The 144179-nt window shown below is 41.0% G+C and overlaps 1 protein-coding gene across 1 annotated transcript; it reads right to left on the reverse strand.

Moving 5' to 3' along the window:
• Positions 1-481: 481 nt before the first annotated feature.
• Positions 482-56851, reverse strand: anp32b (acidic (leucine-rich) nuclear phosphoprotein 32 family, member B). Its single transcript, XM_060839818.1, has 7 exons — positions 56627-56851; positions 34654-34803; positions 27560-27682; positions 25731-25920; positions 15753-15871; positions 3675-3738; positions 482-963 (listed from the first exon to the last, which is right to left on the reverse strand). The coding sequence occupies exons 1-7, from the start codon at positions 56678-56680 to the stop codon at positions 890-892; spliced, it is 774 nt and encodes a 257-aa protein (XP_060695801.1). The 5' UTR covers positions 56681-56851; the 3' UTR covers positions 482-889.
• Positions 56852-144179: the final 87328 nt, after the last annotated feature.

Here is a 144179-nt window from a genome sequence, read left to right on the forward strand (position 1 = left end):
TCCTGAGCATTCAGAACAGTTCTGCAGGATCAATTAACCCTAAAAGATTTCTAATCTAAACATTCATTATTTGTGCACATCTTGAAGGGGACCATCTGGCCATGATCGACATCACTCCTATACTTAGTTGCACTCTGAACAAGGATGACCACTTAACAATAATCGCAAGGTGGGAGCCTTGACCATCAAGGGTGCCGAGGCAAGTTGTTCCACTGTTATTTACTAACTGGGCTGAGGTCAGTTTTTTCTGCATGGAGCCAAGATTGAACCAATTTTCAGTTATTGACAAAATTGTGCTACTCCGTTGTATCAAATCCACCAAGAATGGTGCTTGTTGTGCTGGCCAGCGATGGATAGTAAACATGAATACTGTCTTTTTAAAAGAAACCATTTATTAACTTTCCAAAAACTGTTAGTTTAGAAACATCTTGCATTTGTAAATAACACCCAAAATGGTATTGCAATATCGAAGAACAAACCAAAAAGTTTAAGATTTTATTTACAAAGCTTTTTGACTTACATAAAGATCGATACTATAACCTCGCTGTAACAGGCAGTCATTTACAAACATGACTATCCAATCACCTCATCTGTTCTTGTTGCTATGGAAATAGTCTTAGCAGGAAACCTAAGAAACCCCAATATCATAAAAGCACTGGACCAAATTCTACCCAGTTTCACTACTCCATGTGGGTTTTGGAATATGGATTAACTGCATTTATAAATACAAGGAATGTCAAGACATTGGCAACTGCTGGCTCCATGATAATTCAGTGCTGTGCAGGTATCCAACAGTCATCAATCTGGGGTAAGGGTCAGGGATCAGGGGAGGAAAGGGAGGCATTACAGCCCAACCAGTACTAAGTAGTCCTTCAGGCCACTTGGCTTCTTAATCATCATCTTCCTCTCCTTCATCCTCTGTGTCTCTTTTTCTCTTCTGTCCTTTAGTGCTTTCCTCCTCCTCTGTAAGATAACAGCAAATGATTTTAATACCAAGATACCAAACGCATCATTCAAATGTCACGTTCTAACAAGTCACTACAACTAAGGCCAGAGATTTCACAAGGATGGAGCAAGAGCCTCCAACTAGCCAACATGATGCTGGAGCTCATGTCAAGAGTTACACGCACAAATTCAGCAGCCACCATTTTTACAATGTGGGAGGGGAAATGGCAAAGAAAAACTGGGAGTTTACAATCAGTGATTCACAACAAGAAGTGCAGCTGCCTTCAAACAGATACAATTTTCATGTGTGGGATGTCCAAAATACTGGCTCTTGACATTTGAGACAAAAGTATAAAAGGTTTCTCTTTATTCAATCATCAATGTGTGTGTGTGTGTCATTGGTCAAGGCAACATTCATTGCTCATCACTAATTGTCCTGGAGAAGGTGACATTGAACTATCTTCTTGAACAGCTGTAGTCCTCTGGGTGCAGAAACACCCACAGTGCCATTAGAGAACTCCAGGATTTTGACCACATTGACAGTGAAGGAATAGCAATATATTTCCAAGTAAGGATGTTGAGTGGCTCAGAGTGGAGTTTACAGGTGGTGGTGTTTCCATGAATCTATTGTATTTGACCTTCTAAACAGCAGAGTTTGAAAGGTGCTGTTGAAGAGACTTGATAAAGTGCTACAATGCATGTTACAGATGGCACACGCTACTGCCACTGAGCATCAATGGGGAAGGGAGTGAAGTTTGAACATGGTGGATGGAGTGTCAACCAAGTGGGCTATTTTGTCTTTCTTGAACATTTTTTTTAAACTGCCCTCCTGACTTGTGCCTTACAGATGGTGTAGAAGCTGTGGTGGAGTCAAGTCAAACTACCTGTCACAGAGTTCTCAACCATTGATTGGCTCCTATAGCCACAGTATTCAATATGGTTGGTCCAGTTCAGTTTCTGGTCAACATCAACTCCCAGAATGTTGATAATGGAGAATTCAATGATGGTAATGTCATTCCATGTCAAGGGTTAAAGGTTAGATTTGCTGTTGGAGACAATCATTGCTGGGCATTTATTTGGCATATTATTCAGTACTTACTAGCCCAAGCCTGAATATTGTCCAGGCCTTGCTGCATATGAACACAAGCTGGTTGAGTATTTGAGTTGTAAATGGTGCTGAACATTGTATAATCATCAAACAACATCCCTAATTCTGACCTTATGATGGAGGGAATATAATGAATGAAGCAGCTGAAGATGGTTAGACCTAGGACAATATCCTGAGCAATTCCAGCAGCAATGTACTGGAGCTGAGATGACTGACCTCCAACACCCACAATCAGAGCCATCTTGCTTTGTGCCAAGTACAACTCCACCAATGGGAATTTTTCCCCTTAATTCCTCTTAATTTTGCCAAGGCTCCTTGGTGCAAAACCTGGTTGAATATTGCCTTGAATTTGATGTAGGATTGTGAATGTATACATTTGTTTCTAAATAAGGGATTAAGCACTTGAATGAAATTCTTACTTTTACAAAGTAAGGAATTAAGAATCAGAGGGGAGATGAGACAAAATATTTTATGCAGCAAGTCTTCAGGATTTAGCATATGCTGCCTGATAACGTAGTGGAAGCACATTCAGTAAGAATTTCTCTGAAATTAGTTACATAAGTTGTGTACTGTGGTGTAGTGTGTCAAAGTTCAAAGATGACACTAAGATAAATATAAAGCAAAGTGTGCAGAGGGATGTAGACAGGCTAAATGAGTGGGTAAGGATCTGGCGGATGGAGTTAAATGTTGGTAAACGTGAGGTCATCCATTTTGGTAGGAATAAAAGCAAAATTGACGATTACTTAAATGGTGAAAGATTGCAGCATGCTGCTGTGCAGAGGGATCTGGGTGTCATGAATCATAAAAAGTTAGTTTGCAGGAATTAAAGTGGCAAATGGGATATTGTCCTTCATTGCTAGGAGGGATGGAGTTTATGCAGCAATTGTATAGGGAGCTGGTGAGGCCACACCTAGAGTATCATGTACAGTTTTGGTTTCTTCACTTGAGAAAGAATATATTGGCACTTGAACAGGTGCAGGAAAGGTTATCTAGGTTAGTTCCAGAGTTGAGAGGGCTAACTTATAAGAAGAAATTGAGTAGACTGGACTATACACATTAGAATTTAGAAGAATGAGGGGGATCTTATAGAAATGTATAAAATTATGAAGGGAATTGTTAAAGGTAGAAGCGGGGAGGTTGTTTCCACTGGGAAGTGAAAGTAGAACTAGCCTCAAAATAAGGGAGACCAAATTTAGGACTGAGCTGGGGAGGAACATTTACACCCAAAGAGTTGTGAATTTGTGGAATTCCCTGCCCAATGAAACAGTTGAGGCTACCTGTTGAATGTTTTTGAGACAAAGATAGACTTATTTTTGAACAGTAAAATAATTAAGGGTTACGGTAAATGGGAAGGTGAGTGAAGCTAAATCCATTAAAAAGATCAGCCATGATCTTTTTGAATGCTGGAACAGGCTCTAGGGGCTAGATGCGTACTCGTGCTCCTAGTTCTTCTGTACTTTCCTGAAAAGGAAACATGTGCAGTAATTGTAGAAAGATTAGGTGAATGGGACTAATTGAAGACAATTATCAAGGAATGGGCACTTTGGTGTTCATTGAGCCAATTAGCTTCCTTCTGTGCTATATTATTCTGAATAGTCAAGAAACAGAAGACAGACAATACCTTCATCCTCATCCTCTTCTTCATCATCTTCCTCTTCATCAAGCTCACCATCGTGTTCATAGCCCTTCGATGCAGGAGAGAACAGTACTTTAGTTACAAATGATTTCAGATGGCCGAATTGAAACGCAAGAATCTCAAATTTCATCCTCAAATGACTATCTACATTCCCTTTGCACAACTGATTTACCATTGCACTAATTTTGAAGAGGAGAATGGGATAACTCAGTTCAGTTATCTGTCCTAAATGAACATCACTCCATAACATTATCTGGACATCAACACAGTGGTTTGTGGGAAATGATTGCTGCATTTTATACATTACACAATTGACTACACTTCAAAGTAGTATTACAATATTTATAAAGCACCTTGGACTATGCCCAGAATGTGAAAGGTGCAGTGTAAATGCAAGTTTTTTTTTTAAGGAGGTCATCAACTGTTAATACAAAACTGAATGGTACTGCATTAAGACTGAGGCATGGGAACAGATGTAATATGATATTTTGTCAGGTTAAGCGAATTCTGCACCGACCAAGTAACTCATTGACGGATTGAATTTGACCAGGGTGCTCTCAATATGACCAATCAAAACTGTCAGCCGAAACTGTTTCATCACATTTCATGGTATTACCCAAGTACTGCTTCCAGAAGTACATTAAGCTAGTATAGAACATAGATATACATAGACAGACTTGTTTAATGGTTAGTAGCCCCAACTTTACACCATCCAGGCTGGCAAGCTAAATCAACAATGCTGGTCAATGTACACAAACTGCTTCAGATATATAGGCAGTCTCAAAACCTACTGCCCAATGCACAAATAGTGTTTCAGTTTTAGTCACAGAATCTTTCCGTTCCAGATAGGAATAGAATCAGACAACACAGAAGAAAATCATTCTGGCACTTCCAAAGATACTTTCCGTTTTTCTCTTTTTTTTTCATGGAATGTAGGCATTACTGGGTAGGCCAACATTTATTACCCTTTGAACTGCTGCAGTCCTTGGGTGTAGGTACATCTACAATGTCATTAGGGAGTTCCAGAAGTTTGACCCAGTGACAGTGAGGAAACAACGACATATTTCTAAATCATGATGGTGAGTGACTTGCAAGGGATCTTACAATCGATGATGTTTTCATGTATCTGGTACCCTTATCCTTCTAGGTGGTCGTAGTACGTGTAGTGGGTTTGGAAAGCACTTTCTGAAGACCTTTGATGAATTTCTAATGCACATCTTGTAGATGGTATATACTGTTGTGACTGAGCATTAGTGGTAGAGGAAGTGAATGTTTGCCAATGTGGCGCCAATCAAGTGAACTGCTTGTCTACACTACCACACAGGATTAGGCCCTTCAGCCTACCATGCCTATGCCAATTCTAAACCTTATTTAGACCCACTACTTATTTCCCATGCATGGTTTCTATCCCTCTGTTCGTCTCCCATTCACGTGTCTATCAAGATACACCTTAAATGTTGCTAATGTCACTGCTTCCACCACCTCCACTGGAAGTATGTTCCAGGCACCCACAACCCTCTGTGGGAAACATTTTCCCTACACTTCTCCCTGAAACATTCCCTCTCTCACCTTGAACCTGTGCCCTCTTGTAGTTGGCCTTTCCACCTTGTGGAAAAAGCCTCTGACTACCACCCTATCTATGCCTCTCATAATGTTGTAGACTTCTATCAGATTGCCTCTCAGCCTTGAATTTTCCAATGAAAACAATCAGAGTTTATTCAAACTCATACGTAAAACCCTCCTGACAGACAATGTACTGGTAATCTTCTCTGCATTCTCTCCAAAGCATCCACTTCTTTCTGAGTGTGGTGACCAGAACTGCACACAATATTCCAAATGTGGCCTAACTAAAGTTTTGCACACCTGTCACATTATATACCAACTTTTTTTATTTGATGCCCCAGCCAATGAAGGCAAGCATGTTGTATGCCTTCTTGACCACCTTATCCACCCACATTGCCACTTTCAGGGATCTGTAGAGCTGTACGTCTGGATCTCTCTGTATGTCAATGTTCCTATGAGTTCTGCCTTTTATTGTAGAATCTGCACCTGAATTTGATCTTCCAACATGCCACATTGTTATTTGTCCAGACAATCAACATTTGTCATGGATGGTAACAAACTTGCATTTTGTTGGAGCAGCAATCATCCAGGCAAGTGGGGAGTATTCCATCATACTGCTGATTCATGATGGACAGGTTGTGAGGAGTTGGTAAGTGGATGTTTGGGCCAGTTAGGTTTTTAATGCAAAGCTTACAGGATGAGAAAGGTCACCCATCCTATTACATGGTTTCTTATGGGAAACTAATTTTTATTTAGCATGCTTTTTTTTTGGAACACATTATGAGTGTTAAATGAGCAATGGTTGTACTTCATTGTTTGTAAAACACCGTGGGACATCCTGAGGTGATAAGGCATGCTACAGAATTATTTAGACTGAGCTCCTGAAGCACTTCAATAGAATGCAAACTCATGGGCTAATTAGTAACGAAAATAATTTTAAAAAAGTACACTTGAGATACTCAGCAGGTCAGGCAGCATCTCTGGAGTGAAAAATAGTGTTAATATTTTATGTCGATCTGACATTTCACTAGAACTGAAGTAGCTGGCAATGTAAGAGTTTCTTTTTAAGCCAGTGTTGGGAGGTGGGGTAAGTGGTAGAAGGGGAAACAAAAGGGAAGGAGAGACTAAATAAAAGATTTCAAGATACAATAACCAAAGAGAGTGGGAATGAATAAAATGAAGAAACAAATATTGTTTCCAAATGAGGCCCGAAAGGCTACATTGCGCCTACATAAATACAAATGGAAGGGATAAAGAACAAACTAAGTTTTAACTAATGAGCACGTCATATTCATATTGATGCACAACGTTTAGTCCTCTCATGAATGGAAAAAACTAAACAGAGAACATTGACTTGATCCTCTTTTAAGTCCACAGGAATTTTCAAAAGACATTAGCATATACAGTTGAAAAGGACTAATATACAGTATTGAGAAGAAAAGGTTGGGGTCGAAGATTAAATTTACCAACTCTTTTAAAGAGCCAGGACAAGCATGACAGGCTGAATGATCTCTCCTTCTGCGCTGTAAAATTTTCAAATCAAGGTCACTATTCTTTTTCAATGTATCCCTTTTCGTGCTTTCACTTGTAAGCTGCAATGAATCTGAAGAACACTCCTTCAAATAATATGGACAAGGGAGTTACAGATTCAGACAACAGATCATATCTACAATACAATAGAGTGGATAGATCACCCAGTAGTCAGATCAGGGAATGGCACCCATAAAACCAACAAAAATCCTCTCACTGGAAACAAGTGTTGTGGAGCAGTTGGCAAAGGGACAGTTGACAGTCATTCAGCTCCTTCTCTGTTATACCATACAGTTATTTCATTGCTGTTCTCAACCTTTACTGCACTTGCCTACCTTAGATTCTCATGCTGAATCCATTTGCCTGCAAAAATCTTTCAGTCTCAGGTTTAAAAGTTGCAGTTAATCCATACCCTCAACAGCTTTTATTTTGGGGAAGTCTTCCAGATTTCCAGAACATTTTGTGTGAAGAAGTGCTTCCTGACATTATCACTGAATGACTGTTTTTTTTTTAGAAAGTTCTACCCTCATTTTGGAATTGTCCCCAAAACCTGGCGGAAGAAATCATTTCTCTCTATCTGCCAAGTGACAATTCTTTAAACTTGAGCACCACAACAGTTGATAAAGCATCTTCAATGCAATAAAATGTCTTGAGGTCCTTCACAAGAACATTACAGAACAAAATGTGGCATCAAGGCACATAATGAGATAGCAAGGCAACTGTCAAACTGTTTGGTTAAAAATATAGATTTTAACATGAGGTAGAGAGGGTTAGGGAAGGATTTCCAGTAGCTGAGGGCAACACCAATGACGGAAAGATTAGAAAAGGGATGATGGTCTAGAATCCATAATTTAAAGTCTTGGAAGATTGCGGGATTCAAAGAGATAATAGAAATAGAGAGGGGTGAGCATGGAGAGATCTGAAAGCAAGGTGAGAATTTTAAAATTAAGATGCTGCACAAGTCAGTATAGGTCAAAACCACAGGGTTAAGGTGGAATATGACTTGCTGCAAGTTAAGACAGGAACATGAGAGTTTTGGACGAGCTCAAGTTTGTAGAGCATAGAATGTAGAACAGCAGCCAAAAGTGGATTGGAATAGTCACATCCAGAACTTTAAAAAAAGGCATGAATTAGAGTTACAGCAGCAGCTGAGAAGATTTGGGCAAACTTTTACCAGGTGAGAAATAATGTGGAAAAATGTAAGGTTGTCCACTTTAGCAGGAAGAATAAGCAACATATTATTTAAATGCAGAGATTTTGCAGATACATGAATCACAAAGCATTCACATGCAGGATTGTATGTAACTAGGAAAGCAAATATAATTTTTTTTATTGCGATGGAAATAGGAAATAAATATTGGGATGTTTTGCTATAGTTCTATTTAAAACTGGTAAACTGCATCTGGAGTAATGTGTACTGCTTTGTCTCCTTTTTTAGAAAAGGATATAAATGTATTGGAAGCAATTCAGAAAAAGTTATAATTCCATCTGATGGATTTGCTGGACAATTCAGATCCCAGAGTGAGACCTTGCTTGAGAGATCATAAATTTTATTTTTATGATTGGGTTACCACGATGGTCAGTCACTGAATATATTCACAAGAGCCTACCAATGTAATTTTAATAAAATAAGTTTATCACACAAGAGTAAAAAGGTACACTTCTATTAAAAATCCCCAAAAGAAATACTCAACACCCTTTCCCAGCAATATCCTTTCCAGCCACTCCACTTGAGTGAAGTTTCACTCATTTTCCTCACTCTAAACTTTCTTACTCAACTGACAAGGTGCCTGAACTGCTGTGCTCTTCCAGCACCACTGATCCAGAATCTGGTTTCCAGCATCTGCAGTCATTGTTTTTACCCTGCAAGCTTATCCTGTCAGCAAATTTATTCATATTTATCAGATGTGAATCTCTTAATTACTATCTCTTCCCCCAGATACAAACTCACCGACTTTTCCTGTCTGAGCTCTTCAGGGCATTTTCCAACTAGTTTCACTACACTTAGTTTGATAAACAGGATATCTATTGGTGAGAATCTTATCTTCTGAACATAACCCACTTCTGACCTTGCTTTCCCAGTGGTGTAAAAACTCGTTAGTAAACAATTTAGCAATAATATCACCAGGCAGCTATCTGAAGTGACAGGATTTCTTGGAAATATCATTTTGACACACTGCTTCAAATAAAAAGGAACTTCTGATATTTAAAAGGAACAAGTCACTTTCACAGAACTGAAAAGCAAGTACCCATTTACACTACTTTAGAATTCAACTGCCCAAATAATATCAGTATTATAAACCTTTATCACAATTCACTTGACTGATAATGAGAATGAGAAGGTTAGACTAGCCAGACTATTTATTGACACTTAGCAGAATTAGGGGTGAACTTATTAAAACATACAAGAACCATATAAAAGAATAAGAGGTTTCCCACATCAAGTAGAGATGAGAAAGATTTTCTCAGAAGGTCAAAGTCATTACAACTCTATCAGAGATTAATGAAGTCAAAATAATTTAATTTTTTAAAGCAACATTACTAGATTCTTGACTAACAAAGGAGTCAAAGTTTGCCAGGTATAGGAAGAAAAAAGGAGTCAGAGTCATACAGCATGGAAACAGACCCTTCAGACCAATCTGTCCACACCGACCATAATCCCAAACTAAACTAGTCCCTCCTTCCTGTGCTTGGCCCATATCCCTCCAAACATTTCTTATTCATATCCATATCCAAATGTCTTTACACACTGTAACTGTACCCACATCCACCACTTTCTCTGGAAGATCATTCACATATGAACCACTGTGTAAAAAAAATTGTCCCCATGTCTTTTTTAAAATATTTCTCCTCTCACCTAGAAAATATGCCCCCCCTCCCCCCGTTTTGAAATTACCAACCTTGGGGAAAAGACACTTGCCATTCACCTTATTTATATCCCTCATGATTTCATAAACCTCTGCAAGGTCATTCCTCAACTTCCTACACTCCAGTAATCTAAGTCCCAGCCTGTCCAATCTCTTCCTATAACTGAAACTCTCCATTCCCAGCAGCATCCTCATGAATCTCTTTTGAACCCGCTGCAGATTAATAATATCCTTCCTATAACAGGGCAAGCAGAACTAGACATAGTACACCAGAAGGAACCTCACCAATGTCCTGTACAACCTCAGCATAAAGTCCAAGCTCCAATACTTAAATGGTCTGAACAATGAAGGCAAACTGCTATATGCCTAGAGTTGAGGCTACAATCAGATCAGCCAGGAGAACGACAGAACAGGCTAGAGGGACCAATGGCTCACTGCTGCTTTGAATTCATGTTCTCAGGAGCCAGGAAAGAGGCGGAAATAAATGGGCATAGTGTAATGGTATGGGTGTGGCCAGAAGAACATCACGTGACAAAGTGGCAAACAGACTGGTTCAGCCACAGACTGTTGTCAGCAAAGTGGACAGAGTAAGTAGGTTAGGAATGAAATTGCCAGAAGCATGGGTTCAGTTTTCTCTTTAATTTGAGGAAATGTTTGCTCTCACAACATTGGATAAATAGTCTGATAATTTAGCAACAGTACAGGATTCGCAAGAGATACTGAAGAAGAAAAATGGGTAAAAACCTTCTAGGAGAAAGTGAGGTCTGCAGATGCTGGAGATCAGAGCTGAAAATGTGTTGCTGGAAAAGTGCAGCAGGTCAGGCAGCATCCAAGGAGCAGGAGAATCGACGTTTCGGGCATGAGCCCTTCTTCAGGAATGAGGAAAGTGTGCCAAGCAGGCTGAGATAAAAGGTAGGGAGGAGGGACTTGGGGGAGGGGTGTTGGAAATGCGATAGGTGGAAGGAGGTCACGGTGAGGGTGATAGGTCGGAGTGGGGGTGGGGGCGGAGAGGTCAGGAAGGTGGTACTGAGTTCGAGGGTTGGGACTGAGAAAATGTGGGGGGAGGGGAAATGAGGAAACTGGAGAAATCCGAGTTCATCCCTTGTGGTTGGAGGGTTCCCAGGCGGAAGATGAGGCGCTCTTCCTCCAGCCATCGTGTTGCTATGGTCTGGCGATGGAGGAGTCCAAGGACCTGCATGTCCTTGGTGGAGTGGGAGGGGGACTTGAATGTTGAGCCATGGGCTGGTTGGTTTGGATGGTCCGGATGTCCCAGAGGTGTTCTCTGAAACGTTCCACAAGTAGGCGGCCTGTCTCCCCAATATAGAGGAGGACACATCGGGTGCAGCAGATGCAGTAAATGATGTGTGTGGAGGTGCAGGTGAATTTGTGGCGGATATGGAAGGTGCCCTTGGGGCCTTGGAGGGAAGTAAGGGGGGGAGGTGTGGGCGCAAGTTTTGCAGTTCTTGCGGTTGCAGGGGAAGGTGCCGCAGGTGGAGTTTGGGTTGGTGGGACCTGACGAGGGAGTCACGGAGGGAGTGGTCTTTTCGGAACGCTGATAGGTGAGGGGAGATGCAGTTGATCACGTCTGGGTGGGGGGGGGGGTGAGGTTATGGATGGTCTGGGAGATGATGGTTTGGTGGTGGGAGGTGGGGTCATGGTCAAGGGGGCAGTAGGAGGAGGTGTCTGCGAGCTGGCGTTTAGCCTCAGCGGTGCAAAGGTCGGTGCGCCAAACTACTACCGCGACTCCCTTGTCTGCCGGCTTGATAGTGAGGTTGGGGTTGGAACGGAGGGAGTGGAGGGCTGCACGTTGCGAGGGTGAGAGAGTGGAGGGCTGCACGTTGCGAGGGTGAGAGGTTGGAGTGGGTGAGAGGGGTGGAGAGGTTGAGGCGGTTAATGTCGCGGCGGCTGTTGGCTATGAAGAGATCGAGGGCAGGTAAGAGGCCAGCACGGGGTGTCCAGGTGGATGGGGTGTGTTGGAGGCGGGAGAAGGGGTCGTCAGAGAGTGGGCGAGAGTCCTGGTTGAAGAAGTAGGCGTGGAGGTGAAGGTGGCGGAAGAATTGTTCAATGTCTCGCCGCATGTTGAATTCGTTAGTCCAGGAGCGTAGGGGAATGAAGATGAGGTCTCTGCTGAGGACTGATCTTTCATCCTCCTACTGCCCCCTTGACCATGACCCCACCTCCCACCACCAAACCATCATCTCCCAGACCATCCATAACCTCATCACCTCATGGGATCTCCCATCGACCACCTCCAGCCTCATAGTCCCACAACCCCGCACCGCCCGTTTCTACCTCCTGCCCAAAATCCACAAACCTGACTGCCCTGGCCGACCCATTGTCTCAGCCTGCTCCTGCCCCACCGAACTCATCTCTGCATCACGGTCCTGTCCCCCTTAGTCCAAGAACTCCCCACCTACGTTCGGGACACCACCCACGCCCTCCACCTCCTCCATGATTTTCGCTTCCCCAGTCCCCAACGCCTTATCTTCACCATGGACATCCAGTCCCTGTACACCTCCATCCCCCATCACGAAGAACTCAAAGCCCTCCGCTTCTTCCTTTCCCACCATACCAACCAGTACCCTTCCACTGACACCCACCTTCGACTAACTGAACTGGTCCTCACTCTGAAAAACTTCTCTTTCCAATCCTTCCACTTCCTCCAAACCAAAGGAGTAGCCATGGACACCCGCATGGGCCCCAGCTATGCCTGCCTCTTCGTCGGATATGTGGAACAGTCCATCTTCCGCAGCTACACTGGCACCACCCCCCACATCGATGATTGTATCGGCTCTGCCTAGTACTCCCACGAGGAGGTTGAACAGTTCATCCACTTTATCAACACCTTCCACCCCGACCTCAAATTTACCTGGACTGTCTCAGACTCCTCCCTCCCCTTCCTAGACCTTTCCATTTCTATCTCAGGCGACCGACTCAACACAGACATCTACTATAAACCGACTGACTCCCACAGCTACCTAGACTACACCTCCTCCCACCCTGCCCCCTGTAAAAACGCCATCCCATATTCCCAATTCCTTCGTCTCCGCCCATCTGCTCCCGGAGTATCAGTTCCAATACCGTACAGCCCAGATGGCCTCCTTCTTCAAAGACCGCAATTACCCCCCAGACGTGATCGACGATGCTCTCCACTGCATCTCCTCCACTTCCCGATCCTCCGCCCTTGAGCCCCGCCCCTCCAATCGCCACCAGGACAGAACCCCACTGGTCCTCACCTACCACCCCACCAACCTCCATATACATCGTATCATCCGTCGTCATTTCCGCCACCTCCAAACGGACCCCACCACCAGGGATATATTTCCCTCCCCTCCCCTATCAGCGTTCCAAAAAGACCACACCCTCCGTGACTCCCTAGTCAGGTCCACACCCCCCACCAACCCAACCTCCACTCCCGGCACCTTCCCCTGCAACCGCAAGAAATGTAAAACGTGCGCCCAAACCTCCCCCCTTACTTCCCTCCAAGGCCCCAAAGGAATCCTTCCATATCCGCCACAAATTCACCTGCACCTCCACACACATCATTTACTGCATCAGCTGCACCCGACATAGCCTCCTCTATATTGGGGAGACAGGCCGCCTACTTGTGGAACGTTTCAGAGAACACCTCTGGGACATCCGGACCATCCAAACCAACCAGCCCATGGCTCAACACTCACTCCCACTCCACCAAGGACATGCAGGTCCTTGGACTCCTCCATCGCCAGACCATAGCAACACGGCGGCTGGAGGAAGAGCGCCTCATCTTCTGCATAGGAACCCTCCAACCACAAGGGATGAACTCAGATTTCTCCAGTTTTCTCATTTCCACTCCCCCCACCTTGTCTCAGTCCCCACCCTCGAATTCAGCACCACCTTCCTAACCTGCAATCTTCTTCCTGACCTGTCCACCCCACCCCCACTCCGACCTATCACCCTCACCGTAACCTCCTTCCACCTATCGCATTTCCAACACCCCTCCCCCAAGTCCCTCCTCCCTACATTTTATCTCAGCCTGTTTGGCACACTTTCCTCATTCCTGAAGAAGGGCTCATGCCCGAAACGTCGATTCTCCTGCTCCTTGGATGCTGCCTGACCTGCTGCACTTTTCCAGCAACACATTTTCAGCCAAGAAGAAATGAGTGCCAGCAGAGATTAGAATTAGATCATCTGTAACTCTTCCATAGTCGAGTGAATGCAGGTGTATGCAACAAGCCTTTATACTGTAATACTTCTAGTTCCATCAAGCTTTCCTGAGGAGCAGTTTGTGGAACCTCACAAAGTCTGGCCAGAGCTTCAAACCAAAGCAACGTCTACCTCCTTTCCCTTAATTGCATGGGAAATGAAAATGAACAAGGGGAGGAAAAACAAAAGTCATTGAACTTTGGAGCCAAATCAAGCCGGAATCCTCACACTGGTGCATAGATAATTCACAAATTTTGAAATGTAAAATCTGTGGACAGGGCAATATAGTGGGTTAGACACCAACTTTTCATTTTAAGGGTTTGGATTCAAATCTTTCACAGACTAATCATTTGAAAGATTCCTATTTGGTGCTAGTGACAGCCAAATTAAAAACATGCAAGCCCAGTGCGGTCTAACTCAAGGGAGACACAGTGCACAACGACTCTATTTGCAACGTAATTCAAGATAGTCTCGTTGCTTGTTACTACACCTTTTGGGCTAAGGCAGTTTGCTGGGGAAGAATAGTGTCATACCTGAGAGTTCCAAACCATGGAATGTACTGCTGACAAACATATTTCATCATTAACCCTTTCAATTCCTCAATGATTACTATGCTATCAGACTGCTTATCCAGTATTGATTGAGCAAACATTTTCTTCTATCATTTTCTCCCAGCTTCATTAAGAGGTTTGAAACCATTGCCCTGCTCCAATCTCCATTCCTGCATTACTTAATCAATTCCTCTTGTGGTAGAAACAAACAGCCTGCTTGTATCTTTGTCATATTTGACTCACCAAAATGTACGTCTGGCCACACACATGCCATCACTAAGACCAGCTACTTCCAGCTCAGTCTGACTTCACCTCTGTCTTGGCTCATGTGAACATACAAATTAGAGAGCAAGGATTTCCTTCAATGAATGCACAGCACACATGAAATCGGCTCCTTGGACTATCATCCATTCATTTCTACAAGTCAATTAACCTCACAGTACACAGTTTGTAACCAAACATTGAGAAGCTGGCTTTCAAATCTGAAACATTGATAGCGTTTCTCTCTCCCCAGACACTGTTTGATTGGAGAAGTCTTTGCAACATTTTCGGTTATCATAGGGGAAGCTGGAATTGTTCTCCTCAGGAGAAAGTGAGGACTGCTGGAGCTCAGAGTTGAAAAGTGTGGCAGTAGAAAAGCATAGCAGGAGAATCTCCTGCTCCTCAGATGCTGCCTGACCTGCTGTACTTTTCCAACGCCACACTTTTCGAACCTTATTCTCCTCAGACCAGGAGATTAAGGGGAAAATTCATAGAGGTGTTAAAAATCCTTTAAGATTTTGAAAAAGCATACAAGGTGAAACTATTTTTACTGGCATGAGGGTTGGTAAGAGGGCACAATTCGCCGAAACAAAATAGTGATGGTGAGAATGTATTTATTTACTTTTACATAGCAAGTATGGATTCTGTAATGTGCTGTCTGAAAGGCCAGTAGAAGCAGCTTTAATATTAAAAAGGGATTTGGATATATACAGCACTTGAAAATGAAAGACTTGCAAGAAAGCAGGGAAGTGGAATAAATTGGATAGACGTGATGGACAAATGATTCGCTTCTGTACGGTGTAATCTACAATAACCACAAATCTCATCAAGAGAATTATTTCCAATTTCTTATTCCTAGATTTTCAACTAAAATTTAACACTACAATTTAGTCAAAGATAATATTTTCAAGATGAATCTTAAAAATTACTTTTAAAAAATAGACTCCACAATTTAATGCTAAAATCAATTCCACTGGACTCAATACATTAACTCTATTTTTCTCTTCCACAGATGCCTGCCAGATCTGCCAACTTCCTGCAGCACCTCCTGTGTTTTTATATCGATAGCATCAGGACAGGTTTGAATCTTGCCATTGAATTCTTACCTCTTCCTCCGCACTGACTTCATCTTCATCATCTTCCCCTTCTTCATCTTCTTCCTCCTCATCATCTAGTTCTTCTTCTCCATCTTCTTCTTCATCTTCCTCCTCCTCTTCCTCTCCTTCTACATGTAATTAAAAGAAACTCTCGAATTTTATTCATTGAAATATTTCTATTCGCACAAAGCAAGTTTGCACTTTGTAACATGGCTTGGAACTTCTCTCCAGAACTGATCTAAAATCTACAAAAGCTGCTGAGGACGATGCTCCCAAACCAATAGCTCTTTTACTTGAAAGGTCTCACTAATTTTTTTTAAAAGAAACAAACATTCATGGGATATAGTCTCTGGCTAGGCCAGCACTTATGGGCTATCCTTAATTACTGAGAAGGAAGGTAAGAATCAACCACATTGCTATGGATCTGAAGTCACACCAGGTAAAGCAGACCAGGTAAAGATGATTGATGGTCTTCCCCAAAAGGACACTAATGAACCAGACGGGTTTTTTCAACAATGGCTTCATGGCCATTATTAGACCCTTAACTTCAAATTCTTTACTGAATTCAAATTCCACCATCTACCATGCCAGGTTTGAACCCAGGTCCCAAGGACATTAACTGAGTTTCTGGATTAACAGTCGGGCAATAATACCACTATGCCATTGCCTCCCATACCTTAATCCCCTTCAATCACACACTTTCACCTCATTCATTCAGACTAGAAGTATACAAATGGAATAAAAATTGAAAGTAGATGTTGAAAATCTCAAATATATTACTTATTTTACTCAAGTCACAATATACTTGTGTGAGTATATATACTTTCAACATATCCACTTAACTAAACCATCAGACTCAATTCTACAGCACAACATATTTGCTAATACAACGGTGTTTCTTTTTAAATAAAGTGCCTTAAGTTCCTATTACTTGCTGCAAAATATAATTTCATTAGAAGGTAGTTATACCAACCCTTCATAAAAACTTGATTAACTACTCTTTGAGTACTGTGCACAATTCTGTGGAGATGGGACCAGAGATGCTATACCTAGAACATGGGTTTTAGTTATCTGCAGCCACTCCTTGATCTCATGAGTTCAACAGAACCTGAATATGTCTAACATTAATATCCTTCATTCTTCATGTGTACCACTGGATATCTATACATCCTCGTTCTGCCAAACATAGTTATGGACATGCACAAGAGTTTGTAGGGAACTTTATGTCTGACATGGTTTTAAGTCTGAAATTTACAACAGGCTTTAACTTCAATTTGTCAGTCATAGAACATAGAAAAATACAGCGCAGTACAGGCCCTTCGGCCCTCGATGTTGCGCCGACCAAAGCCTACCTAACCTACACTAGCCCAATAACCTCCATATGCTTATCCAATGCCCGCTTGAATGACCATAAAGAGGGAGAGTCCACCACTGCTACTGGCAGGGCATTCCATGAACTCACAACCCGCTGAGTAAAGAATCTACCCCTAACATCTGTCCTATACCTACCACCCCTTAATTTAAAGCTGTGTCCCCTAGTAACAGCTGACTCCATTAGCGGAAAAAGGTTCTCACTGTCAACCCTATCTAAACCCCTAATCATCTTGTACACCTCTATCAAATCTCCCCTAAACCTTCTTTTCTCCAATGAGAACAGCCCCAAGTGCCTCAGCCTTTCCTCATACGATCTTCCTACCATGCCAGGCAACATCCTGGTAAACCTCCTCTGCACTCGTTCCAATGCCTCCACATCCTTCCTATAGTATGGCGACCAAAACTGCACACAATACTCCAGATGAGGCCGCACCAGAGTCTTATACAACTGCAACATGACCTCAGGACTCCGGAACTCAATTCCTCTACCAATAAAGCCCAGTACACCATATGCCTTCTTCACAGCTCTATTTACCTGGGTGGAAACTTTCAGAGATCTGTGTACATGGACACCAAGATCCCTCTGCTCATCCACACTACCAAGTAGCCTACCATTAGCCCAGTAATCCATTTTCTTGTTACTCCTACCAAAGTGAATGACTTCACACTTAGCTACATTGAACTCCATTTGCCACCTTTCTGCCCAGCTCTGCAACTTATCTATATCCCGCTGTAACCTGCCACATCCTTCTTCGCTGTCCACAACTCCACCGACTTTCGTGTCATCCTCAAACTTGCTCACCCAGCCTTCAAGCCCCTCCTCTAGGTCATTTATAAAAATGACAAACAGCAATGGTCCCAACACAGATCCTCGTGGAACACCGCTAGTAACTGCACTCCAAGATGAACCTTTACCATCAACTACTACCCTCTGTCTCTTTCCAGCCAGCCAATTCCTAATCCAAACCACTAATGCACCCTCAAATGCCATACCTCCGTAGTTTTTGCATTAGCCTGCCATGGGGTACCTTATCGAACGCCTTGCTAAAATCCATATACACCACATCTACTGCTTTACCCTCGTCCACTTCCTTGGTCACCTTCTCAAAGAACTCAATAAGGTTTGTGAGGCATGACCTGCCCTTCACAAAACCATGCTGACTATCCTTGATCACATTATTTCTATCCAGATGTTCATAAATCCTATCCCTCACAATTCTCTCTAAGACTTTGCCCACAACAGAAGTGAGACTCACTGGCCTATAGTTACTAGGGCTATCCCTACTCCCCTTCTTGAACAAGGGGACCACATTCGCTATCCTCCAGTCTTCTGGCACTATTCCCGTAGACAATGACGACATAAAAATCAAGGCCAATGGCTCCGCTATCTCCCCCCTAGCTTCCCAGAGGATCCTAGGATAAATGCCATCAGGCCCAGGGGACTTATCTATTTTCATCCTTTCCAGTATTCCCCAGACCTCTTCCCTACATACCTCAAGGCCATCCATTCTAATCACTTGTGACTCAATATTCACATCAGCAACAGTGTCCTGTTCCTGAGTGAATGCTAACGAAAAGTATTGATTTAGTGTCTCTCCAATCTCCTCCGCCTCCACGCACAACTTCCCACTACTATCCTTGACTGGACCGATACCTACCCTAGTCATCCTTTTATTCCTGACATACCTATAGAAAGCCTTTGGGTTTTCCCTAATCCTACCAACTAAGGACTTTTCATGTCCCCTTCTCGCTGCTCTTAGCTCTCTCTTTAGATCCTTCCTGGCTACCTTATAACTCTCAATCGCCCCAAATGAACCTTCATGCCTCATCTTTACATAGGCCGCCCTCTTCCCTTTCACAAGGGATTCCAATTCCTGAAAGCCTGCCTAACATCCTCATCCCTCTTCCTACCTATGTCGTTGGTGCCAACGTGGACCACGATCTGGGGCTGCTCCCCCTCCCCCTTAAGGACCCGGAAAACACGATCAGAGACATCACGTACCCTTGCACCTGGGAGGCAACATACCAATCGTGAGTCTCTGTCGCCCCCGCAAAACCGCCTATCTGTGCCCCTCACTATTGAGTTCCCAATAACTATCGCTCTACCTTTCTCCACCCTTCCCTTCTGAGCAACGGGGATAGGCTCCGTGCCAGAGGCCTGAACCTCGATGCTTACCCCTGGTAAGTCATCCCCCCCACAAGTATCCAAAACGATATACTTGTTCTTGAGGAGAATGACCGCAGGGGGTCCCTGCACTGGCTGCTTCCTCCCACTCCCCCTCACTGTCACGCATCTCTCTATAACTTTCAGAGTAACTACTTCCCTAAAGCTCTGATCTATGACCACCTCTGCCTCCCGAATGATCCGCAGTTCATCCAACTCCAGCTCCAGTTCCCTAACACGGTCCCTAACATGGCTACAACCACCATGACTCGATTTCTCACATCTTGTGATTTTCACTAACCAGTTTGTGAACCTTTCCATTCTACAGTTTGGCCACTGGGCATATTGAAATTTATGTTTTTTTTGCCATTCATGCTGTTGATGTGACATTGTTTGTCCCTGTTTGAAGATGAATTACTGGATGCTGGTAACTTTCGTATCGAAATCTTTAGTGTCTCTGAGTAATCTGGTATTCTGTCATAAATGTAGACACTTTGTTCAATGGTGTTTGGTGTCGCTCATTTAAGTTGAATTTCTGATGATGACAAAACTATTCATCCATGATCTCCTGCAGAGGCTTGTAGTATCACAGATGCCAGTCTTCAGCCAATTCAATTCACTCCATGTCATATCAATAAATTCGATATTGCAAAGGCTATGGGCCCTGGCAACATTCCAGCATTAGTACGAAAAACTTGTCCTCCACAGTTCGCTGCATCCCTTAACCAAGCTGTTCCAATACAACTACAACTACCCAACAGTATGGAAAATTTCTCAGGTATGTCCCATACACAAAAAGCATGATAAATCCAACCCTGCCAATTATCACTCCATCAGACATCAACAGTGCTATCAAGCTGGATCTACTCAGCAATATCCAGTATGACTTCTGCCAGGGCTAATCAGCTCCTGTCCTCATTACAGCGTTGGTTCTAACATGGACAAAAGAAGCAAGGTGAAGTGACAGCCCTTGACATTAAGGTTGCATTTTACTGTGTACGGCATCAAGGAGCCCTAGCAAAACTGGAATCACATGGAAAGCTCTCCACTGTTTAGTGTTATACCTGGCAATTAGGAAGATGGCTGTGGTTGTTGAAGATAAGTCATCTTAGCTCCATGATATCTCTGCAGGAGTTTCTCAGAGTAGTGTCCTAATCCCACCCATCTTCAGCTGCTATCAATGACCTTCTCTCCATCATAAGGTCAGAAGTGGTCATATTCACCAATGATTACATCATTGCAAATGATTGCATCAGCACCATTCGTGACTCCTTAGATAAAGAAGCAATCAATATCCAAATGCAACAAGACCTGGCTAACATTCAGGCTTGGGCTGACAAGTGGTAAATAACATGTATGCCACACAAATGCCAGGTAATGGCCATCTCCAGAAGGAGACAATCTAACCACCATCCCGTGACATTCAATGATGTTAGCATCACCGAATCCTTCACTGTCAACATCCTGGGAGCTTGCCATCAATTAGAAACTCAACTGGAATAGTCATAAAAACAATGGCGAGAAGAGTAGGTCAGAGGCTAGGAATACTCCAGCGAATAACTCACTTCCTGACTCCCCAAAGCCTTCCACAATTAGATTAGATTACTTACGTACAGTGTGGAAACAGGACCTTCAGCCCAACAAGTCCACACCGACCCTCCGAAGAGCAACCCATCCAGATCCATTCCCCTACATTTACCCCTTCACCTAACACTACGGGCAATTTAGCATGGCCAGTTCAACCTGCACATTTTTAGGGTTGTTTCGGGAAGAAACCGGAGCACCCGGAGGAAACCATGCAGACACAGGGAGAATGTGCAAACTCCACACAGACAGTTGCCTGAGGCAGGAATTGAACCCAGGTCTCTGGTACTGTGAGGCAGCAGTGCTAACCACTGTGCTAGTGCCACCCACAATCTACAAGGCACAAGTCAAGAGTGTGGTGGAATACACTTCACTTGACTGGATGAGTGCAAATTTCATAACACCAAAAAGGTTTGACACTATTCAGAACAAAGCAACCCACTTATTTGGCACAACATCCACTCCCTCCACCACCGACTCAGTAGTTCATGCTGCTGCTGTCTACAAGATGCACTACAAAAATTCACTAAAGATGCTTAGACAGCACTTGCCAAGCTCATGACCACTACTATCTAGATGGACAAAAACACCAGATATATGTTAAAGACACTAACTGCAAGCTCCCCTTTAAGTCACAATCCAGAATTGGAAATATAGAACACAGAACATTACAGCACAGTACAGGCCCTTCGGCCCTCGATGTTGCACTGACCTGTCATACCGATCTGAAACCCATCCCACCTACACTATTCCATGTATGTCCATATGCCTGTCCAATGAAGACTTAAATGTACTTAAAGTTGGCGAATCTACCACCATTGCAGGCAAAGCATTCCATACCCTTATTACTCCCTGAGTAAAGAAACTACCTCTGACATCTGTCCTATATCTATCACCCCTCAATTTAAATCTATGTCCCCTCATGCTCGCTGTCACGATACTTGGAAAAAGGCTCTCCCTGTCCACCCTATCTAACCCTCTGATTATCTTATATGTCTCTATCAAGTCACCTCTCAACCATCTTCTCTCTAACGAAAACAACCTCAAGTCCCTCAGCCTTCACTCGTGAGACCTTCCCTCCATAAGAGGCAAAATCCTAGTAAATCTCCTCTGCACCCTTTCCAAAGTTTCCACATCCTTCTTATAATGCGGTGACCAGAACTGTACACAATACTCCAAGTGCGGCCACACCAGAGTTTTGTGCAGCTGCAGCATAACCTCATGGTTCTGAAACTTGATCCCTCTATTAATAAAAGCTAAAACACTGTCTTCTTAACAACCCTGTCAACCTGGGTGGCAACTTTCAAGGATCTGTGTACATGGACACCGAGATCTCTCTGCTCATCTACACTACCAAGAATCTTACCATTAGCCAGTACTCTGCATTCCGGTTACTCCAACCAAAGTGAATCACCTCACACTTGTCCACATTAAACTCCATTTGCCACCTCTCAGCCCAGGATCTCCTCACCATTCCTTTAGTGTCATCAGATCAAAGTCCTGGAAATCCCCCCCCAAACAGCATTATCAGTCCAGCTCCGGCACATGGACTGCTGTATTTCAAGAAGGCTGCTCACCACCAGGGAATGGACAACTAGGGAATGGGCAATAAATACTGGCCAAGTTAGCGACACCCATGTCCCACAGGTGAATAAATATATAACGAGGAGCTAGTGGCTGCTGACACCTGGTGGGCTAATCAGTTGTGTGTGCACAGATATTCAGCACTGTTTGTGCTAAATCTTGAGGACACATTCTGTTACATCATTCTCAAGATCAGGTCAGTGGCTGACTCATGTTGTCATAATGCATTTAGTCTTAGAGTCATAGAGATCTAGTCCCACCTGCCAGCACCCGGCCCATATCCCTCCAAACCCTTCCTATTCATATACCCATCCAAATGCCTCTTAAATGGTGCAATTGTACCAGCCTCCACCACATCCTCTGGCAGCTCATTCCATACACGTACCACCCTCTGCGTGAAAACATTGCCCCTTAGGTCTCTTTTGTATCTTTCCCCTCTCATCCTAAACCTATGCCCTCTAGCTCTGGACTCCCCCACCCCAGGGAAAAGACTTTGCCTATTTATCCTATCCATGTCCTTCATAATTTTGTAAACCTCTATAAGGTCTCCCCTTAGCCTCCAACGCTCCAGGGAAAACAGCCCCAGCCTGTTCAGCCTCTCCCTGTAGCTCAGATCCTCCAACCCTAGCAATATCCTTGTAAATCTTTTCTGAACCCTTTCAAGTTTCACAACATCTTTCCGATAGGAAGGAGACTAGAATTGCACGTAATATTCCAACAGTGGCCTAACCAATGTCCTGTACAGCCGCAACATGATCTGCCAACTCCTGTACGCAATAGTCTAACCAATAAAGGAAAGCATATCAAACACCTTCTTCACTATCCTATCTACCTGCAACTCCACTTTCAAGGAGCTATGAACCTGCAGTCCAAGATCTCTTTGTTCAGCAACACTCCCTAGGACCTTACCATTAAGTGTTAGAAGTCCTGCTAAGATTTGCTTTCCCAAAATGCAGCACCTTGCATTTATCCAAATTAAACTCCATCTGCCACTTCTCAGCCCATTGGTCCATCTGGTCAAGATCCTATTGTAATCTGATGTAACCCTCTTCGCTGTCCACTACACCTCCAATTTTGGTGTCATCTGCAAGTTTACTAACTGTACGTCTTATGCTCGCATCCAAATCATGTATGTAAATGACAAAAAGTAGAGGGCCCAGCACCGATCCTTGTGGCACTCCTACTTCAGGAAGAATTCCCTCCTCTTCCATTTTCAAACCACTAAATTTAGCACAATTATTTGATGAGTCAGCAAGTCATGACTTTAAATTTGAAATCAGCTCAAACTCTGCTGGCAGGCTCATTTCCCTTCATCGATGCCATTTATGCTTTACCGTGTGTGTTTCTGATATTCTTGTATGTCTTCACAACTTGTGAGAGTGTTGCCTGTTTAGTCTCTTGCACCAAGCACTTGGGAAAGTCTTATGAACTTCATTGAGTTTTGAAGAAGTAACGAAGAGGATTGATGAGGGCAGAGTGGTGGACGTGATCTATATGGACTCCAGTAAGATGTTCGACAAGGTTCCTCATGGTAGACTGGTTAGCAAGGTTAGATAACATAGAATACGGGGAGAACTAGCCATTTGGATGCAGAACTGGCTCAAAAGGTAGAAGACAGAGGGTGGTGGTGGAGTGTTGCTTTTCAGACTGGAGGCCGGTGACCAGTGGAGTGCCATAAGGATTGGTGTTTTTTTTTATCATTTATATAAATGATTTGGATGTGAACATAAGAGGTATAGTTAGTAAGTTTGCAGATGATACCAAAATTGGATGCTTAGTGGACACCAAAGAAGGTTACCTAACAGTACAACGGGACCTTGATCAGATGGGCTAATGGGTCAAGGAGTGGCAGATGGAGTTTAGTTTAGATAAAATGTGAAGTGCTGCATTTTGGAATCAGGGCAGGATTTATACACTTAATAAAAAAGACCTGGGGAGTGTTGCAGAACAAACAGACCTTGGAGTTCATAGTGCCTTGAAAGTGGAGTCGCAGGTAGACAGGACAGTGAAGATGGTGTTTGGTAGGCTTGCCTTTATTGCTCAGTGCATTGAGTACAGGAGTTAGGAGGTCTTCTTACGGCTGTACAGGACATTGGTTAGGCCACTTTTGGAATACTGTGTGCAATTTTGATCTCCCTGCTATTGGAAAAATGTTGTGAAACTTGAAAGGGTTCAGAAAAGATTTACAACGATGTTGCCAGGGTTGGAGGATTTGAGCTATAGAGAGAGGCTGTATAGGCTGGGGCTGTTTTCCCTGGATTGTCAGAGGCTGAGGGTTGACCTTACAGAAGTTTTAAATTCATAAAGGGCATGGATAGGGTAAATAGACAATATCTTTTCCCCAGGATGTGAGAGCCCAAAACTAGACGGCATAGATTTAAGGTGAGAGGGGAAAGATTTAAAAGGGACCGAAGAGGCAACTTTTTCACGCAGAGGGTGGTGCATGTATGGAATGAGCTGTCAGAGGAAGTGATGGAAGCTGCTACAATTATAACATTTAACAGGCATCTGGATGAATACATGAATAGGAAGGGTTTAGAGGGATAAGAGCCAAATGCTGGCACATGGGACTATATTAATCTAGTATATCTGCTTGGCATAGACAAGTTAGACTGAAGGGTCTGTTTCAGTGCTATACATCTCTATTACTTTAAGTTATAAGCTATGTCAAACATGCATTTGTGAAATGAAAAATTGAGAATGAATACTAATATTGTGTGGTTAGAAAGAAGGATCAGTTGGAAAAATGGGTGTGTTTTAATGCTGGGTCAACATACACTATAATCAATGGTGATCGAGAGAGCTCTCTAAAGAACTAGTAAATGCATAATGGGCTGACTGACCTCCTTTTGCACTGCATCACTCAGCTAAGGGAGACTGTCAAAATTACAATTGAAAATCTAATCGCAGCAATGTGTACTAACTACAAGATGCACTGCAGAAATTCAGCAGATCCTTAGACAGCATCCAAGTTCAGACGACTACAATCTATTTGGATAAGGGCAGCAGATATATGTGAGCGACACTAACTGACAAGCCGCACTCACCCCTGACTTGGAAATATCCTCACCATTCCTCCAGTGACATCAAATCAAAATCCTGGAATTCCCTTTGTACGTCTAACTACAGCACGTGGACTGCAATATTTCAAGAAAGCAGCTCACCACCACCTTCTCAAGACACCTAGGGAATGGGTTAGATCTACATGTCATTGGGCATTGCACCAACTCAGTGCCTCTTGTTCCTAGCCCTCCAGAGACTCCAGGAACTACGAAGGTTACCTTCATCATCCTCGTCATCATCAATACCGTCAGCTTCTGCATCCGAGTCAGGTGCCTCCCGGTCTTCCTGATCATAACCATCCAGGTACATGAGCTGGGGGAGAAGCTTGAACACACTTTCTCTGTAGTCATTCAAGTTCGTCACTTCACAATTGAAAAGATCCAGACTCTTCAAGTTCTCTAACTTTTTCTGTGGAAGAAACATTATGTAGAATTTACAACACAGCAGCAGGCCATTTGGCCCAACTGGGCCATGCCAGCATTGAAACTCGGCCCAAGCATCCTCTCCGCACTGTACAGGCCTAACTGCAATTGGAAACATCATCTCTAGGTGTGTCCTATTGAACATTTTCATAACCCTAAAGCACCTCCAACAGTCTACTGTTTGTAAGTTTTGTTTTAGAAGTAAAGAGTTTCTGCTCTGTGCACAAACCGAAGCCTGTTTGGAAAAGCATTCCTGAGTTTCGACATGAAGTGATTTACATAACAGCAAATGAAAACATTTGCCATGAACACATGCAACCAGAATCCAATTTAGAATACATTTAAAAGAAAAATTACTTTACAAAAGATTTTCCTCTGATATATTTCAGAGATAACTTGATAAAGTTTGATTAATTCAATACTTAAATGGGCTTGTCACAAACAAGGCATTTTTAAACAAAGCTGCAATCCGTCACAGCAGGTAACCCAAAAATAATTTAAAACACCAGACGACTGGCTGAACAATAAGAAAACTTATTTCCCGCTAAGATTGGGTCATCAATTCCAAAAATTTCTTTCACGGTATATGTAATGTTGCATTAAAAAAAAAATCAGTTTCACTTTTGGAGATACCTCAGAGAGCTACAAATCTGCAATTACCAGGAAGTCCCAATGGTGTTTAATATGCTGTCAATACATTGCTTGTCTGGTGGAGAAGTTCTTTTAGAACTAGTTCAAAATATAGGGGAAAGTTGAGGTGCCCTTAACTTTGTGCAATTTCAAACAAGCTTCTTCACTGATCACAGTTAGACAAACCGATGCAATGATTGGGAACTCTAGTCCCATGGTGCTTGATTGCCCACTTAGGAGAAATGAAAAATAGATCAAGACTAGTTACTGGGACGCTCTCTTTCAGATGAATGTTTAGACAGATGCAACTGTATTTTTACCTTTATTGGTCGGAGTATTGAGTATAGGGAGGTCATGTCGCGGCTGTACAGGACATTGGTTAGGCCACTTATGGAATACTGCGTGCAATTCTGGTCTCCTTCCTATCGGAAAGATGTTGTGAAAGCTGAAAGGGTTCAGAAAAGATTTACAAGGATGTTGCCAGTGTTGGAGGATTTGAGCTATAAGAAGAGGTTGAATAGGGTAGGGCTGTTTTCCATGGAGCATCGGAGGCTGAGGGGTAATCTTATAGAGATTTATAAACTAAAGAGTCCTGGACGACGTTGAGCTTCTTGGGTGTCTTTGGAACTACACTAATCCAGGAAAATAGGGAATATTCTATCACACTCCTGACTGCTGCCTAATAGTGGAGAATATTCACCACTCTGAAACAAAATACGTGAAAAGGGCATGTAAATTGTTAGCAGCAATGCAATGATGCTAAGATTAGCTTTTCATATGTACACAGGATCTATTTTTAAATTAACGCAGATGATACGTTTTAGGTGAATACAAGAGCATTCATCATAGACATCACATTCTTGCAAAATCTGCTGACCTTCTTAAAAAGCACACAGCAGATTGTAACATCCTGACAACCAGCAGGTGCAGGGAAAATGCATGGCAGACATGTTAAGACATAACAAGAGAAAAAAGCAAAAATAAAAGTAAAGTACCAGAGGTTCCAATGTACTGATGTCTTTGAGTTTGTTTCCGCTGAGATTTAGATGCGTGAGATTTGGAAGTTTTTCTGCCAGGATGTCTAACCCTCCAGAAATCCTATTGTCACTTAGCTCGAGCTGGAATTGGAAAAGAGTTGTGACAATAAATTAAGTCAACTTGCATTCATATACTCCAGTTTAATGTAAAACATTCCCACGGCTACATACACAGCATTAAACAAAATTTAGCACTGAGCCTAGGTCAGCTGATCAATGGTTTGTCAAAATTGCAGGTTTAAGAAGCTTCTGAAAAAAAAGATAAGTGAAGAAACTTAAAGACGGAATTTCAGAGCTTAAGGCCCAAGCTAGTGAAGGCATGGCCACCAATGGTGAAGCGATTAAAATGGGTATGTTTAAGAGATCAGAGCTGGACTAATGCAGTGACATTATATGGTAAGAGGGATGGGGCCAGCAGGTGAAGGTTTGGCCGGGGAGGGAATTGAACACAATTATGGAAAATTTAGATTAGCGTGTTGTTGGACCAGGTGCTAATGTGGATCAATGAGCACAGGGGTGATGGGTGAAAAAGGGGTTCGGTATGATTCAGGATCTGGACAGCAAGAATTTTGGATGAATTCAAGTTTATGGAGAGTGCACGGTGGGCATTCAGTTAGGACAGCATTAGAAATCAAACCGTCTTGTAACAAAAGTATGATTGGAATTTCAGCAGCATATGAACAGAAGCAAGTTCCAAGTTGGGCAATATTACACATGTGGAATTAATATCCTCTCCATCACCAAGGCAGCCTAACCTTACAGCTTTTCATAGGGTCGAACACAACCTCAAAGTCTGATTCACTGTACACAGGCATTAAGGATCAGGGTATATTGCTGCAAAACATGGCACACAAGATCGATGACTGTCTTGGAGAATTACATGCAAACTTGGCTCCAGGAAGAATGAACAGGACAAATTATTAGAAGAGGAGAATGGTTCAGAATGAAAAAAAAGAAAATGAACAGGAATCATGAAAAAGCTTACATTTTGATCGCACCTTTCTCAACCTCGCAAATGTAAGAAGTGTTTTAAAGCCATTGAAACACTTTTTGTAGTATAGTCACTGTTCTAATGTTGAAGCTTCCACAAACAACAAATGAGATGAAAATCAAATCATTTGTTTTATCTCAGAAGGCATTAGTTGGGGGTGAATATTGGTTCAGATACTGGTGAGAACTTGTTTGCTTTTCTTCAAAGCAATGCTGTGGCAGTTTCTATACCGACACAGGCAGGCAGGGCCCTGGGTTAGTGTCGCATAAAGGACTACACTTTGGACAATGAAAGGGGCAGATGTGGAGGCAACATACAGAGTGGTCTTAGTATCATTTAACAATGGAACGATCTAACTGCAAACTGAGCAATGTAATTCATGTTAGAATTTACAACAACACTAGCAGTACTGTGCAAACAGAGGGTGTAGCTGAGGCAGTGTTGAGTGTAAAGCACTTAAAGTGACTAAATATTTGGAACCAAATGTAAAATTCCAATGCAAGTTGTGTACAGTAGTCAAAAATGTGTCTCTTAAGTTAACCAAGGAGGAAACAAAGTTGCTAAATGAGAACTTGGAGTAAAAATATTTAAAAACAAGACATAACACATTCCACTGAACAGATGAGCAGGAGATTACTTTGGAAACCAGGCCAATAGTTATTCATCAATCCAAACTACTTAAATAGCAGGTAGTACGTCCATTACAGAATTGTAGTTTGCAGGATCTAGCTGTGCACACATTGGCTGTAATGTTTCTGCATGACAACAATGCCTATATTTGAAAAAAATGCTTTATTTGTTGTGAAGCACTTTGGACCAGCATGAGGTTATGAAACAGCCAAGAGAAATGCAACTCACTTATTTCATCCTCTTCAGCCTGTCTTCTGTGCAAAGGGTGGCAGACACATGGGAACATCACAACCACCTTCAAGGTATATCTCTACAACCCAACACAATACTTCAGGTCACAGACCATTCTTACTTAAAATATATTTCTCCTTTCCGTCACTGGTTTTTAAAAATCCAGGAATGCCTTACCTAACAGCACTTGAGAACATGTTCACTCCACTCCCTGCACTGCTCAAGTTGTTAGTAACTCATCAGCTTTTCAAACCATTAGGGATGGGCAATTAATGCTGGGTTTACCATTGTGATCTCAAACCATAACATTCATTAGAAAAGGAAGTGCACTCACCTCAACCTATAATCAATTACGTGAGAATTATTGAAATCTCACTGTTCTCTGGTCACATCTGACCAATTACCCACAATGCTATCGTGTAAAAGCTTAATAAAGGCAAATTTTGAGACAAGGGCCTGAGGCGAAGACCCTGTTGGTGCCACCTTGCTGCAGAATGACCCCATCCCATCGCCTTGATTGTATTTGGGAACTCTGTGCTCTGGGTATTCAGTTCAGCAGCTGCAACATCAGCTAGTCTGTAAATTCTAGAATACTGGACTGAATTAACACAGATCAGACCAAAGTCATTACAATACATCACTTCAAATCTTCATTCCATTGGCTTACCACCATATCCAATGCTCATTGTATTTTGAGCTTGCTTCAATTTACACAATTTTTTTTAAGCAAACAGGACAGGAAGATGACCATTTTGCCCAATCCATCAACGCTGATGTTTATGCTCCACATATGCTTCCTCCTACCCCTCATCTCACAGAATCACCGTACCTAATTAAGCCAAACAGTCTATTCAAATGTTGTAAAATCTAAGTAACACTATTCCATGTAACACATTATTTTGTGATTTGATAATACTCCTCTTAACCACTTTGGTTGTTAAAAGCACGATATAACTGTTGTTAAGGCAATTTTTCCATTGCTGAATATTTCACTATTCGTCTACCAGATGTGCTGATAGACTTTAATCATATCATCTGATGCTCTTTTGAAGTTATACTCAGTTAAAGTGTAAACTTGTAGTGCACTTCCTTAATTTTAATCACTCCCATAGCTGCTGTGCTTTCAAATGCCTAGATTCCAGATTCCTCAATTCCTTTCCTAAACCTCTCTGCCACTTGACCTCTCACTGCTCCTTTCAGACACTCCATAAAAGCGAGCTCTTTGACCAAGCTGTTGATCCTCTGAACTGTTATTTTCTTAAGTGACAGTGTTAAATTTCGGTGATAATGGTTCTGTGAAATACTTTGAATGGTTATATTCAAACTCGACAAATGTGGCTTTTGTGTCAAAGATTTGGCACATAACTTCAGGCTCAGATGCTTAAGCTTCATGATTTAAGGGGGAAAAACAGTCATAAATACAATAGAATGATCCAGTAACTTCGCACTGGTAATTATCAGAACATTATCTTGGTGTTATAATTAAGACATGTCAGGTTTTGGAAATTATCCAAAATAGGGCATTTGCTTTTGTTACCACAGAGAGTCTTCAGTGTCAAATAAAAGTAACACCACAATGCTGAATAATTTCTCCCAATTGTCTCAATGTCTTTAACATTGGGAACATGGAAGACTGCCCACAGATGTACGAAGGAGGGACAAATATCTTAATTCATCAGAAATATGATGACAATGAAGTAATTTTGCTCAAACCTCATCAAGTCAACGTCCAACTTCAAATGTAGTGAAATGATGCCTAATGAACTAGTTCTGAGGAAGGGTCACCAGACCCAAAACGGTAACTCTGATTTCTCTGCAAAAATGATGAAAATACCTGCTGAGCTTTTCCAGTAACTCCAACCACAACAAAGATAGAACCCCTCAGTCCTCACCTTCCAACCCACTAATCTCCAGATACAGCAGATTATCTTCCGGCATTTCTGCCACCTACAATTAGGCCCCACCACCAAAGATACATTACCCTCCACATCCCTTTCTGTGTTCCACAGAGACCATTCCCTCCATGACTCCCTTGTTGTTTGGTCCATACCCCCCACCAACCCACCCTCTACACCCAGCACCTTCCCTTGCCACCGCACGAGATGTAAAACCTGCATCTACACCTGCTGCCTCACTTTCATCTAAAGTCCAAAAGAATCATTTCAAATCCAGCGGAGATTTTCCTGCACATCCAGTCACCTCATCTACTACAACCGTTGCTCTTGATGTAGTCTCCTCTACATCAGGGAGACAGGACACCAACCCATGCAGCATTGCAGGGAACATCTCTGGGACACACACCCAACAAAACCATTGCCCTATGGCCGACCATTTTAACTCCCCCCCACCCACTCCACCAAGGACATGCAAGTCCTGGACTGTCTTCACCACCAAATCAAAGCCACCAAAGAACTGGAAAAAGAATGCCTCATCTTCTGCCTTGGGACACTTCAATCACATGGCATCAACATCGACTTCACCAGTTTCCAAATCTCAGCGCCCCTCCACAAGCTCATCCCAGATCCAACCCTGTAACTCAGCTCCACCCTCTTGACCTGGTCATCTTCCTTTCCACCTATCTGCTCCACCCTCCCCAATGACCTATCACAATTTAGCACCCACCTCATCCACCTATTGCCATCCTAGATACCTTCTCCCAGTCGCAGCCCAACCTCCACCATTTATCTCTCAGACTCCTTCCCCTCCATGATGAGGAGCTTATGCCTGAAACATTGGCTCTCCTGCTCCTCAGATGCTGCCAGATCGGCTGTGTTTTTCCAGTGCCACACTTTTCAACTCAATCTCATTAATGCCTTATACAGTTGCAGCAACCTTTCCTGACTTTTACACTCATTCCTTGAGTAATACATGTCAAAATTCCATTTGCCTCCCTAATTACCTGCTGTACCTGCATATTAGGTTTCTATGATTCATACATGAGGACACCTGGATCCCTCTGCACCAAAGTACTCTGAAGTTTTTCTCTATTTAGATAATAAGTTGCCTTTTTATTTCTCAAACCAAAATGGATGACCTCACTCATCCACATAAAACATCATCTTCCAAATTTTACCCATTCATCTAACCTATCCATTTGGAAATTTCTCACTTTATCGCTGCAACTTATTTTCCCACGTATTTTAGGGTTATCTGCAAATTTGGCTACAGTACTTTCTATCCCCACATCCAAGTCATTAATATAACTTGTAAATAGTTGAGGCCTGATGACAGAACCACGTTGCACCCCACTAGTTACATCTTGTCAGCCAGAAAAAGCAAACATTTATCCCAACTCTCTGCTCTCTGTTGGTTAACCAATCCTCTAAACAAGCCAATAAATTACCACTAACCCCATGTGATCTTACCTTGTGTACTAACCTTTGTTTGGCACCTTACCAAATTCCTTCTGGAAGTATAGATATATTACATCTACAGGATCTCTATTGCTGGTCACATCTTTAAAGGACTCTTGGAAATTAGTGAAACGTGGTCTATCCTTCATATCAAATGTCCTGTTATTACTTCCCTAATAATGGATTCTAACAATTTCCCAATGATACATGTTAAACTAACTGGTGTGTAGTTTCCTACTTTCTGCCTCCTGCCCTTTTTCTAATCCTGTGGAACTTTTCCCACATTCAGGGAATTTTGGAATATTATAACCAATGGATCCACTATCACTCCTGACACTTCCTTTAAGACCCTAGGACATAGGCCATCAGGCCTTGGAGACTGGTCAGCCTCCAATCTCAGAACTTTTTAACCTAGTGGAGATGATTGTTTTATGTTCCTCCCTTTCTTTAACTTCTGCTTTACCTGTTACTGTTGGGATGATACTAGTATCTTCAAATATGAAAACTGAAGCAAAATATTTAGTTAGTGATTCTGCCATTTGTGTATCCCCCATTAACAACTCCAAAGTTTCATCCTCCAAGGACCAACTTTTACTTTAGCAACTGTCTTCACTTTTATTACAGCATTTGGAATTCTAATATGCTATGATCACTGTTCCATAGAGGATCCTTTACTATGAGATCTTTAATCTCATCAAATCCAGAATACCCTGCTCCCTGGTTGGTTCTCCAACATAATGTTCCTTTGAACAATATGCAATAAACTCTTCCTTGAGGCGACACATGCCAATTTTACTTAATCAATATTAAAATTACCCATGATTATTACGGTTCTTTTCTGAGATGCCGCCAGTATTTCTTCATTTGTACTGTGCCCCACTACTGTTTGACTACTTCTATCTTTCCTGATGAAGGGCTTATGCCCGAAACGTCGAATTTCCTATTCCTTGGATGCTGCCTGACCTGCTGTGCTTTAACCAGCAACGCATTTTCAACTACTTCTATCTTTTTCCCTTGCTATTGTTTATTTCCACCCAACCTTTTTCCATGCCTAAAAATAAAACGAAGAACTGCAGATGCTGGAGATCTGAAACAAAAACAGAGATTGCTGGAGAAACTCAGCAGGTCTGGCAGCATTGGTGTAGAGAAAGCAGAGTTAATATTTTGAAACAGTAACTCTGCTTTCTCTTCACCGATGCTGCCAGACCTGCTGAGTTTTCACCAGTAATTTGTTTTTGATTCTGTGACTTGGTCTCCAGTGCTGACACCATTTCTCACTACAGTACTGATCTTTTCCTTTACTAACAAAGCTACACCACCTCCTTTTCCTTTCTGCCTATCTATCCAAAACTGATTATCCCTTAGATATTCAATTCCCAAATGTGGTCTCCCTGCAACCATACCTCACTAATCACCACCAAATCCTATCCAAATATTAGGCATTTTTTTGTGCAATCCAATTATTGTCTTACAGGATAAGAGGATTACAAAGTTAAAAATCACACAACACCAGGTTATAGTCCAACAGGTTTAATTGGAAGCACACTAGCTTTCGGAGCATTGCTCCTTCATCAGGTGGCAGTGCTCAATCCTAACACAGGATTTATAGCAAAAATTTACAGTGTAATGTAACAGAAATTATACATTGAAAAATTGATTGTCTGTTGAGGAGATTGAGATGGGTTCCACTCGAAGATTTTGAGCAACTATTACTTGTATAAAAATGTAAACAAAGTGTACCTATGCAGAAAACTGCATAATAGGCACCACAACACTACAGTATCATGATGGAACAAAAGTACTTTTGTTCCCTCCACAATTGAACTCAATGATTGCTGAAGACTCACCTTTTTCAGTTTGGGAAGACGGAGAAGGTTCGTGACAGACATCAACCCAACATTTATCAAGCTGAGGAACTCCAGATTCTCAAATTCAGCCGTCAGACCTTCAATTTTACCCTCATTCGATCTGCAGTTGTCAAGAACAAGCTCTCGCACCTAGAACGAACAAATGATTTGCCAATTGAGGCCCTTACTGTAAAAACAAAACCCGAGAAAACAAGATTCAATACCTCCAAGTGAAGAAATTCTCCCTCATCTCAGTCTTAAAATGTCTTATTTTAAGGCCACGTCCCACATTTTCTAGATCCACAGCCAGGAGAACATCTTTTAAGAATGTTATATGTTTCAATAAAGTCACTGCTAATTCTTCTAAACTCTGGAGAATACAAACCCAGTTTCTTCAAATTTCTCTTCACATGGCAATCTCACCACCCCAGGTTTGAGTTTAAGAAATCTCTGCTGCAGGTCCCTCCAATTATGTCCTTACTTAAAAGGAGAACTAAACTACATAAAAAGCTTCAGGTACGGTCTCACCAAGGTTTAAGTGAATCAAGATTTAAATGCAGTTCGATCCATTTTCTGGTATTGATGTTGTAGCACGTCAATCCTATAGTATGGAAATTACACCACAATTTCATACAATGCATCTGTTTACAAGGCAGGCAGAAAACCAACATGAAATTAAATCAGGAGGAGACCATCCACCCCACTGAGCCTGTCACTGTATTTTGAAAAGGTATCCAGTTTGTTTCATTTTCCCTGCTCTTATTCTGTAGCTCTGCAGTTTTTATCTTTTTTTTAAAAATCCAATACCTTTCAAAGTGATTGAATTGAATTTGTCACCAGCATTCAGGAAGGATTTTCCAAATCACAAAACACTGCAGAAAAAATAAAAATTCATTTCCCCTCTGGCCCTTTTGTCAATTATCTTAAAATGTATGTCCTGATCTCTTGCCACTGTAAGGAGTTACTCTTTATTGACTTTATTAAAACTCTTCATAATTAAAATACAAGGAGACCCTGCACTACAATAGTGCATTTTGCTTGGAAAATTGCACAGTGATTTAATTCTAAATCTTCAATGTTACAAAACAGCATCATAGGCAGACAGTCAGAATTAAGGTCAGAAAGAAACCTTCCCAGTTTACATCCTCTGTAATCTGCATCCTTTGAAACCTCTATCACCTATTGCCCAACCTCCACTCCAGAGCTCACTCACCTCCATTAGCTTCCAATTAAAGCATCACCTGGATCGAAAAAGTTCATTGTCAAATCCCATCAGGGATTCACCTCTTTTCATCTCTGCAACCTCCTAAATCCTTCAAGTTTTGACTTGAGAAACAAATCAGTAACTACCATCCTTTGCTGCTTGGGTTAACTCCCTTAATACCTGCACTACAGGAGGCAAACCACAAGTTGGGCTGCGTTGGAGAGGAGCAAGAAAGGGGGTTGGCTGGTGATCTGATGAGAGTTCTTCAAAATTATGAAGTAGTTTGAGGCAGGGCAGGCAGAACAGATGCAGGGTTGCCAATTCTGAGAGAGTGGACCATCAAGACGAGAACACTGTGTGCAGATGTGTAATGCACAGGGATTACAAAATAGCACCCCAGAGAAAATCAAAGACATGGGAGAACCACCTCAAATACAGGATGGTCCCTTAAAGGTCCAGGAAGGTTGGTTATTCTGATTCGGGAGGAGTACAACTAACAGAAATAAATACAAGACTGTCACTAATAAAACAATAAAGAATTCAGGATAAGCTTCTCAAGCCAGAAAGGAGTTAGAATGTGGACCTTGTAACCATAATGGCAAATAATATCGATGCATTCAAAATGAAGCCTAGATGAAGATAAGTGAGGTAGGAGCAGAAAAAAAACAATAAACTGAGATGAAGGTGGGTTTCAGGTTACCCACACAGACCAGAAAAGAGATTTCACAAACTTGGGGTGCATTGCCTGGATTTCTGATAGTGAAAGGGTGATTTGATTGAAGATGACAAAAGATACTGAGGAGAACGGAGAGAAATTGTTGCTGCTGGAATATGAGTCCAGCACTGGAAGGCAGAATCTAAACATTACAGCCAGACCTTTTGGGTGTGAACAAAAAGCTGGAATTCTCATCCACAAATGGCCATTAATACAAGTTAAATTGCCAATTTTAAATCTAAGATTGATAGTTTTTTGTTTGTTGATCAAAGGTTGCTAAGAAATATGAGACAAGAGAGGGTAAATAAATGAGATTGCAAATAACCACCATCTTTATGAATGGACGTTCAGGGGTAAAGACCTAAACAGCCTCCTTCTGGTCTTCAGTCTCTACCTCCGTGTTGATATCACCTAACACATCTTGGCCAATACCATGCTAAGGTGACAAGATGCTCAAGAGTGCATATCACTTGCTTCACTTGGGATGCAGAATTATAACAAGGTGGGAAGTTGTGAAGGGACAGAGAATTTCTGTTAACGATTCATTATAATACAGCATAGTGGCACAGAGTAAACAGTCAGCTTGAACCTTGAATGGAGGCTCAGTGAACTAGATGAATAACTCTGGGTTCCCTGAAGTTGAACAGGCAACAAGCTAGGAGCAGAATACCTATCCCTCTCTACTGCAGGAAAAATTATTCAACCCTTCAGAAAGCACAAACCCTCAGCTGGGGAACAGTTCTGTGGCAGTTCTAGATGACCCTATGAAACAAGGCTGACTTTTCTACAGTGCAGACAACAGTCCATCCAGAGTGACCTAAGTATATTTCCAACAGGGATCACTGAATTGATGATTTTGTCAGGAGCTTAGTTTGTTCTGGATGCATATCCCAAGGCAAACTAAACAACTTTATCACCTGTTATTAACGTATAATAGTGATCAAGAACAGGAACCATGACTGACACACCCTTCCTTAATCCTGAATTGCTTGTCAAATTTACTGCAGCAAAGATTGAAATCAAACCAGACATATTTCTGGTCAATAGAGTTCAACATTGGATTAATGTTACAAAATTACACAATGACAGAGATTCTCTTCAAATTAGAGTCATACAATATGGAAACAGACCCTTCAGTTCAACTCATCCATGCCGACCAAATTTCCCAAACTAAACTAGTCCCATTTGCCTGCGTTTGGCCCATACCTGTCTAAACGTTTCCTATTCTTCATGTACCTGTGTAAATGTGTTTTACATGTTGTGACTGTACTTACATCTACCACTGCCTCTGGGGAAGTTCATTCCACATATGAACCACCCTGTGTGTAAAACAGTTGCTCCTCATGTCTCTTTTAAATGTTTCTCCACTCACTTTAAAGAAAATGCCCTCTAGTTTTGAACTCCCCTACTCTTGGGAAAAGACCTTTGCTATTCACCTTATCTATGCATCTCCTGATTTTATAAATCTCTGTAAGGTCACCTCTCAACCTCCTATGCTCCTGTGAAAAAAACAGCCAGCCTCCCCTTTGACAACACAAGTCCTCCAACCCTGGTAACATCCTCGTAAATTTGGGGTGGCATGGTGGCTCAGTGGTTAGCACAGCTGTCTCACAGCACCAGAGACCCAGGTTTGAATCCTGCCTTGGGCGACTGTCTGTGTGCAGTTTGCATATTCTCCCTGTGTCTGCTTTGGTTTCCTCCCACAATCTAAAGATGTGCAGGTCAGGTGAATTGGCCATGCTAAATCGCTCATAGTGTTAGGGGTAAATATAGGGTAGGGGAATGGGTCTGGGTGGGTTAGTCTTCGGAGGGTCGGTGTGGACTTGTTGAGCCGAAGGACTTGTTTCCGTACTGCAGAGAATCTAATCTAAAATTTTTTCGACACCTTCTCCAATTTAATAATATCTTTCCTATAGCAGGGCAACCAGAACTTTACACAGTATTCCAAAACTGGTCCCACTAACGTCCTGCACAACTGCAACGTGATGACCTAACTTTTATTCTCAATGGTCTGAGCAATGAAGGCAAGCAACATATCCAGAACAATGGCAAATCCAAATTCCAGAAGGCCCATTCCCTAACCCATAATTTGCACCAATGAGGAAACGAGGGGCAGCTTGTCGTTTGCTTTACGGAGCTAGCTGCACAGCCATAAGTATAGCTGCCTTCAAATAGATCCAATTTCTGCCAGCAGGATATCCAAAACACACCTTGTGAGTTTTGTACTTTTTAAGTCTAATCTTGTAGAGTTTTTCAAAGCATTGGGATACACTGTTGGACAGGTGAAAAAGTATTTTAGATAGGTCTGGGGACACCTTTGGACAGATATCTTTGGAGAGGTCAAGTGCTTTTTAAGATTAAAAGTAGTCATGAAGGAGTGTAAAATGTCAATAAACTCTTTAGGATGCTCATGCTATTAAGACATTTAAATCTCCAAGCCTTTAAATTTGAGAAAAAGAACTTCAGTTTCAAAAGAGAATAGTGCGTGCTAGTCACAATGTCTAATGATGGAAGTCAGAAGCCTATCATTACAGGATTTGTACTGAATGGCTGATTTCAGAAATAATCACAGTGGTGTACTTGTCAGTTCACAATTTAACTGATAGCTCCAAATACTTATAAAAAATCTCTGGTGTAGGGCAATGAATAAAAATGAATAAATTCCTGATGAAGGGCTTATGCTCGAAACGTCGAATTCTCTATTCCTGAAATGCTGCCTGGCCTGCTGTGCTTTGACCAGCAACACATTTGCAGCAATGAATAAAAATGCTTATTTTCGTAAGAGATTAATCAATTGAAACAATTTAAATGCATTGAATTTTTTTTTTAAAAAATCAATGAGTTCCTTTTTACCAAAATACTGAAATCTTTAACAGACTCTTAATATTTGATCTTATTTCATCTCAGCATGAGTCATGAGGTCCATCTATGGTGGATACTGGATGCGTTGGCATTCTCAGTAAAAGTATTAAATAGTAGCCATGATTTGGTACAAATTGACACGGGGGTTATGCAAGATCATTGGGGTCATTGATTGTCAAAGTATATGAGAGGCTGATGGGGTTGGGGGCAGGGGCATGAAGTGGCATTGGGAGATTGTGGGGTGAGAAAGGAGGGGGCGGGAGGGTCAGATATTCTATTCTTTCCAAGTCCCGTAGGCTGACCTTTCACATTGCCCATTTCCCCTACAGTTGCCTCCACAACTGATTCCAGATTTTAAAAACATTCTCTTTTTCATCCCTCACATTTCGAGACAAAATAGAAAAAAAATTAACGTTTACGACAGATTTTGTTTTGAGAGCACTCCCTCCATCACAATATGCCATGAAATTTTTTTTAAAAAATTGAATTTTACTGGACTTATGCTCCAATTTTGGATTTTCTTCCATTGGATCTGTTCTGTCCATTCTTTGAATTATGTTTAAACCTATCAGATGATGGCTTTAGACAACAGCAATAAAGTAAAAATGGAAAATCCCAAAATTCTGAATTTTCTTTGGAGTAAACTAAAGGGAAATAAATCTTCCACCTTATAATAAATCCAGCAAACAACCAGTGTGCTTCACCACACTGGTAAAAACGCTGAGACTTATCCTCAAATTATTTCAAGTACAAAAATAAATGCATTCTGAATTTGCAAAAGCAAAAGGTAGACATGCACTTGCCACATATTCTCCCTCAAGCAATTTGGACTCTGACTTTTTGCAGGTAGATTAGCAGTTACAAATGCATATAATCCTATGGTTCAGAAGGTAACCATTTAACATATAATTCATTGTTTTTTTTCAAAGGGCCTGCATTAAGTCCTACTCCTCCCTATTCTTTCCCTGTAGCCCTGCAAATGTTTCCTTGTCAATTATTTATCCATTTCCTTTTTGACTGCTATTATTGAATCAAAAACATAAAAAAAGCTTAATGAAATTGGCAACAGATTGTTATCTGAATTCTCTCATGAGAAGAAATGCATTTCAATTCATGGAATCCTCGCTTAATGATTTAATGGGTCAACACACCAAATGGTGACACATTGAGTTATTCAAACCAGTTTTTAGTATTTGTGCATAAAAATAGGAAAAGCTGGAAGCCTCCATCGGGTCTGGCAGCATCCTTAGACAGACAAAACATGAAAACCTTTCAACAGATACATTTAATCTGTTTTCCTTTCTCCAAATATATGCTGCCAGACCTGATGAGCATTTGCTGCTTTTAAAGTTAGATTTCCAGCGTCTGCAATATTTTGGTTTTACAATTCTCATCCTTTCATTCCTCCATGTGCTCACTCATTACCACTGCATAACCCCTACACATTCTCATTCAGTTTCTGCAACCTCCTGTAGCCCCACTGCTGTCAAAGGTCTTGGCTCTGCTCAAGTTATGGCCTTTTGCCCAAGATCAGGAATTTCCTCCCTGAACCTATCCTATCCCTTATCCTTCACCACCACCCTCATTCTTTAAGACATTCCTTAAAATCCACAACCTCCTTTAAGCTTTTGGCCACCTGTCAAAATATTTTGAGTGAGGGATATCAGATTTTGTTTGATAACATGTCAAAGTGCCTTCAGATTTTTCACCACATTAAAGACAAAATGCGTTTTTGCTTTCGTCTTAAAATCTTTAACAGAGTTTGCCAATTTTAACTGCTCCAGCCTTGGAAGCGCTACATTTTATAAATTTCAGTGTCTCCAAACTGAAGAAAGAGATAACTGTCGGTGCACGCAGTCACATGACAAGCAAGATGCCCTTGAGGAGGGTATTATTTGCTATATTTTAAGTAACAATTCAACTTTACAAAAAGATTACTAGCTAAGGGTCAATTACTACTCTTATGACATGAGGCACTGGGTATCATGATACAGCAGGTATGTGTACAGCACAGTCATAAAATATACATGCTCCTGAAAAATGTAGGATTGTGCAAGTAAAAACTGCTTCCGAAGTAAGGAACATCAGAACAGGATGCAGTCATTGAGCCCTAAGTCTGTACTCCCATTCAATAGGATCATGGCTAATCAAGTGACAAAACTCCACTTACCCACGTGCCTTTTCTCACCCCCCCCTCCCCAATTCTTTCATGGGATCTGGTCAATGTTGGTAGATTAGCCATTCTTAATTACTCTTGAAAAGGTGGTGGTGAACTTTGAACCACTACAGTTCATAAGGTGTAGGTTCACTCAGAACAGTTCGGAACACAGTCCCAGAATTTTGAAGGAAAGGCAATACAGTTCCATGTCAAGGTAATGGGGAACTATGAGGGGAACTTGCAAGTAGTGTATCCCACATATCTACTGTGTTTGTCCTTCTAGGTGGTAAAAGTCACAGGTTTGGAAGTTGCTATCGAAAGAGTCTTGGTGATTGCTGCAGTGGATGGGTTGTCAATCAAGCATGCTGTTTTGCCCTGAAGGAGTTGAGCATCAAGTGTGTTAGAGCTGCACTCATCCAGGCAAGTGGAGAACATTTCATCATGGTCCTCACTGGCACCTTGTGGACAGTGGAAAGGCTTTGAGTAGTAACAAGGTGATTTAGTTGCAGTATTTCTAGATTCATATTTATTTGGCTAGCCCAGTTCAGTTTCTAATCAACCACTTGAGATGTTGATAGTGTGGGATTCGCGTTGAATGTCAATGGGAGGTGGTTAGATTCTCTCTTTATGGAAATATTCATTGTCTGGCAGTTTTACAATGTAAGTATTATCAACACAAGGCAGAGAGTGTTGTACAGATCGTGCTGCACTTGGGCATGGATTGCTTCAGTATCTGAGGAATCAGGAATGGTGCTGAATATTTGTTTGTTAATGATTGCATATCACCACGTTATGAGGGAGGGAAGGGAATTGACAAAACAGCTGATGTCTGAACCTGGCATACTATCCTGAGCGATATTCTGAGGCTGAGATGATTGACCTCAACCAACCACAAACATCTTCCTTTATACTAGATACGCCTCCAACCAGTTAAGAGCTTGACTCCCTCCCTGATGCTGACAGACTTTAGTTTACTTGGTTACCTTGATGCCAAATTCAGTCAAATACTACCTTGATATCAAGAGCAGTGTTTCTTAGCTCATGTCTTGAGTTCAGCTCTTTTGTCCATGTTTCGAACAATACCCTAATTAGATTAGATTAGATTACTTACAGTGTGGAAACAGGCTCTTTGGCCCAACAAGTTCACACCGACCCGCCGAAGCGCAACCCACCATACCCCTACATTTACCCCTTACCTAACACTACGGCAATTTAGCATGGCCAATTCACCTGACCCGCACATCTTTGAACTGTGGGAGGAAACCAGAGCACCCGGAGGAAACCCACGCAGACACGGGGAGAACGTGCAAACTCCACACAGTCAGTCGCCTGAGTCGGGAATTGAACCCGGGTCTCTAGCGCTTGTGAGGCAGCAGTGCTAACCACTGTGCCGCCCATGTGTGGAGCAAAGCCAGCCTGGTGGAACTCAAACTGAGAACAAGTGACTAGGTTATTTCTTTTGTTTCCTTCTTTAAGGAAAAGAGCTCTGAGACACAACTGAACTATTTTTCCTCATTACCAAATAATTTCTTAACTACCACCATTAAACCATGTGTTCGCCAATTGATTAATTTACATGTAAAGCCCTTAGCAGTAATACACAAATTCACAGGTGAGGGAGAGGTAAGGAGAGGGGGAGGGGGCTAAATCAAAATGGAGCTGGAAGGGAAGGAGATAAAGCACACTATTTGCTGCAGTGCCATCTCTCTAAAAGCAGAGAGACATCACATCTCCCTCTACAAGCCCACCTGGTCACTAGATTGTTTGCCAGTGCTGCTCAATAGCACTGTCAATGACTCCTTTCAACATGTTACTGACGATTGAGAATAAACATAAATCGGACAGTAGAGTGGGTTGGACTTGTCTTGCTCTTTATTTTGTGGACAGGACATACCTGGGTAATTTTGCACATTACCAGATAGATGCCAGCGTTGTAGCTGTACCCAAACAGCCTGGCTCTGGTGTCTTGTTCTGGCGCACAAATTTTCAGAACCATTGGAGGATTGTCGTCAAGATCCAAATCCATTGCAGTATCCACTGCCTTCAGCAGTTTCTTGAATATCTCACTGACTGAACTGAATTGGCTAAAGTCCAACATCGCTGATGCTGGCGACCTTTGAAGGAGGCTGAGATGAATCATCCACTTGGTGTTTCTGGCTGAAGGTGGTTGCAAATACTTCAGCCTTATCTTTCTGCACTGATGTTCTGGGCTTCCACACAGTGAGGATGGTGATATTTAGAGTATCATCCTCCTGCAGATAGCTGTTCAAATGTCCATTCATGACTGACGTGGTAGGACCGTAGAATTTTGATTTGATCTGTTGACTCTAATTGTCTAGTTCTGTCTATCAAATGACACTTATGTTGCTTGGCAGGCAAGTAGTCCTGTGTTGTTGCTTTACCAGACTGACACTTTTACCTTATTAATTAGTTAGGTCTGATGCACCTCCTGGTCTCTTCATTGACTAAGGAGCCCAGCTTGATGCTAATGGTGAGGTGTGAGGGATATGCCAGGCGATGAAATTACAGATTGTGGTTGAATGCAATTCTGTTGCTGTTATTGGCTCATAGCTCCTTGTGGATGCCCAGTTTTGAATTCCTGAACCTGTTCTGAATCTGTCCTATTTATCACCATAGTAGTACCACCCAAAATGACAAAGGGTATCCTCAGTGGAAAGATGGGACTTTATCTCCATAAGGATTGTGCAGTGGTCACTCCTGCCAACACACTTATGGCAGAACCAGAGTCAGATAGATCGGTAAGGATGAGGTCAAGTAGATTTTTCAATTGTCTGGCAGCTATGTCCTTTTGGTCTTGGCTGGCTCAGTGTGTAGTGGTGCTATTGAGCCCCCTTGATGATGGACATTGAAGACCCCAAACAATCAGGAGGCACTTTTTACCAGTACAATCTTCAGTGCTTTTTCTAAGTGCCATTCAATATGTAGGAGTACTGATAGATCAGTCGAAGAGGTGGACATAGCTGGTAATCAACATGTTGCTTCCTTCGCCACACTTGACCTAGAGTTATAGAGTTACACAGCATAGAAACAGACCCTTCAGTCCAACTCGTCCATACCAACCAGATATCCTCAACTGATCTAGTCCCATTTGGCGCATATCCCTCTAAACCCTTCCTATTTATGTACCCATCCAGATGCCTTTTAAATGATGTAATTGTACCCACTTCCTCTGGCAGCTCATTCCATACATGCACCATCTGCTTGATGCCATGAGATTTTATGGTATCGAGAGTCAATGTTGAGGACTCCTAGATCAGGTTCTTCTTGACTGCCTGTAAATACAACACTTTAAAGCTTTAAGCAATTGCTGGTTGTAGGACAGTATCAATCTTTTAGCAACCTGATTAAAAAACTAGAAAGCAGATGAGAAATAATTTTAATGCAGAGAGTACTTAGAATCTGGAATGCACAGCCTAAGAGTGTGCTGGAGATAAAATCAATTTCAGCTTTCAAAACAGAATAGAATGTGCACCTGAAGTGGAAAAAATGTGTGGGCCACAAAGACAGCACAATGTGACTAGCTAAATCACATTTGGACAACAAACACAGACTAAACAGGCTGAAAGGCCTCCTTCTGTACTGTAACCATTCCATGGTTCAGTGATCTCTCTTACCATAGTCCTAAAGGGTTATCATCTTATTCTGAAACTTTGTCCCCTGGTTCTGGACCAGGTCTTTAACCTTCACTAGACATCCCAAAGTTTTGCAGCCAATGAGCTATATTTAATGTGAAGTCACAGTAGTAATGTAGGAAAATGCAGTAGAAGCCAAGTTACCCATAGTATGGTCTCACAGACAATGTGATCAAGACCAGATAATCTGATTTTACTAATGGTGATTCAGGAGAAAATATTGGCCAGGACACAAGAGCACTCCCCAGACCCTTAAATTACTGATTTTTTTTTTAATGTGGGAATATAAAACAGAATATTATTCTACTCTAGCACATTAACAGCCCGGACTTATTGAGTAACACTCTGGCACCTGAGGCAGAAAGTTATGGGTGCACATTCCACTTAAGAAATTTGATCAAGACACCTAAGTTAACACTTCAGTGCTCAGGTTGCACCATGGCTTTGGCTGGTTGGTACCACAAGAGCACCACACTACTGGAGGAGGATCCATGCTGAAGGAGTGCCACACTATCGGGGGCTCAGTACCAAGGACATGACATATTGTTGAAAGGCCAACACTGAGGGAGTTGTTGTTGCATGAGATCTTTAGCTCGAAAATACTCCCATGGCATTATTTTGAAGAAAACATTGTCAATTGATATTTGTCCTGCAATCCACATCACTAAAAAACAAACTATCTGCTCTTTATCTTAAATGTTATTTGTGGCAGTTTGATATGTACATCTTGGCTCCATATTACTTATAACTACGACCAGTAGAAATGTTTCATTGACTAACAAGTGCTTTGAGATATCTTGAGATTGTGAAAGACACTAAGTGGCCTTATAAAATAAATTGAAGTATAAGTAAAAGGAAAGTAAAAGACTAGGCATATTCTACACCATCTAGTGGTGAATCTTGTTTAAGGGAACAGGCCATTTCCTGGCCTCTTAATTAGGCAATGAAGAACAAAAAACAGGAAAGAAACTTTTATAATGTGGATACAAATGTGAAAAAATATAGCTATGTAGGAAATACAAATTGTAAAGAATTAATCTAATTGTCATTATTTATAAAATACAAAGGGGTTACAACTCGGCAAGAAATCCATCAGATTTCACACCTTTGTTGTTTCAAGATCATTTACTAATTAGAATCACAACATGGCATTATAAATAGATGAACAAAATATAAAATGCAGTGGAGTAATGATAAAATTGTTGATAAATCAATGATCCTACTAGACCAGTGTCCAATTCTGGAATATATTCCTTTGAGACAGAAAGGCTCTGAGAAGGATGCATCACCTTTGGCTCAGAAAAGTAAGGATGGCATACATTTGAAAGAAATGGAGTGCAGTACAATGAAGATTATCCGTATTGGAATATTGGAAAAAGTTCAGAAACCAGATGCTACCTTCAATAATAAAAAGGGAAGAAATTAAAGTATGAGAGAAAATGAACAAAAAAAAATGAAAATCAGTAAAAGCCTCCAGAAATATATAAAAAAAGGACAGAGTAGCTGAAGTGAGTTTTGATCCCCTAGAATGATTCTGGAGAATTGCATCCATCTTCATAGTAGAAAGCACAAAACCACGCCAAGAACATTAGAACATCTTTGATCAAATCATAGAAGGAGGAACTTAATACAATCATGATTGCGATAAAGTAAAATTGGTAAAAGTAATGGAATTAAACATTGCCATCGCCCCGGATCATATGACATTGGAGCAAAAGGAGCCCATTCAGCCCATTTCATCTGTGCGACAGTTTTTTCTATTTAATCAATAATCAGCTTCTTTACTCTTCCTGCCAAATTGCATAACCTCATATTTTCTCACATCATATCTCATCTGCTGAATTTTTGCCTACTCATTCATTCCTCTATATTCCTATATATGTCTATATTTCTCTGCAGACTATGCCATCCTCACTATTTGCCTTCACAACTATTTTTTGTGTCAACAGACTTGGAAATCATACATTCTCTTCCCTTATAGCCCAAAGGCTGATCCCCGTGGCACTCAAGTGACTATAAACTGCCATCCTTAAAATTTTCTCTTAGTCCAACTTTGTCTATTAGTTAGACATTGGGCGGCACGGTGGCACAGTGGTTAGCACTGCTGCCTCACAGCGCCAGGGACCTGGGTTCAATTCCCACCTCAGGCGACTGACTGTGTGGAGTTTGCACGTTTTCCCCGTGTCTGCGTGGGTTTCCTCCGGGTGCTCCGGTTTCCTCCCATAGTCCAAAGATGTGCGGGTCAGGTGAATTGGCCATGCTAAATTGCCTGTAGTGTTAGGTAAGGGGTATGGGTGGGTTGCGCTTCGGCGGGTCGGTGTGGACTTGTTGGGCCGAAGGGCCTGTTTCCACACTGTAAGTAATCTAATCTAAAGTAATCTAATCTAATAATCACAATCCTCTAACCATACTACCCCAACACCACGGGCTCTTATTAAGTCACCTTTTATGCAGTATGTTATCAAATGCCTTTTGGAAACCTCAATATATTTCATCTATTGGTTCCCCTTTATTTACCATACTTGTTATGTCTCAAAAGAATTTGAATAAATTTATCAGGCATGATTTCCTGACATGGCCTTATCACTTGCATCCCAAAGTCTTAAGATATATAGCTGCAGAGATAATAAATGCATTGATTGTATGCTTCCAAAATTCTCTAGATTCCAGAAAGGCTCCAGTGAATTGAACAACCACAAATATAACATCATTGGAAAAAAAAGGAGAAAAAGAAAGCAGAAAACTGCAGACCCAAAATTAGCCTAACATCTGTCCTTGGAAAATGCTAATAAACATTTAAGGAGCTAGAAGTAGATCACTTAGAAAATCATACTATAATCAGGTGGATGTTCTGTCAAACAGAAAGGAAAAGTGTGTTTGATACATTTGAGTTATTTAAGTATGTTACAAGCAGGTTGAAAAAATGGATAAGGTGCCACAAAAAAAATTACAGAAGAGGCCATGGTGTTTTGGGTTATAAGTTAGGATGATTCAACTGAAAACACAGAATTGTGATAAATGGGGCATTTTCAGGTTGGTAAATCATAACTAGCAGACTTCTACAGGGATTAGTACTGGTGCTGAACTACTTAAAATCTATTGGGTATGTTAATAACTTAGATGAAGGGACTGACTGTACTGGAGCCAAATTTACTGGAGAATGCAAAGTTAGGTAGAAAAGCAAGATACAAAGTGGATAAAGTCTGCAAAGAGATTTGGATAGCTTGGTTAAGTGGGCAAAAAAATTGGCTGATATGCTTGTTCACATTGGCAGAGACAAAAACTGCAAAATGTTGCAGTACAGAGCGATCCCAGTAGTTTTTGCACGTGTTACAATAAGTTTAACATGCAGGCACAACAACTTTTTTTAAAAACCATTCTCGCAAAGTCATTGGATAGGCCAGCATTTATTGCTCATACAGAATTGCCCTAGAGGTGGTAGTGGTGAGCTGCCTTCTTGAGCCTTCTGTCATGACTCATGACAGGGAAAGAACAGTAATATATTTCCAAATCAGAACGGCTTGTGACTTGGAAGGGAAATTGCAGGTGGCAGTATTCTGATGAACTTGCTGCCCTTGACCCTCTATTGGTAGAAGTTGTATGTTTCGAAGGTGCAGACTGTGGAGCCTTGGGGAGTTAAATTAAGATGGCTAAAGAACTGGAAGGGTGAGAAGATTGTTTTTGAAAACTGATCTGGAATGCACTGCCAGGAAAGGCAGTGGAAGCTAATTCAATACCAAACTTCAAAAAGAAATTTGACAAATATCTGAAGGGGAAGAGTTGCAGAGCTACGAAGAAAGGGTGGGGGAATGGGACTGGCTGAATAGCTCTTTCAAAAGGCAGCAAAGACCTGGCTGAATGGCCTTTTTTCCCCATAAGAGATCCCATGGCAGAGAGTGTCACTGTTGTAATATGGGAAGCATGGCAGTCATTCATGTACAGCAAGGTCCTATGCAAAATAATGTGGTAATTACCAGATAAACTAGCATTGATGATATTTGCTAACAATGATAAATATTCATATAGAGCCTTTTACATAATGAAGCATCCAAGGTATTTCCCAGGCCCATTACAAGTCAAAGCATGATAATAAGCCAAAGTAGTACAAAAACTAGTTCACATGACTAAATATTAAGCTTTACAGAGCATCATGAACGTGGAAGGAGAGGTAGACAGTTAGTCAGGAGATAGAGAATTCCAGTTCATCGTGCCCAGGCATCGGAAGGCATGGCCACCAATTAATCAACTAAAATCTTGGATGCTCAACAGCAAAACTTCACTGAGCGCAGAGATCCCAGAGTTTCAGGGCACAGAAAGTCTCAAAGATAGGGAAAGGTGAGGCATTTAAGGGGTTTTTAAAAAGAGGGTAAGAGTTTTAAAATCAAAATGTTACTTCTTCAGATGCCAATGTGAGCACAGTGCTGAATGGGAGACAAGACCGTTGTGGATTCAGACCTGAGCAGTATTGAAATTACCTCAAATTTATGGAGCGTAGAATATGAGAGATCAATGAGCATGGTGATCTGACTAACTAGCAATCCAGAACCCCAGGCTAACTTTGAGGATGTAGACTCTAATTCCACCATGACTGGTGGTGAAACTTCCCCCATGGACTCAATTTTTAAAATTAGAGAATAAAAAGCTAGTCTTATCTACTGTTGATTGTTGTTTAAAAACTTTAATGCCCTTTCAGGGAAGTAAATCTGCCAATCTTACATGGTCTGGCCTAGGTGCAAGACCACAGCAATGTATGGTTTACTGTTAACTGCCTTTTGGGCAATTAAGGATGGGCTTTAAATGTTGGCCTGGTTAACAATGCCACAACACAAATGAACAAATAAACATGTGCATGGTGGAAGAGTGAAGTTTGGAAGCAAATACAGGTAATCTGGGTTTCAATAGCAAATTGTTGTACAGGGCAAATCAAGCAATGTTACAGAGGTGGAAATAGCAGTATTAATGTATATATTGCCACTAGGCACTAGGTTGAATTCAAGGGGCTGAACAGTCCACTGCCAATCTTAAAAAGGAATTAATTGCACATGAAGTACTTTTGGATGTCCTAAGGATATTGTGAAGGTACTGTGTAAATGCAGGTTCTTTCTAAACTTAATATTATAGAAACCAGTTTGCTGGAATATTTTCCTGTTGTTACCAGTTACACTGTGAGCTATCAAACCTATACTCAGCAAGGGGAATGTACAAGGGAGATTCATGGCAACAATCCAGTTATGCAGGATGCTATGCAACGCCAAAAATAGAGTGAACTGCAGCAGCACCACACCTAATGATGAAAAGAGTGAAAAAGGATGCTGTACAAACAACTGGAATTGACAGGTCTCAGAATGATTTGGTTCCAGTAACATCACCAAGTAACGTGACTGCATTAGGACTGCGATGATAGCAAATCTAGCGGTGATACAAAGACATGCATTTCTATAGCACCTTTCACAATCTCAGCACGTTCAAAAACACTTGATTGACTGGAAAATGTTTTGGAAGTATTATATTGTTGCAATGCAGAAATGGGGTGCCCAAACATGCACAGCAAAATCCAACAAACCAAAAATATGATGATGCCCAGATAATCTGTCACAGCGATGTTGGTTCAGGATAAACATTGGCATGCTGTTCTCTGTATAGTGCCAGGAAATATTTTATGTCCAAATGAGAGGTAAGACAGTGCCTCAGATTAACATGTTATTTAAAAGAAAGGCAGCTCTGACAGTGCAGCCCTCCCTCAAGGAGTGCACCAGAAGTGTCAATCAGGGTTTTGTGCTCAAAGCTCTGGAATGGGAATTCAATCACAATCTGAAGATTCAGAAATGAGGGTGCCTTCCACTGAACCTCAGCTGACACCTGCTAGACTAATAAAGAGTGCCTGGTGCAAGCCATTGAGAAGACTTTTACACTGTATTGTCCATAAACTTCATTTCCTAATCACTGACTCCATCCTTCACTCTAGCAAGTGTCTGACATTGCCCTGGACTGTTTGCAACTGCAGTGTCATATTTGACTCTGTTAAGCTTCTAATCAAATATCTGTGCCGACACTACAGATTCAACACCTGCCTCAGCTTACTTGCTGCTGTGACCATCTTCCATGTCCTTGTTACCTCTAGACTCAAAACACACGTGACTAGCCTTCTACATCCTATCCTTCAAAGTTGAGATTATCGAAAAATCTGCTCAATTCAAATTCAGTCTCATTCGTTCTTTGGGTGCTATGCAATCTGCCCTGGTTCCCATTTACAAAATGTCATAATTATAAAAAATGTCATTCTTGTTTTGATATACCTCCATGACCCAATACCTTCTGCAAACTTCTCTAATCTACAACTTAGATCTTTACATTCCTCCAATCTGACTTGTTGAACATCCTGATTTTAGTTGGTCCACCACTGGTGGCAATGCTTCAAATTCTTTCCAGCTGTCATCTTCCGAAACAGAAACACACCACTTTGAACAAGTTATCAGTCATATGGCCCCATGTTGAATTTTGCTTAATAATCTGTGAAGTTCCTTGAAAATTACACTAAAGGCACAATATAAATGTAACTTGTTGTCGAGACGCAAGAAGATCTCTGCAGATAATACAACTTTGCTTCACATAAACTTTGCTTGAATGGAAGAAAGGCCAGCATGTCTGCGGCACCTTTCATGACCACCAAATGTCTCAAAGTGATTAACTGTTGATGTATTTTCAACACAAAAGTCACTCTTGAAATGTAACAGCTAACGTGTGCACAAAGCGTTCCCACAAATACCAATGTGATTGTGACCGGATTTCGGCCCGAAACGTTGACTTTCCTGCTCCTCGGATGCTGTCTGACCTGTTTGTGCTTTTCCACCTTCACATTTACTGACTCTGGCTTCCAGCATCTGCAGTCCTCACTGTCTCCCTGTCTTTTGTGATGTCAATTGAGGGATGAATATTGGCCACGAACCCAGAAGAACACCCTTGCTTTTCTTTCAGGTGCTGCAATGAGATCTTTTACATCAGGTTAGGCCCTTTGGCCCAAGAAGTTCACACCACACCTCCGAAGAGTAATCCACCCAGACCCATTTCTCCCCCCTGCCCCGGACTAATGTACTTAACACTATGGGCAATTTAGCTTGCCCAATTCACCTGACCTGCACATCTTTGGATTGTGGGAGGAAACCAGAGCACCCAGAGGAAACCCATGCAGACACGGGGAGAATGTACAAACTCTACACAGACAGTCGCCTGAGGCTGGAATCAAACCTGGGTCCCAGTGCTAACCACTGAACCACTTGCCACCCCAAACACCTCATCCCAAAAGATGACACCTATGACAGTACTGCACTGGTAGCAGCAACAGCCTGGACTTTTGACATCTAAACTGAAACAGGCTCTAAAAAGGGGCAATGATTTGGACTATGCAATATGTTATTTTCACAAAAGCTTTGGCTGGATGCAGACTGCATGTGTCTGCAAATTAACATTCTAATTTAAACACAAGAAATTTTAAGTTAATAGTGTCCACTTTATAAAGTGGCTTGCAACAGCTTTTACATACCATAGCAATTTTAGTTTACACATCTCAAGTCCCTTCACAATGACTCTGTCACATTTTGTTTCATAATGCTAAACTGTAGGACATACTAGGTTGGACAAAAACCCTAAAAGGTTTGACAATAAAGATGAATTTTTTTTGACCCCATAAAGAGAAGGAAATCGATGATGAGCAAGTGGCCAGAAATGCCAAGATCTGAGCATCATGAAGAAAACACAGAGTTTCCTGCAGGACCTGTCCTGACATCAGAATGTGCCAGGTCTTCTAAAGAGGAAAGGAAACGCTCATCTTTGAAGGAAATATTTATTAGTACACATTTTCATGAATAATGAACAGGTAAATGTATAACTCTTGTCAGACAAATGGCCCAACCACTACTGTCCTCAATCCACTCTTGGGGCTTGCTGTGCATCAGGATTCAGCTAAAAATCTCATGTGTTTAAAAAGACAACAATTTCTGTTGAAAATTTATACCATTTCAAGAAAATGCAATATGTCATAGGCTGAGTAATCATTGGCGGGCTTACTCCCAATTGTTCCTGTTCTGATAAGCCTCTACATGAACTGCCAGAGGAAGTGGGAAATCGTGTATCACTAATTTGACTGAGTTCTTTTAAGAAGTGACAAAGAAGATTGATGAAGACAGAGCAGTCGATTTTGCCTATATGGACTTTAGGAAAGTGTTCAACAAGGTTCCACATGGTTAGCAAGGTTAGATCACACTGAATCGAGGGAGAGTTAGCTATTTGAATACAAAATTGGCTGAAGGTAGGAGACAAAGAGGGTTGTTTTTCAGGCCGGTAACCAGCAGTTTGCCACAAGGATCAGTACTGGGTCACTGCTTTTTGTCACTTATATGAATGATGTGGATTTTCAAATAGCAGAAATGGTTAATAAGTTTGTAGATGTCACCAAAATTGGTGGTATAGTGGACAGTGAAGAAATTCACCTCAGAGTACAATGGGACCTTGAGCAGATGGGCTGATGAGTGGCAGATGGAGTTTAGTTTAGGTAAATGTGAAGTGTTGCACTTTGGTTAGGCAAATCAGGACAGAATTTATGCACAATGATAGGGTCCAGGGGAGGGTTGCTGAACAAAGAGACATTGGGGTGCAGGTTCAAAGTTCCTTAAAGGTGGAGTTGCGGGTTGATGGGGTAATGAAGAAGGTGTTTGGTACATTTGCTTTTATTGGTCAGGGCATTGAGTATAGGAGTTTGGAGGTCATGTTGCAACTGTACAAGACGTTAGGCCACTTTTGGAATATTGTGTTCAATTCTGCTCTCCCTCCCAGAGAAAAGAAGTTGTCAAACTTGAAAGGATGCAGAAAAGATTTACATGGATGTTGCCAGGGTTGGAAGGTTTTTGCTATAGGGAGAGGCTGAGTAAATTGGGGCTATGTTACCTGGAGCATCGGAGTCTGACGGAGACCTTGTAGAGGTTTATAAAATCACACGGGGTATGAATAGAGTGAATAGCCAAGGATTCCCCCCACCCCCCAAGGAGTCCAAAACTAGAGATTTAAGGTGAGAAGGGGAAGATATAAAAGGGACTTAAGGGGCAACTTTTTCATGCAGAGGGTGGTATGCATATGGAATGAGCTGCCAGAGGAAGTGAAGGAGACTGGTATAATTACAACATTTAAAAAGCATCTGATGGGTACATGAATGAGGAAGGTTTAGAGGGATATGAGCCAAATGCTGGCAAATGGGACTATATTTATCTAGGATATCTGGTTGGCATGGACAAGTCGGACTAGATTAAATTAGGATATATGGTCAGCATGGTGGAGTTCGACCAAAAGGTCTGTTTCTATGTTGCACAACTGTATGACTCTCCAACTCTATGGTTGGTATAGGTACAGTTACAATGTTTAAAAAATATTTGAATAAGTACATGAATAGGAAAGGTTTGGAGGGATATGTGCCAAACGCAGGCAGGCGGAACTAATTTAGTTTGAGAACATGATCAGCATGGACTGGTTGGATCGAAGGTCTGCTTCCATGCTGGATAACTCCTTTTCAGATGTTAACGAGCCTCGCTATACATTCCCATATCACCTTGAACTACAGCATTTTGTGTTTTTGTAGATGGTCTTTGAGAGGCAAACTTTAAACGGGTTTTGTTTTTAATTCAGTGGAAGTAAAAGATCTAAACTTGAACGGCAAAAACAAAAAGGACCAACTTTATAAAACGTCAATTTTATTTTTCTCTCGAGTGACGTCAGTCTTTTTCTCACCCATCTTCGCCACCGCCAAATTCACTCATTCACTTCCCCTTTAAAAGTAGCGAGTGGAAAGCGACGACATTTGCAGAATGGATACATTCCGCTGAGGATACTTCAGCGGCGCCTCCGAAGGTTCCATTTCGGAACGTAATGTAGCAAAAGAGCGAGCTGCGTGTTCCGTCAACAATGGGGAAACTGATCAGCCCTCCCTCGGGGAACAATGTAAATCGCTCGCTCGCCTCTTTGGCGACGTTTGTTCTGGCCTCCGGGCTGCCACACCACCGCAAGGCGAGTCAGCCCTTCGCATCGCCTGGACACAGCGAAGGAGAAATGCTGCTTCGCCACAACAGCGAGCATCGTATAAAAACTGAATGTGTATGTATATTTAAAAATACAAACAATCCCCTTCCTTTCCTTTAATTCCAGAAAACTTTTTAATTATTTTGTGTTGCGTTTTACACCACTTAAGAATTGGGTGGAAAAACGTGCCACCAACATGGCGAACTCTCAGTACAGACCTGGAAATGTTACCCCCACCCCCACCAATCAACCAACCACCCACCCACCACCACTAGCTCCCCTCTTTTTTTAAAAAAAGAAATCCCAATCGAAAGAAAACAATATAACTTGGCGGTTATCACGTTATATTCGGCTTTGGTTACTGATTATAACCAAAACACGGCGAGAAACCGAACACCGCGTGTGTGACGGGAAGCATCCCTTCCGCCGTTTCTTACGCCATAGAGAACGGTACAGAAATTCTCCTCTTCCAAAAAAAAGTTTACTGAACAAACTCTTTATCGAATGATTAGACCCGAGCTGAGTGTACTAAATTATAATCATTTTCCCTTGCCGCAATCGGAAGCGGTTGGACATTTAAAAAATTATCCCTTTTATATTTTAATATTCGGCTCTTACAAAATATTCGTGGAACAGTGGAAACAGACTGCGTGGTGATTTCAGATAGTAGAAACCAGTTTACAATCATGCTGCGCTGGGAAAATTCATGTAAGAGAGCTTTGTCAACAAAAAAAGCAATAACTTTTTTTCTAAAATATAACTCTCCGTGGAGATTAAATATCCCCTCCACTACCACCCCCTCCCCTCCCGTGCTCTCTTTAAAAGGGCGCCTTGGCTGTATGTTACAAATATGGCTTCCAAAGCAGTGCACAAATTTCCAGAGAGAGAGAGACCATCTCTTCAACATCCCTACACGTCCTGAGGTGAGATACGCCTCCCACTACAGTAGAAAGTTCTCATTTATTCAGCTCCTCCAGAGTAGGGAAGAAAAAAAAATCCAGCTTTCAAAGAGTTAAACTGTAACATAACAGCAACTCGGGCTTCGCTTAAACGGCTCTTTCCTTGCACTTAAAACATATTTTACGTTTATCTACACATAATATATATACACACACACATATTTATTCCCTTTCCTTCAAGAATTCGCGTTTCACAAATAACCTGACCGCGGTCTCGCTACAAAATAAACAAAATGCAAACTGGTCACCAAAGGGTCACGGCTACCTTAATTTTTTTAAAAGAAAGTAACGCCAACAAAACTAACACCAAAAATAATCTTAGTTACAAAATTTCAGAGAGGAAAGGAGTGGGCAGCTTACATCAGACGGCGTTCTGTTCCGAAGTTCCAGATGGATTCTCCTCTTCATATCCATTTTTAAAATCAATTTCAATAGTTTAAAATGACGAATTTATACTCCAAGGAAGGAGTCAGTTTGACGGTCTACTCTCAGTGTGTCGGTAATGTGACCAAACGCCAAGTTCTCTCCCCGGCGCCAAACAGCAGCAGAAGCTGAGAACGAACGAGCGAACCATGGGTGGGAATAAAGACTCACTACTGCCTCCGATTGACTTCGAGCAGAACAAACACCCACCCACATTACAGAATGTTAAAGGAGCATTCCCTTCCCAAACCCAGCCATCATTTCTACAATATATATAATTTTTGCAATTTGCCTTCGCTACAAAATGCCGCCAAAGTTGAATGAAAAGTCAGGGCTTCATTCAAAAAAAGGCTAATGTTCAGGTGTATCCTATAAGGGAAATGAGGCGTGCTTCCATGGACCAAAATGCTTTTTGTTTTGTTTTAATTTGGTCTGCATCTCTTCAGAAAACTCTCTCCAAATTATACAACTGGCTGTTTGCACCGCTAGATTGTAATATCATTCTGTATCTACATTTCCAGCCAGCAACCTCTATTGATGTTCATATTAAAACGCCTACTCTTCAAAACCAAGGAATTCATAACCGACCAAATCACAGCTCATCCTCAGAGACGGTCAGTTAATCTTTCACGAAATCTATACCAGCAGATATAAGTTGTCAATGACCCCACCTCAGATCCGGAGAGCTATGGATCTCGTTCAGGAAATGTCAACAGAGATTTCTCAATGGCTGTTGTTCAGTTAAAGTAAATTAAGGCCACTGTCTCGATTGCCCGAGTGAATCATAAAAAATCCCTTCGTGCGTACTATACAGAGAAAATGTGGAATATATTGTTTCAGAATAAACCTACCAAATACCTTGGTCTCCCAAATCACATCGGTCCGTTTTGTTACCACTTCAAACATAAATAAATGCTGCTTCCCAACCCACGTGCCAATGTATTAAGAGTTGGAATTGTTTCTATTTTGTTACACAGGTAACAATTACTACAGCAAAAACACAAACTGGTATGTTACATGCGAAATTTACTTATAATGTAAGTGTAAAGGTGCAGTCAATTAAAATTATTGATTTCAGAGAGAACCTTAGTGCTGGTAATTCCAATGGTCCTTCCGATTGATTTGGACAAAATAATATTCCAACTTCCTTCACCCTTGACCTGAAACATTCTTTGGAGGGTGCATTTCCAACAGGACAATTTCCAAACTTTCATATTATTTCACCATTATCTGCACCTTTTTAGATAATCCTCAATCCTATTTCCTCTCAACTAGATTTTAATTGAGATTTTGATCAATGCGACTGAAATTAATTTATTTGGCAGTCCTTACTCCTATTTGCAAAGATTAACTTCATTCCAAGTTCTAGTCAGACTTTCAGTTTGCTAATTTAACATTTCTTTGAATGATCTTTATAATTGTAAATCTTACCACAACAGAAGTGAAAGGATTTAGATACATGTAATCTGTTGAAATTTTTACATTGTTGTATTTTCTGTACCTACCAAGTAAGTTTGCATAGCATCAGCATGAAATCTACATTTTTGATTTTTATTTTCCAAACGATTCTTGATTCACTGTTGCCATTACATCCACATATATGCTTTTGGTGGAAATGTTCATATACATACAAGCAATATTGCTCCCCGATAAGATCACAGGGTATATGGTTATGAAAGGTAAATTAACTCCATTACTTGCCCACTCAATAATCCAACTCAAGAACTAGCAACAATTCCTCAATAACAGCAAGTTGGATTCCTGATTTCAATCCTGTTCTCAGTTGACGTTTTTAATTGAAATGTGTCCACTGCTCTATTAATAAAGCTATGGTGCTATTTAGCAATAAACAATCATCTTAGATGCAGAATTGTTTTATTTTAAATAAAACATTCACTACAATTCAAGCAACAACTTTATTTCCATTTCTGTAAAAATTAGCAGTTTTTCTGTTAGTGGGATAATTTATTTTTATTGAAATTGTAGCCCAGCTCAATTCTGAGTTTTAAACAAAACTGGTTCAGTACATTTTATTAAATTTGATGGTATAGTGTATTCAGCATGGATTTTTCACTTAAATAGATTAACAAATTATTGTGATCAGAAAGTAAATATATGTAAAACACCTTTTAAGATGAAAGTAGCTGACTTTTTAAAAAACTTTTCAAATCTGGTTTTGATGAATATATCTACTCAGTTACACCTCAAAGTCCATATTTTTCTGGTGTTATTGAATCTTAGAGGAATTTTCTAGTGGATATAGAGTGGTCGTTCATTTCAAAGCTGAAAAGAGCTCATTCAAAGGTCCTGACGCTCATTTAGGAGTATTTAGGAATTACTTCTTCAATTTCAAAAAAAAATGCCAATTATTCTTTCACTTCAGCCCACTCACCATCTGCTCCACCTACCAGCTGGGAAAGGAGACTCTGGGCCATCTACAGTACTCACTTACACAATTCCAGTTAGGAGGACGAATGGAAGAGCTCCCATGAGCACTGCTACTGAGCCAATAAGCAATAAAGAAGGGTACTGGATGACAGGGAAAGCCAAATTTCTACACGTGGGCCACCATATAACACCTCCACTCATTGTAACATCTTAAGGTGGGTAAAATTCAGCTGATTATCATGAACTATTCCCCCCAAATTCTCAGAACCACAATATAAGATACAGTTTCAAACCAAGCAAATCACCTTTTGATTGTGAATGAAAGTAGTTGCACTCTCAACTGACTTTGGGCATCATTTTGTTCAAAAAGATGATTTGTAAGATTTTACAACCCCCTACCCAATTAAGATGCACTTTTTTAATCATAAATTTCTCCCTAAGTGTTCTTGAGTTAGGAGATATCAACATAACCCCGTATTTCACAGAAACATTAACTGGGTTAAGACAATGTCATTGAGAGTAGTCTTAATGAGCAGGACAGTATATTTCGGGGGGTCTGATGATGCTCGATACTGTTTCCATAAAATCTGCAAGTTGAATTATGTTTTAAGGCTGTTTATGAGGTGAACTTTCTATCCGCACTGGGTTTAGGACGAAAATTAGTTAGACAGAACTAAAATGACCTACTTTCAGAAAACCTTCAGCAATCGCCACCTCCTGGTATTTCCACAGAAGTGCAAGATCTGCTAGCGCCGACCCAGCAACCTTGACTTTCCTGTGGCCAATGCGAGCTCAAAAGTATTTGAGCGAAAACGTAAACGACGATTTTGTGCTCATCCACAGAACAGTGCAAGTTAATTAACATTCAACACTTTAAAAAATAAGTAAAAAGATTCCTCCACACACAAAAAAACAGCGCTTCTCCGAACAATGGGATCTTTCTAGCTTGTTTGTTACTGACCAGTGACCAATATTTTAGACTTGACGTTCAACATTACAGGCAGTGAATGAATTGTTGAGACGATCATTGGTAATGTTGGATTGGGTGAATATATCTACTCAATGTAATATAATCCAGGGCAAAGTACTTGGATAAAAAAGGCTGGCATCTTTAGATGATCAGTTTTGTCACTTGATTTTTTTTTCCCCAAACCATACGTTATCTTAAAAAGAGAAAAAAAAAGTTTCACTGCAAGAAATACAATCCAACAATGCCCCGTGGACAGGAAATAAAGGCTCTTAAAACTATGGGCGGGAGATTCCCTTTGCTGTTTGTTCTCACTGGGAAGGATTTTCTGTTGTACAAACAGGGTTATCTCGTTAGAGACTGTGAAATATGGAGGCCCTTTCACTTGCATTGAAAGACACCATAAATTATGCAGTCATTAATATGAATCGACGGGTATTGTTTTCAACCTTCTCGAATGAGCCCTATTCTGTAGATTTTCTTGACCAGACGTGCAAATGCTTGAAGTGTTATGTGAGAGTTTGCTTTTTTTTCCCGCGTGGCAGAAAGTGGGTTGACATTTTAATATATGTGCGTACGCAAAACATATATAGAATACAGTATAAATAATTATTGATTCAGACCAGTCATTACTTGGCTATAATGTTCTTTAAACCTTCCCACTGTAAATCTGCACTTGTTTTAAAAAGCGAACACTAATTTTACAACCACTTTACCATTTCGAAAATGTGCAACCTTCACCTATCAACATTTATTTGGTTATAAAGCTGGTGGCCATCAAAACGTAGAACTATAAGAAGGAAAAATAGCGATTAAGGTACACCGCTGAATGCCTGTCAATCACAAACACATGACCATCACGCGCCATTACATCGAATTTTATTAAAGCATGCAAGAAAAATATATTACATGTAGACATTGCCGTACAAGACTGTATGAAGAATGGGCTAATCTATTTAGAATAAAATAGGTATTTTAATATAAATTGTTACGAATACCAGTGCACCATGAATCATATAAAATCGATTTTTGCATCTCCGTGCGATCATTGCATGAGAAAACCGCAGCCTCTTGCAACAAGCCTAACTCCAGTCTTTAGATTCCGCTTCAGAAACCACTTCTTCCCGGTGCTTTCTGTTTATTTTGTTGCACCGTTCTTTGTTTTCGTTCGGTGCTTTAGTCTGTTCAGTAACGCTAATCTGCGGAAGCAGCAAAAAAAACCCCAGCACATTTCATCTTGCTTCCCGACGCAATGCTCGATGCCATGTTTTGCAGTCGCAATTGCAATGCGCTGTCCTTCTTGCACTCGACAACTGCAATCGTCAGCAAATACTTAGATCAAACTCCCTCTAGGCGATAGCACTGGTATGACAAAACATCAAGGACAAGAGACGAAATGAACGACTGTAGCTGCTTTGTTCATTTTATACGTAGGTCGGTTTTTTGAACAAAATCTCCCAACGTAGATTTCAAAACCACTTTTTTTTAAAAAAAGTGTTACTTTAGTAAGGGCTTGGTCATTTAGGACTGAGGTGAGTGGACATTTCTACTCTCAAAAGGTTCTAAATCTTGGAAACTGCCCACTCCTGTATAAATATCTTAACATAGAAGGTTGAGATAGGTTTTTGTTCTCGTATCGAATCAAGGAATGCGGACTGGGCGGGAAACTGGCTTCAGAAGATTACCCAAAATCGTATTGAACCCTAACCCTATCACAAATCAGGGTCTGGGAGCTAAATGGTCTAATCTGGACCTATTTGTTAAGTTCTTATTTTAAGAAATTGGTTTTATTGCCCTGAAAAAGCGCCATTTGACTGCAGCTTCCTTCACTTGATAGTTTGTGAATCTTGTTTTTAAAATCAAATTACATTTTTATATCTATTTCGAAATGGCTTCTGTTAGACACCATCTCAGAATTTTTCATACCTTCAGTGAGTTTTCTAAACATAGATTTTCATTTTTTTAAAAAAAGAATACAGGAAACAATGGTTGATCAGTAATACTTTGAATCTGTTGCCACTTCCTGAACCTGTGCCCATTTTTCGCAGCCTCTGAATTAACTGAATCCGCGTGGCAAGTGGATTCCTCTGTGTTTATGACCTTGATGCATTATTCCTCCCTCAGCCATCTCAACCTCGCTTCAGGCTTTGAAATAGTTGATCATACTATCCTTCTTGCATCCCTTCTGCATTATCTAGCTGGTAGAATTTGCTGCATCTCCTGGTTCCATTTCTATCTTCCGATAAATGCTCATCGACCCAAAGTATTAACTTTGTTTCTGTCCTAATACAAACATGTGTTTTTGAAGGTACAATTTCTAATTTCCCTATTCATGGCTGGCTTTGTTTGCTTAAAAAAAAATTATCTGCAATTTTTTTTTATAAAACAGAGACTGTCGAACTGATTGCTGCAAATTATGTAATTTCACACACCACCAACTGAGATGAAAATGGACAATCTGCCCCACCTCATATTAATTTACATTACCCTGAAACTTATCAAGTGTTTCTGAGATGAGACATCAAAATGTAATTATCTGTTTGAAGCAAGAACTGCTACAGATATGAATTAATAAAATCTCTGCAATATATCAATGTGCTGAGTACTTCAAGGACCTTACCAAACAGGTAAGGAGACTAAGTACACTGGCGTCACCCAAGTTTACTTCATTGCCACTACCTCACTTACCCTCATCACTATAACTTTGAGAGGGACTCAAAAATTCAGGTGGCCTTCGATCTTCCTAAGTCCCCGTTAATCTTTGAAACTGTATGTAGACAAAAAGCCTGAATTTTCTCTGTGTGAGAGTAAATGTAGAACAGATTATAATAGAAGTTGCCAGATGTGGTGCGGAAGCAAATAGGATGCCAGAGATAGCCAGAAGTAAGCTTGCAAAAATGAAGGATACATTAACAACCAAGAAAGTTTAAGATTGTAGCAAGGAAATAAACTGCATTCTCTCCCCTTCCCCTTATGCCACAGAAATCTGGACAATAAGACACAGTCATAGAGACTTACAGAATAGAAAGAGGCCAATCATGTCCGTGCTGGTCATCAAACATCTATCTGATCCCATTTTCTACCAGTTGGTCCATAGTCTTGTCAGCTATGGCATTTCAACTGATAACCTAAATACTTCTTCAATGTTGTGATGGTTTTCACCTCTACCACTCTTTTAGGCAGTGAGTTCCAGGTACACCTAATCCTCTGAGTGAAAAGCTTTTCCTCAAATTTACCTACGACTCCTCTGTCATGTTATTTATGAAGGGGGAAAACTTCTCAATATCTTAACCCTTCATAATTTGTACACTCAGGTACCCTTCAGCTTTCTCTGCTCTAAGGGCAACAATCCCAGCCTATACGGAATCGCTCCAGTACAGGCAATATCCTGGCGTATCTCCTCCGCGTTGTCTGAAGGGCAGTCACATCCTTTTTATAGTGTAATGACCAGAATTGCACACAGTATTCCAGCTGTGGCCTAATTAATGTTATAAACATCTCCATCATTGCCTCTTAGATCTTGTATTCAGTGCCTCTATTAATAAAGGTCCCATATTCCATCTTAACCATTTTTGTCTGTCTGTCCTGCTGTCTTCAAGGACCTATTGACATGTACACCAAGATTACTCTGATCCTTTGTATTTCCTGGGGTCCAATAATATCACCAGAATTCCCTTGCATGATAGTCCTTCCAAAAATCATCACCTCACACTTTTCAGAAATATATTCCATTTGTGATTGTTCAATTCATCTGACATACGTATCTCTATCATCTGTAGTCTAAAGCCTTCTTGCTCACTATTTACCACACCACCACTTTACTGATCAGAAGTCCTACATTCATATCTAGACCATTAATGTACACAACAAACAGCCCTACACAAAAGCACCCTTAGACCATCACTCTTCCGGCTAATAAGCCAATTTTAGAATCAATTTTTCAAATTGGCTTGGATTCCATAGGTTCAGACCTCCATCTCCTCTAAGTTTTCCTGCCTTTACACAGACCCCTGAGGTCCACATGCGGCAACAGCTTCCAAGAACAGATTTCAATACATCTATCACCAACTGGTGTATATAGATCCTCCAAGCTGACACATGGCGGTGCTGCTTCAAGCAAATATTAGTTCCGATATCCCTGACCAGTGTTCCATGTCAGACCTTGTCAAAACCTGACTAAGATCCATGTAGACTCCATTCACTGCACCACCTTCATTCACACATCTAGTCAACTCCTGAAAAATCTCAACCAGACCTGCCAAATGTGATCTTCCCCTGATTAAGCCATAGTGATTATCTTTGATTAATCCTTGCCTCGTCAAGTGAAAATTAATTCTGTCTCTCAGCACTTTATCCAATAATTTCCCTAACACTAATGGTAGACGCACTGTTGTGTGGTTTCCTGATTCATCCCTATCATTCTTCTTGAATAACGGCACCACATTAGCTTCACTGCAGTTTTCGCCTATCTCTCTTATGGTCAGAGAGGATTTGAAAATTAATGTCAGAGTCCATGCAATTTTCTTCCTTACATCACACAGTCACCTGGGAGACATCTCAATTGGGGCTGGGGATTTATCCACTTTTAGGCCATCTAAAATCATTAGTACCACCTCCCTCTTAATGCTAATTTATTCAAATAAATCAGCAGTTCTTCCACCCTGTTTTCTACATTACATCACCCTTCTCTCTTGTGAATATAGATCCAAAGTACTCATTTAATGTCTCATATCTTCAGGCTCTAAACACAAAAATATCACTTTGGTCACTAATGTGTGCTATATTTCCCTGATTATCCTCTTGCTCTTGATAAATGTATAAGACATCATTGATTTTTCCTTTATTTTACCTGCCAGGGGGTTTCATTAGACCCTAAGATGTAGAAGCTGAAATAAGCTATTCAACCTATCAAACCTGCTCCAGCATTATATGAGATCATGGCTGATCTGATACTAGGGGAAAGTAGGGCTGCAGATGCTGGAGATCAGAGCTGAAAATGTGTTGCTGGAAAAGCGCAGCAGTTTTTTTCCAGTGCTTTTCCAGCAACACATTTTCAGCTCTGATCTGATATTACTCAACTTTCCTGACTTATTCTCATTTCCTTGAGTCCCTTAATGATCAAAAATCTGTCCATCACAGTTTTGAAAATAACTAATGACCCACCTTGACAGTCCTCTGCAGTAAAGAATTTAAAGATTGACAACTGTCTGGGAGAAAAAATGTCATCTGCCAAGTTTTTTCCCACTTATCTAACCTGTCTATATCCTTGTGTCAACTCTTTGTGTGATCCTTACTACTGGCCTTCCAAACTACTTTTGTGTCATCTGTAAACTTGGTAATTCAGGTCCCTCATCTGGGCCAACAGTATATATTGTAAATAATTGTGGCACTCCACTGGCTAAGGTAGCCATCCTGAAAATGCCCCTTTATCTCAATTATCTATTTTCTATTGATTCTGGTAATCCCTGTCTGTACTAATATACTATCTACAACATCAAGGTTCTTGTCTTATTAAGTGGTGTTATATGTTTTTTGTTCCCCTGCATTTTCTATGCTTCTCCAGGGTTTCTGCTGTTTTGAGCCCTTAGTATGTGTCATAAATGTCCTTTTTTCTCTTATGCAATCCTGTTTCACTCTTGACATCTAGTGTTCCCTGAACCTGTTGGCCCAACCCTTCACTGTGATAGGAACATGTTAGACTGGTACTCCCTCTATTTCTTTTTTGAATGACACCCATTGCTCCGAACATGTGACTGGGGACCCCTGTAACAACATTTGGTGAGAATTATAGGTTTGATTAAGAAGTAAATATAACTGATTAAGTAGAACAGACATTGATATGAAATTAAAACATTTAAAAAGAAAGATTCTTATAGGAGTTAACCATGAAAAACTCCATCACAGTTAGCATGAAAAGAATATGCCTAAAAGGGGACATGTATGTGTTTAGTCTACTACTAATTAAATTTATGCTTGGCACAGACAAGAAAAAATGAATAAACAGCAGTTTAATCACTAAAATGAAGGCCTGGAAAACCACCTGTGCGTGAAAGTAAATGCTAATTATAAAGAAATACTGAAACCATTTAACTGATAAAAAGAGTAAAAATGCTTATCACATGAATCCCATTAGAAACCAGGATAAGACAACACTCATGAAGACCCTCCCCAGAGAAGTTAACCATCTTTACTGATAAACATTTAATGAAGGATTAATTTAAGATTGAAAGATTAAGAGAGAGATGAGAGGAATATCCAGCTTAAAAAACAAAACATCTTTACTGATAAATGTTTAACAAAGTATTCTTTGAAGATTGAAAGACTAACGGAGAGATGAAAGGAGTATAAAACATCACAAATAAATTGACTAGGTAAAAACTGACAACTTCATAAAGGAAACTTCACTGACTAATTAAGGAATTATGTAAATGATATGGTCTCACATGAAATTAGCAGGAACCCATACTGACACTCACATTTGCAAAGGAGGAGGAGTCAATATTTTAAAAAAAACTTTCACTGAAATTTCAGCAGGAATAGATACCTCATAAGATTTTTCAAACAATATTCCCACCTGCTCCAACACACAGACTTCTGTAGAAAAGAAATACTTGTTCAGGGCTGTAAGGCAAAACTTTAATGTTGACAAATGTTCTATTAGCATTGTTAGATATTCTATTGTTACTGTTCCTAGATATTCCTCGACATTCTTAGATATACTTGAAAGTCATAAATTAAATTAAACTGCATTATTTTGTACTTGTTATTGCATCTTTTAATAGTGTTTAGTGTGACCATTTACTTATTGACTTAAAGTATATTGCATGTTAATTTATGTTAATTAAATTACAAAATTAGTAAATTGTCTTATTTAACTTTTTCTGTTAGAACTGAACTGATTCCTAATGGATTAGGTTTGCTCGCTGAGCTGGAAAGTTTGTCTACAGAGGTTTCATCACCATACAAGGTAACATCATCAGTGAGCCTCTGTATGAAGCACTGGTAGTATGGCCCTCTTTCTATTTATGTGTTTAGGTTTCCTTGGATTGGTGATGTCATTTCCTATGGTGATGTCAGTTCTGTGGTGATGTCATTTCCTGTTCTTTTTCACAGGAAGTGATAAAGGGGATCCAAGTCAATTTGTTTGTTGATAGAGTTTTGGTTGGAATGCCATGCTTCTAGGAATTCTCGTGCATGTCTCTGTTGGTGACGAAATGTCTGAAAATGAACCTTCCAGCTCAGCGAGAAAATCTACTTCCAAAACCTCAACTTGAGTTACAAATCTTCTCAAAACTCGCTAACACCAATGTGCGCAATATGCTAAGACTGGCCCAAAAATGGGAAACCAATGATATTGGACAGAGTGCCACCTGCAAACAGTTGTATTTCTTGCACAAATGCTTAAGGAAACAGGTACTACTTAGATGTCTTAAATACAACCCTCCCCTTAACACCCCAATAGCCAAAAGAATAGCAGAGCAAAATGGCTGCAGAATGCTTAGAGAAATGATTAACGATGTCCACAACAGACTCCATAAATACAATTGGGAAATTTTGGGCAATATGCTAAGACTGGCCCAAAAATGGGAAACCAATGATATTGGACAGAGTGCCACCTGCAAACAGTTGTATTTCTTGCACAAATGCTTAAGGAAACAGGTACTACTTAGATGTCTTAAATACAACCCTCCCCTTAACACCCCAATAGCCAAAAGAATAGCAGAGCAAAATGGCTGCAGAATGCTTAGAGAAATGATTAACGATGTCCACAACAGACTCCATAAATACAATTGGGAAATTTTGCACCAAATATCTTTACTCACTAATGCAACGGACCATGAATGAACAGTCACAATACAATAAGCCATAGACAATAAACAGTGACAAACACAGAAAATGAAAAAACTAGACATGCAGAAAAAGCTAAACAAACATACGTATAATGATAACACAGATAACACAAGCATGGATAAAAAAAACTTAACTGACCGACCCTTAACATGCATTGAAAAAGCTCTCTTAGTAAGAAGATTAAATTACAACTTCCAGGATGTGGACAAGAAAGATTTCTTAGCATCATTAGAAACGACACTGAAAGACAGCTAACTCACAGAAGAAACCCACCATCCATCAGACAGGCAGTCACACTAACATTAAGCAGGAAAAAGGAAGGAAACATACTCAATACACAAGAAGGACTAAAAAAAAGATTAAATCATTGTCATCCTACCCCCGACAAAGGATGAATGACAGCCGTTTTAATTCAAAGAGACTACTTTGACAAAGTGAATGCACTACTTGCAGATACCAACATTTACCAAAAAGTGGCAATAGACCCGACCCCAGAACTAGAGAACTGAATCACAGCCCTACTCAAAGAACTTCAGAAATCTGGAGAAATAAATAAGACTGACTTCCAAAAAATGAAACCAGATGGATCCAACACACCAGAGTTCTACAGATTCCCCAAAATTCACAAACCAGTAGCCCCCCACAGACCCATGGTCTCGCTACCTGGAAACACCAACTTACAGATTGGCCAAGGAGCTACACCAAAGACTAAAACACTGAGTAGGAGACTCACACCACTCCATCCACTCCACCCAAGAATGCCTGAAGACTATCAAAACACCATGATAGAATAGGATGAAATAATGGTCTCCTTTGATGTAACAGCCCTATTCACATCTACCAAAATCAAACTGGCCAAGACAACGCTTACTACGCTATTAGAAGAACCAAAGACACATACACCAAACACTACCAACTTCACCAGGAATATCATCAGGCTAGTGGACCTATGCCTTATCACCCACTTCATCTTCAACAACAAAACCTACAGACAAACCAACAGGACACCCATGGAATCTCTAATATCAGGGTTCTTAGCAAAGGCAGTAATGCAGAGACTCGAACAAACAGCTTTACCAGCCATCCAACCCAAACTTTGGTCCACCATATGGATGACACCTTTGTCATCACTAAACGAAACAAATTAGAGGAAACCCTTTCAAGACCATCAATAATACCATTACTGCATAAAATAATACTGCATAAAGAGGAGAAAAACAACAACAAACTGCCATTCCTAGATGTTGCAGTAGAGCAAACAGCAAATTGGGAACTTCAAACCAGCACCTACAGGAAAACAACACATCCGGACCAAATACAGAAGTACAGAAGCAATCATCGCAACATCCACAAATGAAGCTGCTTTAGAATATTATTTCAACAAGCCACCATACACTGCAGCACATGAAGAGCAGAGGAAAATCACCTGTACAGTGTATTCAAAAAGAATGAGTACCCAATTAACACAGTCTGCTGATTTCTCAGCAACAAACCCAAACAAGCAGACAAAACGTGTCCAGAAACCCGAGCCACTCTCCCCTACGTCAACGATATCCCAGAAATAACTGCGAGACTACTCAGACATCTTGGCATCATGGTAGCCCACAAACCCACTAACACACTAAAACAGAAGCTAATGAACTTGAAAGACCTGATATAGACAACAAGCAAAACTAACAACATTTACAAAATACTTGCTAGAACTGTAACAAACAGTATATTGGACGAACAGGCAGAAAACTAGCCACCAGGATACATGAACATCAACTACCAAAAAAAGTCTTGATCCACTCTCACGAGTATCCTTACATACAAATGAGGAAGGACACCACTTCGACTGGGGCAACACATCCATCCTGGGACAAGGCATCAGAGACATGCACAAGAATTCTTAGAAACATGGCATTCCAACCGGAACTCTATCAATAAACACATTGACTCGGATCCCATTTACCATCCACTGACAAAAAGAACAGGAAATGATGTCACCGTGGGAAATTATGTCACCACAGGAAATGGCATCACCAGCCCAAGGCAACCTAAACACATAAATAGAAAGTGGGCCATACCAGCAGTGTTTCATCCAGAGGTTCACTGAGGATGTTACCTAGTATGGTGACGAAACAACTGAAAATGAACTTTCCAGCTCAGTGTGCACACCTACATCCAGAACCGCAACCTGAGCTACAAATCTTCTCAAAACTCGATGATTCCTAATATCTTATACACTTCCTTAAGTGGGGAAAGGCATATTTTCCAAAGAATATAAGTCACAGACCTTTAAAATACTTGGGATGTTTATAATGCAGTCAAGGTTAATTAATAATAAGCAGTTTGTTTTGGAGGGTGGTAGCATATTCATGCAATTTCCTCTGTGGGATGGTAATGTAAAACTTACACAACCCAAACTTTAAACATTTGTAAAATTTGATGTCTTGAACGCAACAGAGACAAGTTACCAGGGAATACTCCTTATCTAAGGTAGCTCAAGAGTTAAAAGTTATAAATCGCTTTCCCCTCTGTCTACCTTTAGTTGAAATACTCATATCGTAAAATGTACAGGAGAAAATAAAGGCTTTTGAATTGTGGATTTTAGCCAAAAAGTCTGTCCAAATAAAACCATAAGACAAAAAAAGAGGCGTTTGAAGTTTTAAATTATCTCAAAAATTAACATCCTGAAGAAAAAGTCAGCATTTTAGCCATTTGATCAGAGCTGAAAAGCTACAGAGATCTCTTCTAGAGCACAAAGTAGGGGACAGCAGTTGGAGGTGTTACTCTCGTTGTAGTTGAGTGATGGGTGTTACAGATTGATTACAGACAAGCTACAGTGACTGTGTGACAAGACCCTAACCAACATAGCACTATGTCACAAGATCTTCTAGCAAGATTTGCTACAAGGAGCAGCAATGAATAAGAGGGTTTTGAATGAATTAAAATCAGACCCTCATGTAAGACTCTAATGTAGGCTTCGACAAAGAACTATTCTTTGCCCGCAATCCTTGGTGCAGATTTGTACAGATGATAGGGAAATCTGTGTCCAGATAACACTAGATCTTTGTTAATTAATTGAACCCAAAAAGACAAGTTGGATATGTCAGGTAGTTCTTAATCTCTGAAGGCACTGCCTGACTAATACCTAGGTAAACAATGGCTTTGTTAGGGAGAAACACCAACAGAATGTGTTCTGAATAGTCTTTTTATAACATAGGAACAGGATCAATCAATCCAGTACATCAAGCCTGTTTTACAATTCAAGTTGATCACAGCTCACCTGTATCTTCATCCCAGCTACCTACCATAGTTGTGTATTGCTTAATACGATTTATTCAACAAAAATGTATACAGTTTAAAACTGAGTTCCAGAAAATTAGAAAGTAAACGAATAATAACTACATTGGATGGGGAATGGACCTGCTTTATAATTGGCTTCATTTTAAATGTATTTAGTGGTGTTGCAGGTCTTTTGATCTCCTCCCAATATTTTTCAATGAATAAAACTATATTCTGTGGTTTCTTGTACTGACTCTAATTTTACTCATCCCAAAAGCCATCCCTTCAGTTGCCTCGATTCTGGATTCTAGAATTCCTTTCCTAAACCTCTCTATTTCTTTCTCTCTTCTATTTAAGATCCTCCTTAAAACCTACCTCTTTGAGAGATAATCATCTGTCTTAATATGTCTTTATATGGCTTGTGGTTAAATTTTATTTGATAATTCTTCCTCCAATGTGATTTATCATGGGATGTTTTACATTGAAATGTTAGTAAATGAATACATATTGTAAATGTAGTTAGAAAATTCACAATGCCATGAAATAGGTACCATTGTTACAGCCAATCAGTTGAAGAAATCTTGGAAAATATTTGCTTTGTGAGCATGACAATTACAATGGCATTATTGTGTTTTCAACTAAAGATATCAAAATAACATTACAATAGTTATAGTTACTTTTCAAATATGTGAAATAAATTTGGAAAAGAACTTGCTGTGCCAGATAAATATATCTGTTTCAACCCAATCTCTTCACCAGCCTGGAAACTGAAAGTACAGTAAAGTCATCTGTTCATCAGTGTTACAGGAATGGGAGTTAACATATTAGTATCCCTTGTACCACTGGAGGTTCAACAGCCTTTATATTTTACTATACTTATATATAGTATATACTAGAGCTGAAAATGTGTTGCTGGAAATGCGCAGCAGGTTAGGCAGCATCCAAGGAGCAGGAGAATCGACGTTTCGGGCATAAGCCCTTCTTCAGGATTCCTGAAGAAGGGCTTATGCCCGAAACGTTGATTCTCCTGTTCCTTGGATGCTGCCTGACCTGCTGCGCATTTCCAGCAACACATTTTCAGCTCTGATCTCCAGCATCTGCAGTCCTCAATTTCTCCTCCTATAATATATACTATACACATATATATATATATATATATATATAACACACACACTTACATATTACTATATTTTATATAGTAAATCAACCCAAGCAATTCACAGGACAATATTAAATAAAATTGGAGACCAAAGGGTGACCTTAATGAGTGATGAAAGGAGGAAGTGAGTTTAGGAATAATTTATAGACTTAGGAACTAGGCTAAAGGGATATGAGCCAATGGTGAAGCTATTAAAATTGCGAAGTGGTGGAGTATGGAGATCTAGGTAGTTGAATGAAATAAACCTATTAGCCAAAGGATGCAATTCAGCCCACTGAATCTGCTCCAATATTCATTGAGATCATGGCTGATCTAATAATCCTGAACTCCACTTTCCTGCCTTTTCCTATAGCCCTTGATTCCCTCACTGATTAAAAATCTGTCTGTCAGCCTTGAATATATTTAATGACCCAGTCTCGAAAGCTCTCTGCAGGAAAGAATTCTGCAGATTCACTACACTCTGAAAGAAAAAAATTCTTCCTTAACTTTGCCTTAAATGTGTGACCCTTTTATTCTGAAATTATGCCTTCTGGCCTGAGACTCTCCCACAAGGGGAAACAACCTTTCTATATCTATCCTGTCAGGTCTGCTAAAAACCTTTGTATGTTTCAATAAGGTCACTTTCCATTCTTTTCAACTCAAATGAGTACAGGCCTATCCTACTCAGAGTCTTCTCATAAGACACCCCCTCCATATCTGGTATCAGCTGAGTGAACATTTTCTGGACTGCCTACAATGCCAGTATATCTTCCCAGAAATAAGGGGCCCAAAGCTGTTCACTGTTCCAGCTGTGGTCTGATTAGTGCCTTATTTAATTTTAACACAACATCTCCACCTTATACTGCATTTCTTTTCAAATAAAGGGCAATATTCTATTTACTTTCCCTATAACCTGTTGAACTGGGATGCCCATTTTTGTGATTCACAGATGAGGACTTTCTTGTCTCTCTGCAGTTCCAGGAGTGTCTTACCTTGAAGAAGTTCTACTCTTCTCAGAAACTAGATGTTTGTTTGCCTCTTTCATTTTTGTCACTTTCTGTTTCCTTCCTCATGTCTAAGGTTTTTACAAGATCTTGGTTTTCATAGCCACATCTCCTTCCTCAGTGACTGGCTGTAGTTTCGACTTACTCCACATAAATTCCAGTTGAAATTTCCTCTTTCGCGTTTCAAATCCACCCAGGATTATATGTATCAGTGGGATTAGATTAGATTCCCTACAGTGTGGAAACAGGCCCTTCAGCCCAACTAGTCCACACCGACCCTTTGAAGAGTAACCCACCCAGACCCATTCCCCCTAACTAATGCACCTAACTCTATAGGTAATTTAGCATGACCAATTTACCTAACCTACACATCTTTGGACTGTAGGAGGAAACTGGAGCACCCAGAGGAAACCCACGCAAACATAGACAGTCCACACAGACAGTTGCCCGGGGCTGGAATTGAACTTGAGTGTGCAATGTTTGTCAGAGTGCCGCATCCCAAGGTTCACATTCAGTGTCACATGCTGCCACGAGTGAACACTTGACCCCTCTCGCTAGCAGCATTGACTCACCCTCTCTTAGAACTGCCATCCTCTATTTATTCATTTCATCTGCAAATGTGTTGTTGGTCAAAGCACAGCAGGCCAGGCAGCATCTCAGGAATAGAGAATGCTATCCCACCTCCATCGCCCCTCCCCCTAGTCCCTCCTCCCTACCTTTTATCTTAGCCTGCTTGGCTCTCTCTCTCTTATTCCTGATGAAGGGCTTGTGCTCGAAACGTCGAATTCTCTATTCCTGAGATGCTGCCTGGCCTGCTGTGCTTTGACCAGCAACACATTTGCAGCTGTGATCTCCAGCATCTGCAGACCTCATTTTTTACTCGAAGACTTATTCATTTCATCCTTCATCTCATCCAGACCTTAATAAAACATTTTTCTATTCCTTTCCAGCATTAGTGAACATAAACATGAACAACTGGTGCATACCAGCTCTCTTCCAGATCCTGTCAAAGTTTCTTCCCTCGGACTCTACCGTACTTCTAATCCTACTTTTTGCTGTGTATTCACTATACCCTCTGACCTTGCAAGCTCTGACACTGAGGAATCTATGGGTAGTTCTTCTATAATGTATTAGTTGTGTTCTTCTGCAACCCAGCATTATAGAAAAATCACGCTTTAGAAACAGTGCTTAAAGTGTTGGTGATGTAATTGCGTTACAGCCAACACACATTATAAAAGTTTGTGCTTTAAAAAGCAGTGTCCCCAATTCATCAGTTGCATCACAGCAAATTTGTGTCAATGAAGCGCGCGTTATAGCAGAACAACCTGTATACTTAGATTTATTCCATGCACCCTTACCTCAATGATTTTCAGGCACAGCTCAATATTGAGTTTTTCTTCCTTCACCTTCACCTCCATGCTGTGATGACCAGGTGAGGACAGATGACATGACTCCTCAAATTCTCTCTCTCCTCATTTGACAGAACAGGTTTTTGCCAGAATTTCTCATGGATGTTCTTTGTCAATTCTGCAAGTGTCCCATTATATTGTAAGGCATGAAGAACTTACTTGGGCATGTTTCCTTAGATCAAACAAAAAGCAAGACAAGTTTATTGAAACTCATTTTCCTGAGTTAAGAAAGATGAGATAATGCAACACTGTGCTTCTAGTCACTTACATGTATCTGGGCTAACACATATGCAAGTAGGATTTGTTAAATAAGAAGCAAAGCTACAAGGATTTTACAGTCCATGGAAGTTAAAACAAAAGGAATATACAGTATGTTATTCCTTGACTGGTCTTAATGTAGTAAATTCAATGTCACATCCATTCACTTCAGCTGTTCACCTCCATGCAGTTGGAGAGAGCAGATTTCCATATTTTAAAAGATCTTGGTTCACAGCCACTTTTCTTTCAGGATGTCCACTCCTGCAGAATTGTGTACACCACTTCCAAAGAAAGAGAGAGAGGCAGCATGTGACTTCTCAGCCTGTCATCAGAATAGTCTTATTGTCTCTCTTTATTTGTTGAAAAGCCCTGGAAATATTCTGCTTATTTGTACATTCCAGAGACACTCTGTTGGTTCATGTCTGTAGCAGTCATTGCTTCAAAAACAAATATTTGTATCTTGACATCTCACCTCAAAAACATCATGAAAGTCGTCAGGCATTGTGAATTTTTATAGGAGATGTGGTCTTTCATGAATTCACTTAATGGAATGGTGAAACGATGTAATTTACACCTGCCAGGAGACAGTGAGGTCGGCAGATGCTGGAGATCAGAGTTGATGCTGGAAAAGCACAGCAGGTCGGGCAGCATCCGATCTTTTCATTGAGAATTGTTAGCATGATACAGCCATTCCTGCTCCTCAAATTTACACCTGCCAGTCTGCCTGGCAGTCTCCATTTTAAAGAACACAATCAGCTGTAGAGAGGGTATCAGATTATTTTAACAAACAGATCCAGGCAGGAAAGGAAAATTGGAAATGGTACCTTCAAGAGAAAGATCTCCTCGTAACAGTACTCCCTTTCTTGGGCCAGAGTTCTCCCCCCCGGACAATAGTCCCTTTTACCAGCCTCCAGTATTCTGACAGACCTGCATCCCTACATTTGGCCATCCCATCTGGTCTTGATCTTTTCATTAAGAACTGTTAGCGTGATAAAGCCATCTTAGTTTTTCTGCTCCTTTCACTTGCTCCATTTAAACTTGCTGCCTTCCACTCCATCATGCCTAATCCTGACGGTGTTATCAAAACTGCTGATGAGATGCTGTTATTTGCCACTCCAACCTCTACCTTGCAGATACTGAGGTAAGTTTCAAACACTTCTTCCTAACTTCTCTGGAACATGACCCCACAACTGTCTTTACCATAGGGTGACCCTCCATCATGTTATGTGGCACTGTCACTATACTGAATGGGATAGACTTCAAATAAGTATAGCAGCTCAAGACTGGACATCCATGAGGTGCTCTGGGTGTCCAACACAGTCTTCAACATCATGGTCCGACAGATATCCACCAGGCATACTAAAACATGAGGTAACACTACAACACAGGACCACCTAGATGACAAACAGCATATGTGGCAAGTGATAGACTGAGCTAAGCAATTTCACAACCAATAAATCAAATCTACACTCTATAATCCTGTCACATCCAATGCTGGTAGACAATTAAACAACTGACTGCAGGAGGAGGCTCACAAATATCACCAACTTCAATAATGTGGGAGCCTGCCACATCAAAAGATAAGGCTGAAGCACTCGCAAACATCTTCAACCAGATCTGCCAGATGCATGATCCATCTCAACCTCCTCCAAACATCACTATTATCATAGGTGCCTGTCTTATGGTGTACATCTTATGTGGGTGGCTTTGGCTAGGTCAGCATTATTCATTCTAAATTGGCCTTGAGAGTGTTGTGGTGAGCTGCCATCTTGAAACTCTGCAATGCATTTCATGTAGGTATACAGTACTCACAGTGCTGTTAGGGAGGTAGTGCAAGGTTTTGATTCAGTGACACTGAACAAACAACAAGATAATTCCAAGTCAGGATAGTGTGTGGTTTGAAGGGAAATTTACAGATAATAGCATTCCCAAGCACCTGCCCTTGTCTTTCTAGGTGGTAGTGTTGGAATGGGAAGAGTTCGTTTAAGGAGCTTTGTTAATTTCAGCTGTCTGTCTTAGAGATGATTTATGTTGCTGTCACTGTATTTCAGTGACAGAATGACTGAATGACGACCAAGTTGATAGGTGGAATGCAAACAAGTAGGCCTGGATGGTGTTGAGCTTCTTGAGTGTTTTTGGAGCTGCGCTCATCCAGGTAATGGAGACTATTCCATCAGATTTTTGACTTGTGGACAGTGGACACGCTTTGGGGAGCCAGAAGGTAAGTTATACACTGCAAAATTCCCAGCTTCTGATCTGCTTTTGTAGCGACAGTATTTATATGATGAGTCCAGTTTCTGATGAGTGGTAAGGGGGAGGTTAGTGAGGGAAATGCCACTGAATATAAAAGGATCATGGTTAGATTGTCTCTTATGGGAGATGGTCATTGACTGGCATTAAGTGTTTAGCAGAAATGCGACTTGCCATTTTCAACTCAAACCCATATGTTGTATAGCTCTTGCTGCATATGGACATAGGAGAAAGTGAGAACTGCAGATGCTGAATCCAGAGTTGAAAAATGTAGTGCTGGAAAAACACAGCAGGCCAGGCAGCATCCGAGGAGCAGGAGAATCGACGTTTCGGACATAAGCCCTTCTTCAGGAATGAGGCTGATGTGCCAAGTTGACTATTTCAGTATCTGAAGAATTGTGTATGGTGCTGAACATTATGCAATCATCAGTGAATATTCCATTTCTGACCTTGTGTTGGAAGGAATGTAATTGATGAAGCAGCTGAAGATACTTGGGCCTAGGACACTTCCTGAGGAACACCTGCAAAGATGTCCTGGAGCTAAGATGACTGACTTACAACAACCATAACCACTTGTGCTATGTATGACTCCAACCAATAGATAGTTTTATCCCTGATTCCTATTGACTCCAGTTGTGTTAGGTCAGATCACAACATTGTATTTATACTAAAACTTCTTGGCCAGGGCTGCTCAAACTAGGCAAAAGTGAGGATTGCAGATGCTGGAGATTGGAGTCAAGAGTGTGATACTGGAAAAGCACAGCAGGTCAGGCACCATCCGAGGAGCAGGAAAATTGACATTTCGGGCAAAAGTCCTCCCCAAAATATCAATTTTCCTGCTCCTTGGATGCTGCTTGACTTGCTGTGTTTTTCCAGCACCACACTGTTGTACTCAAACTAGCTTAGGAGCATATATCTTCAGTACTATTACCTATTTATTATTTACTATTAAGTACATTACAGAACTACAGGCAGCAGAGCAGGATTCACTGAGCAGATCTTATGGAGACCTGGCAAGAATGCAACAGGCCAAATGGCCTCCTTCTGTGTTTTTACTGTTTCATGATTGAATTCAATGAAAACACAATCTGATCACAAATGTTTTATGTTTAGTTTTCAGAGAATATGGGGACATATCATGGAAAATGTTCCTGCTCCTGAGCCTTGCCTATTAAATTGGCTTCCCTCCTCAAATGATTTTCTCTTTGCACTTTCTTCAGGGTTTTCATCAGGAATATCCCAGAACACAGAAACATGAGAATGCCATTCAGCCGCAATTCAGTGAGATCATAACTGATCTGAATCTTGAATCCATCTACCTGTCTTAGTTCCATCGTCCTCACTACTCTTTTGCTTAACCAAAGTCTAGCAATCTCAGTTGTAAAGTCTTGAATTAACCTGGCTGTAAATTCTTGGCAGGCAGTTCGTGAAGTAGGTGACCAGAATTGGAATTTTACTTAGTTTTAGATTTGTTCATAAAAGTGAAGATTTTTGTGTGTACAGCTCCTAACTCTATTACGCATACCATTGTCAACAAATATTTATATATTTAAATCACTAGCAACCACAGTGAATTTGATTTTACATTAGCAGATCGGGAATCAAGCCTTCTGCATCATGAACTCTACAACAATATATTATCCTGTGAACAGACAAAGGAGGCCTAGCAGCATCTTTGAAAAGAGAAACAGATTTAATGTTTGAATTTTCTGGTATTTCCTTGATATAGCCACAATGCAGAGTACTAAACAATGTACAGTTACAGACCCATACAAAGCAGAGCTAAAGTGTCTCTTCATTTGTCTTTGAGTAAATGAAGAACATATGAATACATTGATAGCCCCCTGACAGTGCACCCTAACAAAAAAAAATTAAAATTTAAAGGAATCCTACTAAATTAAGATGTCACTAAGTGAAGAAAATGTACATCAACTCCTGTAGTGTCCACCATTTGTGGAAGGCCTCAAGTGCACGAATGGACATGGCATGCTTGCTCACCAGGCACAACTGGGTATGGACATTACCATTGAAGGGAGTCAAGCTATTGGGTCTGATGACTCCCCTCAACCACACACTAGCTAGATCCGTTAATGCTTAACTTGGCCAGACCTACAGGGTGTTCTCTGTTCTATTCATGCTCCTCCCTCTCCCCGCTGTGCACCAAGTGCCCAAAGATCAGGAGTATTGGAGCTGAAGTGAAAACATTTGAAGAAGCAGCTCCTTTTTCGAACAGGCTATAATCTGGCTCAATGCTTTTCCATATAAGCACAGCCTGAAGTCCACAAAAATACAGGTTGCCTGGGAGTCTGTGAGCCATCATAACTTTCTTTTGTATCAGATTGCATCGGACTAAATATCTTTTCAAATGTTTTCACTTTGAAAAGAGAAACCTCCATAGTGTCGTAGTATAAAAAACACTTTTAGTAACCAATGAAACAAACTAACAAATTAATCAATTAATAGCCCCTTTAGAGGCCACTCCAACAAGAAAAATACCTTCAAGGGAAGTTACTAATCAAATTAAAACATTTTGCCAAGATGGATTATTCCAGCCCTAGCTCTCATCTAACCATTGCATGAGTGATCTCCACTAGGTATATCGTTCATTGTAATTTGTCCATTTAACACTGGCCAGTAGACAAACTTATGGAGAGTTCCAGCAGATTTCCACTTGGCTTTGTGCAATGTAGCTTTTCCTAACGTCACCCTTGAACAGTTCAGCTTTTTAATTTTATTCTGCCCCAGTTCATTTTCACACAGGTTTCAGTACCTAGATATGTTGTCAGAAAGATTGACTTTTTTATTCCTTAAAGCAAGTTGACCTGCACTGAACCTGAGACACTCAGATAATCTGATGAAGTAGTGCTAATCTAACAAAGAAAAGTTTTTCTTTCTCTCATGGCAGAGTAGTACGATTTGAGATAGTTTTGCCGACAATAATACATAACTTGTTGACTTCATGTAAGTGCGGATGCAAAATGCTTCACATAGTCAATGCCAGTTGGATAGGTAAAATTTACTGATACATTAATTGGAATCACAACCTTGAAGGCAAGTGAAGTATTGATCAACCGAGCCATTTTTTTCAGTTACTTCCACAAGATAGTGACTGCATACATATAGATCATCAAAGATGTCAGAATGGAGAGGGCAGAGACTCAGATAGCCATTGGCAATCAGAAGCTGGAAAATCAGGCCTAGTTTTCTCTTTTCAGATCCTTATGCATGATGCAATTAAATTTGCTTCTTTTTAGGCAGGAATAAAGTGCTTTAGCATTACGATCAGGCTTAGTGAAATCTAGCTGCGCATGAGGGCAATGGTCTAGAACAAAGTGCTCTATGCTCAGAATGGCCAAATGAAATAAAACAATTGGGATCAGATCTGATTGAGTGGAGTATCTAAAAGGAGGATAAAGTGGCACAGGGATTTAAGAAGGGAACTCGTGCTAAGCAACTGAAGACATGGGCACCAATGCTGGAGCAATTAAAGATGGGATGTCAGAATTAGAGGTACACAGATACTTGGATGATTGTAGGGCTAAAGAAGGTTACAGAAATAAGGATGGATGAGAGATTGGAGGAATTTGAAAACACGAATGGGAATTGTAAAGTTGAGGCTTTGCCTATCTAAAAACCATTGAATGTTAATGAGTGCAAGGAAGATGGATGAATGAAACTTCATGTCAGGACATTAGCTACAGAGTTTTGGATAACACCAGGTTATTGGAAGGTAGAATGTGGAAGGCTAGCTGGGAGTATGTTGGAATAGTCAAGTCTAGAGGTAATAAAGGAGTGCACGAGAGTTTCACCAGATTGATCTCTTAAAATGATGGGATTGTTTTATGAGGCAAGACGAAGGAGACTAGTTTGCAGTCTGTATAGTTTTAAAGAATGATCTAACTTACAAAGTTCTTACCAGGGCATGACAGGGTGCTTGTAGGTAAGATGTTTCCACGGATGTTAAGTCTAAAAGCAAGGGAATACAATCTCAGGATAACAAGCAGGTCATTGAAGACTGAAATAACAGGAATTTCTTCATTCAGAGGATTATGAATCTTTGGAAATCTGTACCTCGAGGGCTGTGAAAGCTCAATTATTGAGCAGCTTCAAGGCAGAGATAGATGTTTCATACTACGGATTGGCTGAACAGGCATGGATGTAGGTTTGAGCAGCAGATGAACTGAAGTGTGTTACTGGGCAACTCACACAACACCAGGTTATAGCCCAACAGGTTTATTTGGAAGCACTAGCTTTCAGAGCACTGCTCCTTCATCAGGTGGTTGGAGGAGCAGCACTCTGAAAGCTAGTGCTTCCAAATAAACCTGTAGGATTATAACGTGGTGTTGAATGATTTTTAACTTTGTCCACCCCAGTCCAACACCGGCTCCCTCACATCATGGAAGGTAGTGAACAGTCTGGCCTCACATCAAACAGATATTAGGATTCGTCTCAAGGTTTCTTTTTGTTTAAATTCTTGACAAACTTAACCTTGGTTCTCTTCAGGGAGCTTTCAAAATGAACAGACAGGAAAATGGATTCTTCCAAATATGCCTTTTCACCTGAGGTACTCAATAACCACAGGCTAGAATGTTGGAACCTTTATGCTTATAAACTCTATAAAGGCATTTTATTGCAAAGTCCATCAATTCAGTGAGTCCTCATCCTGGTTTGTATTAGAATGACCTAGACAGAAGGAAGTCTTTTAACTGTTGCACCGAATTGTAGAGCTACCCAATTAGTTCCACTCTACTCTTTCCTGATGGTCATGTCAATCTTTTCTTTGCAAGTATTTATCCAAAGCTGTAAAATTTCAGCTGTATGGAGAGATGGGGATGCTGGGTGTCCTTCTTAGGGACGTTAGGGCCATTCAGCCTTCAGTGCCCGTTCTACCATTCATTCAACTATGACCTAATGTCTTCCTCACTTTAACTCATATGTCCAAATTCCTTTGGTTAACAAAACAAAATCTATCTACAACTGATTGAGCATCTGTTTTCAGTTGCAGAAGAGAACTCCAAACCTCTGAGACCTTTTCAATATAAAACACCTTGACAAACGGGCTTTAATTTTTATATGATGCCTCCCCCATTGCTCAATAAACTGCTCAATCAAAAGAAATTTCTAAATTCCAGTGAATGTCATAGTGGTTTATCTAATCTTCTGGTAAGTCAACCATTGGAGGCTAGGAGCAGAAACTTGTGCTGCCCCGGGAATGAGAAACAGAGTGCGGGAACTTCATTGAGCATGAGGCCAAAACTCAGGTGCAGAAGGTGGGCTGAAAATTTATAATTAAATTCTTGAAGTTTCAAAGGTGGGTTGAGCTTTCTAATGGCAAATATTGAGAGTCCCATTGGACGTGTTTCCATCTCATGAGTACTCCATAAAGGGCCACCTAACCAGAATGAAATTCCATTTCCGAATGAAACTCTCCACAAGAAATCAATGTTGATTGCTTCTGATTCTTGATCGCATCTAAGAAGCATGCAGCAAGTATAATATTGTACTTGCTGGACTTTGGAGCGAGTAGCTGCTAGCTCATCCTCTTTGGGCAACATTTGTCTTTGTTTGCTAACGGGTGCCAATCATCCAAGCTGCATAAGAAATGGAGGATGACTGAGGGAGGGATGGGGTAAAGCCAGAATGTTTAGCTGCCGGTGTTTAACTCCAAGAACTTGAGTGATGCTCCACTCTTGCAGCAAATGAATGGTTTTTGAGGTAGTATTTAAGTATGGTGCCAAGACCTTTGACCCTTAAGGTAATGGTATGGTGTTGACATCCTGTCTATCTGCCCAAAATGATTTGCCATGCTCACCCACAAGAGTCTATGCTGCACCTGTCCAAGGCCAATATATTGTTTTAAGGTGTGATGTTCACCATACTCCAGTTTACTAGGATATTGTATTCTTGTTCTGAATATGGAATGGTCAGCGTTTCTGCAGTCTTTTTCATGATTTTCGTTCTTTGTTCATGACATTTTACTAAGGTATGTATCTGCATCTCCACTGTTTCTAGCTTCTCATCATTTATAAAGTACTCTGTTCAGGCTTTTATTTTGCTGTAAAATGCATGACCTCAAATTAGCCTAAAGTTTTGCTCAGCATTCACTTAACCTATCAATATCATTTTATAATCTAACACTTCCGTCAACACTGCTTAGTGAGGAAACCCAACTATGTGTCATCGGTAAAATTTGGATGTGTGACCTTCTATCCTGTAACCCAAGTTGTTGAGGCCCTAACACAGATATGCTTCTGCTTTAATATAAAATCACAACAGACTCCTCTTGCTTTCCAAGTAACAGAATGACAATTTCTGAATTGATGAATGCTGAAGATTGAAAAGAAAGTGCCCCTTGTAACATGTGAGAATAAAATAATTCTGGTGACTCTCCGCAAATTACTTGACTAATCCATCTCACAGAGCAGCAAAAGGTTGGCATGTAGGGGGCAGTCTTGTTCAATTATAGAACAATAAGATATGATTGACATTGAATTGGACTTTGTAGTCAATGATGAAGTTGATTTTGATTAGGTCTAGCTGAGAGAATTGACCTCTCACTCTACAGTGGGACTGTAATTGATTACTGCATATCTTTATTGGGGATTTCAGCTTGATGTCTGCAAGCTGCCCAAGTAACCAATCATGTTAAAGGATTTTCATAGCTCCCCCTGCCCCCAACAACCTTCTCAACTCAAACAGGAAACAGAAAACGTTCCAATTAAATCACTTTTAAATATTTTCATATCAAGCTTATTAAAGTTTGGAGCACACACACAGGGGTGAAGGAAGAAGCATAAAATATTCTGTAAAAACATATTAAATACTTATTGCAAACAAAATTTAGCTTAAAATGTATGAATTAACAGCCTCTGATTATACAATTGTTTTCTCGGAGCCAATTTTTCACATTTTGTTAATCATATTATAATTCATTTAAAGAAAATAGAAAAATAACGGTTGTTCTCCATCAGCCAACCATGGATGTGCTGGAGGATACAGATGTAAGGTTTTGGTCAAGAAGTGCAGGTGAGATGTGAGGAATTGCCCTGTACCTTGGCATACACTGCACATGGAAAGTGCAGGTTGGAGAGACACTCGAAGGCAATAAACTGAGAGGGCTGCATGGACTGGTTGGACTGAAGGGTCTATTTCCATGACTCTATGACTGCCAGGCTCAAGCAAGGGAATAGGACTGACTAGATTGCTCTATGGAGAGCCAATATGAAACCTATGTGCAGAATAGCCTCCATCTGTGTTACAATGACTCTTAGTTTAATGTTAATAATTCAGTTGCATCTAATTGAACATGATATAACATGTTATAGGGGTTTTAAGACTGATGTGACAAATTCTCACTGATTTAAATGATTTCAGAGTCTGGGGATTGGAGATGATACACCTGTGATAAACTCTGAGGGACAGGCAGCAACCTAAGCATTTCCAAACTGCAGAAGCCCAACTCCTTTTTATATGGAATCCCTACAGCATGGAAACAGGCCCTTTGACCAACAAGTCCACACTGACCCTCCAAAGAGCGACCCATCCAGACCCACTCTGCCAGCCCAGTTCACTACAATTTATCTCAGACTAATGCACCTGATCTACACATCCCTGAACACTATGGACAATTTAGCATGGCCAATTCACCCTCACCTGCTCATCTTTGGACTGCGGGAGGAAACCAGAGCACCCAGAAGAAACCCATGCAGACACAGGGAGAATGTGCAAATTCCACAAAGACAGTCACCCAAGGCTGGAATCGAACGCAGGTCCCTCATGCTGTGAGGCAACGGTACTAACATGTGAGCCACCGTGGTTTTCTCTCTCTCTCCCCCCTCCAGTTACCGAGCTACTGTGCTGCCCCACAACGGTGTAAAGTTGTGGTCAGATTCAAAGCAGTAATTGTAGTGAATGCTGGCACCAATCACCACCTTCCACACTTGCAAATTCCAACCCCATTATTCAATCCTAACAAGACTAACAGAAAATGAGGAAAAGTACAGGAAAGTTAGCCATGTTGAATGATGTTTTCAACTGATGCCAAAACTGACATCTACAGCTTGGGCTCCATGTCCCATTCTACAAAAGTGAAGAAACATCGGGAATGTTTCGACAGTTTAATTTCACTGGATGTCTGCCTCCTAACTATGAGCATTGTGTTTTCTTTCAGTTTTTCTTAGGAATATGCACTGCCATTCTTTCATGTAATCTTGAAATGTCTGAATAAAATTCCCTCAAAAAGTGGAACTCTTATAAGAAGTTGCGAATAAGAGGAAGCTGGATAAGCACATGAAAGGGACAAACAAAAGAACATATTGAGAGGATGAAGTGGGGGTAGGAGAAGTCTCACATGGAGCACAAATATCATCTTAGACTAATTGGACAAATGGCCTATTTATATTTTGTAAATTCTATGTACATTAGATTATTGATAGAGTTTAAAATTTCTTTTTTTTCACCCTTATTTCAGTGACGTTTGAAGTATTCTATTTAAAAGGTAAGTACCACCAGCATGATTGAAAGATAACAATAGGTTATTTGAGGAGTCACTTTTTAAATGATGCTTTAGAATTGTGTAACATTGGAATACCAGTTCTATATAGAGTTTTATGTTTGGATAATCTCTATATGATGGAGTACAGCTGCTGTCTTAATATTTCCAAAGCAAATAATATGTACTTTGTTCACATTCATTTTGCGACCTTTCATCCAAAAGGTATGTTTCTCTGAGCAATGAGAGCTTCATCACAGAACAACCTATCTTTAGAAGATTATTCTGCTGAACTTCATTCAATTTCACAATTGCAACAACTTTATAATTGTTGATTTTACAACAGTTCTCATCCAACATGACCATTCCAGAATCAATATTGTTTCTTCCCCTTTCTTCATTTTGTTTCTGCTGGATTTTTGCCTCTCCCTCTTGAGTTGGTAATTTGTCACACATAAAAAGGCAGATTAGCATTCTTATAGCTCCACTCATAACCTCAGGACATCCCATGCGCTTTACAACTTAATTGAAGTATGTTTTTTGAAGGCTGTGAATCACGCAAATGTTACCTGTAGGTGGCACAAAGCATGCATATTCACAAAGAGGCCAAGTGAAATACCTACTGCACATCTGATGAGAAAATGAGGATTTGACAGATTGGATGTTGTATTAATTCGAAATGATCGATGTTGAGAAGAACTCAGCCAGGGGACAAAGATAATTTCATTATTGCTTCAGCTCTTGTTTGGAGAGATGTCCTCGCTTCAGATTTTGTCAACCCAACTTTTCATTTCTTTGCTGTTTTCTTCACAGATTGTTTCCTGTCTGCTAAGTTCCTCATTTTCTTTACCGCTTCAACTAGTTTCCTCTCTTAGCGATTTTGAAGGAGCTTGAGACCCTGTCCTTTTGTCTGCACCAGGGAGTCTTTCTCCACCTTTTGCCTGATACAGAATCTAACTAGGGACTGGAACTTCTCACATCAACCCCATGACTAGCTGAAGCTTTCTTTATCACAGCCAGGGACATCCCTTTATGATTCCACAGCCCATCATTGCTTTCTTGCTGATTTAAAGCCCAGGTGAAGGCTGCAAATACAAACAGTCATTAGCTCCAACTACATAAATACAGACTGTGGCCATCATTGCAATACTATTAGATAGCAAGTTGGCCGTTGTACCATTTGTTTAAGTGTAGTCACGTTGCAACTAAATTACACACTGCAAGATCCTCCGAACTGCATTGCATTAATAACTAAATAATGTACTTACATTTGTGACGATGGCTGCAAGCTATATATGGGCTAGGACACTGTGAGGAACTTATCTGGTCTTCTTTAAAACATTTGCCACAGAATTTATTACAACCGCCTGAGAAAAGAGATGGGGCCTTATTTTGCCATCACATCCCAAAGATGTTCTTCCAAGAGTTCAACACGCCATCAGTTCTGCACTAGATGTGTTAGCATGGATTATGTGCTTATGTCTATACAGTGGGACCTTTGCAATAACTTTGCAACACATGAATGCTTGAGACTGCATATAGATCACTGTGCACAGCTGGGTCACCTTATTTAAGGGAAGAGTATACTTACACTGGAAGGAACTTAGAGAAAGTTCATTCATAGGATCAGCTGATTCGTGGGATGTCTTATGAGTAAAGGTTGAACAGATTGGGCCTATTCTCTTTGCAGTTTAGAAGAATGTGAAGTGACCTTATTAAAAGTATTAAAGCTGAGAGGATGTTTCTTGTCCGAGGGGAATCTAGAATTGTGGGTACAGTTTAAAGATAAATGTTGTTAATCTTCACAGAGAGCAATGGATGCTGAATCATTGAATATATTTAAGGCTGATTTTGACAAAATTTTGACCTGCAAGGGAGTAAAATGTAATGGGGGACAACAACAAAATGGAGTATGGGCTACAATCAAATCAGCTATGATCTTACTTCATAGTTGAGCAGACTGATGGGTTAAATGAACTACTATTCCTCCTATTTCTTTTGTGATCTAATGACAGGACTCACAACCTTCTGGCTCATAGCTAAAGGGGTTACACACTGAGTCATGGATAAACCAAATCCAATTTGCTGTCACTTTTCGTAGTGGTCTCTGATAGTAGCCATACCAAGACTCCAGTGTTTCACTCTGTAACCTATAGGGATTGAGACCAATTATAACCAACTGCCTTAACCTTTACTGCCACACTGATAACTACTTCAAGAGTAGATAGTTGAGGATCTATTCTCTGTAATCCATTTATTTGCTTCACTAATTTGTTCAGTCATTGGGGGAATCAGTTGAAGACGTTTATTAAAATATTTGGCATATATATGTATAAAGAACTTTGGTGAACTACTTACAATGATCTTGTCTTCAGATCTGTAAATATATTTGGAAATTGTTAATGTAAGTGCTTTCTTAATAAATATTTTGCTACAGCCCAGGTGGAGATATATCCAAAACCACTTTTTAAGAAATAATTACATGAAGATAGAGTCATGAAGTGCAGGAACTATTCTCCTAGCACCACTGCAGTACCATCAGCAATACCATTGCTAATTCCCTCTATCAGATCTTCCTGATCTCCCCTTACATCTTCCAAGTACCCCATTATTCTTCCGATCACTCCTCCCTCTCCCATCGCCTCTCCTTCAAGATAAATTTTATTTTTGCCAAATTTACCTATACCCTGGGAATTAATGAATTTGTGCAGAAGATATATTATTGCAACAGAATAAAACCTTTTGTTAGCCACGTAAATCCAGGGATAGAGTGGGGGACTGGGTTTGCATGGGATTCTCTTTGGAGCGTTGGAGCAGACCTGATGGGCTTAATGGCCACTTTCTGCACTGTAGGGACTCTGGAATTTTGCAACATAGAATCCAGCCTTTGGTCTGACAGAACTATGCCCAACTCAGGCTCCCTCCTACAAAATGTGAAAGCTACACTGCTTTTAAGTATTGTGATTCATCATCTTATGACCACAAACATTTTATCTGACAGTTTGAAAAAATATGTAAGGTTATGGTGTTTGGAAGATTTATTTGCTCTCCGATGAATAGAATTTTTGATTAGTTATGTATTAGCACAGTTGATGATGCAAAGCTGGGTGGCAGGGTGAAATGTGAGGAGGATGTTAGGAGATTACAGGGTGACCTGGACACGTTAGGTGAGTGGTCAGATGCATGACAGATGCAGTTTAATGTGGATAAATGTATGATTAACCACTTTGGTGGCAAGAACAGGAAGGCAGATTACTACCTAAATGGAATCAATTTAGGTAAAGGGGCAGTACAGAGAGATCTGGGTGTTCTTGTACACCAGTCAATGAAGGTAAGCATGCAAGTACAGCAGGGAGTGAAGAAGGCTAGTAGCATGCTGGCCTTCATAGCAAGAGGGATTGAGTATAGAAGCAAAGAAGTTCTTCTGCAGCTGTACAGGGCCCTGGTGAGACCACACCTGGAGTAGTGTGTGCAGTTCTGGTCTCCAAATTTGAGGAAAGACATTCTGGCTATTGAGGGAGTGCAGCATAGGTTCACGAGGTCAATTCCTGGAATGCCGGGACTACCTTACGCTGAAAGACTGGAGCGACTGGGCTTGTATACCCTTGAGTTTAGAAGACTGAGAGGGGATCTGATTGAGACATATAAGATTATTAAAGGATTGGACACTCTGGAGGCAGGAAACATGTTTCCGCTGATGGGTGAGTGCCGGACCAGAGGACACAGCTTAAAAATATGGGGTAGACCATTTAGGACAGAGATGAGGAGAAACTTCTTCACCCAGAGAGTAGTGGCTGTGTGGAATGCTCTGCCCCAGAGGGCAGTGGAGGCCCAGTCTCTGGATTCTAGGATAGTAGGGCTCTCAAGGATAGTGGAATCAAGGGTTATGGAGATAAGGCAGGAACAGGATACTGATTAAGGATGATCAGCCATGATTATATTGAATGGTGGTGCAGGCTCGAAGGGCAGAATGGCCTATTCCTGCACCTATTGTCTATATATAGACAAAGTTGCAGCAGATGCAGATATCTGAATTTTCTCATATGTTTAAATAAATGCATCTTGATCATGTATATTTTTTCCCTCATATTCTTCTATGTTGCAGCTCCAAATGTTTGCAAAGTTTTCCATGAAACAAAACCCAGCTGGCTAATAAATAAGTATGTTTGTACCTAATTCTTTGAAAGATTTTTCAAGCACAATTAAGACCTTCTGTCGTTCCAAGGTACAAAACTGCCTAGGGAGGGAAGCTTCAATTAAGTTGCAATTAGCAGATATTCCTGACAAATCTTTAGATGTAAAAGCTTGTTGTCAATGTGCCCTTAGTGACTGAAGGATTGTTCTATAGAAGGCTGTAACACTTCATTGTTCTATAGAACACTGTAACATCTGCAGTCAACAATAACACTACTAGGTAACAACAAGGACTGCAGATGCTGGAAACCAGAGTCTAGGTTAAAGTGGTGCTGGAAAAGCACAGCAGGTCAGCCAGCATCCGAAGAGCAGGAAAATCAATGTTTCGGGCAAAAGCACTGCCAAGTTGGACAGAAAACAGGAAGTGTAAGGAAATTTATGCTTGGAGGCTGAACTTCTTGAGGAAAAGCAGAAAAACTTGCTTTACAGCCACTGAAGTACATTGTGGACTGAAAACAAAGCATTTTTTTACTTCAAAAATATACTTTATTCATAAAATTATTTTGATATCTATACAATTGGTCATGCCATTCTTATGCACAAATTGCATTTCTTTACATACAGGGATCGGAATTAATCATTTGTATGTACAAGTCTGTACATTGACCATCCAGATATTTTGCTGAGGTATCTATGGGGCCCGATTACTGTGTGGGCCCCCTGTTCTTCTTAGGCAGGCAGATGTTACACGGTGGTCTTTCCCCACCATGCCTTGGCGGCAGCTGCCCCAAGCTTCAGCGCATCCCTCAACACGTAGTCCTGGATGTTGGAATGTGCCAGTCTGCAACACTCAGTCGAGGTCAACTTCTTCAGCTGGAAGATCAACAGGTTTCAGACCTTGACCAAGTTGATGATCCTCTAGGCACAGTTGATGTTCATCTCGATGTGCGTCCCGGGTTACGGAGCTGCTTGGGACGAACCTCGATAAACACCACCACATTCTTCTCCAGACTTCCTTTGCATAGGCACATTCCAGAAGGAGGTGTGTGACAGTCTCATCCCCTCCACAGCTGCTTTGATGGCAGCGTGCGGTGCGGCAGAGAGTCCGGGCGTGCGTAAAGGATCTCACAGGCAGAGTCCTTCTCACCACCAGCCAAGCCATGTCTTGGTGCTTGTTGGAAAGCTTTGGCGATGAGGCATTCTACCAAATGACTTTGACAGTCTGTCCAGGGAACTGCTCAACAGGATCTGTCCTCTCCTTTTCCCAAAGGGTCTCAAGGACACTACGTGTTGACCACTTTCTGATGTACTTGTGGTCAAAGGTGTTTTTCCTCATAAATTTCTCCACGAAGGACAGGTGATATGAAACAGTCCAACTACTCGGAGCGTTCCGCAGCAGCGAGGCCAGGCCCATCCTTCACAACATTGGGGACAGGTAGAACCTCAGTACATAGTGACACTTGGTGTTTGCGTACCGGGCATCCACACACAGCTTGATGCAGCAACACACAAAGATGGCCATCAGGTTGAGGGTGGCATTGGGTGTGTTTTTTCCCCCGTTGCCCAGATCTTTATACATCGAGTCTCTTCGGACCTGGTCCAACTTTGATCTCCACATAAAGTGGAATATGGCCCAGGTGATTGCAGCGGCACAGGTTCAAGGAATAGGCCAGACCTGTGCCACATAGAACAGCAATGACAGTGCCTCACACCTGATGACCAGGTTTTTACCTGCAATGGAGAGCGATCATTGCTTCCATCTGCCTAGTTTCTGCTTCACTTTACTGATACGCTCCTCCCAAGACTTGGCGCATGCCCCAGCCCCTCCGAACCAAATACCCAGCATCTTCAGATGGTCGGTCCTGACGGCGATGGGGATGGAGGGTTGGTCCCGAAGAGCATCGCCTCGCTCTTGCCTCGGTTTACCTTGGCCCCCGAGACCCGTTTGAACCGGTCACATATCCACATGAGTCTGTGCACGGACAGCAGATCTGAGCAGAAAACATTGACGTCATCCATGTACAGGGAGGCCTTAACCTGCTGCCAGGAATAGTCACCCCTGTCAGGCTCGCATCCTTCCTGATGGACTCGTAAATAGCTCTAAGCAGCACACAAGCAAGACAGGAGAGAGAGGGCAGCCCTGCCTGACTCCAGATCTGACTAGGAAGCTATCTGATTACCACCCATTGATTGAGACTGCACTGACAATGTTGATGCAGAGCAGTCTGATCCAATTGCAGATTCCCTCCCCAAAACCCAGTTTGGAGAGAACATCTCTCATATACGTATGCGATATCCTGTCAAAGGCTTTCTTCTGGTCCAGGCTGATGAGGCAGGTGTCCCACTCCCTGTCCTGACTGAAAACAAAGCATGCTGAAGATCACAGCGGTTCAGGCAGCATCCATGGAGAGAAAGCAAGCTAAACTAGATAACTCTTCATCAGAGCTGAAGTGAAATGTGGAGGAGGCAGCATGTACACAATAGTGGGAGGGTGGGGGTTTGGAGTAAAGGGGGAGAAAGGATGTTGATAGTTCAGATTAAGTGATTGGTATGTGAAAATGGCAGATTAATGATGTGTCAGACTGCCAGACTGGAAAGAACAGATAGTCCCACTATTGTGGGAGGAAGGGAGAGAGGATGACAGAGAATGGAACAAGCAAAGGTAAGGTGTTGAGTTCAATATTGAGCCTAGAAGGTTGTAAACTGTCTAGTTTGAAAATGAGATATTGCTCCTCCAGTTTACACTGTGATTCGCTGAAACATTGCAGCAAGCCAAGGACAAACAAGTGGGCCTGTGAGCAAGACGCTGTGTTAAAATGACTGGCTATGGGAAGGTCATGCTTGCTGAAGGACCGGAGGTGTTGTGCAAAGCAGTCACCCCGTCTGCATTTGGTTTCTCCAATGTAAGTAGGCCACATTGGGTGCAGCAAATACAGTACACAAGATTGGAGGAGGTACAGGTGAAATACTGCTTCACCTGGAAAGAGAGGCCTTTGGATGGTGAGTAGGGAGGACATGAAGGGACAGGTGTTCCATCTTCTGTGATTACATGAGAAAGTTCTTTGGGAAGGGAGAGGTGATGTTGGTGGTCAAGGAATGGACTAGGGTGTCCCAGAGGAACGATCCTTGCAAAATGCAAACAGGGAGAGTGAGGGGAAATTATGGCATTCTGCTAGAGTTATCTAAAATAGCAGAGAATGTTTTTTTTTGATGGGGTGAAAAGTGAGAACAAGAGGGATCAGATCACATTGTTGTGAGTGATGGGAAAGGGCAAGGGTGGAGGTATAGGTGATAGGCCAGATGACCTTGAGAGTCCTGTCAACCACAGTGGATGGGAAACCACCATTATGGAAGAAGGAAGCCATGTCAGCAGCACTGTTTTGGAAGGTGGCACATTGTCAAATTTAATCACTATTGTAATGTCGGAAATGTGGCTGCTATCCTGATCAACAGCAAGCTCCCAGAAACAGCATTGCAATAATGACCCGAATGCTGTCGATTGAGGTATAAACATTGGATGGGACATAAAGGAGACCTCACCTGCTCTTTCGTCAAATGCCATTGGAATTTTCTCTATTTGCTTGAGAGAACAGAATGGAAGTTGGTTTCAACTTTCAATATGGGACCTCAGATACTGAAGCATTCCCTCAGTCTGGCATTGTGAACGGCAGAGTATAATTTGTACTTCGGTCTTAAAGAAAATGAGGGTGTGTGCACTTATAATAATCTAACATTCCCCTTAATTTATTAGACATCCACGTGAAAGTAACAATACAAAAGTATAGTTTGCATAAACTTGCTTGTAGGAATTAGAAGGCATTTTGGGACATCAATAAAATTAAGCATTTGTGCAGAGCTGTCAAACAGCAGTGTTTACTGAGTGCTTGCAGAATGTTTCTTTGAGATAACTCTGGTCTTGTTCTGCATAGTGCCTCAAAGAATTAGCGCCAAAACTGTATAATGTGCTTAACGTTTTCTGCTGGGTGTTATCCAGCTCAGGCACAACCTTTGTCGACAGAAGCAGGAAATGTCAAACATAGTTAACATCTGCACTCAGCATTATTTGTCTTGTTGCAAGTTTTAGGCTTGTGCATTTGTTCAGAACAAAAAATAAGGAGACAGATGCATTTAGTTTTAAAACCAAAAAAGGAGGGGGGAATAAAATACAAACAGCTGTACAACTGCTGAATGGGGCTATTGGAAGAGTAATTGTTTGGATCATTTCAGTCAGATAATGGAAACATGAGTAAAAGAAATCAAACTAAAAAAACAAAATGTGGATATTTCAGGGAAATGGACTATGGGCAACATTAAAGAGAAAATGCAAGGTTCAAATATTGAAAGTCTAGGGATTGATATCAAACTTGAAAGTGAAGCAGAAAGAGTTGGCAAAGTTCACAGGGTCAACCAATATCAAATAGAAAATGAGGAGGGCACCAGGGAAAACATTGACTCACTTATCAGAACTATCAGATCCCGCCACATGAAGGAAGTTGAGGCAAATTTGGATTGGTCCATTTGATTTCCTAGTTTTTCCATGGGATTGAAAGTATTTTGGAAGTAAGTAAGGCTAGTATTTATAAACTATCCCTTTCACAACCTCAAGATGTCAAAAGCAACTTACAGCCAATGAAATAGGGAATAGGACTGAACCTTACATTTTATTGGTTAAGTGCACATGCATGTGTGAGAAGGTTTTCAATTGGTTGACAAGAGCTGCCTCTTTTCATTCAGTATAAAGTGTCATTTTTGCTTTTACATTTACATTTTTAATGAATCATCTTGAAAGAAAAATTTCACCAAAATGTGTTGTTTTCTCAACACTTCCTGCTATTTGTTGATTATAGTTCATAGATTTCCATACATCCAACCACAAGGTCAGATGAAATTTGGGCTTAATGTCTGTTTCACAAAAATGGCATATTCAACAATGAGTGCATTGTAGTTTGATGCAAAAGTGTTTGACTTGCAGTAGGATTTGAAACTATAAACTTTTGACTGAGACAACAATATATCTATCTTTGCAGAAGGCTTTCGAAACAGTTCAGAAAATTCAACTTTAACATTCAAAATCAAGTTTCTGGAATGCATCATCTTTTGTCATTGTTAGTACTGGTCTGACAATGCTCTTTTGTCATGTTAGGAGGCTTTACTAAATTAAAGGGACAATATGAATGCAACTTGTTGTTATATGGCTTGTTTAGTTGGAAGCTTCAGTCTAAACCGTGGACTGCTCCATATCTACAATTAATGTGAGGATTCTGAACAGCCCATCATTTTAAAGAATGGGCCCAGAGCCAGCATTCAGCATCCTTTGGTTTATCCTTACGGTGATAGAATGAGAAATAAATACAAGAATAAATAATTTAATATTGGAAATAGAATCCAGTTTCTAATTTAACTATCTCAGATTGATTTAAGATCTCAATGCACATCTTCCTTTTCAACTTTAATTAAGAAAAGTAGCACTTATGACTGGAATTGATTTGTTGTTATGGCAGCAAGCAGTATGCTTCACCATCATACAATAACGTTTGGGATACCTGTACTCTTCAGTTATTACTACCAACTGGAACACATGAATTTTCGTTAACTCACAGAATGTAACAGACTGATTTCATTTTTATAAATTTATCATTTTCATCTGCTGGATATATAGATTTTGTATGGTGCTGCCATACATGAAAAAATCCTTCACTATTTATTTTGAAAACCTTGAAAAGGACTAGTTATGGCAAATCACACGGCCATTTGGATAATTCATGTTATACAGAACTGAGGATAGATAAGATAGAGCATGAAAGAATAACATTTCTCTGAGCCTTGAATAGTCTATACATACATGGATTCATTGAACTATGAGGACAAAGCCTATCAAATATAATCACCTGGCAGCTCTTTGCTCTTACAACCGTTCAACACGTACCCCTTTAGGTTGCCTTTGACTAGGGCTGTCATGTAATGCTGCAGGGGGTGCTTAGTAAAGTCAAAGCAGTGTCCAATATTACAGTCTGAATTTGCAAATTGATAACATCTGCTAAATACTCCTGTGTGTGCTAAGAATTATGCTGACAACCAACAAGATTGTCAGTCAGGCTCAGAATATTGCAACTGCACATAATGTAAACTACAGATATTTAAAGAGTAAAAAATGAGGTCTGCAGATGCTGGAGATCACAGCTGCAAATGTGTTGCTGGTCAAAGCACAGCAGGCCAGGCAGCATCTCAGGAATAGAGAATTCGACGTTTCGAGCATAAGCCCTTCAATATTTAAACACAGGGCCTAGTTGTCTTCAGACAGAATATGTATTAACATTCTAATGTTTTGAAATGAACAAAGTAAGGAACAGCTAATCTCTGATTTGTTGCTCAGAGCAAAGCCTTGATCCATCAGAGTAAATCAGTTTTGGTTAAACTTAAAAAAAGCTTTGCAGTTAACTCTCAGTTTTCCCCCGACTAGTGCATTCTCTGTGACCGATCAGAGTCTAATTTCCACCAATCAGAACTCTCTTCTTTTACAGCATAAAATATTGTTCCCCTTTCCATTGGTATTTTTGAGAATGACCTGATGAGTGCAAGATGAAACGCTTTGTCAAAATGTTTTTTTTAATTGATACTCAGGATAGATAGATGAGGTGAGTGGGCAAAGATCTGCCTAGTGGAGTGTAATGTGTGAAAATGTGAAATTGTCCATTTTGGTAGAAAGAATAGTAAGAGATTGCAGTGCTGAGTTACAGAGTAATTTGGGTGTCTTCATGCATGAATTACAGAAAGTCAATGTGCAAGCAATTAGGGACACTAAGAGAATGTTGCAATTGCGAGAGCAATTGAATACAAAAATAGGGAGGTTATGTTTCAGTTATACAGGGCATTGGTGGGACCATATCTGGAGTACTTTGTACTGTATTGGTTACCGTATTTAAAGAATGGTGCAAATGCATTGAAAGTACTTCAGAAATGGTTTGCTCAACATAGAGTGGGCTGGTTCTCATATGTCTCAATACTGAATGGGCTAGGCTTGCATCAAGGAGACAGTGAGGTCTGCAGATGCTGGAGACCAAAGTTGAGAGTGTGTTGCAGTTCAGGCAGCATCCTGAAGCAGAGAAATCAATGTTTTGTGCTGGAGCCGTTCATCAGGAATGAGGTTGGAAGCCTCGGGGATGCAGAGATAAATGGGAGGGGGGTGGGGCTGGGGAGAAGGTAGATGAGAGTACAATAGTGTATGGCCGTGGGGGTAAAGGTGATAGGTCGGAGAGGAGGGTGGAATAGATAGGTAGGGAGGAAGATTGACAGATGGGATAGGTCATGAGGGCGGTGCTGATCTGAAAGGTTGGAACTAAGGTAAGGTGGGGGGAAGGAAAATGAGGAAACTGGTGAAGTCTACATTGATGCCCTGGGGTTGAAGGGTCCCAAGGCAGAAGATAAGGCATTCTTCCGCCAGGCGTCTGATGGTGGGGGAGTGGCGATGGAGGAGGCCGAGGACTTGCACGTCCTTGGCAGAGTAGGAGGGGGAGTTGAAAAATTCGGCCACGAGATGGTGGGGTTGATTGGTGTGGGTGTCCAGGAAATGTTCTCCACAGCTCTCTGCGAGAAGATGTCCAAACTCCCTAGTGTAGAGGAGATTACATTGGGAGCAACGGACATAATAAATGACATGTGTGGAAGTATAGGTGAAACTTTGATGGATGTGGAAGGCTTCTTTGGGGCCTTGGATGGAGGTAAGGGCTTAGGTGTGGGCGCAGGTTTTGCAGGGGAAGGTGCCAGGAGGGGAGGTGGCATGTAAGGGGGCATGGACCTGACCAGGTAGTCGCAGACGAACGGTCTTTGCGGAAAGCGGATCAGGGTGGAGAGGGAAATATATCCCTGGTGGTGGGGTCTGTTTGGAGGTGGCAAAAATGTCAACGGATGATGCGACTTATGCAGAGGTTGTTGGGGTTGAAGGTGAGGACCAAAGGGGGTTCTGTCCTTGTTGCAGTTGGAGAGGTGTGGTTCGAGGGCGGAAGTGCAGGACATGGATCAGATGTGTTGGAAGGCATCTTCGACCACGTGGGAATGGAAATTACAGTCTTTAAAGAAGGAAGCCAGTTAGTGTGTTCTGTGGTGGAACTGGTCCTCTTGGGAGCAGATGCAGTGGAGGCGGAGGAATTAGGAATACAGGATAGCATTTTTGCAGGATGTAGGGTGGGAGGAGGTATAATCCAGGTAGCTGTGGGAGTCGGTGGGTTTGTAAAAAATGTCAGTGTTGTGTCCATCCTCGTGGATGGAGATGGAGAGGTCTAGGAAGGAGAGGGAGGTGTCAGAGATGGTCCAGGTGAATTTAAGGTCGGGGTGGAATATGTTGGTGAAGTTGATGAACTGTTCGACCTCCTTGTAGGAGCACGAGGTGGCACCGATGCAGTCATCAATGTAGCAGAGGAAGAGGTGGAGAGTGGTGCTGGTGTAACTCTGACAAATGGACTGTTCTACGTAGCCGACAAAGAGACAGGCCAGTTTCCTCATTTCCCCTCCCCCCACCTTACTCTAGTTCCAACCTTCCAACTCAGCACTGCTGTCATGACCTGTCCCACCTGTCAATCTTTCTTCCCACCTATCTGCTCTACCCTCCTCTCCAACTTTTACCCCCACCTCCATTCACCTATTGCACTCTCAGCTACCTTCTCCCCAGCCCCATACCCCTCCCATTTATTTCTACAGCCCTGAAGCTCCCAGCCTCATTCCTAATGAAGGGCTCCAGCCCGAAACATCGATTTTCCTGCTCCTCGGATGCTGCCTGCCCTGCTGTGCTTTTTCAGCTACACACTCTCAACACTAGTCTTGCATCTACCAGAATTTAGAGTAATAAGCAACTTGATTGAAACATAGAAAATTCCGTGGGGTGTTGACAGGCGGGAATGTTAAAAGGATTCTCTTATGCAATGACGGCTCACTGTTTAAAAATAAGGTTCATCTGTTTATGGCAGATAAGGCAACGTTTTTTTTTCTCACATGATTCTTTGGAACTGTTGTTCTCAGAAGCCAGTGGAAATAGAGTTTTTGAATAACTTAAAGGCAGATGTGGACAGAGTCTTGATGAACAAGGGAGTGAAAGATTATTCTGGGTAGTTGGAAATATTGAGTAATCAGATCTTACTGAACAGCAGAAGAGGCTAAGTTGCCTGACGATGAGCCACAAATACTGACCTAGTTGATAATGCCTTCCTCCCACAAATGAATTTTTAAAAAATTATCAAGAAATTAATATTTTAAGCTTTGCAAGTACATTTCACAAATTGAATCTAGCTCCTAACATTTAAACCTGTGTCCAAGCTACAGGTAGCTAAACATGAATTACTGTATTATTCAATAACACTGACTCAAAGCAGTTATTTTCTAACTGGGCATTTTTCCACTTTCATTTTAATTTTTCTGCTCATCGTGACGCCATTGGACCATATCTTTGTTATACTGTTGAAGAAGAGATGTTACTGGATGCTGCTAAGTTCCCTGCTTGTGTGCATTAGATAACGATGCCTGTTTGGGTGTCAACGCTGAAAACCGCCTAATCCAGTTTCAGAAAAAAGGACATCTCTACCTTATTCAAACATTTCTACTCAGTTACCTTATAAAGAAACATAACTCTTAGCGGCGGTAGAAAATGGATACGCCTGAGCATAGTCAGAACACGACTGATTTGGAGGTTCCAGGTAACTTTGTCTGTGACAGAAAGTAGCAGTTGCTGTTACTTCAGTAAAATGCAAAGATTATTTATTTCCTTCAGTTTATATTAGTTGCTGAATGCTTTTAAAGTTCAAAACTTTTGAATCATTTACTCTACTTTGGGACTACACAATATGATAATAAATGAATAATAATCTAATTAATAATAGTGATTTCTGACAGTATAAACTAATTTTACAGAGTTCTGAGAATCCCCTAGAGTCACTAGGGGTAGTTCAGGTGATTTGAATGGGCAACATATCACATTCTAAAAATTTTATTTTGCAATTTTATGTATTGTAGACTCCCACAATTTTATTGAAAATAATACTTTATTTCACCAGACTGTTGTTGTACAAGTTAGTCCATATCTGACATAAGGTGGAAAATTCAGTTCTTGTAACAATATTTCCACGCATAGCCAAATATGGAGTAGGAATGTGCATAATTAGCCCTATTTTAATATAATGTGTTTTGTGTAATATAAATATTAGTTAACTTTAACAGTGTAAAATTAGCATAGCTGCATTTTTAGTTCTTAAGTGTAGAAAACCTAATTAAATGCAATCTTTTAAAATAAGAATTGATCCTTCCACAATTGATAATGCTAAATACTTCAGGGAGGATCTTAACTGTACTGGTAAGTGGAAAAGGAATGATGAAGTAATTAAAATTATGAAAGTCCATTCCTGAACATTTCCCATTTTATTGCCACTGATTTTGATAAGAATTGCACCACAATGATATTTAATCTACATCCTGTATGGACATATCTAATGAGCCTTCCCAGGTAAAGCTGCTGAGAAGCTACTGACGCTCCCTGAAGGTAAGTGGAAATCTTTTATGAGTGGAATTCTTACTTTGGTGCATCTTCATGCTGCACAAGGAACACCTGAATTTTTGCTACTGTATGATTCTTTCTTAGCCTCAACAACCTTGCAACATCCCATCCTCCATCACAATGCTAAAACTTGTTGCAACTGGTGGCAGCAAGCAATCTCAAAGTTTTCCAACATGTATTTTCCAATCGTTGCTCCCAATCTTTGTTATTTCACCCAACAGTATAAAGATGCCAGTATCTCTGTGGTCTTCCAATTCTGGCCTGTTGCATATCCAATTTTCATGATTCCACAGTAGGCATCTGTGCATTCAGCTCCCTGGATCCCAAGCTCTGCAATACCCCTCTTAAGTCTTTCTACCTCTCCACCTTTTAAGATACTGTTTAAAACCTACTCCTTTGACCAATATCTTCTTATGTGGTTCGGTGTCATAATTTGTTAGATAATGTTCCTGTGAAGCAAGTTGGAATGTTTAATTACATTAAAGGTATTCTGTACGTGTTAGGTTTTGTTGTTGACTACTGAACAATCATGAACATAAAATGCAAAGTGATTAATTCTGTATACCTTGAATGCAACGACAGATGTTTAATTGCCTTTTACGGTCACTGTGTTTGAAAGATAAATATTTGGAGCAAAAAATTTGCAGATTATAGGAGGAAAGTGGAGTTAGCAATGGACCGAATGGTCACTTTTTGTGATGTATGATTTTATTAAAAAAGTATCACCAACCCATCCCAGATGATATCTTCACTGCTGTGTCCACCTTGAGGTTTGCAGTAGCTTCTGTCCTATCAGGGAAATTAGATGGGATTTTCTCAACATTTAGATCATTGGTTTACAATGATCTTGCTGACTTTTAAATTTTATTACCAAGATCAGTATAAAAATTGGTGCAAAGTAAGCAAAAATCAATAAATATACTCCTGGCCTGGGAAAGGACTGGAAGGTTTGCATCTACCTCTGTGAAGTCCTGCCTTCCCTTGTGCATATTGAAAAATTAAAAGTCTGAAGTTGTTGTGCCAGCATATATGCATTGCACAAGGCTTACAACACATGGAACCTTTCTGTTATTTTGGAATCGTTGTGGTTGAAAGCACAGAAAGGGCTATGAGGTCCATCGTACTCTTGGAGAGAGCTGTCCAGTTTAGGCCCAACCCCAGTTTTTTTTCTCTCCATAACCCTGCAAATGAGCGCTCTTCATGTACCTGTCCAGTTAGCTTTCCAGGTTCTTTTGAAATGTGATTGCACCATCTTTTCAAGCAGCAGAGCTTTCAACAAAACTCTGGATGGAAATATTTCATTTCTCCTCTGGTTCTTTTACCAATTATTTTAACTCTATAATCTTTGGTAATTTACCCACTTGTCAGAGAAAATAGCTTTTTCTATGCTTGCTCTGTCAGAACTTCTCATACATTTGAGCATTGCTATTAAATCTCCCTTTGATCTTCTCTGCTCTCAGGGGAACAATCCCAGTCTCTCCTGTCTCACCATATAATTGAAGTCCCTCATCCGTGGTATCATTTTAGTAATTCTCCTCTGCATCTTCTCCAAGATCTTGACATATTTCCTACAGTTTGGTGCCAAGAATGGCACATAGCATTCCAATATAACAGAGACTGTTATCATAAAAATTACTCACCTATTCATCGATGAAAAATGCTGTGTAACTCTCAATGAAGAGGAATGTTTTAACAAGTGTTATAAAACACTAGAAGTATTCATTTCCATTGAAAAATAATGAGAAACCTACATGAAAACAAGCCAAATAAAAACCGAAAGTACTGCAGATGCGTTACATCAGAAACAGGAACACAAATAGTTGGAAAAACTCACAGATCTGGTAGCACCTGTGGAGAGAAATCAGAGTTAATGTTTTGGGTCAGATGACCCTTCCTCAGAAATGATGGTGACTAGGAAAATATTGGTTTGTATGCAGAAGATAGGGTGGGTGGAGGGGAGAAGGAGTAAATGATAGATGGGGATATAGCCCAGAGAGAGAGAAGAACAGTTGGTCCGACAATGGAGTGGATAATGATCTGGCGAGAAAGATGAATAGCTATTAATGGGGACTATTAGTGGCTGTTAGTGATTGTTGCACACAACCCATTGTTAGTCACTAACTGTCCCCATTAATAGCTATTCAGCCCCCTAGCCAGATCATTATCCACTGCTTTGTCTGTCTAACTGTTATTCTCTCTGTTTGAGATCTATTCCTACCTATCGTTCATTGCTTATCAGCTACCCTTACCCTAACTTCTGCATATAAATCAACATTTCCTAGTTTTCGTCATTTCTGTGGAAGGGTCACATGACCCAAAATGTTAACTCTAATTTCTCTCCACGATATTGCCAGAACTGTTGAGCTTTCACAGCAATTTACATTTCTGTTTCTGAAAACAAGGAAATTGACCCAACCATTCCATATTTGTGCTTATCTCTCCATGCAATGAGAAATATTTCCTGTTATCCTTCTCCTGGCTTCAGGTACTTCTTCATCTAAAATTGTGGATGTAGTTTTATGCTCATAAAAGTATAAAAGCAGGATATACATGTTCTCACCATCGTTGGCTGAGATGGGATGTGGGGAAATGGAAAGGCTTTGGGACAACATTAGTGATCCAAATGCTTTTCCAAGAGAACAACTTGGGCATGTTGCAATGACCACAGAAATTCACACATAATCTAATCTAATCTACTCTAAAAAAAATATTTTTTGGCCTATGTTTCATGCAAAGTGCTTAATGGCTGCCATAAACTAAAATGGAAGCACTACAGTAGAGGTCACATGATCTCTTGCTCCTTTTGCAAAACACTTTAAAACTCTGCTGTCTGGTTCTTGACACCTTTACGAGTGAAAACAAAGATCTATGAAACATTTTTCTAGTATATACATATGACCTACTTACTTGACAGTGGGTATCTTCAATTGCATCTGTTCTCGTGTTCAGCTAGTAAGTCTTCTGTGGCATTTATACTTGATTCTGATTGGGATCAGTAATGGCTTCATGCATTGTGTTTGCATATCTATAGAAAAGCAGAACCTCCACAATAGCTTCCACTCTGTGAAGAACGCTGACTATCTTGTTATCTGCATTTGGGAGCAGTGAAAATGCCAATGGCCTTTAGAACTATCTGCTTCTCCTGAATGGCATCCAAAATATAGTTGGAAAACTTCTGTTTACACCCAGCTTTACTCCCCAGTGACCATCCTTTGCATCAAGAGTAGGAAAAAACTTTGTTGGGGAGAGTGAAGCTGATGCCACTGAGCTCTCTGTTGTGGGCATATTTGTCCACAATCAGTGGTGAATGCTGACTGTGAATCTGGGTACATTCTTTGGGATCTCATATTCTTTGTACATGAATTGAATTGAGTATGATATGAAGTGTAATAATAAAACAAAATTCAATCACTTCTGGAAAACAGAAGTTCATGAATTAATTGAAGCATTAGTGAAAATAATTTGTAACAAAATTATGCAGAAACCATAAATATAGGATCAAGTGGAAATATAGAACATAGAAAAATACAGAGCAGTACAGGCCCTTCGACCCTCGATGTTGCGCCAATCTAAGCCCACCTAACCTACACTAGCCCACTTTACTCCATAAGCCTATCCAATGCCCGTTTAAATGCCCATAAAGAGGGAGAGTCCACCACAGGGCATTCCATGAACTCACGACTCGCTGAGTAAAGAATCTACCCCTAACATCAGTCCGATACCTACCACCCCTTAATTTAAAGCTATGCCCCCTCGTAATGTCTGACTCCATACGTGGAAATGTGGGGCTTCAAAAAGACTAGAGTAGATTCTTACATTTGATGACTTAGCATGAAATAATTTATTCCCTGACTTTCAGCACTACAAATGTAAGACAGTATTTGAAGAAAAAAGACAACATATTAAACCAGAAGTCACTTGAGAATGAAAATTTACCCTATTGTTGTTTCCCATCAGGAGTTTTTCCATATCATTTGCGAGATCGTGAACAACTCAGGAAAAGGAAGCTGGAAAATCAAGAGAAGAAAACCTCACAGTGAGTGATTAAATATGGCATGATTATAATAACTGTCAAGCATAAGGAAAGATAATTTACTGCTAGCCCATTTTAAAGGGATGAACGTGTACATACTCTGGCTGGAAATGCTCAGTGCAAAATGAAACATGTGATATGCGTGAACTCACAATTTAAAACCAATCCCAACTTTGTACTGGTTAGTTTCACAGATGAATATTGTGTGGTAAAAATTGTAATTATGGTGGTCTCATAGTTGCTAGTTTTGCTCAATCCAATGGCCTGTTTCCTCAGGAAAGTGAAAATATTGTCTTTTTCTCTTGAACTGGTGGGAGCAACTGCCCTTCCATTAAAAAGATAAGGCAAAATAGCAGGTGATTTTCACAGGATCATTAGTCAATCCAGTATGTATTATTTATTCTTGGATGTGATGGTGAGCTGCCTCACTGGCTTGCTAGGGCTACTTCAGAGGACAGATAAGAGTCAACTACTTTGCTGTGAGTCTGCAGTCATGAATCAGCAAAACTGGGGAAAAATGACAAATTTACTTTCCTAAAAGACAATAGTACACGGGATAGGATTTTATAACAATCCGGGCCATGTATTTATATAAATAACTCTTTTACACATTTGTACTCCAAAGTCCATAGAATTACAAGAAATGCACAGCCCTGAAAGAAACCATTTAGCCCATTTAGCCAATGCTAGTATTTATGCTCCACTTGACCTTTTTATCTTTTCTTATCTAACTATCAACATAACCCATTATTCCCTTCTCCCTCAAGTGTTTATCTATATTCCCCATATTGTTCATCTTAACCACTCCCTGTGGTAACCATGTCCACATTCTTATCACTCTCTGACTAAAGAATTTTCTCCTGAGTTCAGTTTGATTCTTTGGTGACTATCTTGTCTTGATAGCCTCTAGTTTTACTCTTTACTCAGTAGTAGAAGCAGTCTGTGTTACTCTACCAGAACATTTCATAATTTGCAAAACTCAAATTAGGTTATCGTGCAGACTTCCAAATCCGAGGTGAGTCCCAGTCTCCTCCTACTTCTGCTAGATATATCCTCATAGTTCTGACAAAATTTTTGTCAACATTTTTGCCCCTTCCCCGTTGTTTGATTATGTGGCAACCACATAATACACCATGCTCCAGGTATTGTCCAACCACTGTGTTTTTGTTAATTTGTTCGATTTTAGCATTTTAGCAAGATCAACATTTATTGCTTAGTTGTGTGTCATTGCAACGCTACCTCTAGGACATCTAATATTGCACAAACTCCCTTGGCAATGCTATGTCACTGCCAAGCAGCAGACACTGCTGCCTTTGTACTGAAAAGGTGGCCTATTGAGTCAGTCCTTCGGCATTCAGTGAAATTTGGTTAAAATCCTTGCTGTTGTAGTTGTTTCCCCAATTTCAAATAAAGTCCGGAGCTGCTATCTTTCCCTCATTCTACCATGAGAGGCTGTCTGGAAACACTACTTTCAGAGTTTTTGCCCCATCTCAGACCTCTCCAGTAGCAGAAATTGGGCCTGAGCAGGGCTGTGCATACATGTGCAGATGGTGAGGTTAGTCCACACACATACAGTGCTGATGACCGTACATGCATGGGCATATTCTGACTTAAGGCAGTCTTTCACCAGCAACTGATGTCACGAGGCCTGTTTGCGCGGGTGGCCATTTTGACAGTCATCTGTGTGGTTGGGTTAATTTGTCCATTATTGCCCAGCCATATTTTTCTTGCAGCTGATATTTGTCCATCTTAGATTAGATTCTCTACAGTATGGAAACAGGGCATTTGGTCCAACAGGTCCACACTGAACTTCTGAAGAGTAACCCACCCACACCCATTTCCCTATATTTACCGCTGACCAATGCACCTAACACTAAAGGCAATTTAGCATGGCCAATTCACTTGCCCTGCACATCTTTGGATTGTGGGAAGAAACGAGCACCCGGAGGAAACCCACGCTGACACCCACGGGGAGAATGTGCAAACTCCACACAGATGGTCACCTGAGGCAGGAATCAAACCAGGTCCCTGGTGCTCTGAGGAAGCATTGTTCATGACTGAGCCACCATGTCGCTCTTCCTTGTTAAACCATGCCAAACCCTGTAGTATATATGCAATTACAGAGTTTTAGGGAGAGAATTTTAGGATTTTGACTCAAAAACAGTGAAGGGATGGAGATTAGATTAGATTAGGTTACTTACAGTGTGGAAGCAGGCCCTTCGGCCCAACAAGTCCACACCGACCCTTCGAAGAGCAACCCACCCAGACCCATTCCCCTACATTTACCCCTTCACCTATCACTATGGGCAATTTTGCATGCCCAATTCACCTAATCTGCACATCTTTGGACTGTGGGAGGAAACCGGAGCACCTGGAGGAAACCCACGCAGACACGGGGAGAAGGTGCAAACTCCATACAGGGAGTCGCCTGAAGTGGGAATTGAACCCGATCCCTGGCGCTGTGAGGCAGCAGTGCAAACCACTGGATAGAGGATAGAAGATAAAGGATAGTGTGGAGCTGGCAGGTGAGGTGTTTTTCTTTTATTCATTCACGGGACGTTGTCGTCGCTGGCTAGGCCAGCATTTTATTGCCCATCTCCAATTATCCAGAAGGCAGTTAAGAGTTGACCAAATTGCTTTGGGTCTGGAGTTACATGTAAGGCAGACCAGCTAAGGATGGCAGTTTCTTTCCCTGGAGGACATTAATGAGCCAGATGTTTTTTTCCAACAATTGACAATGGTTTCATGCTCATCATTGGATTCTTAATTCCAGGTATCTGCTGCCGTTCTGTTCCAAGGTAGAGACTGTGTGTTTGGAGATTCTGTCGAAGGAATCTCATGAGTTGTTGGCCATTATTCTAGACAATGGTACTACTGCCATGATGTGCTGATGGTGGAGGATCTAAATGTTTCATTAAGGGATCAATGGGATTTCTGAACAAATGAGCTATTTAATCTGATGTTGTTAATTTCTTAATTGCTGATGGAACTGGACACATCAAGGCAAATGGGGAATATTCCATCACACTTTAGATGATGGATAGGCTTTGGGAAGTTATGAGATGAGTTATCACTGCAGAATTCTGAGCCTCTGAGATGTTCTGATAGCCACAGTATTTAAATGTCTCAAAGTGAACACCCCAGGATGTTTTTGATGGGGAAATAAATGATGGTAATGCTATGGAATGCCAAGAGAAGGTAGTTTTATTTTATCTCTTTGGAGATGGTTATTGGTAAGCACTTGTTATTTACTACTTATTAGCCCAACCCTGAATGTAGCCATGTCTTGCTGCATGCAGTCGCACACTAGTGTCTGAGAAGTTGCAAATAAAACTGAACATTGTGCAATCATAAGTGGATTTGCCCACCTCTGGCCTTGTGCTGAAAGAATGACCATTGATAAAGCAGCTAAAGACATTTATGTCAAGGATACCACTTCTGAAATGATATCCTAAGGTTGAAGTGATTGGCCTCCAGTAAATACAGTCATCTTTCTTTATGTTTGCTACGACTAACTAGTGGATGGTTTTCCCTCTGATCCTATTGATTTTCACTTTGTTCAGCCTTCTTCATGCCATACTCCGTAAAATTGTGTCTGGATGTCAATGCTGTCACTCTTACATTACCACATAGACTTTGGGTCTTTTGTTTGTGTTTAGGTACACTCAAGTGAGTCTGGAACTGAGTGACCCTGGCAGAACTCAAACTGAGCTTTGAGCAGGTTACTGCTATGTAAATGCATGAGTGAATAAGAATGATTTATGTTCTATTTTGAGTGATTAGTTTTATAGTCAGGTGAAAACGTTGCACATTGAAATGTATAGGGTGCAAACTAGAGACGTATATCTGAATATATATGTATTTTACTTTGTTTATATATTCTTACTGTGTCTTATTTATTCTCAATTATGGGCTCCATTTCTGAGTGTAATTGACTCAACGGGTTAAGATCACCAATCAGTTAGCACTAGTTATCTTCTGTGGTGAATGTTCAGCTGGTGTTCTTTCACCTGGGATATTTTGAAAGCAAGAACTAGTTAAAAGGACTCCAACCAGCTTGTTTATTAACTAATTAACTTAATGGCTGTCAAAAGCCTCTTAGCCTTCGGTAGTAAAATTACCATGCAAACATGAAATTATTCAGCAGGTCTGACCAAATCTGTGGATAGAGAACGACTTAAAATTTAAGCTGAATGATAATTTGTCAGATCAGTTTGTACTCACTAACTTTTAACTCTGTTCCTCAGCATGGAAATGTTGCTTAAGCTGCTGAATATTTCTGTCATTTTCTGATTTTGTTTTGGTTTTTCACTGTCTGCAGTGTTTTGCTTTCACATAAAGTTACACTGTTGCATGCTGGAAAAAGGAAGAAAGCAGAGTTATTTATTCGAGTCCAGTGACTCTTCAATATAACTCCAGTAATCTCTGTTTTTGTTTTGGATCTCCAGCATCTGTCAGTTCTTTCTCATGTTATCTTACTGTGTTGTGCACCATCTAACCCATAGGTGTTTGTTGACATTCTATCTGGATATACAGAATGTTGTTTTGTACTTTACTATTGTCATTCTATCAAGATTTTGTACTTGCTTGTTAACATGTAAGTCTCTTCCCCATGTAACCTCATTCCATTGACCGCAATGGGACTGAATAACAAGTGTTCTGTAAAGAGAGTGAAATTCTGATTGTGCCTCTATTTCACGTCTACCTGAATTGAATTCTACCTTCATGTCTTCCAAGATTCTTACCAATTGCTAGCAATAAGTCTTTCCTTAAGATTTTTTGTTTTAAATTGTCTAAGTATTGTGTAATACATGAAACATTTGCCAAACGTGTAAAGCTGTCCTTTTGTACTTGCGATCATTAATTCACAGGGAGGTGACAAAGGGAAAAAGAGGAAGAAAGGCAAAGGCTAAGGGACCAAGGAACACGAATAAGCCAGTAGCTGAACCAAGTCCTAGCCCAAAACCAGAGTCTGCACAAGAACATACAGAGGAGACCAAAGGCGAACCAATTCATCCTGACCCTGAAAGTGAGAGGCCTGCATCGCTGGAAGAAACTGAACAGCTTTTTATAACTGAGGGGATACCCATTCCTGCAACAGGTATTCCAAAATACCCAGATTGAGGACTTAGCTCAGTAGCAAGGATTCAGTGTATTTTATTTCAGCATCAGGAAAAAAACACACTCAAAATAATTAATCCAATAGGAGACCAGTCATGGCGTTCAAGGGTAAACCACTTTGCAAAATGTGTGCTTTTAATGTTCTTAATTTTTGTAATTCTCTACCCAAGAACACTGTCGTTGCTCAACCATCCAGTATGTCAGGAATAGAGGTCAGTAGATTTGAGTACTGAGGAAATTGGACAGTAGGATGTTGAGGGAAAGTGGCATTGAGGTAGAAGATCACCCATGACTTTATTGAATGGTGGAGCAGTTTGTTTTCTTATGCAATTAGACATCTTTAAGATTGCTTCACCAAATATTTAATAGAAAATAATGCAATGGTTTGGTATATTTGTTATACTATCATGGAATAATCAACTAAAATAATTTGAAATTCCTGTAAAAAACATTTTCAGTAGGTTTATTATTGCACTGTAGTTTGACAATTACAGGTCATTCTGCTATAACACGTGTTTCTTTCACATGAATTCACTGTAATGTAATTTACGAATTGGGGATGCTGTTTCTAAAGCACAACTTTTTAAAATGTGTATTTGCTATAATGTAATTACATCAACAACACTTTGAGTGCTGTTTCTAAAATGTGATTTTTCTATACTGCGGAGTTGCACAAGAACACAACCATGTTACAGAAGAACTACCTGTAAATTAAAATATCACATTTATTACCATATCTTCTAGATGTGCCTGGAGAAGCAGAGCCAGTTGATGTGGAAACACCGGTGATCCAAGCTGAACATGTGCCTGAAGAAAATGCAGCATTAGAAGAACCAATAGTTCTGAGCTTTTGAATGCTACAGAACTCATTTAGGTTTTCTCTGACAATTGTTATTGGAAAGATAATAGTAGTACTCTTTGTTATAATCAAACACCTCTATTGCAAAAGTAAACTCACATCCTGTCAGAATGTGATGCAACACTCTGGTATTTAAATACATGTTAAGACCTGTTTTCTGATGTGGCAACACCTAAAGTTTCATATATTGGTGGAATATGTTATTGAGACCCTGCTATCCCCTATCCATTTTTGAAGCATAGTATTGGAAATTTAAGAAAAGACAAGAATGGCTTTCTTTTTAAAGCAAGGGGGATATCCCTCCTGCAGATAGGAAAATAACATGGAGCTGTCTGACAGACAGCATGACAACAGAACATTTGGTCCAATGCTCTATGCTTGTGTTCATGCTCCATATCAACCCACTTTAGCAACAGTCAAAATGTGTGTCGCTGGGAAAGCACAGCAGGTCAGGCAGCATTCGAGGAGCAGGCAAGTCGACGTTTATAACCCCTTCATCAGGATTGGTGGGAGCTTGGGGGGTTGGGAAGGGGCTGGGAGATAAATAGAAGGCCGGGAGTGGGGGAAAGGTAGCTGGGAAAGTGTTAAGTAGATGTAGGTGGGGTGGGGTGATGGAGATAGATTAGAGGGGAGGGTGGAGCAGATAGGTGGAAAGGAACATGGACAGGTAGGACAGTTCAAGAGGGTAGTGCCAGATTGGAGGGTTGGATCTGGGCTGAGCTGGGGGGGAGGTGATAAGGAAACTGGTGAAGTTGATGTTGATGCCGTGTGGTTAGAGGGTCCCAAGGCAGAAGATGAGGCATTCTTCCTCCAGTCATCAAGTGGCTTGGGGAGTGTGTGTGTGTGTGTGTGTGTGTGTGTGTGTGTGGGGGGGGGGGAGCGGGGAAGGAGAGATGGAGGGGATGATGATGGAGGAGGCCCAGGACTTGCATGTTGTTGGCAGGGTGGGAGGGGGAGTTGAAGTGGTCAGCCACAGGGTGCTGGGGTTGTTCGGTACATGTGTCTTGGAGATGTTCTCTGAAATACTCACAAGTCATGGGCATCCTCCACCAACCCCCTCTCACTCCTCCAAGGACATGCAAGTCCTGGCCCTCCTTCACCACCAAATTCAAGCCAACTGACAACTGGAGGAAGAACGCCTCATCTTCTGCCTTGGGACTCACCAACCATATGGCATCTACATCAACTTCACCAGTTTGCTTATCTCCCTTCCCCCAACCTCACCCCAGATCCAACCTCCAACTCAGCCCCACCCTCTCGAACTGTCCTATCTGTCCATCTTACTTCTTACCTATCCACTCCACCCTCTCCTCCAAAATATCACCATTATGTCCCACCTGCATCTGCCTATCGCCTTTCCAGCTACCTTCTCCCCACCCCCACCCTCCTATTTATTTCTCAACTCCCCACCCCATTCCTGATGAAGGGCTTATGCCTGAAATGTCGATTCTCCTGCTCCTTGGATGCTGCTTGACCTGCTATACTTTTCCTTTGCCACACTTTTCGCAGCTGATCTCCAGCATCTGCAGTCCAAACTTTCTCTCAGTCGCTCTGCTTTAGCAACAGATCAAGAGTAAGCCGTTTAGCCACATGCACCTGCACTGCCTGCAGAGAGATCATGGCTCGTCTGTGACCCATCTTTGCCCATATCCCCTAAAACCTTTGAGGATAACTTTGGTTAACAAGGAATAGCATCCTTAAATAGAACGGCAGATGCAGTTTTGAGATTCTAGAAATCTAGCAACAAAAGCAGACATTGCTACAGAAACTCAGCAAGTCTGGCAGCACGTGTGGACAGAAAGCAGAGTTAATGTTTTGATCCCAGTGACCCTTCTTCAGAACTCATTCTTACTTCATTTCACCCTGTCAGAATACCTTTCTCTTCCTTTCTCCCTCATGTTTACCAAGCCTCCTTTGAAATGCATCTATGCTAGTTATTTCACCCACTCCCAGTGGCAGGAAGTTCTTGCCTCTTCATGTAATGTACTTTTCTGAATTCCCCAATTTAATTTCTTGATGACTGTTGTTTTTGATTGTCTGTAGTGTTGTTCTGCCCCACAATTGGAAATATATTTGTGAAGAAGTTTCTCCTGAAAATTTGCTTGTACTTATTAGTAAGGAGGATAAACAGAACAGACGTGGACATTTTTGCTTCCATTTTTATGTTCCCAATGTGCTTGTCAACTGATCTTCATGAATTCAGTTGAACCGTCTTTCCTAGGGTGGCACGGTGGCTCAGTGGTTAGCACTGCTGCCTCACAGCACCAGGATCCTAGGTTCAGTTCCAGCCTCAGGTGACTGTGTGAGTTTGCACATTCTCCTCCTGTCTGTGTGGGTTTCCTCCATGTGCTCAGGTTTCCTCCCACAACCCAAAGATGTGCTGGTCAGGTGAGTTGGCCATGCTAAATTGCCCATAGCGTTAAGTGCATTAGTCAGAGGGAAATGGATCTGGGTGGGTTACTTTTTGGAAGGTCGGGTTGGACTGAAGGGCCTGTTTCCACATTGTAGGGAATCTAATTTAATCTAATTAGGGAAATTCAAATGAAGGAAATACTTACAATTACCCATATTGTATCCATGTTTATTGACATGTAACTGTGATTGGAAAAAATTCCTTTATGGAATAGAAATATTCACAAATTTTAGATATTATCACAAAATTCTGATATCAATAAATACTAAAACTTCTCCCTGAAGGAGGCAAACTACATATGACACAGCTTGACAACAGCAACAACTTATTTATAAATCACCCTTAACATAATTAAAATATTCCAAGGTGCTTCATACTGAAGAAATTTTAGTTAAAAATCACACAACACCAGGTTATAGTCCAATAGGTTTACTTGAAAGCACTTCCAAATACACCTGTTGGATTATAACCTGGTGTTGTGTGATTTCTAACTTTGTTCATCCCAGTCCAGCACTGGCACCTCCTCATCACAAACAAAATATGATGGATAAGAATCAGAACTTGGCCAAAGAAGTAGGTTTTTAAGAAGCACCTAAAGAAGGGAGGAAGCTAGAACCTTAGAAAAATGTAGGAAGGGAATTCCAGAGTTCACGACTTAAAGAGTTGTCCACCAAAGGTGGAGCAATTTAAGTTGGAAGTGCTCAAGAGGTCAGAATTATATGAGTGTGGATAAATGAGTCATACAGCGTGGAAACAGACCCTTTGGTCAAATCAGTCCATGTTGTACATAGCCCCAAACCAAATTAGTCCCCCATGCCTGTTCCTGACCCATATCCCTCCAAAACTCTCCTATTCATGTCCTTATCCAAATGTCAGTTAAACATTGTAATTGTGCCCACATCCACCACTCCCTCAGGAAGTTCATTCCACACGCGAAAGACACTCTGTGTAAAATATTTCCCCTTTGTGTCTTTTTTAAATCTCTCCTTTCACCTTAAAAATGTGCCCACTACTCTTGAAATCCCCTATTCTAGGGGAAAAAAACAACTACCATTAACTCTATCGATATTCCTTATTATTTTATAAACTTCTATTATGTACCTGCACCCCTAGAACCCTCCATTCTAGAATCTACCCAAGGCCCTATCAGTAATTGTATAAGCCATACACTTGTTTGTTGTACCAAAAAATAATGGCTTGCATTTATCCAAATTGAACTCCATCTGCCATTTTTCACTCCATTGACCCATTTGATCAAGATCTCGTTGTACTCTTAAAAAAATCTTCTTCACTGTCTACTATACCACAGATTTTGGTGTCATTCGCAAACTTACTCACCATGCCTTCTATACTCTCATCCAAATCGTTAATGTAAGGAACAAACAAAAGAGGACTCAGAACAGATCCCTGCGGAACACAACTGGTGACAGGCCTCCAGTCTGAAAAGCAACCCTTCACCATCACTCACTGTCTCCTGCTGTTAAGCCAATTATGTATCCAATTGACAAGCTCATCCTGAATCCGTGTGATCTAACTTTACTAATTAGTTTATTACGTGGAACCTTGTCAAAGCCTTTACTAAGGTCCAAGTAAATAACATCTACTGCTCTACCCTCAGCAATGTTTTTGGTAACTTCCTCAAAAAACTCAATTAGGTTTGTGAGACTCGATTTTCCTCGCACAAAACCATGCTGACTATCCCTAATCAATTTTTGCCTGTCTAAATGTCCATAAATCCAATCTTTAATAATCACCTCCAACAATTTACCCACAACCAAAATCAGACTGACAGGTCTACACTTTCCTGGTTTCTCCTTACAATCTTTCTTAAACAAAGGTACACTCTCCAATCATCAGGCACCTCACCTGTAGTGAGAGATAATGTAAATATTTCTGCAAGGGGTCTCGCAATTTCCTCTCTTACTTCCCACAACATTCTTGAATACATAAGATCAGATCCCGGAGATTTTTCTATCCTTAAATTCTCAAAGACCTCCCAAACTACTTCTTCTGTAAGGCAAACTGTTATTAAAACATCAAAATTTATTTCTCTATGTTCTCCAGTCTCCATTTATTTCTCTGCAGTAAAAACTGAAACAAAATATTTCTTTAGTATCCTTCTCAACTCCTGGGGGTTAAACACAAAGACAACCTCCTTGATCTGGATCCCTACCTTCTCTCCCTTGTTCTTAATGTATTTGTAGAATCTCTTTGGATTATCCTTAACCTTATGTGCCAATGCTATCTCATATCTCCTCTTTGCCTTGCTGATTTCTTTCTTAAGAATGCCTCTACACTCTATTATTGATTAAGAGTTTGAATTGAACCCAAGTTGTCTGTATTTAAAAAAAGATTCTCCTTTATTCTTGACTAGAACCTCAATGTCTTTATTCCTCCATTGTTCCTTAATGTTACTAGCCTTATCCTTCACTGTAACAGGAACATAATACCTCTGAGCTCCTGTCATCACACTCTTGAAAGCCTCCCACTTGGTCAGATGTCATTTTATCTTGGAGAATTGTGGGCCGAGAGAAGATTACAGAGATAGGAATGGGCAAGAAGACACAGTTCAGAATTTGAGAATTGACATACTGCTTGGCATGAAACCAATGTAGGCCAGTGAGCAGAAATGATAGGAAAACAGGATGTAGAGCAAATTTAAGAGTTTGATAAAAACATCTATAGTAACCCTCAAATCACAAAACTAGCAAGGTAACAGAATTCTTAGAGTTATTCCTTGTCAGAAGATGTATAACTGAGGTGTAATAATTTAGTCAGAAACTGGATGTCCTTCCATAGTCGGCACTAGGATTGTCAGTACGCGCTTTTTTTAAATAGATATGTTTATTGAAAATTTAACTTGTTTTTACAGGTTTACAAATAAAAAAAACAAGTATAAACATTGATATACAATTAAATCTTAAATAAATAATAGATAAAATCTATCAAACAAAAGAAGAGATGTCAGTACGTACTTAGTTAAACAGCTGAGACAGTCCCTGTTAATCTTTGAGATGTTATAAGGCAATCCCAATCAAAGTAACTGAGTTTCAGCAAATGATTTGCAGTCTTAATGTAACTTCAAGACAATGCATTCATTTTTGTACTAGCAGCCATGAAAATAAAAGAAAAAATAAATTTGAAAGAGATATGTTACAGTTCAGAAAAATAATGATTTACTTTCATGGATTGAATGGGTTGTTAAAAGGTTATCCCACAGCAGAACTTCACAACTCAGGCTTCACTTAATCATATTTGCACAACTGGTACAATTGCAACATTTAAAAGGCATCTGGATGGGTATGTGAATAGGAAGGGTTTGGAGAGATATGGGCTGGGTGCTGGCAGTTGGAACTAGATTAGGTTGGGACATCTGGTCGGCATGGACAGGTTGGATCGAAGGGTCTGTTTCCGTGCTGTACATCTCTATGACTTTACTTTTTCAATTTGGAAAATCTGGGCAGACGTTTATGTTAGTGATAGAGCTGTAGAATATATCAGTTGTAAGTGGAAGCTTTATGTTGAAATTTCTATACAATGTGCATTGTACGTTAGTTGCAAAAATGATCATAACTATTATTTCTAAAGAAGGGTCACTGGACCCAAAACATTAACTCTGCTTTCTCTCCACAGATGCTGCCAGACCAGCTGATTTTTCCAGCAATTTCAGGTTTTACTTATAACTATTATGTGATTTTATGCACATCACATTATATAAAGCTAGAATCAAATATTACCATCGTTCTCAACACTGCTATTCTCTGAGATCAGACAATGCAAAGAACTACAATTATTTTGCACATACCTTAATTATGTTTGCTTTAACAACAATCATTTTAATATTTATATATTTAGTCTGTGAATGCAGTTAACATTATTGGAGAAATATCATAATGTTCGTTGGTGAGCCTGTGCAGTAATGATGGATCAAATGGTCTCCATTTTTCCCTTGTAACATTTCTGTGATTCTAGGTGGACAACATAAAGGAGTTAAAATGAAATAATAAATGCTGGAAATTGCTCAGCAGGTCAGGAGTGTCTGTGATGAAAATAACAGAATTAATGTTTCAGGTCAATAGCCAGTCTCCCAAACCTGGCAATAGTTGGAGATATGACAGGTTTTAACTCAATCCAGAGATTGTGAAGGACCGAACGTTAAAATGGGAAATTCTGTGATGGGTTGGGAGATACAGGAATAATTAAATGACCAACGGGATGATAATGCAAGGCAAACAAAACTAGGAATGAAACAAATGAAAAAAAAGGGCGGGATTGGGAGGAGTAACTGACAACAGCAAGGCCATCACTAACAGCTACAGTTTAAAATAAGACTGAACTTGCAATTTATAACGTAAAATTGTTGAACTCAAAATTAAGTCCAGAAGGCTATAAAGTGTCTGAACGAGGAGGTAGTGTACCTTCAGCTTGCAATGAGGTACACCGGAAAAGAGCAGGATGTCAGGGACAGAGACGTCAGATCGGAAGTGGAGTGGTGAATTAAAATAAGCATCGGGAAACTCAGAGTGAGCTTGCTATCTGAATAGAGGTGATCGGGAAGGCAATCATCAAATCTGCATTTGTTCTCCCCAGTGTATAGGAGACCAAATTATTAGCAGCAAATACAGTAACTGAAAGATGAAGAACAGCTTGTACCTGTGGCTATTGCTAACTCAGGGCATTTAAGCAAGCTTGGCATTTCAATTGGACAAATTGATTCTGTTAAATGAAGCTTTCCAAACAAATTATAATTAATTTGTTTAATAAAACATAGTCACTTCATTATTTTAACAGCACCTTCTAATGTCTCAGACGTAAGTAGCCATGACAGATGAGGAAAAAGTACAGATTTAAACCCCAGTGTGTAGAGTTGATTGCTTTCACTGATGTGGCTGAAACAGTAGAGTGGTGACCTCAATGCTCCTGGATTAGAGATGGAAAATCATTATCACTGATCATGGAGAATGTATGATTGAAACATACATGTGGACCTTACCTGGCTGTGGTGTTCTGTACGGTTTAAGAAAGTACATGTGAATACTGAAATAACCATCTATTTACCCCCTCTGTCATCTTTCCACATTGCTAAAATAATCCTGATCCTTCAAATTTGTTCCCTTTCAGTTAGGAGAATCTCTTGAACATTTAATTTTCTAGTCAGCATTAACTTAATTTTGTACTCATAAAATATTAGTGGAATGAGTCCTGTAATTTCAAATCAAACATCTCTTTGCACCAATGTCAGTTTTTTGGGGCAGCACTGTGGCTCAGTCGTTAGCACCTCTAGGGACCCAGGTTCGATTCCTGCCTCAGGTGACTGTAGAGTTTGCACATTCTCCCTGTGTTTGTGTGGGTTTCCTCCGGAGTACTCCGGTTTCCTTCCACAATCCAAAGATGTACAGGTCAGGTGAATTAGTCATGCTAAATTGTCATTAGTGTTAGGTGCATTAGTCAGGGGTAAATATAGGGTAAGGGAATGGGTCCAGGTGGGTTACTCTTTGGAGGGTCAGTGTGGACATGTTGGGCCAAATGGCCTGTTTACATACTGTAGGGAATTTGATCTAAAAGATGTGCAGGTCAAGTTCACTGCATGTTTATATTCAAATCACAATTGTGATGTAACCTTAAACCCACCCCAATAATGCTTATTCACTGGATTTTCTGTGTGGGTTCCTGCTAATACCCATCAAATATTCTGCAGAAACCATGGAGAAATAATGTTATACTATAGCTTATGAAAATATCCAAATTTAAATGCAGTTGACCAATTGCATTGCAAAGTTCAAAAAGATGAAAATACCTTTAACATACAACTTCTCTTCCACTGCAATTTGTTGTTGGAATCACTGACCGAATATCACTCTGATTTGAACTTTTCCCCAAATTAACATTTCACGAACTATAAGCAAGGTGTGCGTATGGGTCCCTGTGGGGAACAGCCAAGAGCAGTTGGTCTGAATGGCCTGTGTCTGTGCTGTTTATTTTGAGCAATGAATTTATAAAGATCCAAGCCATTGCTTTGATTACCTGTCTAATTTTGAACAGGTTAATCCAATTTTTGAATAGCAGATCCAAATAAATCTCAAAAGGGAAATTAATTAATTCAGAATACCTAATTAAGTATCCATATCCAGAACTGCTTTTGTCTTGATATTAGCAGGAAAGATTTGCTAACACACTTTATTTTATGATCCTGCATCAACAAATTATCATGCAAACAAAGCATTGATAATCAAATTAATTCTGACTGTTTATTGCCAAAATATTTGTAAACTCTGGGAGCATAGGACATTCAGACCCTCAAACCTACTCCTCCAGTCATTAGATCATGGCTATTCTCCATTTAAATCCATTTATCCATCTTGTTTCTGTCTCGCTTAATAATGTTACCTAACAAAAAACCTTGATTTTGAAATTTTCCATTGATTCTTCACCATCAACAGCCGTTGAAAAGTGAGACTTCCAGATTTCCACTATCCTCTATGTGAAGCAGTGCATCCTGACATCATCCCTGGTTGGCCTGGCTCTAATTTTAATGTTGTATGTCCTTGTTCTGGGATCCTGCTTTATTCCACCACAGGAAATGGATTCCTCTTCATTTACCTGAGCAAATCCTCTTTAATTATCTGAACACCTCAATTATGTATAGATGGATTTACAAACGCTCATATTCACTTAGTATAATTACTGTGCATTGAGGAAGGGAGCAGCAGGTGCGCCAGATATTAATTGGATTTCAAAAAGACTGTTATTAGCTGCCATATGGCAGCTTGTTATTATCACATATTGAACACTGCAGAATGCTCGCCTGTTACCAGAGCAACCACCATACTGTGGATACTTGGGATAATCTTTATCAGTATTTCAGGGGGAGTATCCTATTGCATCTGACCGTCCACATGCTACATATGTCTCATTATCTATGTACACCACTCAGTTGCACAGAAAATTCACAAGGCGCATACAATGAATGTAGAATTTAAATCCTCAGCTGCTAAAAGGAGATATATTGAATGAAAATAGTTGTAGCCATAGACTACATTAAGATCTCTGTAAAAATTATGAATACATTTCAGTTTTGGAAATTCTAATTAATATTTGTAATATAAATGGTTAGTGTGTGTTTCTTTATTGAGAGGCCAGGCTCAAGAAGAAGCTGATCATGTTACTTTTTTTCTTGAAGAGGAAATAAAATGAGACATATTTAAACATTAGAAAACGACAGATCCTAAATGTAAGATAGTAATAAATGCAATGGGGAATTTAGGAAGAAGAAAACCTTTATGCAGATAATTTGGATAGTAGAAATTGTTGTCTCAGGAGATCGGTAGATAAATATATGAGACAGAAAGATTAGAGGTTAGGCTGATAGTGAGATGAAATTGTGAGAAAAAGATCAAGTGGAGCATAAACTTCTTGCAGCATTTGCTGTAGTTCTGTGCTGCACATTCTCTGTACTACTTAGTGTATAATTTGTGAAAAGTATTACAAAATGTGAAACTACAATTCTGTGAACAGAAATAATGGGATCCATTTGTCCCGATCTCAAAACATTGATTATTTCAAGAAACCATCCCAAGTTGGAATGTTTTCTCTGTTCTGCTTTACCTCTAGGTTAAAGTCCTAAAACTCCCTTCTTAACTGCATGTACCTACAGCATATAGACTGCAACAGTTAAAATAGGCAGCTCACCAACATCGTCTCAACGACAATTAGAAACAAACAATAAATGCTGGCCTGGGCAGTGACACCCACATACTATAAATGAATAAAACAAGTGGAGCAACTTTTAAAACCTTTCGCAACAAAAAATGGATGACTGAATTTCCAACAACCAATTCATTTTGTAGTTTTGACCAAGCATATAAATTATTATATAAACACACAAATAAGTAAACATTAATTCAGCCACACTTTTGTTCAACTTTTTTCAAAAGACAGAATTGTTAGCCATAATTTTCAGTAGTGAAAGATTTCTAATCTTTCCAAACCTGCTATCATCTTTAACACTGCTGTAAATGATAATACAGAAGCCACATAGTATTTTGTGGTTTTATAACACTGTATACATACAATATACTGTAAACATTGCTGTGTTGGGAGGGCAAGACACACCCTTGTTTATGGCACTTAATAACTTATTGATTTCAATATCTCCTTTCTGATCCTATTCTCACTAGTAGACATGTTTAAAATGTATAAGGAATGCCACACAAATATTTTTACACAAACTAACACATTTTTGACAAGAATAGATTGTCAAAACAAACTCAGCTGACACTCCAGTGTAAGACGAGAAAGTGATATACTGTTGGAGAGCTGTCGTCCAGGTGAGGTGTTAAACCATAGCCTCTGCTATCTTCAATGGAGAGCATTCAAAGCCATTATTTTAAAGAAGAGCAGGGGACCTCTCCTCTGGCCAATATTTATCCATCAATCAACTAAATTAAAATAAATTACCTAATTATTGTAATATTGCTAATTTGGATGTTTGTTGTGTGCAAACTGACTTGCGTATATCATCCATTACCACAGTGAGTATATTTCAAAAAGTACTTAATTGGTTGTAAACTATCTTGAGTCGTCTGGTGGTGATGAAAATGGCTGTGGAAATGCAAGACTTGCATGTGTTTCTTCCATTTTAATTTTTTTTTCAAACATTTTCAACTTCTTCTAATTTTCAGAAAGTGCTAAATTGTACAGAAGGGCTACAATGCTTCTTGATTATTTGTATTATGATCCTGAATGAAACTGCCAAATTTATGTCAAAATCACATGAGGAACCAATTTAATTTCTTCAATATAAGAGTTTGAGAATCCAGGTATTTATAAAAAGAAAAAAGCCGCAAGATTTCACATTTTTGCACAAATGGAAGTAAATATACTCTGCAAAATTTGAACAGCAAAACAGTTGAGTATATATATGTATGGCCTCGAATAACAAGAATTAACATGAGATAAATATAGTTAACAGACAGAATGTGGTCAAACACTCCACAAGGCATACCAAGCAGCAAATGCAGTCAAAGCAGACCCTATTGATTTATCTGCAAATCTCCCCACACCACTCTACCTGCAAGTTAGTGATACTATGGGTTACCAAACCTTATTAAAACTTCACAAAGGATTTCAAAAAAAAATCCCTAATAAACCTTTTCAGTGATGCTATTCCACACTATTATATCTGGAAAGTACTATCTGACCAGCCTTAGTAAGTTCTTGTAGTGCTTTGTGTAGATGGTACACACAGCTATCACTGAGGTAGAGGAAATGACTGTTGAAAATTTTAGTTGGGCTGCCAATAAAATGGATTGCTTTGTCCTGGATGGTGTCAAACTTCTTGAGCATTGTTGGAGTTGCATTCATTCTGGGAAGTGGAGAGTGTTCCATCACATTCCTGATAGGTACCTTGCAGATGCTGGACAAGTTTGAAGGATCAGGTAATCCATTATTTGCTGCAGCAATCCCAGCTTTTGAACTTTCTCTTGGAGTCACAGTATTAATGGGACAGATTTTCCAATAGTCAGATAGTTATTATTCCAGTGTAAGTGGGAGTTGTGCAAATGACTCCGCGGTATCCTCATTGTATCAATCTCTGGAGGAATTGCCTTGGAAATTCAATTTTCCTTCGAGCAATTCCTCCAAGCCTGGAACTCACTGAATGCAATAATAAAAATCAGAGACTTTGATTGATTGACTAATTGATTGATTTACTGTCATGTGTATCTTGTTACAAAATACAGTAAAAAATGTTGTATAGTGTCGCTACCTTCTGCGCCATCTCTTAAAACACAGTAAAAGATAAATCAAAACATAAAATATAAGGGCAGAAAGATGAAGAAATAAACAAAGTATCCGACTTCACAGTCCTTCTTGTTAACTAATTCATCATGAGCCTTGGGCCTGGTGGCCAGGCACAAGTCACCTTCACCACACCACCAGCACTTGAACAAACGTTGTCACTCTTCAGCACCATCTTGCCTCCCCCATGTAACTGACACCATCTTGATTATACACTTGACTACAAAACCAGAATAAAGAAAACAGAAATAAAGGAACACATTTAAGTCTTAACTCCATGCAGACACCAGGATTAAGCCACAGCCTGGAGTCTCAGGAGGAGCTGAGTACTTGCTGCTGCTGATGCTACCACCTCTGTTCTCCTCCCTCTGCCTCCAATTCTATAACTGCCAGTATCACAACTGGGTCCAGGAACATGCTAGGGCAGGGCTCGCTCAAAGGCTCCAATCACTGGATCTCTCACTGGACCCCACTGACCAATGCCTTGCCAAAGCAAAAGGTTTTGAAACAAAAGGGGGAAAAAAGACAAAAAGCGAAAGCAAACAAAAAGGAAAAAAGAAGTGTACGGACGTGAATGAGCTCAGGAGCTTGAACGCAGCACTGCTCCTCCGCTGCCATCTTGAACAGAGTATTGGTTCTACTGAAATTAAGTAAAATAGTTATTCATTTCTGATTGTATATCACTGTGCTGCCATCCCTACTGGGTCTGTCCTGCCAGTGGGATGGAACACATCCAGGAATGATGTGTGGTTTTGTGTGGAACATTGTGTCTAAGGTATAATTCTGAGAGTTTGACTGTGTCAGCCTGTGGCTTGACCATCCTCAAGTTATATCCACAACGCAGCACCCCAGACCCCAACCACTCACACACCCACACACCCCTTACACTCACATACATCTCCCACAAATCCTGCCTATTTCACACACAAACCCTCAACACATTTACACCCTGCACATATGCCCTAGCATACAATTCAGTGTAAAATAATCAAAGACACTTCAATTTAACACCCACCACCAAGTAAACATGGCTTGCCTTCTTAACATCTGTGCTTGAAACTTGCAGATGCCATCAGTTGTTTTCTTGGAGTGTCAATGCTGCTAAAGCAAGCCTCAGATGGGGTGAAAAGAGGGGGAAATAACTAATGGCTGCAGTCAGTAGACAGACAACTGTGGGACATTAAGAGATGAGATATTGGTCAGATATGGCGTGAAAAATATATCAAAGGCATGTAGGTGAGCGCACAAACACAAAAAGATTTGTATAAGTGATTGGACTTCTGACTGATCTGTGTTCTCTGAATGACCTACTTCAACAACCCGGAAAATTTGCATTCAGCCTGCAGGATAAAGCATGGCCCACTCTGAGCACTGCAGTGATATGGAACCCTGACTGTCTAAGTGACTGACTGTGGGCAGGCTCCTAGACTGAGATTGGATACTGCCCTTGATTAACTATGGCAAGACTCCCTAGCTGGTAAGTCCTGTTTGGCATGACTAAGGACTACTCCCCTTCAGCACACTGATGTAGCATGGTGCTGAACAGGATGTCCACCCCCTTCACTGATCACAACTGACAAACATCACAAGTTGCCCAACTTTGTGTTTATGCTAAAAAGCAGGGCAAGATAGAAGGATTGTGAGTCTTTAAATTCTGAATAAGAGGGCAAAGCACAAAAGTACAAGGCAGGGCAGAGACATTCTGAACATCCAAGTGCAAAGTGAGTGAGCACTAAGAAAGGAAGTGAGGAGCCCTGAGATGTACTCTGGGCCAATTCATGATGTAGGAGCTTGCCCTTGTGTATCAAGTGCCCTGGCAGAGAATTATATTGAAAGGTGCTGTTCCCAAGTGCTGTAATGAAGTGAGTTAGAGATGTGTCACGTGATGGGGTGAGAGATGTAGGTGTCTGATGCCAAACTCCATGGATGAGGTAGTTGCAGGAAACTTGCCATGGAGTGTACTCTGAGATATTAGGGACTGTTATCCAAGCTGGAGGGCCAGAAGTGCAAGCAATGAACTGGAGCTGCCAGGTATCTGCTGTGACTTGCACATCAGCAATTGTTGCTGTCCAGTTCCTATCTGGAATGTGAGAGAATAGGAAACTGCATGTCAATTAAATGAGATTAGGTATTACTGAATTGTAAATGCAAACAGCTATTTCCTACTCATGGACAGGGTTCTCATCAGCTGCAAATGTGTTGCTGGTCAAAGCACAGCAGGTTAGGCAGCATCTCAGGAATAGAGAATTCGACGTTTCGAGCATAAGCCCTTCATCAGGAATAAGAGAGAGAGAGCCAAGCCGGCTGAGATAAAAGGTAGGGAGGAGGGACTAGGGGGAGGGGCGATGGAGGTGGGATAGGTGGAAGGAGGTCAAGGTGAGGGTGATAGGCCGGAGTGGGGTGGGGGCGGAGAGGTCAGGAAGAGGATTGCAGGTTAGGAGGGCGGTGCTGAGTTGAGGGAACCGACTGAGACAAGGTGGGGGGAGGGGAAATGAGGAAGCTGGAGAAATCTGAATTCATACCTTGTGGTTGGAGGGTTCCCAGGCGGAAGATGAGGCGCTCCTCCTCCAGCCGTCGTGTAGTTGTGTTCTGCCGGTGGAGGAGTCCAAGGACCTGCATGTCCTCGGTGGAGTGGGAGGGGGAGTTAAAGTGTTGAGCCACGGGGTGATTGGGTTGGTTGGTTCGGGCGGCCCAGAGGTGTTCTCTGAAGCGTTCCGCAAGTAAGCGGCCTGTCTCACCAATATAGAGGAGGCCACATCGGGTGCAGCGGATGCAATAGATGATGTGTGTGGAGGTACAGGTGAACTTGTGGCGGATATGGAAGGATCCCTTGGGGCCTTGGAGGGAAGTGAGTGTGGAGGTGTGGGCGCAAGTTTTACATTTCCTGCGGTTGCAGGGGAAGGTGCCGGGGGTGGAGGTTGGGTTGGTGGGGGGTGTGGATCTGACAAGGGAGTCACGAAGGGAGTGGTCCTTGCGGAACGCTGATAGGGGAGGGGAGGGAAATATATCCTTGGTGGTGGGGTCCGTTTGGAGGTGGCGGAAATGGCGGCGGATAATACGTTGTATGCGCAGGTTGGTGGGGTGGTAGGTGAGAACCAGTGGGGTTCTGTCTTGGTGGCGGTTGGAGGAGCGGGGCTCAAGGGCGGAGGAGCGGGAAGTGGAGGAGATGCGGTGGAGGGCATCGTCGATCACGTCTGGGGGGAATCTGCGGTCCTTGAAGAAGGAGGCCATCTGGGTTGTGCGGTGTTGGAATTGGTCCTCCTGGGAGCAGATGCGGCGGAGACGAAGGAATTGGGAATATGGGATGGCGTTTTTACAGGGGGCAGGGTGGGAGGAGGTGTAGTCCAGGTAGCTGTGGGAGTCAGTCGGTTTATAATAGATGTCTGTGTTGAGTCGGTCGCCCGAGATAGAAATGGAAAGGTCTAGGAAGGGGAGGGAGGAGTCTGAGACAGTCCAGGTGAATTTCAGGTCGGGATGGAAGGTGTTAGTAAAGTTGATGAACTGTTCAACCTCCTCGTGGGAGCACGAGGCAGCGCCGATACAGTCATCGATGTAGCGGAGGAAAAGGTGGGGGGTGGTGCCAGTGTAGTTGCGGAAGATGGACTGTTCCACATATCCTACGAAGAGGCAGGCATAGCTGGGGCCCATGCGGGTGCCCATGGCAACTCCTTTAGTTTGGAGGAAGTGGGAGGATTGAAAAGAGAAGTTATTCAGGGTGAGGACCAGTTCAGTCAGTCGAAGGAGGGTGTCAGTGGAAGGGTACTGGTTAGTGCGGCGGGAAAGGAAGAAGCGGAGGGCTTTGAGTCCTTCGTGATGGGGGATGGAGGTGTACAGGGACTGGATGTCCATAGTGAAAATAAGGCATTGGGGACCGGGGAAGCGAAAATCCTGGAGGAGGTGGAGGGCGTGGGTGGTGTCCCGAACGTAGGTGGGGAGTTCTTGGACTAAAGGGGACAGGACCGTGTCGAGGTATTGGGAGATGAGTTCGGTGGGGCAGGAGCAGGCTGAGACAATGGGTCGGCCGGGGCAGGCAGGTTTGTGGATTTTGGGCAGGAGGTAGAAACGGGCGGTGCGGGGTTGTGGGACTATGAGGTTGGAGGCGGTGGATGGGAGATCCCCTGAGGTGATGAGGTCCTGGATGGTCTGGGAGATGATGGTTTGGTGGTGGGAGGTGGGGTCGTGGTCAAGGGGGCGATAAGAGGAGGCGTCCGCGAGCTGGCGTTTGGCTTCAGCGGTGTACAGGTCAGTGCGCCAAACTACCACCGCGCCTCCCTTGTCTGCGGGTTTGATGGTGAGGTTGGGATTGGAGCGGAGGGAGTTTTTTACTCATTTTTTACTCGAAGGGTTCTCATCAGGCCATTCAAATGTGTTTTCAAATTAGACTTGAAACAAAATGTGTAATTTCTTTGACTCCCATTTCTTTGAACTCACCATATTTTACAACAAAATTGCCATTACCATTGTCATTCAGGACTCAGAAAATTCAATCCATAATTACACTAGATAAGGACTAATTTACCTTCTTTGTATGTCCATGTGCTCTGAATGATCTCTGAAGTTCATGTCTGTATTCTCAAGGCTTGCTAAAGTTCTAATCTAGTGTAGTTTGATGCACGATGTCATATAGTTTGTTTTAACTCCACCCACAATGTCGATATTTATGCAGTGATGTGCAACCCCACGATATTATTAAAAAGTTGTTCCAGATTCCTGAAGATCTTGCACAACAAATATTTAGACTTTATTACTTTCTCCCTCAATCTGACCTCATGCATTAACTTTTTATTCTCTATCCCAACATTTTTGCACTTCGGTATTCCTCTCTGATATTATCACCTGGTTACCATAACTTCTTTGTTAGTTAAAACCCTTTCCAATAACACAAAGAGAATGCCCCACAAGGAACACAATCATGACTCTACTCAAGTGCAAATCATCAATATGTATCTATCCCATGTTCCGCAGAATGGGTTCAAATGTCTGAAGAATCTAATTCCCTATCTCCCACATATTAAACTGTCATAGCCTCTTATTTCAACACATTTGCACTTGGAGATTGCATCTGAGGATGAGTACTTTTGAGGTCCTTCTTGCAAGTTTTCTACCTAGCTCTCTATGTTCTGACTGGATGGTCACTTCTCTCTTTCCGCAGATGTTGTTGGATGGACCACAACAATGAGGACCATGACAGTTAGCTAATCATCCTTCTCTCCACCTCCCCCCCCCACCCCACCCCTGCCCCAGGGTACCCCCTTAATGACATTCTTGACCCTGGTGCCAGGAAAGCTAAGTCTGGATTCATGTCTGCAACCATAGAAATGTCTATCTGTTCCCTTAGGTTTTCAATCACAGTCACCCATGGTTCTTCTAGCATTCCTTTTCACTATCACGGCTCAGTGGTTAGCACTGCCGCCTCACAGCACTAGTGATCCAGGTTTGGTTCCAGCCTATGTGACTGTATGGAGTTTGCACATTCTCCCTGTGTCTGAGTGGGTTTCCTCCTACAGTACAAAGATGTGTAGGTTAGGTGGATTGGCCAAGTTAAATTGCCCACAGTCCAAAGATGTGCAAACTCGGTCCTAGGTGGGATGCTCTTTCGAGGGTTGCTATGGACTTAATGGGCCATATGGCCTCTTTTGCCACTATAGGGATTCTATAATTGTGGAGGTAGGTCATTTGTGCCTGCATTCCCCAGATGGACTATCACTCTCAGAACTGAATACTGGTTGGAAAGTGAGTTACTCTTGGGTTGTTCTTTACTACCAGCCAATTTCTTTCTGACTGTCTGGTGATCATTTATTCCATACACTTTTGCATAGTCTTAAGCTGCGGAGTGACCACATGTAAAAACATGTTATGCATATAGTTCTCACCCACCACACTCACGTAAGCTGCTGCTCAAGTTTTGAAATGCGCAGCTCAAGCTGCTGCAACCGACAACACTTCCTGCACAAAAGGTTGTGTAAGACGTGGGAAGCTGCATGAAGTTCCCACATAACATAGCATTACACTCATGGGTTTAAACAAAATTGCATTCCTTCATTTAGCAGGTGATCCTTTGCAACAAGAAACCTCAACAAAATACCTTCCAAATATTATTTAAACCTTCCTACTATATATAATTTCCATTAATAATGTTTATCAATTCACTAGGTAAAACAAAACTTACTTTAAAAACATTAATACCCATCATCTACTCACTTGTTCTTTATTATTAATACGTATGATATATATCTTAGTCAAAATGTGGTGGATGGGCACTGGATGATCATTTGGATAGAAATAATGTGCAGGATATGACAGAAAATCAGGAGATTGGCAGAAGACAGTGAAGCTCATTTGAAAACCAGTGCAGGCATGATGGGCACTGTAGCATTTCTGTGATTCTGTAAATGTTATAAATATCCTTCCTAAAGTATATGATAATGAAGCATTTAGAAAAAATGACCTGACTGGGTAAAATCAACCTTGATTTATGAAGGAGAAATCATGTTTGATAAACTTGTTTGAATTTTCTGAAGATTCTATTAAGTAGAGTAGATAAGAAAGAGCCAGTGGATGTGGGGTATTTATATTTTAGAGTATTTTTTTTATAAAGTCCCGTAGAGGAACTTAGTAAATGAAAATTAGTGCATGTGGAATAGAGGGTAAAATGTTAGTATGGATTAATGTTTGATAAGCAGAAATAAACATTTTCCATCTGGGGAAAGTAGGAATAAATAGGTATTTTACAAACTGGGAGGCTGTGTCTTGTGGGTTACTGCAATAATCAGTGTTTCAGATCCAGATATTCACAATCTATCTCAATTAGTTGGATGTGGGAATCAAATAAAATATTTCCAAGTTTGTGGATGACACAAAACTCAATGAAATGGGGGTTGTGAGGGAGAAACAAAGATGCTTCCAGGGATTTGGGCAGAACAAGTGAGTGGACAAGAGCATGGCAGATAGAATATGATGTGGATTAACATGAGGGAATCCACTTTGGTAGGAGGAAAAGGGGTGCAGAACAGTTCTTAAATAGTGCAAGATTGGGAAGAGGTGATGGCCAAAAGGATTTCAGTTCATAAGTCATTGAAAGTTAACATGCAGGTGCAGCAAACAATTAGGAAAGCAAATATCATGTTTTATTTATTGCTAGAGAATGGGTACAAGAGTAAAGAAGTCTTGCTTCAATTATCTAGAACCTTGGTAAGACCAGACCTATAGTATTGTGTGCAGTTCTTGGTCCCTTATCTACGGAGGAATATTCTTTCCATAGAGAGAGTACATTGAAGATTTAGGAAGCTAATTCGCAGATGTCAAGACTGACCTACAAAGAGAAACAGGAGACTGGGCCTATATTTTCTTGAATTTAGAAGACCAAGCAGTGATTTCATTGAAAAGTTTTCTTTAAATGGTTAGAACGCAGACAGAATGTTTTCCCTGATCATGGGGTCAAGAACCAGACAAAATGTCAAAATCAGGGTCAAACCACTGAGATGGAAAGGAATTTCTTCACTCAGAGACAGTGTATCTTTGTAATTCTGTTCCTCAGAGGGCTATGGAAGCTCAGTCACTGAATATTTTCAAATTGGAGACTGATAGATTTGTAGATACGCATGACACCAAGAGATTTGATGGTAGCACAACAAACTGGTACTGAAATAAATGATCGATGATCTAAAATGGCAGAGCAGGCTAATAGGACAGAATGGACCACCATTATGCTTTTATGTTATTATGTTATGTTATTATGTTCTGATATTATCTTATGTTCCCATCCACACAAACTACAAAGACCGTGGTATTGCCTTACATTTCCAGGTGCAAGTCCCAAAGGCAGGAGAATTCCTGGCTCTGAAAATCTGACCATTAACAATGACCACCTGAACTCCCTTCTTTAGTTCAGGAAGGAGAGTAGAGGCTGGTAGGATGTTGTCCCAGATGACTAGCTGTCAAGGCTTCTGGGTTCCAAGGTAGATTGGATAGAAAGCATTATAATTGAAAAGGTGTCACAGGACCATATCTGAAAAGTTCCTTACTTCTCCAATGGAGTACATTGGCTCTCTAAACCCTGAGTTCAGACCTGTTTTTCTCAGATCTAACATGCACACACTGGTTCCATGTTACAGGGATAGTAACAGCCTATCTGAGTGGAGCCAATTGAAGAATTAGATGCCCAGCTGCTTCTGTCTAATGTCCCTACACAAAATCTGGCTTGATTCTAGGTCTATCCCCACAAAGGTGGGACATGCCATGGTTGGGAAATGGACTGGTGATTTGGGGCATTTCCACTACATTGAAGAGCTTCTCACCATGTTGAAAATTGGACCCATTTGTTTCAAAGACACCATATGAGCAATCTTTCTTCCTAAGGTCAATCCCATAATAGAACAAGCTGCCGAAGGCATTAATCACAGTCCCAGTTTTAGATTATTCCCATTTGGAAGCTTTCATTATCAGGATTACCATCTCAACATGGATTAGCTTGTGTTACTCATATAAATGTTGGTGAAACTGCAAAATTAGTTCATGATGCCCACACAACTAAAGCAGAGATAGAATTACCAACAAAAAAGTAACTCTGTATAACTCTGCAATGTGATTTTGTGAAGGAGGGTGGGTGGTCAATAGATTGACTGCAGAAATAAACTATTTAGTTAATTGGTCTCAGCCTTGCTGTATGATGTGCTGCAAATCAATAACATTGTGCTGATATGAAACAACCTGTCCTTGATTGTCACAAGTTCATTGTTGCATGTGAGGGCAGTCACTGTCTTGAATATAGGAAGGATGAGATTAGATAGTGCGTGTTGAAAATTCTAATGAGTATTCCAAGTTTGCAGATGGAGCTGATTTCCTCCATCCTTTCAGTGGTGTATGTTTGGACAATTCTCGCAAGTTGATTCTCATGTGACACCTTTCATGACCTCAGGATATTCCAAAGCCAATAGTCCTTCTAGCCAATGGAGTACTAATCGCAGTTGCATTGCAGGAAAACATAGCAGCTAATTTGTGTGTATCTAGTTCCTAAAAATCAACAATAAGCTAAAGGAAAAGACCATCTGCTGACATTGAATCTATTTTCTTTAAAGTGGGAAATAACTTTATAACTGACACATAATTGTCTAGTAAGTTTCTAATTGTGATACAGGTCTTAAGTGTAGCTCAAAGATATAAATTCATTCCAAATTAATATTTTCCCAGCAGAAATTGCAAAAATGTTCTTACTTCTGATGAACAAGTGACTTTCTCATTTTTTTTTCAGAAAGGAGTTGATTATTATTGCCTATATCTGATATTAATGGGATTAAAAATGCCTCAAAATGCAGTAATTTTACAATTATTTTCAGTTAGTTTCAGATGATATTCTCATTTTAATGTGGAAGTCATGATCCTACAATGTAAGGGCTGAATTGCTATTTTTGGTCAGAGGTATTGGAAGCAGGAGTGCTCACACAATATACATTTATATAGCTAGCAGAATTAACATTGGAAGAATGCTTATATGCTTTACAGGCATATTATTAAACAAAATTTGACACAAAGCCACTTAAGGAGATATGAGAATATATAATTAAAAAGCTTGGTCAAATACTAAGATTCTTAGGATTGTCTTAAAGAAGATGAAAAGGATGGAGAGGTCTAGAAAAGGGCACAGAGGGGATTTATCAGGATGTCATAAAGGCCTGAGAGTTTTAGTTAAGAAGAGAAATTGTATAGACTGGGGTTGTTTTCTTTGAAGTAGAAGAGACAAAGGAGTGGGAAAGGGGTCGTCATGATTGAAATGAATAAAATTATAAGGGGCATAGATAGGGTAAAAATGAAGAAACTTTTCTCCTTGATGGAGGGATCTATGATTAAGGAACGTAGATTTAAGATAAGGTGTAGGTCATTTAGAGAGAATGTAAGGAAATTTTATTTTCATCTCCAGGGTGTTGGAAATCTGGAACTCACTGCCTGTGGGGATAGTAGAGGCAGAGACCCTTATAACATTTAAAATTTTCAGATGTGAACTTAGGATGCCAAGTGCTGGAAAACAGAATTAGCTGATTATATTTTTCTGACTGGTGCAGACTCGATGGGTCAAAGGGCCGTTTTCTGTGCTGTAAACCTTTATAACTATAAGTTTAGGGCCCAGGTAGCTGGAGGCACAGCCGTGAATGAAGATATTGGGAATTCTCAAGAGGTCAAATAGGGATACTATATTTGAGGGTTGTAGAGGTACGAGAAGTCTTAAAAATAGAGATGAACAAGGCAATGAAGTGACTTGAAAACAAAGATGAGAATTTCAAAATTGAGATGTTGAGGACCTGGAGCCGAGGGTGTCAGGTGAATGGGATTTGATGTGTGAGGACCAGCATTCAAAATACATGGAGGAGTTGGGTAGCTCTGCCCAGGAATATTCACTCATGGAAGTAAACAATCAGAGAAAAGTCACTCTGGTAACTAAAATGAAAGGAGCTACCCCTCCAAACATAAGCTGGTTCTTTCCTGTGCTTGCTGTTAATAGGCAATGAGGCTGCAAGACAGGGGAGTGAGGCTGAGAAGAAAAGCCAATGAACCCAGGGAGGAAGCCCAGGAGTGATGTAAAAGCTGATGAGTAAGGCTATGGGGTGAGGCTGACTGCCTGATATCTCAGTGGGATGGGGCAAGACAATCTGCAATGTGGGGAGAAAGAAAGTCCAATGGGGAGAGGTGGAGAGGGGCTGAAAAAGTAAGTCAGGGAATGGATAGGAGGTCTGCGAAGGATGGAAGGATCTGAAGGAAAAGAGGACTGCAAAGGAAGGAAGAAGTGTTGGAAAGGAAGAAGAGGCACCAGGAAGTAGTATGAGAGACTGGAAGAGGAAGTTAGGGTCTGTAAAGGGAGTAGAAGTTCTGCAAAGGATGAAAAGGGTCTGCAAGGGGAAAAAGGAACAGAAGCCTTCCCAGGATTCCAAAACATTCAATTGGTGGCCAATATCCTGGCAAACTAGCTGATTACAACCTAGACTTGACCGTGAAGTCTAAATTGCATGGTTTATGCTTGCAACACCTACTGCATTTCCCTCATCTCCTGGCTGCCAAATTTAGACGATAATGTCATTTCAAGATCAGTGGGACTCAACATCATGGGTACAAACATCCCATTAGTCCACTCATCTCTAAAAGTCAAAGGTGACGTCAAAGAAATTTCTTCGTTTACTGTTAGCAAAATAAAACTTGGAGCAAAATCTTTTAGTGTCTGAGTAACATGGGTTGTGGCGAGAGAAGAATGTAGGACCATAAGAGAAAGGTGCAGGAGTAGGCCATTCAGCCCCTCGGGCCTGCTCTGCCATTCATAAGGATCATGGCTGATGCAATATTCCTCATGTCCCCTGTCATGCATTTTCCCAAAAGCCCTTGATTCCCCTACTGATCAACAGTCTATTTCTATCTCAGCCTTAAATGAAATGGACGAGAGTTCCAGGGAGATATATTCTGATATTGGGAGAATGCATTTTTTGTACTTTTGACAAGTGCTATGGCCAGCTTTAGGTGCCAATTAAGGGGGTCTTTTTCTTATTAAACACCCTGTAAATAGCTAACTCACATCATTAATACTTAAAATTCTATTTTACCAAATATGCTAAACAAGCTAGACATTGGGAAAATTTGTCAAGGTAACCAGAACGGGTTCAGTCAACTGCTTGCTCTGAGCAACCTCCATATTATTCAGCACCAAACAATATCGCATGCCACGATCTAGAGCTACATGAATCCCTCCTCGTCATACATTGGCATCTGGCTTTTGACAACTTTTCACAAGCATCATGGCATCGCTTCAATACACTGGATAGGGCACTCTTGAAGCACAGACATGCATTGCATGCTGCATCGATAACTTGCACTGAAAGTTTGCAGAAGAGACACTTTGTGTGCATGACCACGGACTCAGCTCACTGTTTGGACCATCGTCCACCTCAGGGCTGCTTGCTTAATCTTTTAGCGTTTATATAGAATGGGATCCAGTTCAATGTGTTTATTGATTTAGTTCCAATTGGAGTGCCAGGCTTTAAGGAATTCTCTCCTGTGTCTCTGTCTTGCCTCTGCTATGATGGTTACATTGTCCCAGTTGAATTTGTATCGTTTGTTGTCTGGGTGGTTGGAAATGAGAGAGTACAGGTCGTGTTTGGCAGTGGCGAGTTGATGTTTGTGCACTCGTATAGTCTGTTTTCTTCCTGTTTGCCCTATGTAGTGTTTTTCACAGTCCTTGCAGGGTGTCTTGTAGTTACTGTTTGTCCTGATAAATGTGGGTATCAGGTGTGGAAGGACCATGTGAAAGGTGTTTACTGGTTTGTGGGCCACTAAAATTCCAAGGAGGCTGAGTAGTCAGGTAGACATTTCTGATATGTCTTTGATGCATGCTATGGTCACTATCATGTCTGGTCGTGTAGTATTTTCTTCTCTAGGTTTGTTGCGGATGTATGATTGGATACGGCTCTTAGGGTACCTGTTTTGTTTAACTTCCTTAAATAGGTGTTCTGTTCTACCTTCTGAATTCTGGGTTACTGTATTGTGTCCTTGCCCATTTAAATAGTGTCCTAAAATAGCTTCATTTGTGGGTGCTGGGGTGGTTGCTGTTATAGTTCAGTATTTGGTCCGTATGGGTATTCTTCCTGCACATACTGGTCTGCAAAATCTCTATCACATGTCTCAAAGTCTTAAGAGAATACACCTCACAAAAATCCAGAGAGGGACATGTCGATTACAGGGTCCCATTACAACAAGCCAAGAGCAGCCTCCCATACCAGTTCAGTGGATTGGTCATGGCCCAGCATTGCTTGGACTGTGCTCGGTCATGGGTTCATGGGGTCATACCTCTGCCATCTGATAAGTGTGTCACGGTCACTCTTGTGGTTCCATTGTGGCCAGTCAGTGGGTAGGCCTAATGTGGTCAGAGAAATATGTAGTCACTAGTCAGGGACCTGGGCACTTCTCATCCAGGGCTGTCCAGTTAGGCCACTCAAGGGGGTGGGGCATCGTCAGTCTGTCAGATCTGTCCAAATAAACTAAAGTGAAGAGGGTTTGGAGAAGAGGGTTAAGGGGGCCTGCTACTGTGGAAAAGAGAGTTGGCAAGCTATTTTTCAGGATAATTGGTTACAGGCTAGTGGGAAGCAGGGATGGGGGGGGGTCTACAAAAATTAAGAGGAGGCAACAGTACCTGCAAATGGGTGAACATAATAAAACATGGCTGAAATGGGGGTCATGCGGGAGGGGTCAGGTCAATTGCACCCTGGCTTCAAGAGATGGGGGAGCTGAGGGTGGGTGGTGAGTGAATGCCAAAAGTTGGCATGGTCACATTGTATTACAGGGGCTCGGTGAGAAAGGTGGGCAAATGCAGACCAGTTGAGTGAAAAGGTGCAAAGACAATGGGAAGAGGAACCAGGAAAGGGATTTGGTTGGTCAGAGAAGGAGTCTGTAAACCACTGGCTGAAGAGCATTCACTATCACCTTCAATTGTACTGGAATTTGGAAGTTTGCAATAGGGAAGGAAATAACTGCAATCACACTCAAACTGTGAGGGTGGGTCCAGAAGGACCTACCGATAATAGGACTTTTAAAGAAAATTACACACAGATCATGCACTATACAGGTCACAGTCCTGTGAGGCCTGCAATCACTGGCCATCCGAAAGTATTTGGCTTTCTATATGCCTTGCACCTTCTGCCACAGATGTTGTTGACTAACTCATTCATACTAACAGGTTTAGTCACAGACATTGTGAAAGAATAAGGATGTTGTAGGACATGGGCCGAAAATGGACCTGTACCCATGGCCCAATAAAAGCCTGCTTCCTCTTGCTTCCATATGCTGCACCAGACTCTCACCATAGATCTCCATCCATGATGCATTGTTTATGGCCATAAAGTTATGCCTCATGCTGAAACAATGTCATTTGGGGTGACACAGAGAGACAAGATATAAGATGAAAGCAGTTCCTTTTATAAATAAAATACAAAATAATGTCACCTCTTCCTTGAAAGTTCCCATGACGTGTTTTTCTCCTCTTCCCCCTCCCACTAGTGCACTGTCTAGTTCCTGAGAGTGGAGGTAGTCTGTTCAGCGGAATCCGTTGGCTCTGAAAGTTTGCTTGGCTGACCCCAGAGGCACTTGCATCTGGACCAGCCAGACATTCCAAAGGTCTTCGTGCCAGGTGCAAGATAACCGTCCTGAGTGTTTGCTTCCAAGGGTCATAAGGTGGCAGGGAGGATGGCAATGAATGGTCTGGCTGCCAATGAAGTGCATGATTGGAGACTTCTGAAAGGGTCTCTATGTAGTTTCCCCTCTGGCTGGGTTGCCTCCGGGCACCTTTTTGACTCCTCTCTCGCAGATCCTGAGGAATCTGGATCTGGTTCTCCATGGCAGATAGGCAAAAGTGAGAACTGCAGATGCTGGAAATCAGAGTCTAGATTAGAGTGGTGCTGAAAAGCATAGCAGGTCAGGCAGCATCCGAGGAGTAGGAAAATTGATGTTTCAGGCAAAAGCCCACTCCATGGCAGATGCCAATCTGCAGAGGCAGCCAGATGGTCACATGATTCGCTACTCTGCTGCACCTTATGGGCAATGCATTGCATTCCACAACTCTGATTTCCAGACCTCTTACTCCCCATTCATGTGGATGGAATCCCTGATTGTTGACACCACATGGTCCTCCTGCCTGGGGCTGTGCTGGTGCCAGGTCTCAGCATGCCAGCGCCCTGGGCATTCCTTCCTTGGCCAGCTGCAGAGCTGTTGCACTGAGGTGCTCAGCTAATGGTGAAGTTGATTTCTCACACCTTCCAAGCGAAATCTTCTCACTGAGGTAAGAACACTGGAACTAGGAGCAGGGGTAAGACGTTCATTTCCTCAAGCCTGACCAGCCATTTCTTTAATATACTGTACGTTTTTTATTGAAAAAAAGGGAAATGTCTTTTGAGTATTACAACAAATACAAAACAAAACAATTCAAAACAATATAAAGAAACACATTCATTACATAAATAATAACTAACAACTATTCAATCATGTCAGTAATAATAATAATAATAATGCAGCTCAGTAAAACAAAGTAATAGCCCTCAACCATTGGGAGCATACATTTATACATATTCATTTGTTTGTAATTCTTCCTCTCTGGATACCAGATTCATTAAACAGAATCATTATGGCTTTTTAAAGGCACTTATTAGTGTGACAAACAAATCTGTACCCAAGTAGTCCAAAAAGGGCTGCCATATCTTACAGAAATTCTCAGTTTTATGGTGCAACATACTTGTAAGAAAGTCCAAAGGGATGTGTTACATAACTATTTAGGCAAGCCCTAAAAATCCGGGAATCCCATCTTCCCCAGCTGAAAACTCAGAATACTAACTATGGGTGTAAAAAGTTATGTTTTGGCAATATTGCCCTCACTCTGATGCATTGGCCTCCATGCTTTAACAGTATTAATAACTATTGGGCTATGGCAATGTTCTTTAACTGTCCACAGTTTGTCCAAGAACAGTAAGCTAGTAAGGGGCATCTTGACTGAGAAGCTTCAATGTCTAACCATAGTGAATGAGGGTCCCCCGGGCCCAGACATTCATGTCTGTGGTCAGCAAGACTTTGGAAAGAATCCTGAGGGATAGGATTTATGACTATTTGGAAAAATAGGTGATTAAATGCAGTCAGCGTGGCTTTGTGAGGGGCAGGTCATGCCTCATAAATCTTATTGAGTTCTTTGAGGAGGTGATGAGACAAGTTGACGAAGGTCAAGCAGTGGATGTGGTGTATGTGGACTTCAGCAAGGCATTTGATAAGGTTCCCCAAGGTAGGCTCAATCATAAAGTGAGGAGATATGGGATACAGGGAGATTTGGCTGTATGGATTCGGAATTGGTTGGCTGACAGAAAGTAGAGAGTGGTTGTAGATGGAAAATATTCTGCCTAGAGGTCAGTGGTGAGTGGTGTCCCGCAGAGGCTCTGTTCTTGGGCCTCTGCTCTTTGTAGTTTTTATAAATGACTTGGATGAAGAGGTTGAGGGGTGGGTTAGTAATTTTGCCAATGACACAAAGTTGGAGGTGCCATTGATAGTATTGTGGACTATTGCAGGCTGCAGCTTGACATAGACAGGATGCAGAGCTGGGCTGAGATGGAGTTCAAACTGGATAAATATGAAGTGATTCATTTTGGAAGGTTGAACTTGAATGCTGAATATAGGATTAAAGACAGGATTCTTGGCACTGTGGAGGAGCAGAAGGATCTTGGTGTTCAAGTACATAGATCCCTCAAAGTTGCCACCCAAATGGATAGGGTTGTTAAGAAAGCATATGGTGTTTTGGCTTTCATTAACAGGGGGATCGAGTTTAAGAGCCGTGAGGTTTTGCTGCAGCTCTACAAGACCCTGGTGAGACCACACTTGGAATATTGTGTCCAGTTCTGGTCGCCCTATTATAGGAAAGATATGGAGGCTTTGGAGAGGGTGCAAAGAAGATTTACCAGGATGCTGCCTGTACTGGAGGGCTTGTCTTATGAAGAGAGGTTGACTAAACTTGGACATTTCTCACTGGAGAGGAGCACGAGAGATGACCTAATCAAGGAATACATGTAATGAGAGGCATGAATAGAGTCAATAGTCAGAGACCTTTCCCCAGGGTAGGATTGACTGGCACAGGAGGTCATAGTTTTGAGATATTAGCAGGAAAGTATTGAGGAGACGTCAGAGGCAAGTTCTTTATGCAGAGATTTGTGAATGCATGGAATGTGTTGCCAGTGTTGGTGGTGGAAACAGTCAATAGGGATATTTGAGCGACTGCTGGACATGCACATAAACAGCAGTGAATTAAGGGGTGCATAGGTTAGATTATTTTATTTTAGATTAGGAATAATCCTCGACACAACATCGTTGGCTGAAGGGCCTGTTCTGTGCTGCACTTTTCTATGTTCTCTATGTTCTATGTAAGATAACAACAAGCTTAATTGATACCTTTTAATATCTGGGAGATTCACTCCTCCTGGGCTGTGGGGTAATTGCAATTGCCAGATGAAAGAACTGAACCAGCCTTTCAGTCTCCTAAATGTTTACTTAGTAAAGATCAAAGGAAGCATTCATATAGGATACAGCAGGCAGGGGAGAATGTTCATTTAATGAGGGCTATCCGACCTAACCATGAGATCGGAAGTGCCTCCCATCTTCGAAGGATTTGTTTGATTCTGTCGAATAAATGGGCAAAATTGTTTTTAAATAGCTGATCAAAGACGGGAGTAATGAACATATCTAAGTAGTGAAAACCCTCCTGTGACCATTTAAAGGGAAATCGAGATTCACCCTCAGGACCAATCGTTTTCGGTAGACCACCCATGGGCATGGCCACCAATTTTGCAAAAGTGATCTTGTAACCCAAAAAGCCGCCAAACAAATTAATGCATTGTACCAGATGAAGTAGCGAAACTGTTGGGTTTGACAAAAAGACAAAAATGTCATCTGCAGACAATGCAATCTTACGTGAATTTGTCCCCACTTCTGGAGTAGATATGAGATCCCAAGTATTGCCAATGCCAACGATTCAATCATCAATGTGAAAAGCAACAGTAATAGGAGACAGCCATGTCGAGTGCCCTTCAGAATATTAAAATTGCTTGATCGCACACCATTGGTGACAATCACGGCAAAAGGGTCACTATAAAGAACCTTTACCCATCTGATAAAACCTCACCCAAGCCAAGATGCTTGAAAGTATAAAAAAGATATGGCCATTTGACCCAGTCAAATGCCTTCTCCGCGTCTAGAGAGATCACTAATTCCTGTACTGACCATTGTTGACATACATGGATCATGTTAAGTAACCTCTTGACATTATTAGACGATCTGTGACCTTTTATAAAACCCATCTGATCCTCCTTAAATATGGAGGGCAGCGCAATTTCTAGTCTCAGTGCAAGAGTCTTAGCTATGATTTTCAAATCGACATTGATTTAGAAAAAGAAGGAAGCATATGTAAGGTATAGACAGGATAGATCATATGAATCCTTAGAAGAGTATAAAGGATGTAGGAGTATACTTAAGAGGGAAATCAGGAAGGCAAAAGGGGACATGGGATAGCTTTGGTAAATAGAATTAAGGAGAATCCAAAGTGTTTTTACAAATACATTAAGAACAAAAGGGTAACTAAGGAGAGAATAGGGCCCCTCAAAGATCAGAAAGGCAGCCTTTATGTGGAGCCACAGAAAATGGGGGAAGATACTAAATGAGTATTTTGCATCAATATTTACTATGGAAACGGATATGGAAGACATAGACTGTAGGGAAATAGATGGTGCCATTTTGCAAAATGTGCATATTACAGAGGAGGAAATGCTGGATATCTTGAAACATAAAAGTGGATAAATTCCCAGAACCTGATCAGGTGTGCCATAGAACTCTGTGGGAAGCTAGAGTAGTGATTGCTGGGCCTTTTGTTGAGATATTTGTATCATCGATAGTCACAGGTGAGGTGCTGGAAGACTGGAAGTTGGCTAACGTGGTACCACTGTTTAAGAAGGGTGGTAAGGACAAACCAGGATATTATAGACCAGTGAGCCTGACGTCCGTGGTGGGCAGGCTGTTGCAGGGAATCCTCAGGGACAGGATGTACATGTATTTGGAAAGGCAAGGACTGATTAGGGATAGTCAACATGGTTTTGTGCATGGGAAATCATATCTCACAAACCTGATTGAGTCTTTTGAGGAAGAAACAAAGAGGATTGATGGGGGCAGAGGGATAGATGTGATCTATGTGTAGACTTCAGTAAGGCTTTCGACAAGGTTCCCCATGGGAGACTGATTAGCAAGGTTAGATCTCATGGAATACAGGGAGAACTAGCCATTTTTTAAAGAACTGGCTCAAAAGTAGAAGACAGAGGGTGGTGGCGGAGGGTTGTTTTTCAGAGCTGAAAAATGTGTTGCTGGAAAAGCACAGCAGGTCAGGCAGCATCCAAGGAGAAGGAGAATCGTCGTATCGGGCATAAGCCCTTCTTCAGGAGACCTAAGGGCAACTTTTTCACACAGAGAGTGGTATGTGTATGGAATGAGCAGCCAGACAAAGAGGTGGAGGCTGGTACAATTGCAACATTTAAGAGGCATTTGGATGGGTATATGAATAGGAAGGGTTTGGAGGGATATAGGCCGGATGCTGGCAGATGGGACTAGATTGGGTTGGGATATCTGGTCGACATGAACGGGTTGGACCGAAGGGTCTGTTTCCATGCTGTACATCTCTATGACTCTATTCAGGAGTGAGGTGGACCTATAGGAAGCACAGTTCTATAAGGCCTTCCCTTTTTTAACGATAAGAGAAATGTTTGCTCCCTTAAAGATAGCAAGAGAAGGCCACGACTGAGTGAATCGTTAAAATACTAAGCATCGGTCCTGACAGTATATTTGTACATTCCTTTGAAAATCCACTGGGAATTCTGTCAGGACTAGGTACCTTTCCATTCTGGAGCTGCCTCACAGCCTCCTGCACCTCTTGCGCTGACAGTGGAGCATTAAGGAGAGACTCTTGCTCAGTAGGTCACACCTGGGGGTTCAAATTCTTAAAAAAAGACTCCATCCTAGCTTGCTCATCCTCACAACATTCAGACTGATATAATTTGGAGTAAAATTTCTGAAATGCCACGTTAATCTTCTTAGAATAATGGGTTAAATTTCCAGTATCTTCCCTGATTGAGGTAATGGCTTGGGGAGCACTCCTCTTCCTGGCAAGATACGCTAAGTACTTGCCCAGTTTGTCTCCATGCTCAAACAACATTAGTTTTACAAATGTAAGCTCCTTCTTAGCTATCTATGTGAACCTGGAGTTTAGTGTGGACCGAAGCGCTGTGATCCTCTGTAATTTAGCCAGCGAGGGCTAAATTACAAAGTTACAAATGATCAGCCGTGTTTTGAGCAAGCGTTACTGCTCACCCTTCTCCCGTTTACTGGCAGAATAGGAAATAACTTACACCCTAGCATAGGCTTTGGCAGTTTCCCAGAGAGTGGCTGGATTACTGGCCAAGTCTGAATTAATGTCTAAAAGAAATCCCTGAATTCAGTGGAAAAGAATTCGGTAAACGTGCTATCCTTAAGGATGAAGGGATCCAGTCGCCAGTGCCTCAAAAAATCATTGTATCCTTACTTTTGATCATTAGATACAGAAATAGCGTGATTAGAAATAGTGATATTACCAATTGTACATGACACCACTAAGCCCAAATATGCTGCGGGAGTCAAAATGAGGTGAATTCTGGTATGGCATTTGTGTGGATTGGAGAAAAATGTAAATTCCTTGCCAGTTGGGGTGAAGGTGCCTCCAAACATCTGCCAGTCCTAGTTCAACACACAAATCCCCTACTTGCTTAGATTGTGAAGAAGATATTGAGGGGCCTTTGAGCAATCAGCCTACCACAGGATCTATCAGCCAATTAAAATCCGCCCCGATGATAATATGCTGAGATGCGCGCATAACCACTTTAGAAAGTGCATCTACAAGGTACTTGAGGGGGTGGGCCAGGGGACAGTAGACATTTAAGATCCCATATTCTTCCCTATTTTTCAAAGCTTTAAGGATTAATACATTCTAACAACTTAAATGGGAGATTCTTCCTAACAAGTATGACCACTCCACTACTCCTAGTACTAAAAGATGAGAAATAAACTTGGTTATATCCATTCTGTTGCAGTTTCAAATGTTCTGCATCATCTAGGTGTGTCTCTTGCAATAGACTGGAGAGTACCTTCTTCCTCTTGACCAGCAAGTGACTCCCCTTAATGTTCCAGGTACATCATTTGAACACATCCTTAGCCATAATATTCTATAGCACCATTTAGACTCCAGTGAGGAAGAAATCAAATTACGAATCGCTGAGCTTCAGTACAAAAACTAAAACAGCTATTTCTAACAAACCCACAAAACTTGCAAAGACTATGTACATCAAAAATGGAAAAGCAAAGAAGCACCAAAGGCACTGATTAGAAGAAGTTATCTCCCATCCAAAGGGGGTACCTACACACCCCAAAACCCGACCAACTATCCTGATAACTCCTCCTAGCTGGGGTTGTGCCACAACACAGATAACCCAGAATAAAGTAGCAAAAGAAGAAAGCAAAAGGCAAGATTAGTAATATACACCAATAAGTTAAAAGTAAATATGTCACCCATTCCCTGGTATAACTTAGAAATTAAAGGTAAATACTCTAACCATCCCAAGCATAATTTAACGCAACTTATTGCCAACAAAAGGAGACTCCACCAAGTCCTCCCTAAAGGTCAAACCCGAGCAACTTTATTATCTGTACCTATTCAATCATCCCGCTTAAGTTAGCATGTCCACAAAGTTCCTTGCTTTCTCTGGTCAGTCAAATAAATGTACAGAAGCACCGCTATATATCTTAGAGAGTACTGAATCCCAAGCTTTCTCAATCTCTTCTTGATGCCATCGTAGGATTTCCTTTTCTGGCTCAATGCCGCTGAAAGGTCTTGGAGAAGCATGACGCTGAAGTCCTGGCACACCAATGCCCTCAGATCCTTCCCTTGGGCTCTGGAAGCTTCCATGACTCTCTGATTGACTTTATAATGATGGAACCATACC

Source organism: Hemiscyllium ocellatum, chromosome 2, assembly GCF_020745735.1.
Source record: "Hemiscyllium ocellatum isolate sHemOce1 chromosome 2, sHemOce1.pat.X.cur, whole genome shotgun sequence".
Classification (NCBI taxonomy): domain Eukaryota; kingdom Metazoa; phylum Chordata; class Chondrichthyes; order Orectolobiformes; family Hemiscylliidae; genus Hemiscyllium; species Hemiscyllium ocellatum.

Bases quoted from the DNA above. Each gene is read 5' to 3' on its own strand.
- anp32b (XM_060839818.1), bottom strand. From the start codon at position 56,680: ATGGATATGAAGAGGAGAATCCATCTGGAACTTCGGAACAGAACGCCG. The intron at 34,804-56,626 runs GTAAGCTGCCCA...TGTTCGTTCTAG, and splicing joins GGAACAGAACGCCGTCTGAT to GTGCGAGAGCTTGTTCTTGA. The intron at 964-3,674 runs GTATTGTCTGTC...GTTATCTTACAG, and splicing joins AGAAGAGGATGAGGATGAAG to AGGAGGAGGAAAGCACTAAA.